This window comes from Globicephala melas, chromosome 12 (genome assembly GCF_963455315.2).
Source record: "Globicephala melas chromosome 12, mGloMel1.2, whole genome shotgun sequence".
NCBI lineage: Eukaryota > Metazoa > Chordata > Mammalia > Artiodactyla > Delphinidae > Globicephala > Globicephala melas.
In genome coordinates this window covers 75,349,013-75,493,191 of record NC_083325.1, presented here as the reverse complement: position 1 = coordinate 75,493,191, position 144,179 = coordinate 75,349,013, and the positions used below count along the sequence as shown (strand labels likewise).

Sequence of the window (144,179 nt, the reverse complement as noted above, 5' to 3'; positions counted from 1 at the left end):
GCTAAAACACAGGAGACACACTTGGTACTTGCTCCCACCATGGATGAAGTAGGTCAAGGGCCAGAGTTTCCTCACACCACTCACCTTCCTCTGAACTTTACCTTCTACAGGTATACCAAAGCCAGCAACCCCTCTCTCCCTGGATCTCTGAGAACATACTCTTCCTAAAAATGCCACTAACTGGCTGCTCTCCTGGACCATGGCATCCCAGGATGGTTTCGGGAGCCAATGGATGGGCCCACACTGGAGCAAGATCCACCTAGAAGAGTAGTTACATAATCGAGGTGGTTTTGTTTTGTTTTATTTTTTTCACTCAAAAATATATCATGAATATCTTTTTTTCCAATTGATTTGAAGATACTTTATCTTTTTGTAATGACTGCATCATTTTCCTTTGTAGTATGAGCCATACTTCCGTTAACTGGTCCCTTAATAACGGCTGTTAAGAGGCTTTTCCAGTTTTCCATTAATCAGAAATTAATGAATATTCCAGTTCATTCTAATACAACTTTCCTCACTGGAACCATCTCCTTCTTATGGTAAATTTTCCAAGCAGGGTTGCTGGGTCAAAGGATATGGGCATTTTATGTTCTGGTATTTGTCACACTGCCTTATAAACGGGTTCTACTAACTTATACTCTTCTGAACTAAGTATCTCTCAAAACCTCAACTAATACTGTTACTTTTTTCCATGGAATCTGTTCACTTTCACTAATAGGCAAAACATGATATCTCAATCATTAATTAGCTTTTTTTCATCATTATGAGGGTTGAACATCTTTTTATATGTTCTGGCCACTTTATTTCTTCTTTTTGTAAATTGCCTATTCAATCTATTTGTCCATTTGTCTATGGTGGGTTTTATTTTTCTTTCTCTTTTTATTTTTTAAGGGTCTTGTAGATACTGAGCCTATTAACCCTACTGGAAATGCTGCAAATATCTTTCCCAGTTTGTCATCTGGCTTTAAATCTTTAATCTGATTTTCACAGGGCAGATGCTTTTGTTAAATGTTAGATGTTAAATAAAACTTACATATTAGGAGCCTATAGGGTTTTCTGATTACATGATTAAATATTTACATTAACTCAGATCCATGTCCTCCTAAATAGCCCACAGATAATGCAACCTTCCCTCCAGGAGCAATGATCTAAGCTCTGGGGCCAGTAAGATGTTGATTAAATGTCTTCTGATGACACTGTGCTTCTTGCCTCTATACTTTTCACTTCCCAGCCTCTTCCCCTTGACTTCCAAAGCTCTCACTGAGGCATAATAGAAGCCATCTGCATCATCATCCCCTTCCAAGGCTCCTGTTTTTTTTTTCTTTTTTTTGCGGTACGCGGGCCTCTCACTGTTGTCGCCTCTCCCGTTCCGGAGCACAGGCTCCGGACGTGCAGGCTCAGTGGCCATGGCTCACGGGCCCAGCTGCTCCGCGGCATGTGGGATCCTCCTGGCCCGGGGCACGAACCCATGTCCCCTGCATCGGCAGGCGGACTCTCAACCACTGCGCCACCAGGGAAGCCCGGATCCTGCTTTTTAAAGGTGATGTACCTTCAGAAGTTTAGTCTTAGCATTGGAATCTAGCCCTCTGCCTTTGTGCATTCGTTCAAATAATCCTTAGGAATCACAGCATATGTTTGGCCTGTGTTGGATGGCAAACCCCTTGAAGTGCCTCTCCGGTCGCTAGTGGACTTGCTCGGTTCCATCCCAAAAAGGAAGAAAAGACAGGAAGATCAGCAAGGGAAAGCCCATGGCAGGACTCTGCAGCTCAAGGTCTTACCCCAGCCTCCTTGTCATGGCTGTGGTTGAAATAGAGGTTGTCATCTGTGAACAGGCCCAGCCTTTTGTCGACAAAGCCCAGTCGTTGCCAAACCTCAACCGCCTCCAAGTGCACCGTGGCAAGGGTTTGCTCAAAGAGATGACTTCACCAGCCCAGGGTAGAGCCAAGAACCGAAATACTTCATCTTCTGCTGTTTATTTTTAAATCATGATTATGTGTTCCCTCTTCTTTCAAGGACATCAAACATGTAGGAACATTGTGCAGGGACTTCTGGGGGGCCTGGCCACTGGCAAGAGCACAGAGGAGATGTCAGACAGGTGCAGGGAACACTGTATCCATGGAGGATGTTCAAAGGGCTGACCACACTTGGCTAGACTTGCTATTCCATAAGTGTGTCTGGTCCCAAGGCTGTGGTCATCTGGGAACAGTCACGGTGCACAGGGTTCTCCTCTAAGAATAATACTTCTCCCGCTGCATCTCCCAAAGGAAGCTGCTTATCTTCAAGATCAGGAGGTGAAGCTGACATCTTCCTTGGTCTCAGGCTCTTCCAAAGCGACATTTCTTCACTCTGTGCAAATCCCAGCTCTCTGGAGGCTCATATATTCAAGTAATCTACCCGTTACCACTCCCTATCACTGTTCATTCATCAGAGACCCCAGTGTCAGCTGAACAATTACCTCCACCAACCAAAGTCCCTAGTTGACCTCAACATCTGCACCCAGCACCTGGGCTGCTTTTTTTTTTTTTTTAAGTTTGTCTGTTTTATTTCCAGTCCAGTACCACACACACTCACACGCACACACATACTGCATCCACTTGAACTTGGCCTGGGCTGCTTCTAGCTCTCTTGACCTTCCAATCAACAGTGGCCTTTACCTCCACCCACCTTAACCATCATTCCTTTTGTGACTCCCTAGACCTTGTCTTCATATGTACTCCTTCACCTCTGAAATCTTGAATTCAGTCACCCTGATTTCCGACCACAGGCTTGAATTCTTTCAGCTCACTCATTTTTATGCACTATTGCTATACAAATACATTCCTCCTACTTTGCGCATTCTTCAGCCGTATAGGGACCTTCTGCCCTCATTTCTTTGGCCTCTTCTCCCTCTCTCCCTTCCTTCCTTCTACTCTTCACTTCCTCCCCCACCCACCTGAAATTTCATGGTTTGACATCAAAATCCCTCTTTTGTCAATACCCTCAAATCAAACCCTTGTCCCTTTGATGTTTCACCACATCCACCCAACAGAACTGCAACCCTGGGTCATTTTGACCGATTCACTCCCTGTGCCTAAATGTAGGCAGCTAAACCCTACTGATGAAATTAGCTCAACCCTAGGCTTGGAGTCATTATAAATGTCTGGCCACCAACTAACCCAACACTGCTCTCATCTTCCCAGAGAGCTGGTTCAGATCTTCTACACTCTCAAACCTCTGCCTCTGCCTCCGTGCTCTCACCTCTCACTCCAGGGAGATGACTCCCTCGCCTCCTTCACGGAAGAGACAGCTGCCAGTGGGCAGGAATTTTGCCAGATATCTACCATCAAACCTACCAATTGTCCTCTCTGCCTCCTACCCTCCTCCCTCTCACTAAAATGCGAGATTTCCTTCTTTTGCTCAAATCTAAGCCTTCCACTATTCTTCTTCTGATCTGTTTCCACCTCAGATGTCTCCTTCTATGGACTGTCCACTCTCGCTCTCATCTCCAAATCCTCTGTCTTGCTATTAATTCCTTGCCATCAATACTTAAACATGCTCAAGCCTGCCTAACGTTAAACAAAGATAAAACAACCTTCCTCAACCCCAAGTACCACCTCAACCCTTCTCAGACTCTCTTCCCCGGTCATAGTCAGTCATGTTTAACCTTCTTTATTATAAAATAAAACACAGATACAGAAACACAATGTAAATGCATAATGTAATGAATTATTACAAAGTAAATAAGTTTGCCAAGATGTTCAAGAAATGGTATTTTTCTAGCCATCCCAGAAGCCATCCAGGCGCTCCATGTCAGTCATAATTTCCCCTTTCCCAAAACGTAATCACCATTTTGACTTTCACAGTCAAACACACTTTATGGCGTGTTTTTATAGTTGTATCACCATAGTTGTGTCCCTAGACACTGTAGTTTAGTTTTGCCCGTGGTTTCTTTGATACCTCTTTTGAATATCTATTATCTACATGTTCCCCCTTGATCCCTTTCTTTTCCTTTTCTTCACAATGTTTCAGTTAAAGAACCTTGGTCATTTGACCTGCAGAGTTTCTCCCAGTCTGGATTTTGCTGATTGCATACTCTTGGTGAAGTTCTACATGGTCCTCTGTCCTCCGTTTTCCTGTACATTGGCCCCTGGATCTGGAGGTTTGCTCAGGCTCAATTTTGATCCGTTCGACAAGACTATAGGTTGTGGTGTTTCTTTCATCAGGAAGTGTTTAAAGTCTGGTTGTCTTTCTTTTTAAATGTTAGCAATCATTGAGGCACAATGTCTAGACCCTAATTCTATCATTTCCTTTTGTAGCTGAAATTCTTCTGTAAAAGATGTGTCTCCTCTTTTCCAACTTGGTTACATGGTGGTATCGCTGATATGGGACAGACAGGATAAATGTTTGATTCTTTCCTTACCCAGTTGTTAAGATAATAAATTTGTTCCATAACATCCTCTCAAGAAGACAAGTAGTTTTGGGGGTTTTTTAAGTATTATTATGAACTCATGGATTCCTCTCTTTTGCCAGTGGAATCCTCTTCAAAATGGCTCCTTTGTCCCTTTGACATAGCTTTAGCAGTCTTTGATAGCTCCCTTGCTATCTGATATGACAAGATGTTCCAGGCTTATCTTTTATATTTTCTAACCCAGACGCAGAATTAGCCATTTATCCAAGAAGCCTTGATTTGTTTTAATGGGAAACGATTTTTCAAGGTCACAGTCTTGGTGATAAGGATGCTCATGGATACGTAGGCAGACTTCTTAAGAGCATGATCTTCATTCCTCTGTCCCCGTTTACTCCTTAGCCCATCCAACTTAATTTCTGCCACCACCACTTCCTCAAAAATATTCTTACTGGTTGCTAAATGCAACTGGCACTTCTGAGACTTTATTCATAATTGACAGAATTGACCACTCCTTTCTTCTTGAAATACTCAGTAACATTGATATCCATGACACCACCTCCTTTTCCTCCTACCTTTTCAAGTGCTTCTTCCCATTCTCCATGGTGACCCTTGCCCAGCCCTTAAATTCTGTGGCCCTGAAAGGGCTGAAAACATCTTAAAACTTTTCTCTGTTCACTGGACCTCTCTCTCTGACCTGTACCACCCCTCCCATGGCTGACATTAATTTCCATGTTGATAATTCTCAAATCTCCTATCATGATCTCTCTCCAGAATATAAGGCTACACTAGCCAACCCTTCACTTGGGTGTCCTACCCAGATACTTGTCATGTCTCCATTCCTCAACATGGTCCTGCTGTGATGATTCTTATCTCAGTGATTAGGGGCTGCGCGTACCTAGTTCCCTGAATCAGAATCCGAGCATCCACCTTTGACTCATCTCTAACCCAATCAAAACCTGAAACTGACTCAGTCCGTGCTCCCACCTAACTGTCCAGCATCTATACACTTCTCTCCACCAACACTACCCTTACTTCAGCTCATGCTGCCATCACCCAGCAGCATCTAAGCAAAAGCCTCCCTACCTGATCTCCTGCCTCTGGTGTGGCCCCTCCAGTCCATGTCCAATCCTTCTAAAACACAAACTGGATCACGTCATTCTACCATTTAAATGTCTTCACATCAGTCTTGAAATAAAGTCCAAAATTTTTCTTAAGATATTTTTTTTACAAGACCTCTGCTCTTTTCAGAGAAGTGAGCTGATAAGTTCCCTTTCTGCTTAAGGTAGTTTGGATTGGGATTTCTGTCCCTGGTAAACAAAAGCACCAAATGGATATAATCCTATTGTAACTCAACCCACCTCAGGTCTCACCAGTCCATGGCAGACGTCTGGTCACATTAACAACAGTACGATGGCTCTTAGTTTCCACCTACTGTACAGGGACTCAGCCCCACCTCCCAAGACTCCCTCAGTTATTTCATGGCAGCAGTTTCCCCAATGGGTGCCTCACATGTGTTCAGGAACAGTTCTGGTCATGTTCTATTATAACACACTCTTGTCAAATGACTGAGGCCAGAAGAGTGAGATACATCAACTGACTCCATGATAATCATGGGCAGAGGTGGGAGGAGAGTGAGTGTGGTTGGCAGCCTCCACTAAAACCACTCGATTAGCATGGAGGAGAAGCCACCCCCTAGAGAAGGGAGAGTTGTTATCAAAGAACAGGGGAAGGAGAGCTGAGCAGACAAGACAACAGGGACCACCAAGGGCAAGGAGGGCCATCATCAACCACTGATGACAAAATGAAGGCCTAGGGAAGGGAAGAGATGTGCCCATGGTCATGGTCACTGGGAGAGAGAGGTGCAGAGCTCAAACTTGAGCCCCGGGATCCAGGGTGCTTCCCCTGCACACCCACTTCCTTTACAGGAGAGCTGGACACAACTTAGGAAGAGCCAGGAATGTTCACGACTTCTCAGGCCAGTTCTTTCCAATCCACTGTCGAGTTTGAGCACATCCCTGAACAGTGGGGCAAAGGCATGATCTGTTTAACAGCCCAATATCTCCCCAACATGAACACCAGGCTCCCAGGCTCCCCATGATGGAAACTGCCACGAAACAGAGGCCCAGACCACTGCAGCCTTCCTCAACTCAGGAAATGGCCATGTTATGGAGTTGAAGCTTGGCCCTTTTGCCCCAGGCTTGATCTAAATACCTCCTGACTCACACCCACTTCAGCCAACCCTGTGACTCTAAGATCCTGAAATTCTCTCACGTCTCATTAAGCAAATGAACCTGGTCCTTTAGACTTTTCTCTCTCTCCATCCTTCCAGAATTCCCTTTCCCAATTCTATAACCTAAGAGCTCTCCTTTCACTTCTTTCTCTAAGATTTTTCGCCTTTAAACCAAGCCCCAACCCAACCTCCAAATCCCAGACTCCTCAACAGAAAGAAGCCTGAATTGAGAGCAGGAACCCGGAGGGTGGAGCATACTGGGACTGCTTCCCCGGATGAGGCCAAGCCAGTTCCTCCTCCTCTTGGACCTCAGTGTGCCCTTCCCGATGCCAAGCACACACATGCCAGGCTTTCCCCCATCTTCTGACCCACTATAAGCGTGAAAGATACCCTCTCTTCCCCCTCCCCCAACCACAATCCTCATGACACCAAATTCTCCAGCACTCACACTGGGGCTGCATTCTGCTCCCAGACTAGACCTGAATGGTGGGAAGAGATGGTCTTGGCCCTGGAGACACAGGGGTCCAGGGCTGTTTTTGTTTTAAAAATAAACCACATGACTCTTTCAGATTTGGGGAATGAAGAGCAAAGGGAAAGGGGATATAAGAGAAGCTTCAGGGCTGATTGCCAAAAATGTTTCCCAGCCCCCAATTTCTTTAACTGGGAGAATCTCACGGGGGAGTCAGCCACATGGTCTTGATTTATTACAACTTCACTCATCAGGCTGGTATCCTTTCAGGCGTATTGAACGGCCAACAGGCAAGAGCCTTTTCAAAGCCCCTTCCCCTCCGTCCTGGGGCTGGCCGGTGGCCAGGAGAGAGGCCCTGAAGCAGGAGCCTCGCGCAGCCTCCCAGGAAGCTGCTTCTGCTGGATAACATCCCCCCACGGAGCCAGAAGAAAGCTCTGCAGAGGATCACATGTGACAGAGATCACACAGGGACAAATGGTTCAAGGAGTCAAAGTCAGAATGGACGCCTTGGGACTGGACATAGGTGTGATGGACACATGTGACCATGGGTATGAACGACAGCGTGGACAGTACCACACACAACCAGCCTCCTGTGGGCGTCAGCCCCTCCCCCCGCACTGGTTCACACTCACATACAAGGGCCACCGTTCCTGCCTGCTGGCGAGACACGCCCAGCGAGCTCTGTCCCTGCCTGTGGCTGGGACACCACTGACTCCCAAGCTCCCTGTGAACTGGTTGTTGAACCCATGCACACACTCTTGCTACAGACATACACACACACACACAGACTCCCTAAGAGTCCGTCTTCAGGAAAAGCCATCTTAGCTATGCCAGGAGTTCACTCCCCGATCTGGGTTAAGAGTAGGAATAAGTGCGTCTGCTCTCCACAGCCGCCTGCAGGACACAGTCTCTTCATCGAGGCCCTGCGCTGCGATGGCTCCTTGCAGCTGGTACCTGTGCCCCAGGTGTGTGTCTGTGGCAACAAACATGTGCAAACACGTACAAACACCAAAGCCCTCAGACACACAGAGATGAAGAGCAAGTTCCTTCTGGAGCTGGCCGTTGGAGGTCAGGGGTGACCTCTGGGAAGTCAAAGAAGGGGCACCACACAGCTCACCTGGTGGCTTTTTCTAAGCATCATCCTAAAGCCGGAAAAGGCATAAAACCAGCCACAGTCCAGCACCAAGCCGCATTTTCCCACCAAAGGATCCTTACTAGACGGTCCTTTCCCGAGAGCCAATCAGGGGCCATGTTTCCTGACTTCTGAGCAGAGCCGGGCCTGAGTGTGTTTCCTTTCCCAGCCAGGGGTGCCTGTACCCCAGATGCCCAGCCTTCACACGCTTTTTTTTTTTTTTGGCGGTACGCGGGCCTCTCGCTGCCGTGGCCTCTCGCGCCACGGAGCACAGGCTCCGGATGCGCAGGCTCACTGGCTATGGCTCACGGGCCCAGCCGCGGAGCGGCATGTGGGATCTTCCCGGACCGGGGCACGAACCGGTGTCCCCCGCATCGGCAGGCGGACTCTCAACCACTGCGCTACCAGGGAAGCCCCGCTTCACACGCTTTTATTCACAGGCTGCAGATAAGCCCATCAGATCTGTCCTGGGGCCCAGCCTGGCTGGTGGAGGACTTCCGAGCTCTCTGGGGCTCAGTCTACAACCAACCAGGAGACCCACTGTGTGCGCAAAGGACGAGCCAGCCTGGGTATTCCCAAAGGACAAGGTCCCCTACCCCCAGCTTAGGGAGGGGATGCATTTTATGATTGGGAAACACACTGATGGTGACAGAGGAAAGAGTCAAACTCAGCAACTGGCTGATCTATTCCCCAGACCAGGAAGTTCTAGAACATGATGCTGTCCAGTCAGGTGGCTTTGATGCTTCCCTAAACACCTCCCAGCTACGCTCAGTTTTGGGAAAACTCCAGGGTTGTTGGTCTTCACAGATGATCACAGATGTTGGTTCTGGAAGGGGATATAAACCAATACCTCATCTTCTGAATGGGAAACTGAGGCCAGAGGAGAAGACGGTCCTGTCCAAAGCAGTGCAGAGCTGGGCCGTGAAACCAGCCTGGTCCAGCAACTGAGAACACAGGCTTTGGAGATAGGAGGTCCTGAGTTCAACCCAAACCCCACTGTGGCCAAGGGCCAACACCGGCTTCTCCAGAACGAGCATCCTTGCTGGTGAAATAAGAACCCCACTAGCCCACGGAGTTAGGTGAGCACTAAACAGGACGCTACATGGAAGACTCCAGCATGGAGTAGATGCTTCATAAATGCAGGGTCTGCCCCTTCCTGCTTCCTCATTCCTCCACCACGCCGAGCACAGCCTTGGCTGCCTCCTGACCATTTGGTCAGATGATGCTTTGGAGACCTGGCCCAACCTGAGACGACTGACCCAGTGGATGCGAGCACATCAGCTCAGCCCCTCCCAGGGTCAAGGCCAGCTGGAGCTCAAGATTCCAGGAAGACCCCCTCCTTCCAGTTAGAGCCCAAAGCCTGCATCACCCTTCCCCTTGTGCTCCAATCCATCACAATAGTAGTACCAATCGGGGAGACCCCTCCTCGTTTGGTGGCCCTCCCTGAGAAGGAGAGAATCCTGATTCATAGCGTCGCACAGCCCCACGTGTGGCTGAGGACCTGGGCGGTGCCCTTGCCGTCCGTGGACCCTGCAGGGTTTCCCTGAGCTGGAGGAGCACACAAGCTTCGTGGCCCCAGAAGGCAGAGCCAGGACCCAGGGCAGCGACAGGCTGCTGGGAGGTCGGGGGAGTATCGTGCCTGCCACGCCTATACCACTTTCCAATATAAAAAGCATTACAACATGCTTCCTATCTATCTTCTCAACTCGGAGTATAATGGGCCCTCTCAAAACATGATGACTCTTGGGCTTCCTTGGTGGCACAGTGGTTGAGAGTCCACCTGCTGATGCAGGGGACGCGGGTTCGTGCCCCAGTCCGGGAAGATCCCACGTGCCACGGAGCAGCTGGGCCCGTGAGCCATGGCCGCTGAGCCTGCGCGTCCGGAGCCTGTGCTCCGCAACGGGAGAGGCCACAACAGTGAGAGGCCCGCGTACCGCAAAAAACAAACAAACAAAAAACCATGATGACCCCAAGATGAATCTTAGCAGAGGAGCACCATCTGCCAAAGACTATGCTAGGAATTTCTCCAATGGGTAAGAGAGGAAGGAGGTGGCTTTGAGGTCCTCCCCAGAGAGGCCTTCCAGGCATCAGAGGATTCGAGTCCAGCTCCATCAGAGTTTCAGGACACTGACGGACAACCCCAAACATCACACAGTGAGAAGCTGGTTGCTTTTATGGGGCTCAACAGGATACCTCCCAGGCCAGGTATGTCCAACAACTTAGCTGCAACTCCCCAGCCTGGAAAGGCCAGGCCTCCCTCCCCAACCCAGAAATTGGAAACTCACCTGCCACGTGCGTCTAGCAGAGCAGAACCTACTGCATTGACCCAGTGAGAGAACTAGGCCACCCACTGGGGGGCTCCCTGTGATTGGTGCCTGCAGTGAAGCATTCCAGGCTGAGCCTCCCAAGACACACACTCTGTCTGTTCAGTCTCCACGCCATTAGCAAGCAGCGATTTCCCTAGGCTGGTCCTCAGCAGGCTAAATGGGGAGGAGAAAGGCAGATTTCCCAGGACAAAGAAAGTCACTTTGTCCAGGAACTTGTCATAGCCAGAGTGGGCCATCTCTCGTCTCTGGATTCTAAGACCTGCCACTAAGATGTGCTAGGGGTGGTGAGAGAGAAGGGGCACTGGGGTCCAGTATAGTCCAAGCCCAGGGAGTGGAGGGAGCCCGGTGGTCCACAAAGAGTGCTTCAAACCGCAGAGGAGAAAGAGGAAGCTCTCATGAAGACAAAGGACCCCTCAGCTCTGCCTTAATTCTTGGGGCTTATGGACACTATATAGCCATTTGGTTTTATTTTGTTTTGTCAAGGAAGGGATGGGGTGAGAATCAGAATGTCGTCTATCACCATGTCCTTACAGGTGACCCAGCCTGGTGGTTTTCAAACTATGCTTGAAGGAGCCCCAGGGTGCACAGGTCCTGTAAGGGGCGCTGGGGAGCAGACTGAAGGGGCAAGGTAGGGCCCTGCTACCCCCCACCCCACCTTACAAGAGTCATTCCGAGCTTATCTATTCTATGGGCGGGGCTTTTCGTTTGACAAAAGGCTCTCACGGATCCTTAAAAAAAATTTTTTTTTGGATACTTCTTGCTTTTTACAAGAGAAAATAAAACCAAGGCCCAAAGAGAGAATGGAATTGGCAAAGGCCACCGAATGGGATGTGATGATCTCCTGAGTGTCCAGCCAAAGTTCTTTTCATGCAATTCACCCAAACTTTAGCGCTACTTTAAGGGAAAAGGCACCACATAGGAATATTGAAAGTGAGAGGTGAGGGGCAATTACTCTCTAATTGTGGAGCATAAGAAGTGCACATGGATGGGTTTTTTTCCCTGCACAGAAACCACACACAATCCAGGCTTGGACAGAGCACCTGGGACCTGGGCAGGTACCCGTGCTAGATTGTTCCCAGGTCAGATTGATGGCGTCCACATCGTCAGGCCCAGTTTCAGAGCCATCACAAAGCCCGGTAAATGCTTTACTTTCCTGAGCCTGTCCGTGAACTTGAGCATGGAGACAATCCTAGGGGATTTACCTGGCTCAGGTACGGAATCTTTCAAAGCCCCAGACGAGAAGGCCCCAGGCAGGGCCCCAGCGGGGCTGAGTCAGTGTCAGGAGGAGACATGGTGTCAGCGTCTAGCTAATGCGCAAATAGATCATGAATAATTTGCTGGAAGCAGCTGAAGGCCATACGCATTCTACAGCCATCAAATGTAGACTGTACATTGTTTTTAAACTTATTTCATTTTCTCTTTTGCCAAAAAAGGGGGGGAAAAAGACACAAGTTTTGGGCCATGAGATCAACCCACTTCATCTGCCCTATGTCCCTGTGTTTCTCCAGGCCTGGACTTTTATTGGTGTTTTGTCTGCAATGGGCTTTGGCCATGTAAATGCAAACAAAATGAGGTAACTCACACTTAAATCTTCTGGCTATATCGTGGCTGAAGGCTAGTGCCTCTGAGTGTCGGCAGAGATAGACAGGCAGGCAGGGACCCCAATCAAGTGGTGGCCGTCAGGCCGGGAGCCAGCATGTTGCACAGATTAGGGGTTCAGACCAGTGGTCTGGGATGGGGAGGCTCGGGAAGGCAGGACAGGATGAACTTAGCTACCGCCTGCGGGGTCTGCTTCACGACACCGGGCACTGAGAGTCGCTACGTCCTGAGCTACAGTGGGGCCCCCATTCTGAGTGTAGCACCAGGGGAATTCACTGCCCTGAATGGACCACACAACTCCTGGTAAGGAGAAATGGCCGGAGACCACAGCCCGTCCTCGCTCAGCCTCGCAGAAGTGAAGGAAGAGAAAAGAGCAGGAGGGGGTCAGGCATGGGGGCAGGGGCAGTGGGACACAAATACAGAGAGAGATGGGACGGCCAGCGGCCAGGAGGCTGGGGACTGAGCCAAACTTGATTTAGAAAAATAAATGCGACATTTCTTATGCCCAAATGACACAGATATAATTCACACCGGTTATACTTGTTTTCAGTGTATCAAACTTAAAGTTTGCCAGCTGTCCACACCCACAGATACTCAGCACCCGTTTTTCTATCAGCTCTTCTGCTGTGACTCTGCTCAGCCCCAGCAGATGCCCGACACACCCAGGCTCACTGACACTCCAGGTCCTGCAACAGGGGATGGGCAGATTCTTTCTGCCACAAGGGAAATTTGGGGGTTGGCTGAGGCCTTTGCATTTAGAAAGCCATTGGTAAACACCTGAAGTGCTCCCAGGTAACGAGGAAACAGAACCCTCCCGTCGGGGGCAGTGGCTTTTTCCCTCCTTCCGTGTATTCACCTATTCAACCAAAGTTTCTGGGGTCGCTTCACTAGACACATCCAGTGCTCACCAGTGTCTGTTTCTTTTCTTCTTCCTGGAAGTAGAAGACCCTCTCACAGTTAGAGGGGGCCCCGCAATTAATTCTAGCCAATGGGCTGTAAACAGAGGTGATGAGTGTCACTTCCGGGCTGGAGCGGTTGGGGGACCCTCCTTCATCCCCTTCTACCACAGCATCAAGAGAGACCATGCCCCAGACGATCTAATGCAAGTGACGGAGCTTCCGGCAGCTCAGGACTTCGAATGACTGCATGGAACAGAGTCTCTGTCCCTGATCTGTGGTGGACAGGAAGCATGAGCAAGAAATAAAACACTGTATTAAACCCCTGAGATTTCCAGGTTAATTTGCAAGCTAACCTAACCTAGCCTGACTACTACAGTGGCCAACCCCATAAAACCTGTCCCCAAAACAGGAGTTTTGGGGGAAGGGTCAGAAATCAGCAGGATGGAGAGAGAATGGAGAACATAGGGAGAAAAGCCACAGAGAGCAGGGCCTGGGGGCTGCCAAGGGGAACTTTGCCAAGTTCATGGTCTCTGGAGGTCAATCCCGCCCTGTCCCATCTCAGCCAGCAGCTATCCCCCACCACCCGGAAATGCCCTCTGCTCTGCCCCCTCCCCAGCCCTCCCGGCTCATCCGTCAGAGCTGCGTGAGGGGTGGGAGAGACCAGCTGAGGGTGGAGACGTGAGCAGCTGCACAATTCAGGGGGCCCAGTGGGAACTGAAACATGAGTCCTCTTGTTCAAAAGTTAGGAAGAGTTTCAGGATGGTGATGGCATGAGGCCCTTCTAAGCACGGACACCCATGGAGTGGGGAGGTCCCGAGACAGAGGTACAGGCAGGGGCGAGAGCCTCACACGGGGTCTCCGAGCCCCTGCAGCTGAGTCACAGCACCCTGTTCCTAAAACACCCCCAGGAAAAGCAGCAGCTCCTGGAGAGGCCCAATGGGACTCACAGCCAGGGCATAGCACACTGCACCCCCCGAGGCCAGGCCTCCCCCTGCACCCCGTGTCAGATGGGATGCTGGGGGAGGTGAAGCCGTGAGCTCAGCCCCGTGGAGGCCCCGGAGGTGCAGGCGTGAGGTTCAGACCCACCACCTCCCCGGGGCTGCCGCCATCAACAGAGTGAAGGAGAATGAGTCACTGTCACGTGGCCAGGCCAGGAAAGAGGCCGCCAGGGCTGAGCTCTCTGGCAATCCCTGGGCGGCACTGGGCAGCCTCAGGGGAGGCACTAGGACATCTCAGCAGCAGCGGGCTCAATGCCAGGGGTGGGGGGAGGAAGTTACAGGCTGGGACGGTACCCAAGGGCTCAGGAACCTTGCCCACCCAGGAGGACCACATCCCCACAAGCTCAGGGCACATTCCCACCCCTCGCTCCCCCTCTCTTTGGTCCAAAGCCGCAACCTGAGGTGGGGAAGGAGGTCTGGTCTCAGCCCCAAAGCCGACCTACTTCATGACCCTCGGCACGGCTCCCCTCTCTCTCCCAGCTTATTTCTTCCACAGTAAAATCCAAAATTGGGTTATATGATCTCAGAGGCACTGCTGTCTCCAAAATCATGATTGTTCCTGAGAGGACTCTTCCTCGAGTGGGACAAGTCACGCTAGCCTTGGGGACTGAGTTCCAAGTTCCCCTAAGAGCAGACGGGGAGACAGGGCTGCATGACTTTACCTCCCTCCCAGCTTTTCTGGAGCCAACCTCCTTGCGGGGTCCCGGGGCCCCTCTGCTCAGCCACAGGTCGTGTGGTGCGATTTCACACCATGAGCGCACCCCAGGCTGGGGCTTTGCCGTGGAATCAGCCAGAAACCGTCGTCCAGCTGGCAACGTGTGGGATCTCGAACAAAGGCCATGTGTAAATCACCCATAAAATCTCTCTCTTGCTCCCCACCGAGCTCTAATGGACCCCACAGAATAATTTACGAAGCCCAAGTGGGGAAGACTTCATCCCTCACCCAGGGCCATAAAGCATAGGGTCTTCTGGTCCTTCCCCAACAGTTCCACGGGCCCCAGGCTGGAACAGGGGACCTCCCCTCATGCACGTGCTTCCAGTCCCAACCCGGGGGTCTATGTCGGTCCTGTGAAGGCCCGGGTGTCACGGCATCAGAATAAGGACGTGGGCAGACGCACAGGGACCCCAGGGCTACTTATCACCATCGCTGCCCCCAGGATCTGCGGCATACTCATGTGGAATTCCAGAAAGTTTTTCCAGATATCTATCTCATTATTAAAATCAAGGCGATGACTGTATAGAGTTAAAAAGTCAAATAGCGCAGAAACTAACACGATGAAAAGAAAAACCCCCACCTGACATTGAAATAATCATCTCATGAGTAGAATCTAGTCCCCTCTACAGATACAGAAACTGCAGGAAGAGAGACCAAGTGGCTAGTCCAGGGTCACTCCACTGGTCTGTAATGGAGCCCAGGCCCTCCGACCACCTGAGATGACCGGTCCCTCGGGATGGCATTTGCTACCCCTTCTGGAGCTGGGAGGTTCAGGGTGCCTCCTGTCTAATTCCTGAGCCCCACACAGACCCGGATGCACGGCCTACCCTAAAGAAAGATGGGACTGAAGCTGGTTTCTGGTCCCTCTTGTGCCCGTGTGGAGTCCCCAGCTCCTCGTGAAGCTGGTTCCATCATATCCCCATGCACGGCTCACACTGAGAGGGTCTGAGCTAGGGCTGGAGAGACATGGGAAGCAAGAGGGAGGAATTGTCCCACCTGGCACCCGGGGGATGGGGGCCCTAACCTTCAGAGCAGACTCCAGGGGAGGGTGAGACACAGACCGGTGGCTTGAATGAAGAATAAATGAATGAGTATCTCATTTGGGGACAAATAAACTTGCAGTACCACTGGGCCCTGAGGTAAAAGTCCTGCAGGCCATGAGGAAGGCAGCCGGAGACCACCAGGGCCAGACCACCTGCTGGACGTGCAGGGTCCACCCCAGCTGTGGCAGGATGACAGTGTCCGGGGGTGCTCACATTCTGAGCAAGAAACCTGCGCCACCTGGGCCTGGCCCAGCCAGAGCTGCGTGATCTGGGACAAGTCCCAGAATCATCCGAACCCCCAAAAGTACCCAGAAGTCTAGGGAACTGAATGTTAGGAGAGCCCAGGATGGAACGTTTTATGTCCTTAAACAGAATCGCAGAGAGGAGGAGAAAGTCATCTGTGATGGTAAACTTCTCCCCACCCCAGGACAGGGTCCTCTCAGCAGCCATCCTCACTCACCTTAACTACTTCCACCAAGGGCATTCACACCCCTAGAAGTCTGCTCATTCCTTGGTTCAAATTTGTATTTTTTGAAAGTTTTTTTTTAAATTCGACTAGAAACTGCCTTTTTGTAATTTCTGCTAACCAGCTCACGTCTAATCTCTTATAGCATATTTTTGCCACATTTTCTTCCTCCATAACATGTAACTGCCGGCCTCCAAATGTGCCTCATGGGCATTCACACATGCGTTCATGCAACACATTTTACTGAGCATCTACTAGGTGCCAGGCACTGGAGCAGAAGAGAGCGTGAAAAAGACAAAAACTCCTGCCTCACAGACCCTATATTTATTACAGTATTGCTTATAATAATAATAAATAAAATACGCAGTACGTCAAATGGAGATAAGGAGAAAAATAAACAAAGCACGGAAGGGGGGTTAGTACTCAGGGTAAGGTTTTAGATAGAATGGTCAAGAAAGCCGCATGGAGTAAGGACCTAAAAGGGGGGAGGGAGCAAGCAAGTCATTCACGGGGAGTGATAGGTGCAAAGGCCCTGAGGCAGCAAAGGCTGGGGCACAGATGGGCTTCAGGACAGGCAGGATTCTATGGAGTCTGCGGAAAACTCCACCCTTAGCGTTTCACTCAACAAGGAAACGGGAACGCAGGGGAATGAGAAGGACGTCTCGGAGATGAACCTTGAATTCGCTCTCATTTCTTTTATAACGTACGTTAGTACTTTATTATCTGCAACAGATTATGCTGGCAACACACCTCACAATGAAGACGACTCCCCAGGGCAGTGCCACACCGTGCTGAGAACGCTCTCCTAGCGACCAGCACAACCAGCACAGCCCTCTCCTTGGAGAAGAGAAGGGAGCTCACATCCCTCACTGTCTTGTCACCCTCCTGGACCCCCTCCAGCCTGTCTAGGTCAATCAATCAGTCTCCATCCTTCTTTAAATCACGATGTGCAGCTCACAACATGAAAGATGGAGAAAAATACACACTGCGTATCCGTTCACACGCAACTCAGGTTGCCTTAACCCAGACGCGTGACCTCCATGTTGGGGAGTCCGCACGCGGGCCCGCCCTCCCCCCCGCAGCCACGTCACCTCCAATACCAGAAACATGAATCACTCGGATCCTTTCCCTTTTTTTAAGATGTTCCCAGGAAAATCTGTATTTAATTTATGGGCAATTTATAATGGAAATAGACCATATAAAATGTATACAAGTGTGCAGGACTGCATATAGGGCTTGGAAGGAGACAGCTGAGCTTCGCAATAATTAACGTGAAGGGTCTCTTCCCCGCTGCCAGGTAGACGTTTGGATTGCCTGTACTTTCATTAAACTTAAACCAGAAAGGGCTCAGGGGCCGAGGTCCAAACATTCCTCAGCTCTGCAGAGGACGTCAGGACACAGAGCCGACGACAATACATTTCACCAGGATTGCCAAGGCCCTGTTTAAGTTTAGAAGATGCCTGTATTGCATTACTTGGACAGAGAGAGCCAGCCTGTGCACCACAATCAATTTTCCGGAGAAACAAAACCATCTCCAACCAAACCAACCCCAAACCAATGTGAGGCCGCAAGGGTTTGCAAGGCAGTCAGCAGACACACAGCACACCTGTCTTCTGTCCCCACTCTGGGCTCCTTGGCCTCCAAAGGCAAGACAGCTGCTGCTCCCCGCCTAGGGCCGCCCTGCTCAAGTCAAAGAAGAGTTACAGAGAACTTCAGAGTTGCCAAGAGTTATTTCCAGGGGACTTTGATCAACTGATGCTGTAATCTCTGAAAGGAAACATACTTCATTTAGAAGGTATTCTTTGGTGTCATTCCCAAGGAGAAGGCATACTTGTTTTTGGAAGAACAGAGCACTCTCTCTCTCTCTCTCTCTCCTTCTTCTTCTTCTTCTTCTCTCTCTCCCTCTCCCTCTCTCTCCCAGCCGTGAGCACTCTAATTATGATGGTGCACAAACAACCTTGCTGAACACAGGGAAAGATCATAGAACATGCTGTCAGCCAGAAAAACATGTTTTCAACAATGCCCCATTAGGAGCCAAAATCCTAGATGGCGACAACACCATAGCCTAAGGGCCAAATCCCAGGCTCCAGCCTTTCCCGCCCACCCCCCTCACGGGTCTCCTGCAGTCCCCACCCCCTGAGGATTCCTCCTCTCTGACCCCATTCAGGGTGAGACCCGAGTGTAACAGAGGCAGGCCCCCCTAGAACACATATGGGTCCCTCGAAGCCCTTGGATGCCATGGTGAAGGGTGGTACATTTAAATAAGTTTTTCCTGGCATATTCTGACATGGCTTAGATCAACTACCTCATTTTTCAACAATGAAAAGATTAAACAGTTGTTAAGAGTTATAATATGATTTAATATGCTATTAAGCAGAGATGTAAACTATCAACGTTTAAGTTTCCAGAGAGAGACTTAAATATCAATTATATTCGAATCCAGTTTGTATCCAGCTGCCCCCACGTCCCCATCCAGAAGCCCACATCAGGGGCAGCTCCCTACCACTGCCATGGGCACACACAGCCCCTCCGAAAACAGCTTTGGAAATCCAGTTCCCGTGCGCTGGTTTCAGGAGAATTTGTCGCGGCCAGGGAAACCAGGCTCAGGCTGTTCGCGACACTTTTTTTCCTTTAAATGGAGAACGATATCAAGTTTTGGAGACATTCTGGGGATATGTCTCTGTGCTGAATGATGGGAAAGGACCGTTAAGTACCTGATTTGAAACCAGAGTAGGACTCTAACTTCTGAACTCTCACTGGTTCAGTGCGGGCAACTTTTCAAAGTGTTTTTGTTTGTTTGTTTGTTTTTTCCAAATTACCTTGTAAGGCAAAATGCAACAACAACAAAAAATTCTTTTCTTTATCTGTTTCCTCTCCTTGCATTCACGTTTAAAAATATGGGTTCTCGTCTCACTGTACTCCCCAAACCATTCAGCCTGAAAACCCGCAGCCCCTGCTGTGGACACCTTCCCGATTCGCAGAGCCCCATTGACATAACGCATCGACAGCCGTGCATCCTGCCTCAGTTCACCTCCAGGCCCCTGCACAGGTTCCGACACCGTGGGCCTCACCAGGAGGATGACTCCGTAACCCATTTTATCAATGGCAACTGCAGGACGGAAGGGAAGGCAGACCCCACTGCGGGAGGAGCTCTGCTCAGCTTTCACAGAACACAGATGTGCCCTCACCTCCTGACTGTCTCTCTCCCTGTTCACTCCAACTAGAGCAGATCATAGCGGAACGGCACCAGCAAGGCAGGCTCTTGACACTGCCTTGTGGTCCAGCCAAGACCCCTGTCCCGGCCAGACCCACAGGCCCCCATCTCCCTCCATCGGACCCCGGGCAGCTTTAAAGATGATAAAGAAATCTGTGTGTGGGGAGCATCACCGTCCTGCTCTTGACAAGCATCCGGTGGAAGCGGCTGAAAGAACATGTGAGAAAATGTTTTGCAGGGTGACTATCTCCTGACCCCAAACTACGGCTGCCCAATATCCAGGAAACCAGAAAGTCCTTATCAGGGCAAGATTGTGGTTGCAATTATTTAAAAATGCACATTCCATGTTTTTCAAGGGGAAGCCAGACTCCCCAAAGTAACAGTAAATCAAAACAGAAAACCACGCCCGGGCATGAGGCAAGCACGTAGCCGCTGATGCGTCTTAGAGGAGAGACCTTCCACGGCTGCTGTGTGTGCGCTTCTGCCATCAGTGCAGCGACTCTTCTCCAGTCGCCAGGTGTGAGGCCCTTGGGGCTGGTGAGATGCAGCCCGGTGACCTGGAAGTTTCCCGCCTCTCTGCCTGCTACTCTCTCCAGCCTGCTGCAGAAGAAGAGACTCGGGGTCCACTTCCTTTATGACTTGTTTGGCTTTCCAGTTGTGCTCCTGGACAGCTTGTGATGAGCAGGGAGGGGTCTCTGACCCTTTTCCTCACGTACCCCAGCTGGCTGCACCTGTCGGGCCTCTGGCTCCAAAGGATGGGCCTGTATCTGGGTGAGAGGGAACCTCGGTGTATCAGTCACCGCGTCCCGAGCACTGTTGCCAGAGGCCAAGATGGGTTCTCGCCCTGAGTAGGTCTCCCTACATGTGTGTGTGCACACCACACTCTCACACACGCACACAGCCACACACCTCCCAACAGGCACACTCACACACCTGCCGGCATGCGCGTGCAGGGCTCTCTGAGTGACAGAGTGGCAGGTCACCCACAGCCTCGGCCTCCGGAAGAACCAGGGCTCCCTCCATGCTTCCTGGGCCGGGCGTGTGTGTGGGAGTGTAAGGGCTGAATTTGGGATCTGGATAATATAAATAACGGACCACCACACTCAGATCGTCTTGTTTCCATGCAACCACAATCCCATGACCCTCCATTATTCTCCAAGCCACTCTTGTCATATAATATATGAACTATGCATAAACATTTCTGGGTTATGGTGGGTTTCCTAAAACTAAGAGAATTTCAGCCATAACACTGACATTTTTTTTCTGGAAATTAAAGCCTGGGAACAGTGGAAATAAAGTCCATCGATTTATGAATCGTGTTTCCGCACACAGCTCAGTTCCTAGCGCCTGTGGGGAAACAGAAACGCGATCTCGTTTCTGATGGCGTGGCCACTGAGGCCAGCAGGCCTGACCCTGCTCGGTTTTCCACTTCATACCAGGAAGCCAGACTCTCCAAATAAGGGCCCTGCTGAAACCCAAGTGAACTAATACTTCAGGAAAGGACAAGGACACATCCAAGTAAGAGGGGCCTGTTCATTGCTCCTGGGACACGGGCGTCCCCTACCACTGCCCGGCTGTGGCACGAGGGGGACAACACTTCAGAGATGCTGGGACAGGAGGCTGGGGCCGTTCATCTGGGCCATTCCTCAGACACCAGGTCTGCACCCCGCTGTGAACCAGGCCTGGTGACATGGTGCGGGGACTGGTTGGTGTGTCAGCCTGTCCCCTGACTGTGACCTTCTGCTGATGGCGGACACGGACCCCCGACACCCAGCAAGCTGGAGGCCCGACCAATGTTTGCAGAATGATCACTAAGGGAGGTTTGAAAATGGCTTCAGGGAGGCAAAGAGGGAGTGGTGCCAGGCATGGAGGGAGGGCTGAGAGAAACCGGGGAAGCTTAACACACAAGGTGGGATCTGGGTATGGACACGAGGGTAGGATCTCAGCAATGCCGGCGGGAGAACAGACTAGGTGGAGGGAACACAGGGCAAAGCTAAGGGGTGGGGCCGGGGGGTAAAGGAAGAGTGGGAACGTCGCTTCGATGAGTGCTTTGGAGATGAGAAAGGAATCAGGGATGCAGCAGTTGGGATAAAGACATCCCTGGCAATATCTAATAAACATCCTTTATAAGATTAAGGAAGTTCTGTTATATTCCTTGTATGCTCAGGGATTTTTTATAATCATCATAAATGGTCATTTAATTGTATTATATTTTTATTAATTTATCAACATTGTACTGAAGGTACTAGCTAATGCATTTAAGAAGAATAAATAAAATATGTAAGCATTGGGGCTTCCCTGGTGGCGCAGTGGTTGAGAGTCCATCTGCCGATGCAGGGGACACGGGTTCGTGCCCCGGTCCGGGAAGATCCCACATGCCGTGGAGCGGCTGGGCCCGTGAGCCATGGCCGCTGAGCCTGCACGTCCGGAGCCTGTGCTCTGCAACGGGAGAGGCCACAGCAGTGAGAGGCCCGCGTAGTGCAAAAAAAAAAAAAAAAAAATTTAAGCATTAAAAAACAGAGAGAGAGAGAGACCCATGGTGATGCTTCTGTGCTAGAAGGGCTCTGGGACGGCTTGGAGGGGCAGCCTGCCACCTGCACGTCTCACTCCCGCTCCTTCCTGGATGCTTCTGTCTGCAGGGTTTCCTCAGCCAGGATGGCCTCTCCACCCCTTCCTCTAGGATAAACCTATCCATCCCTCAAGGCCCTGCTCAAACTCCACCTCTTCCAGGAAGCTTTCCCTGAACTCCTCAAAAGGCAATAATGCTCCTCTTCCTCCCCTGTTCCTATTTCTACTGAGCACAGTCTGTTCTGCCCAAGCCAGCCATCAGTTTAGGGCCGTGACAAGGCGGAGGAAGCATTTCAGGGACAGTATGGCCGCAGCGGACAGTGCTCTACTGGAAGAAGGGCCACTTCCTACACCATCAGTTGCCCCCGTGGTGTGACTTAACCCAGGCTGAGCACACAGGACTACAGAGAGGGACCTACCGATCCTGAGGGAGACTGGCTTGGGAGGGGGTGATCCAGCCAACCTAGCCCCTCCCCACTTCCCCACCCTGCAGGGACCCTGCCTGCCTTCCCAGCCCTTGACCCAGGAACCAGGACTTCAAGGCTCCTGTAGAAAGAGACTCCTGCACCCAGTTCAGGGGGCAGCCCTGCCTTCTGCGCCTCCCCACAGAACACCCAGCCACCCGACCTCACCAGCACTCCACAGCTAGAGAGCATAGTCAGCACTCATTAAAGCCAGGCAGTGTGGCCCGCCCAGTGCCAACACTTTCTGGCCACCATCATGTCCAGCCAGCCCAACTCCCAGGAGGTCAGCTAGGCCTGCCGGCTGGCACCATCCACCCCCAGGGGCAACCTGTCTGGTCAGAGCATCTGAAAACTTCCCTAGCTCTGTGAGCAAACCCACTTTTACAAGCTGGGGGAGGGGAGGGGGGAGGGGAGGGGGAGGGGAGGGAGGGGGAGGGGAGGGGGGAGAAGAGGCAGGAGGGTGGCAAGAGCTCTGGTCTTGGTCCTTCCCACTGAGGAGGAAGGTGGGAGACTGTCCCTTGCCTCTCCTGGTGGGGTGAGGCGTGGGCCTACAACAAGGCCCCCCACCTGCGAAGAAGCCAGAGCCCACCCCAGGCCTCTGGGTCCGCAGCACAGACACAGGCCCCAGGACTCTACCCTGGTCATAAGGAAGACACAGAACATGTTTCACGGATTATTTACGGGGCAAACACTCACATGACAAGTTTTTGTTTATTCATTTTATTGGGTATGGTTGTTTCACAGTGCTGTGTTAGCCTCCCCTGCACAACAAAATGAATCAGCCATTGATGAGGATGATTATAATTTTTGTGACTTTCTGTTTGAATGAATAAAAAAAAAAACAAACTTCAATTTTCTGCCTGGCAAACCTTCCCAAGTACCTAAATAATTCTAAAAAGTCTAGTAAATTACCGAAAATGTCCTGATGAGATTACACACACATATATAAATATGCATATACATAAACATATGCTATATATATATAACACACAGAAACGAGAAAAAAAAGTGAATCAGCCATACACATACAGATATCCCCTCCCTTTTGGACGTCCCTCCCATTAGGTTGCCACAGTGCACTAGGCAGAGTTCCCTGTGCTATGCAGTATGTTCCCATCAGTTGTCTATTTTATACATAGTATCAATAATGTCTATGTGTCGATCCCAGTCTCCCAATTCCTCCCACCCCACCTCTTTCCCCCTTGGTATCCATACATTTGTTCTCTATGTCACATGACAAAATTATTCTTCATTCAACAAAGGGTCCTCTTAGGGAATTAACAAATTTTTCTCCAATACCTAAGTGCCCCTGGGAGAGCTAAGTAAGGCCTTACCCCAAATTCACACCACTGAGGTGTTAGTCACTCACCCCTTAGTATGAATCTTCTGCCTCTGGTAGAATTCAACTTCCTGAAAGAATGGATTCAGTGGAGGACTGATACAGGCTGGTCATTTTGGAGCAAGGGTCACAGTATGAGGCTGGGGAGAGCAGAGGAGAGAAAGGGGACTTGTTCAGCCAGAGTGTCGAATAAGGAGATAAAAGAAGAGCCGGCATCAGTCAGAGGCCCAGCAGGAAGAAATGAGGGTCTGAAACAGCCTCTTAGATTTGGGCACTGCATTAGTGTGCTGGAGCGGCTGTGACAAAGTACCACACACTGGGGGGCTTAAACAACAGAAGTTTATCATCTGCCTGTTCTGGAGGCCAGAGTCCAAGATCAAGGTGTCTGCAGGGTTGGTTCTTTCTGGGGACTGTCAGGGAGAAGCTGTTAGCCGCTGGTAGTTTGCTGGACGTTTTCGGTGTCACTGGCATGTGGAAGCATCACCCTGACCTCCGCCTTCACCTGCACATGGCCTTCTTCCTGAGTGCTTGTCTGTGTCCAAATTTCCCCCTTTTATAAAGGACACCATCGTATTGGATCAGCGCCCCTCTAGTCCAGTACGGCCTCGTCTTAAGTAATGACATCTGTAACAGCGTATTTCTAAATAAGGTCGCATTCTGAAGTTTCTGGGGGTTAGGAATTCAACACGTGAATTTGGGGGCACACGATTCAACCCATAAGAGGCACCTCTACCATATGACCAAGCAATCCCACTATTGGACATATACCCAGAGAAAACCATAGTTCAAAAAGACACATGCATCCCAATGTTCATTGCAGCACTAGTTACAATAGCCAGGTCATGGAAGCAACCTAAATGTCCATCAACAGACAAATGATAAAGAAGATGTGGCACAGATATACAGTGGAATATTACTCAGCCATAAAAAGGAATGAAATTGGGTCATTTTTAGAGACGTGGATGGACCTAGAGACTGTCATACAGAGTGAAGTAAGTCAGAAAGAGAAAAACAAATATCATATATTAACGCATATATGTGGAATCTAGAAAAATGGTACAGATGGACTGGTTTGCAAGGCAGAAATAGAGACGCAGATGTAGAGAACAAACGTATGAACACCAAGGGGAGAAATGAAGGTGGTGGGATGAATTGGGAGATTGGGATTGACATATATACACTAATATGTATAAAATAGATAACTAATGAGAACTGCTGTATAGCACAGGCAACTCCACTTCGCTGTACAGTGGAAACTAACACAACATTGTAAAACAACTATACCCCAATTAAAAAAAAAAAGAGGCACCTCTTCAAGGATGGAGCTGTGGTAGAAGGGAACTCAGCCGTGACCAGCTAAGAGAACTTGAACAAGGCACTCCCCTGCCTGACCCTCAGTCTATGGTATGTGGATGGTGGGTCCCTCCCACCTGCCTCCCAGCATGTTGAGAGGGTCCATGAGGACAGGCCCGTGCTCTGCAGGCACCAGGGCAGTGTCAAGGTCTCAGCAGAGCCTCGCCTGCTTAGATCTTCGAGGCCCTTCCATCCCTCAGAGAAGGTCATGGGCCCAGCTTCCAAGATTCCCAAGCCCCTGGGATGAGGGAGCTGGGACACTGCAGGTGCAAAAGTACGGCCTGACACCAAGTGCCCTGGAGACTTCTTAAATGGGTAAGCCTCAAGGACCACAAGGCAGAGATTTCCACAGAAAAGCGTTCTATGAACAATCCCAGTAAATTCCTGATGTTGCCTGCAAACAGCTTGTGCAACCAGGAAGGAATAGCACTATCTCTGCCCAAGTCAGGCCCACGCACTGCCTTCAGAACAGAGCCAGATAAGGGAACACACCGCCCTAGCCCCTATCACTGGCCAGCACCTGGTAAGCCCTTAAGGAGCCTTAGACTGCAGGAGGGAAAACCCACTTGCGGAGCGAGGGCGACACCCAGTGGTCATTTAGAAAATGGCATGCTCAGGCCCAGTGGCTGGACAGGAGAGAGGGAAGCCGCCCCACCACGTTTACCCAAGCGGCTCTGCCAGATTTGCGTCCCACATCCTCCGGACTCCACGTTGAGACGCCAAGTCCTAGGAGGGGCAGCAAGGTCTCCTTCACCTTCACAGGGCCATCTGACCGCCCACACAAATATTTAAAAGAACAAAACCAGGCACGAGAGTGGGGCAGCTGAGCCCTCCTATTCAGACCACTCGTGCCAGCTGTGGACAGTCGAGCTGACCCTCTAACAGGGTTCTGTTCCCCAAGGGACACCCGCAGCAGGGCTCCCAGGCACCTCCCAGCAGGCCTGGAGTAAGGGAGCAGGGGGAACTCAGCGGCGACCGAGGCTCCAGGCCTGGCTCTGCACCAGGACCCGGGAAGCCCTCACCCCCACCGGGACTCGCACAGCCCATCCCTGAAGTGTGGGCGCAATGGGGATACAGCAAAGCACCTCTGAGGGCATTTGCAGCTCATATGCCCTCTGGGTCGTTGTGAGCCACTTACTTTCAAGACCCTGAGCCTTGTTGGCGCCAGGCAGAGCTGGGTTCAAATCCTGCCTCTGCCCTTAACCAGCTCTGTGGTCTTGGGCAAGTCCCTTAGCTCCTAAAAGCCCTTTTCCTCTGATCTAAAATAGGCTTTTAAAAGAACTTGCCTCACAGGGTTACCAAGAAGATTCGATGATACAGTATATGGAAAGCACCCCACACTGTACCTTTCCCATAACAGGTGCTCTTATTATTTAAAATAAGGGTTCTTTTAAAAATATATATAACATGAAAATAAAATAAGGGTTCTTCTTTTAGCCTCAGCTCTACGGCACGTGTCGAAGACAGCTCAGTATGGAATTAAGTAATGGAAGATCAGAGAAGGCATCTACTTCCTCTGCCCTTCCGCAGAGCCTCTCGGCCACAGACCCCACCCAGCCCTGATCGCGCATTCCCACCCAACACGAGGCCCAAGACCACTCCCTGACTGCCTCAGGGTCAAGTCCACATTGATCCCATCCTGCATTCCATCCAGGAACCCCCTTCTGATGGGGTGGGAGAGGGGTATTCCTGTTGGGCTGGGGGTTCTACCCCTGTCCAAGTCCAGCCTCCCTGTGTGACTGGAGACCATCCCACACCCACACCAAATGTCAGCAACAGCCCTCCGACCTCAGAGCTGGCCGCAGTCTGGGGTGAGCACAGAGGGTCTTTCAACTCAGTGATTTTAGATAAAGGAAAACAGTAAGTGGCAGAAGCAGGTGTAATTAAATTTAAGTGTATTTAACTTGACCTAATCTACCCAAATATGTTATCTTTTCGACCCACAGTCAACATGAAATATAATTCATGAGATGTTTTACATTATTTTATTGGTACTAAGTTTTCAAAATCTGGTATATATTTAACACAGCACATTTCAATTTGGACACTAAATTTTCATCAAAAGTACTTGATCTGTGAATCTGTTGTTCTAAACATCTTTTACATTTTTCCAATAACTGAACTGAGTATTTTAAAAATTTAACTTAATTCAAAGAAAATTAAATAAACAGTTCCTCAGCAGCAGCAGTGACACTTCAGGTGTTCAGCCACACATGCTAGTCTACCAAGTTGGACAACACAGCTCTAGATCCTTTGAGTAATTCTTTTTCTTTTTTTTCTTTTTCTTTTTGGCCACGCAGCTTGAGGGATCTTAGTTCCCCGACCAGAGATCGAACCTGTGCCCCCTGCACTGGAAGCGTGGAGTCCTAACCACTGGACCACCAGGGAATTCCCAAGTAATTCTTAAATGAATCCAGACCCAGAGACACAGCCCTTCGAAGTCCACGTTTTTTCTTCTTGCTCTGCCCGGGAACTCAGTGTTTTTGACCTTCATACATTATTGGGCTGGCTGTGTGTCCCAAATCCCTCCTGACGATCCGTGGGTATGTGTAACAAAGCATCAAGATCGGTATCCACAGAAGAGAAAGGAATATGGCGCAACTTCTGAGAAAGTAACCGGTGCCCCAAAGAGTCCACGCTTGTAAAGAATCAGAGGGATAAGTCCAGTCTGCACATCTCACAGACTCGAGAGACCCGAGAGGAGATGCCATCCAGCGGCCACGCTGCTACTCAGACAGCTGTGCAGCAACGGAGGCCCACACAGAAGAGTGACTGGTCCAGACCACAGAGGCAGTAAGTGGCAGAGCCAGCACTGGAGCCCAGATCCTCGAATTCTCAATTCTGAGCTAATAGGTGAGACAAATTCACCAACTCCATTTCCTGCAACCTTAGGTTTCCCTAGGAAGGCCGAGTCCTCCACCACGGGGGCACCTGGGGGCAAACGTCCCACGTGGTCTCTCGCCTGGGAGACAAGATCCCGACCCTCGGCAAGCCCTGTCCCCACTCTCACTCATCATCTGTAGAAGGAGGGGTGTGTTCGTTTCCTGGGGCTGCTGGAACAAAGGACCACACACTTGGTGGCTTAAAATGACAGAAATTTATTCAGAAGTCAGAAAGCAAGGCGTCAGTAGGGACCATACTTTCTCCAGTGGCTCCAGGAGAGGTTCCTCCCTTGCCTCTTCCAGCTTTGGGGGGTTCCAGAAGCTCCTCAGTTTGTAGCTTCATGACCCAAATCTCAGCCTCCATCCACACTGTCTCCTCTCCTCTTCCGTCTCAAATCTCTCTCTGCTCTTCTCTTAAAAGGACACTTATCATTGGATTTAGGGTCCACTCAAATAATCCAGGATGCTCTCTTCATTTCAAGAGCCTTAACTTAGTCACGCCTGCCAAGATTCTTTTCCAAATAAGGTCATATTCACAGGTGCTGAGAGTTAGGTCTTAGGCATATTTGCCTAAGGGGGGCTCTGGACCAAATGAACTCCAGGTCTCACTCAGTTCTAAAACTCTGACACAAAGATGTCAAAGGGCAACTATTTCAATATCTCTAATGCATCCAGGTAGGCTAAAAAAAAAAAAAAATCAACATCGCAAGAGGTAAATGGACAATTTTTACATACAATTTGGAAGATACTCCAATTAGTAAGCAGACATACGTGGATGCCCTGCCTTCCTAATGTCAGAGAGATGCAAACCAAGACGAGTCTTAGATGTGTTTATTCTAAGAAAATGCAAACCCAGCGCTGGCAAGGACGTGATGAAACTGGGACTTACACGTGGACCCGCCATTTCTTCCCAGGGAAAGAAAGGGAGGCACGAATTAAATTGAATTGAATTGTAGGTGGGTATGTAAATTAGCAAAACTCCTTGTGGGAAAAAGCGTGGCAACATGTTCCAAGAACCTTGAAAATAAAGATGTCCATTGTCTGAAAATTCCACAGCTGAGAATTCACCCTAAGGAAATCATCCTTGGAAACAAATGTCTGTCTCACATTATTTACAAAATCTGAATATTGCAAACAACATACACTTTCAAGAGAATGGGAAGAGTTTTGCGTGGACACTCTGCAGCCACAAACGCAACTTTAAAACCAGGAAAGCAGCTAAGGTGAATAGATCTGGATCACCGAGGATGAGGGAAGGGAGTCTTCAGAGATGCGAGCCGTGTTTAGTTGTGGGTGAGCAAGAGCGTGATGTGTCTGCTTTATAATTATGTCATAAACTGCATCTGTTTTAAGCATTTTTATACTTAAATCGCATTTTAGGATGGATGGATGGATAGACAGATATATAGTTGTTTGGGGTTTTTTCATTTTGTTTTGTTTTGTTTTTCCTTTTTAAGAGGTAAATCCAAGAACCGTTAGGACACCAACTGCCCCAGAAGCGGAACTCCATCTGGGACAGAGCCTTGAAGGGCTCCCAGAACTGGAAGATGAATCAGCAGCGATTTCTTTGTACTTCCATGAAGTCCACAGCTGTTGACACACACGGTCCTGAGCGAGGATGAATGGAAGGAGGTCCCTAGGTTTTAGGTCCCAAGAGGTGAAAATGTCATGACCCTGACTCCCGGGCCACGCCCTTGCCTCCTAGGACGCGCCCCTCACCCTCCCGTGGGAAGCCAGGCACGGGGACCGTGCGTCGCTCTGCAGCCGAGGAGCCTCCCCCAACGCATCACCCCGGGGGCGGCCGCCCGGAGCTGCAAGGCTGGTGGCACGCGACACACACCTGCCCCTCCGGGCCACCCCTCCTCTCCCCGGCGATCGCCCTGCGCAGCCCACCCGGCTCACCCCAGCTGAGCGCGCAGCCCCTGCCTGCGCGGCCCTACCACCCAGGTCAGCGTGCTCCCGGGATAGGTGGCCCCAGTTCCCCTGCCCCTTGCTCCTCGCCGCCCTCCCCACCTGCCCGCTTCTCTGCCACAGGCTGTCCTTGCTGTTCCGGACCTTCTCCCCACGGCCGGGCCCGGGGGGCGCCCAAACCGACCTCTCGCTGCCCCCGGGTCAGTGAAGGATCGAATGGAAGTGCTCGCGGGGAGTTCCCGTAGGGGCAGCCACCGGGCCCACCTTTTCCAGCTGACCCTGCACCGGGTCTTCCCAAGCTGCTTGCCCAGAATCTTCTGGATGAGGCTGGCCTGGGCTTTCTGAAAAACAAAGCCTACCGCTTAGAACTTATTGCTGGGGACTTCCCTGATGGCGCAGTGGTTAAGCATCCACCTGTCAATGCAGGAGACACGGATTCGAGCCCTGGTCCGGGAAGATTCCACCTGCCGCGGAATAACTAAGCCTGTGCGCCACAACTACTGAGCCTGTGCTCTAGAGCCCGCGAGCCACAACTGCTGAGCCCAGTGCGCCACAGCTACTGAGCTGCACGCCTAGAGCCCTGTGCTCTGCAACAAGAGAAGCCACGCAATGAGAAGCCCGCGCACCACAACGAAGAGTAGCCTGTGCTCACCCCAACTAGAGAAAGCTGGCGCAAAGCAACGAAGACCCAACGCAGCCAAAAATAAATAAAATTAAATAAGTTAATTTTTTTAAAAAAGCACTTATTGGTGGGAGGGGAAGAGCTCTTGCGGCTTCTTATGGCCCCATGTCCCCAGAGTAACCTCCTGTCCCTCACTCCACACCCCTGACCAACAGGGTAAGACTGGCCTGGCCAGGGGCAGGGGAGGTAGTGAATTGAGGGGCCTCCGGCATCGCCTGTCCTTCCATCTGTGGGCCCTGCCCGCCCCCCCGACATGGAGGTGAGCCACCAGGGCCTGGGAAGCGTGAGGAACGCCAGTCAGAATGCGTGTCTCCAGGCCTGAAACTACTTCATTCATTCCTTCACCCTGTGAATGTAAGCCAAACTCGGTATTTACATGGAACACAGTCCCTTCGTATTTAAGCCTTATTAGCCATGAACTAGATCCTTTCCTGGAAGCAAGCTCTGATGAGGTCAGTCTTGGGTCCTCCCTCCAGGAGGGCGGCCAGTGCACCCACAGCCACTGCTCAGGGGCCTGGGCTTCAGAGACCGTGGGCGAGTTTCTCTTCATGGACACCTGTCAACAAGTAGGCTTCTTTATGTGGCAGGTACACTCAAAGGGGAGCAAGGCTCTGCATCTCATGGGCCCTCCTGGCCCACAGTCATGCATCACCGTCACTGCAGGGACTGTGCGGTCCACACACATTCCCAGGACCCAGCCCAGCCAATATCCACACCCAGTTACATCTTCCAGAGCAGGGCATCTGCCCAAGGCCACGGGTCCACCATAGGAATGGCCTTTCTTGTTGGGACCTAGATTCTCTTGAGACATCCTCAGGTCTAAGGGCCTGGTTGGGGCACCGGCTTTGACCCCACCTCTGTGCCCCAGGCAACAGCAGGGCACCACCTGGCGGTAGTGACTGCATACAGCCTACCAACCTGCAGGCCTGGGTTCCTGCCATCTAACCCCTAGACCTAGACAGAAGTGGCTTCCAGATCCCAGGCCCCCAGGCTAGCAGACAACTCTAGAGGTCCAGGGCCCAACATGCACGTGTTGCCAAATCTGCCTCTTCCGGTGAGGAAGCTGAACCCAGCCGTGGGGTGAGTCCCAGAACCTTTCCCTGCAGAGGATGCAAGCCCAGTTTGAGGTGGCTCTGAAGAAGGCTCCAGAAACCTCTCACAGAGTGTGTTCACCCCTCTTCAGGCTTCATTCGTGAGCAGCCAGGCCTCTGGGCTCTCCAGTCACGTGGCCCCCTGCTCGGTGCTTCAGTCACGTGGCCCCCTGCTCGGTGCTTCAGTCACGTGTGGCCCCTGCTCGGTGCTTCAGTCACGTGGCCCCCTGCTCGGTGCTTCAGTCACGTGTGGCCCCCTGCTCGGTGCTTCAGTCACGTGTGGCCCCCTGCTCGGTGCTTCAGTCACGTGTGGCCCCCTGCTCGGTGCTTCAGTCACGTGTGGCCCCCTGCTCGGTGCTTCAGTCACGTGGCCCCCTGCTCGGTGCTTCAGTCACGTGGCCCCCTGCTCGGTGCTTCAGTCACGTGTGGCCCCCTGCTCGGTGCTTCAGTCACGTGTGGCCCCCTGCTCGGTGCTTCAGTCACGTGTGGCCCCCTGCTCGGTGCTTCAGTCACGTGGCCTCCTGCTCGGTGCTTCAGTCACGTGGCCCCCTGCTCGGTGCTTCAGTCACGTGGCCCCCTGCTCGGTGCTTCAGTCACGTGTGGCCCCCTGCTCGGTGCTTCAGTCACGTGTGGCCCCCTGCTCGGTGCTTCAGTCACGTGGCCCCCTGCTCAGTGCTTCAGGAGGGCTCCTTGGCCTCCAGCAGCCTTCTGTCCTGTCTTCCCCGTGATCTCTGCCTGCCTCATTCCACCTTCCAGCCCCGTCTTAGGCCTCCTGCTGGATCGAATCTGAAGCCACAGCATCTGCTTCCGTCCTGAGTAAAGAAGACCTTGAGCGTCTGCCTTGGTGGAATCCCTTTCCAGACTCACTGATTTCTCACTTCCTCTGTGGAAGATGACTGAGACGGTCACAGCTCAAACTCACCCCCTGTCACTTCCACACCTTCGTGAAAATTATCCCATCTCTTCCTATGTGAATTCTCAGGCTTCAGAGCGCATTTCAAATGCTGCCTCTTCCACAAAGCCTTTCTGGTTCTCCCTTCCCTCTCCCCCAACCCTCTTTCTTTTAAATTCTTATGATCAGAGTCATAACTATATTCTGCCGTGTATGGTCATTTGTCCCTTATTGTTTGTCCTTATTTTCCTTTCTAAATGGATTTCCTTGAAGGCAAGACCCATGATCTTTGCCTCTGGTAGCATTCAGGCTTGACATTCAACTCCTAAAATGTATGTGAAAATGAGTAAATTCTAATATTTGTCCACTCATCCTAGGTCAATGCTATTCTGCTGCTACTTGGGTAAAGAAACAGAACCCAAGTGGGCAGGCATGGGGACAGGCCAAGGAGAAAGCTGTTCTGCCACCAGGAGATGGCTCAGTGGTGTTACAGACCCAGATTAGAGGTCAGTGGGGGACCGAGGGAGAACTTTCCTTAAGTATTTCTACCTGGTTGCTCTAGGCTTGGCATTCTCACTCAGTAGGGCCTATGAGGGGGCAGACAGACACTGGAGATGCAGACAAGGATGGCTAAAGGTGAGGCTATTCCAGGGTGTATTCTGGGGGAAGGAGGGCAGAGGAGAAAATTCTCCAAATGCTTCCCCTCCTAAGATGAATCCTTCACTGAGCTCTACGTTGGGAAAATGACCACCGTGAGTCAGACGTCAGAGTCGGGGTCCTTTGAGATGGAACGGATGTGCTTGGTGGATATCACAGCAGAATTACTCCCGGGCAAGTGCTGGGTGTCAGTGTCAGCAGGATTTGACACTGGAACACAGTGAAACATCACTGTGAATGGTAAGTGCTCTCAGACAGCTTCTGCCCATGAACAGCTTCATCTTCTAAAGACTCTGGCCCAAACCACCTGGCCCTCACCCATCAGGCTTTTCTAGTGTCTGGTTATGCTCATTTTCAGGCATTTTATGAGACATTTAACAAGTCTGGTTATCCTTCTAGAAGAAGGTAGTCCTGGAACAAAGTCCACATGAGCCAAGAAACCTTAGTTTTCCTTGCCTCGGTGATGTCCCCTCTCTGCACACACCTTGAACTTGGGCCAGGAAAGTGTACTTAACCTTATGGCCTGGATTCTCAGTCAGGATCTTCCACTGACTTCCTAGCTGTTCCCTCCAGCCCCACGCAGGCTTCCTCATGTGTAACAAGGGGCCGGAAAGGGCTGTAGGCAGGTGTTGATGGACGCAAGTTTCTATGGGACCAGAAAGTCATGATCTGAGAGGGAACCTCGGAACACATGTCACCTGCGACCCTACCTTCTTCCTCCTCAGAGGGTGGCACCCAAAGTTCCCGGCCGTGGTTCTGCCCGGCTGTCTGCTTCCTCGTCACAGAGGTAGCCACCGCGTCCACACTATCCAGGATGACCTGTAAGTCATTCCATAAATGTCAGCAGGTTTCAAATTCCAAACGCCCTTAACCAAGGGCATGTCAGCCCCGCTGCCCCGACACTGGTGTTCCAGTTCGGGGATCTTGCACCCTTCCTTAAAACAGGGAGAATTCTCAGCGCACCAGGCAGGGGCCCTCCAAGTTTGTGACCTTAGAACGTGTTTTATGACATGAGATGAATGACCTCATCCCGGTTGTCTGGCTTCCTGTCGGCAAAGAAAAAACATTAGAGACAAGGAAAATCACCACCTGCAGAGTCCTTTTGTGGAGGAGAAAAGCTGCTCAGTAACTAAGTTCTCCACAAGCATTTTCAACAGCTCCAGTCGGTCTGTCCCCACTTTCTCACATGTCCATCGCAGCACGTGTGAGGCCCAGTGGCCCACTTCTCCAGGTAAGAGTGTTTTCCAGTGATGACCCACGTGACTGTCTTCACCCCCAGGGACCAATATGAATCCCACTGTGGGAGTTCACGGAACGCAGTCTGACTTTGGAGGTCATCTTTGGCATGGCTCTTTCCTCCTCCACGTGTGATCTAATGGCCTCAGATGCAGGCCTACAGTTGTGGAGCCCTTCCTGGCCGGTCCTGCAGCAGTCTCTGAGGAGGGCGGCAAGAATGTTTCCCCTGGGCCCAGTTATGGAGCTTGTCTCCTTTCCAGAACATGCCGTAATGGACTGAGCCCTCAGCTTGGCCCATTCTCCCCTTCCTGGCCCCCGTAATGGTCTCAGGTGGGCAATGTTTCTCACTGTAGAAATGGGAGGTCCGTCCTGTTAACCTAGCTGAATGTTCTGGCTTGGCTAGCTATAACGGCCAGGGTGGTGTGAGTGGAGTGTGGTTCTTGGCTTTGGTGATAAACAGCCCTGGCCGCAGAGTCCCTGCTGGTGGCCGGACCCCTGCTGGGCCACAGGCGCCGATTCAAGATGCTGGCTTCTCCCCACTGAGGATCTCAGGCCCCCAATTCATTATGAGGATTTTAGAAACACCAAGAGCATCAAAGAGGAAGAACACAGTTTAAGTGTAAGTATTGGCTCACATAAAGGAGACCCTTAAAGGGCCCCTAAGAAGACAGGATTTGCATGTAACCACTGACTAAAACTTGAAGTGCTTTAGAAAGCAAAAGCCCCTAAGTAGTGTGTATAAACTGACGGGCGTAAGTATTCAGAGAAGGGACAACAGCTCCGAGGAGAGTGAGAAAGGCTTCAGGAAGGAAGTGGCAACCCAGAGCCTTCTTGGAAGGGGAAGGGGCTCTGAACTTGAAGAGCAGCGGGTGTAATGTGCCCGTAGGGTGGATGGTGGCTGTGAGCCAAGGCTGTTGCATTGCATCTGGACTATTGGGAGAGAGAGGAAAGGCTTATTCCCCACGCCTGATGCCTCCTTCCGTGTGGGAAGAGCTCTAATAGCAGTGACACACAACATTTCTCCACCCCCTTACCCCCTCCTCCCCAACCTGGGGTTCTTAGTGGGATAAAGAACCAAACTGCACAGCTGGGACATGGCCTCCCTTCCCTTCCTTCCTCTCCTGGGAGTAGCCTGGGTTTCAGAGTCTGTGTTTCTCTGGTTTCCTCCTGGCCATAAAGTCTTCCCTGGGCCGCAGCAGCAACCTACGTCTTCCCCAACGATGTGGCAGAGCAGCGGAGGGTTGAATAAATTGTCCTAATTCTAAGTCACTGGTTGGAGGACACAGCCTACACTCTCTGTAAGCCCTATATACTGGGCTTCCCAGAGAAGCCCAGCATCCCCCCTAAATGTGCCTGTCTGCACTACCAGTTGGTTCAAAGCCCAGTGCTATTTCCTTGGGCCCTCAAGACTGGGGGCAGCTGGCAAGGGGTGGCCACTCCCATCCTCCCTCCTCCCCAAGAGCGCGTGTGAAGCTCATTCTTGGATCCCATGAAACTTGTACTCTTAAAATAAAGTCCCTTTTGACATGAGTTGAATCTGAATAAGTGTTTGATCCTTGCACCTAAATTTGTCCCCAGGTGGAAATGGCAGGGATTGGCTTCCTCGGTGGCTGAGCCACTAGTCTCCCTGTTTGTCATCCTCTCAGTCTGGGCTGAAGCAGAACCAGGTGGATAGCGCCTCCTGCTGGCCAGTGCTCCACAGTGAACTGCAGCCTGACAGGTTGGCGGAGAAGCAGCCAGCTTGGGGCCATGGACCCTCTCCCACCTCCACCCCAAAGCAGGGATCTTCTTGCCCAGCTGATGGGCGCCTGGCAGGACAGGCCAGGCTCAGGCCCTGTGGTGCCAGGATGGCTCCTGCCAAGATGCCTGTTGCCTGGGGACAAAAAGAGGGAGAGGGCTTCCCTGGTGGCGCAGTGGTTGAGAGTCCGCCTGCCGATGCTGCCGATGCAGGGGACGCGGGTTCGTGCCCCGGTCCGGGAAGATCCCACATGCCGCGGAGCAGCTGGGCCCGTGAGCCATGGCCGCTGAGCCTGCGCGTCCGGAGCCTGTGCTCCGCGACGGGAAAGGCCACAACAGTGAGAGGCCCGCATACCGCAAAAAAAAAAAAAAAAAAAAAAAAGGCCCATTAGGCAATTCAAAAGGAATTATGTCTAGAAATTTGAAAGCCAGCAGCCAGCCTGAGGAGGAAGAGCACTTAAGGAAACATTCTGGGACATTCTGCTCCCACCCGGGACTGCCGGCTGTGGTGGTAATTGACGGTGATGGGACACAGCAGTGTTTTATGAGAGCCCAGGAGTAGGGAGCCCAAGAAGGCTATACATTAGTCATGTCTGAAAATCCTTCTCGCTGATACTGTGTGCCAGAAGAGCTAGCCACCGCCACTTGCCCAGATGAGGGACTTAATTGATCCAGGGAAAGGAGCCTTCAGCCAGCATTGTTCTACTTGCTCAATGGCAATGACTTTTTCCAGGGAGGAAAACCCACATAAAACTGTTGGAAGTAGAATTCTGGATCCAGTCAGGCCCTGATGTGTTATTAACCCATTATGCACAATTACGTCGTATCCATTTGGTCTCCAATTTGAGAGAAGAAGCTTAATGCCCTCCCCCCGCAAACTAAAATCCTAGAGAAACTCAGGAGAACAAAGGGAAATCTCCCTGCATCTTCCCTTTCACCCTCTGGCCTCCTCTCCAGTCCCCACACGCTTGAATAGAGACACTGGTCGGTTACTCTGGACATCAGTCATCCCATGCTTAGACCTGGGCTAAGTGCCAGAGAGACGTACAAACACTGCTCCTGTCCTGAGTGTCCCCAGCTTGAGGGGAAGGACAAACACACAGGAAGGGAAAAAGCATAATTAGATGCTGGACTGAATGATACAGACGAGCAGTTCGCAAATTCGAGTGTGCATCAGAGCCCCTGGAGAAGGCTGGGCCCTACTCCCAGGGAGTCAGGTTCAGCGGGTCTGGGCTGGGGCCCACATGTTACGTACTGACAAGTTCTTAGGTTATGCTGGCACTGCTGGTCCAGAAACCACACTCTGAGAACCAGCGAAACAGACCACTTTACACCTTGCTCCCTACACCTTAGTGTCCAGCTGAAGCACGTGGGGAGCTCTTGAAAATGTAAATTCTGAGTCCGTAGGTCTAGCATAAGGCCCAGAATCTGCACTACTAACAAGCTTCTAGGTGACGCCAATGCTGCTGGCCTGTGGACCACATCCAGTGGCAAACGTGCTCCGTCTAGACCATCATGGAAAATGGGAGAACAAGGAGATGAGTTTGGGTTGATCTTGGCAGGGAAGGGTTAATGGTATTTGCTGGGACTTGAAGGAGGGACAGAATTTAAATAAATGAGGGCAAGAGGGCATTCTGGGAGAGAATGCCAGAGTAGAAGCAGGGAGGTGGGAGTGAGAATAACCAGGGTAGATAAGTGGCCCCTGGCCACTGTCACGTGCTGGCATCAGTGACAGATGGAGGCTTGGGGCTCCGCAAGAAGGCGCCTCGCTCCATTCACCCTCCACCCCACCCTCCACATCCAAGAGACTGTTCCTATTGCAATAAGTCTACCAGCAGCTGGTCTTCATAATGGAAATGATTATTGTTCTGCAGGCCCCACTGACAGCTCCCAGTCCTGCCAGCTTGGCCAACTTGGATGCCTGTCACCTGGCTTGTAATGGCTTGTTGTTTGGCAGCCTGAAGGAACTCCCACTTTTCTTTTCCATTCTCGAGCCAGAGGAGGCTCTGTCCTCCAAGAGCTGAGTGTCTCAAAGGCACAGCGGGTGGTTAGGAACTTCTCAGCAGGCAGCCGGAGCAAACCAGCCTGTTTTTGTAGGGAGCTTACTCCTGGGTCCCTCTCCTGATTCAGTCAAGGTCATGACCAAATAAGGAAATAAGAGCCCTCTCTTTCCTCCCCTCCCTTGTTCTAACAAAATGTTCACCCTGTTCCCACAGAGCTGCATTTTGTGGGTGCAGGAACACGAAGGCATACGTGTAGAAAGTTTGGAAATGGAGCTAATGTTTACTGGGTAGTCTTTTAATTTTCCCAGGGCTGCCGTAACCAAGTACCACAAACTGGATGGCTTATAAGAAATTTTTTCTCTTACCGTTCTGGACACTAAGAGTCTGAAATCCTGATGTCGGCAGGGCCATCCTCCCTCCAAAGCCTCCTGGGGCGGATCCTTCCTTGCCTCTTCCGGTTCTGGTAGCTGCAGGAGATCCTTGACTTGTGGCGGCATCACTCCCGTCTCCGTCTTCACACGGCCCTCTCCTCTGTGTCTGTCTGTATCCAAATTTCCTTCTTACAAGGACACCAGTTGTACTGGATTAAGGGCCCACCCCTCTCCAATACGACCTCATCTTAACTAATTACATTGCAAAACCCCAAATGGGGTCATATTCTGAGGTGCCAGTGCTCAAGACTTCAACGTATCTTGGGGGCGGGGGGGGACACAATTCAGCCCATAACAAGAAGCCCCTGTTACAAAGCCATATGAAAACATAAAGTCCTTGCAGAATTTGACCTTGTCTTTTAGAGAGCTTCTGTCTTCTAAATTAAACTAGAACTATAAGCTGTTTTAAATGAAAACAACTATAAATCAGGCCCTTTCTCAAGAACAATGTTGAAACAAGAGGTCAAACACCTGTCCACCCCATACCTAATAGCCAGGGATGAATCTGCAAGATCTAAACAGCAAGTCCACTGGCAGACTAGGATCACGAATTCATCTATCCATTCAACATATTTGAGGCCCTTCTGTGTGCCAGGCACTGTTCTAGGTGCTGATGATACAGCAGTCAACGAAACAGACAAAAACCTCTGCCCTGGTACAGCTTACCTGCCGGGGGGCGAGAAGACAAGCAGACCAAATCAATAAAAATGCGGTATGGGTTGAGAGGGGAAAATAAGTGAAATGAGGATTGGGATTTGCATTTTAAGTGGGGTGGTCAGGGGAGGTGACAAGCAAGCAAAGGCCTGAAGGACGCGAGGCTCTGGCCTTGGGGCGAGGGGTGCAGACAGGATACAGCAAGTACAAAGTTCCTCAACAGAAGATTTTGTGAGAACTCTGCTTCTTACTCTGTGATGAGCCACTGCATGCTTTCAAACACTCACATGACAAGTGTTTACTTAACTGAAGAACCAGAGACCCACCAGGATGAGAGCCTTTGAGGCACTGAGTACTTATAGTCATTGAGGAAGGTCCCAATTTTACCTGGGCATAAAGTTACTGGGTTAAAATCAAAACGGGTTAATGTCCTCTGGGCCATAAAATTTGGGGTTATCATTTCTACCAGGCTAAAATCCTTTGCATCTCCTCTGGACAAAAATCTTCAAGTTAGGGCTTCCCTGGTGGCACAGTGGTTGAGAGTCCGCCTGCTGATGCAGGAGACACGGGTTCGTGCCCCGGTCCGGGAGGATCCCACATGCCGTGGAGCGGCTGGGCCCGTGAGCCATGGCCGCTGAGCCTGCGCGTCCGGAGCCTGTGCTCCGCAACGGGAGAGGCCACGACAGTGAGAGGCCCGCGTACCGCAAAAAAAAAACAAAACAAAACAAAAAAAAACTTCAAGTTATGTGTAATCTCACAGGGTCCAGGCCCTAATCAAGAGTAAATAGGAAATAAAAGAAAGACGCAACCCTGGAGAATTTAAACAGGTCGTGGGTAGGTCTGTTAGGCTGTGCTCAGTATGATACTGAAAGGCTATGCAATCCTCCTTTTGCCTTCTTCATAAATGTTGGACCCTTTTTCTTAACATAAGACACAAATTTACATATTGGCAGCTGTGGCTTTCAATTTTCCAAATGCAGTGTGCTATTAATATTAATCTGCTTTTCACCATCTTCTGTGTCTGTTTTCAGTCAGGCAGGAAAATTAACAAGCAATTCTAGAATTACAATAATGCTCCATTATAAAAACTAAGTATATTTTAATACTCTTTTGATACTCACCTTTATGGATACTAAAACATTTTATGAGCGATTTAAATTTTGTATCAGGACCAAAGAAATACACACATATCTGCTTTGAGTTGAAGCCAGCAACAAAAAAACTAATTGACACTAATTGAACTGTGGTTTTGAATTTTATATGGATTTGGGGCATAACTCTGGGCAAGTTACTGAATTTCTTAGCCTCAGCTTCCTCCTCTGAAAAATAAAACCTTCGTCACTTCACTGTTGTACATGTGGTTGTGCTGACAGACACAGAGCTGGGATTACGCTGCTGTGCTCATTTTCACTCTGTTAAATGCATATTCACAGGTCATAACTTCTGCTTTTTGGGCTTTATTGTAGGTTTCTTCTTTTTATCATGCCTTTTGCTACATGGATGTGTCCTTTCATCTTGTGATTGTAAAAATTAAAATTCAGGTTTTTTAATCTTACCAATTGCTTTTTTTTTATTCCCAAGGGAAAAAAAAGTTTTACTCGTATTTCTCATCCTTCTTTCCTTTTGTCAAGAATGAAATGGTGTTTTCTGAAGTAGCCTTAGCATTAGATATGAAATTCAACAAATCTCAATCTCTCTCAATCTCCTCTCTGTCTCTCTCTAAATGCCATTTTTAACTGGAATCCCTTTCCCATAATTTAGTGTCCCATTTTTGAGAAATATAGAAAACAACACAACGTGCATTTATCTAGAAGCTGTTAAAATTACACACTTAGCTCATGTACCAACTGTTCTGTTAGCTCTTCACTAGGTTCTTGGAAAGTTACACCATATGTTTGTTAATAATTAGTTTTTTAAAATAACAACCTGTTCACCCAAACACATTAAATAAATATGCCATAAGAAGTGAAAGGTCCACATCACGGCTTCAGGCAGAGATGCACCTCCCGTTTACTCCACACAAGTTTCTTGTCAGAGAACATCACATGAGCCAAATTGGAATCAGGCTACTTATTTGGATGGAAGCAGAAGAGGCAGCAGTTTTTAGGACTCTTGCATCTGTGTTGTGTGTGTGCTACTAGGTGTTTTGAAACACTCTCATGTTTAGCCTTTAATTTGCCCAAAAGTGCTTTTCTGTGTTATAACTTCATTAAGTGCATTTTGCATGCCAGAAGACCATGAGACCCGAAAAGCTTGAAAAAGTTGAGAATGGTACAGAAACTCTGAATATACTTAAAACCCACTGAATTGTACACTCTGTATCTCAATAAAACTGATGGTACAGAAAAAATAATGAGTAAAGGAAGCATTCATGCCATTACAGTTTATGTAACTGTTGTAATTATGTAATTCCAAATTATTACTTATATAAACTTGTCTTTATCAGTCAATTGATATATATATATTTTAATTTTTATTGGAGTATAGTTGATTTACAATGTTGTGTTAGTTTCAAGTGTACAGCAAAGTGAATCATTTATACATATACTTATATCCACTATTTTTTAGATTCCTTTCCCATATAGGCCATTACAGAGTAGAGTTCCTTGTGCTATACAGTAGGTCCTTATTAGTTATCTATTTTATATGTAGTAGTGTGTATATGTCAATCCCAATCTCCTAATTTATCCCTCCCTCCCCTTACACCCTGGTAATCATAAGTTTGTTTTTACATCTGTAACTCTATTTCCGTTTTGTAAATAAGTTCATTTGTACCCTTTTTTAAGATTCCACATATAAGTGATTTCATATATTTGTCTTTCTCTGTCTGACTTACTTCACTCAGTGTGACAATCTCTAGGTCCATCCATGTGGCTGCAAATGGCATTATTTCGTGATATATTTTTCTATCTGCAAAAAGTATTTGGGTATCTTGGGCTAAGATGGAATTTGTAATTTTTCCAATTAAAATGAATGTAAAATGTTTTCATGTTATGGCTTTTCACTTAGCAGAAGCATTTTCAAGGATAAATTAAAGTTGTTAAGCAAGATAGGGGTTTAATTATTTGAAGCTTAGAGTCAGATGTTTAAGGGGGATTAGACTTGGCAGAGATGGAGATATTGAGATGTGTTGCCGTATGCTGAATTGATCTGTGCTGAGTGGCAGGGCTGAAATATATTCTGCCCATTGAGAAAGACGAAGACCTGCAAAACAGCGGAAGGCTAAGACTATATAGTGTTGTGGGGGGAAGGGGTAGAGAGGCCAGTGAAAGGCAGAAAAACCAGAAAAAATCTAGAAAAGGGCAAACAGATAATGATCAAAAGCTGACTTGGAAATTTCATTTGCTCATCCAGCAGCTGGGCTTGGTTTGTTATCATAAAGGAAGTCCACATGCTTCATTCAGTTCCAGATTTCAGACAAAAAAAAAAAAAAAAAGCTCCATGCTTAAGAGTTAAAAGTTATTTTCTAAGCTCAAAAGTAATTTATATCCATTTATTCTCTCTTACCTTACTTTGTAAAGGACAAACCTTAAAACAAACTACAATTTTCTGCCTTGTTTGTAGAGAGAAAAAAACTGGAAAACAATATAGTTTGGGCACTTTTCTAGTAGAAAAAGAGCTCAACAAGTACTGAAATGTGGGAAATATAAACAACAGCAAACATAAAATAACGTCTTTTTTAAAAGGTACATAGCAGGACTTCCCTGGTGGTCCAATGGTTAAGACTTCCCCTTCCAATGCAGGGGTTGCGGGTTTGATCCCTGGTCGGGGAGTTCAGATCCCACATGCCTCGCCGCCAAAAAACCAAAACATAAAACAGAAGCAATACTGTCACAAATTCAATAAAGACTTTAAAAATGGTCCACATCAAAACAATATTTAAAAATTTTTTTAAAAAGGCAGATAGCAAAGGTATTAGTCAATCAGAAATTTAGAATCTGAATGTGTAATGTCGGAAGTTTTGAAGAAAATACATGAGGAAAATATATTATTCTTTAGTTATTTCCGGTAACTTGAGAAAAGTAAGTAAGTGTCTGGGTTCCAAATCAGCAATTGCTGATTCTGAACTTGAGTGACTTTTTTCTGATAAAGGATGAAGAAACGTTGAATAATAAAACCCTACAAAACCAAATTAAATTTTTAATAAGCTTTTTTTCATATTACATCTGATCCCAGTCAAGAGTAAAAAAAAGAGAACATAAGCCAAGAGAAAATAAAGTTATCGAAGCATTTTTTAAGTATTTGATTTTCAGGACAGACTGGCTTCAAACCTTCCCAAGGTCTACGGACTTTGCTTTTTATTTTATTTTTTTAATAAGTTGTAAAATAAGTTTGTTTTTTTCCACAGCAATAATAAACTAGTTTGGGAGATCCCCAGATACAGGCTCTGAATCTTTGAAAGCCAAACCTCAACAATAAAAACCCACACACAAAAATGTAGGTGAGACATGGTGTCTCTGGCTTGTTTTCCCTTCAAATCCTTCCCAGCTCTCGAAAGCGTCATCATAGCCTAATCGAGCGTTGCAGCACCCAAATAAAATAGATTTTTTAAAAGCCTTCTATTTACTAAGTGCTTTTTGTCAGTTTCTCACCTCTCTAATCACCCCCATTCCACTCACAATTTATTATATAGAGTGTGAACAGTTCTTGGCTTATCGTGAGTATTCAGTAAATGTTGATGATAGGATTATTAGTGTCATTATCCAGAGACAAAAAACGATGCTCGATATTTAAATCTTAACTACCTTATCAACGATTACTAGAGAAAATCAAGTGTAAGTTGAATTCTTTCAAATTGCTCTCATGCAAGACATGTGTTTATTTTTAAGCCCAAACGTTATGTCTCTCTAGCCTAGCTATATAAAATAGCTTTGCTCTCAAAGTGAATACCATGGGGAGAAAATGGGCAGGGGACTATTGTAGATTAAGAGAACACAAAGAGGCTTAACAACAAAATGCAGTGTAACTTGATTGACTCCAGATCCAGAAATAAAAATCTACGCAAGACATTTTGGAAACAATTGGGGAATTCGAATATGGGCTGGGTATGGATGATATTATAGAATTATTAGTTTTATTAGGTATTATAACGGTATTGTGGCTATAAAGAAGGCTGTCTCTATTCTTAGAAAATGCAGGCTGAAATATTTAGGAGTAAAGTATTGTGATATCTGCGCAACTTATTTTCAAGTGGCTCAGTAAAAAGTTATATATTTAAGTATAGAGAAAAAGCAAATGTGACACAATGTTAACAACTGGTGAACCTCAGTGAAAAGTTTGTAAGTGTTTATTGTACTATACTTCCAATTTTCTGTAGAGGTAAGATTTTTTAAATAAAAAGTTGGGAATAAAAAATAGCAAAATAAATAGTTTTACTGAAGAAAACACCACACATTTCTTTAAATATTTTACTGTAATAATATACAATTATACATTCTTTTTACTTATTTACACTTCATAAAAGCATACTCACTCAACATAGTTACTCAATCTGAAATTAACTACCTTAAGTACATCATTTAACTTTCAGTGCTGATGCATGAATCTCTTTATCTTAAATATAAATCAAAATAGCTTAACACCAGCTTTAAATTAAAGACAATGAGATGCCAGGTGGATCATGAGTTAGTATTTCAACTAAGTTAAAATTTTCAATAATTTCTTTTTTGCTTTTCTTTTTTGTCTAGAATAGTCTGTTTTAAGCTCAAAACAGCATCTTGAAATCCAGGATTTAAGTCTAATACTTTCTTGAAATCTTCCAAAGCATCATCAAAGTATCCTGTACCAGAACCCAAAAAAATGGAAAAGAAAAAACACTGAGTATTTCTATATATTATTCATAGCAAAGTTTGGATGCATATACTTTTGCTTTTATATTTACAAGCTTTCAACCACTCCTACTAAAGGAATATTTTCCTCTTGATAATGATGTAGGGATGTTTGAATCACAGTAACTTTGTGTACCCTTACAGATTAATACACTTAAAATTAGTTATGGGTTTACGTACTGGGATTTAACAGGTACATAGCCTAAATCATCACAAAATTTCAACAAAATCATATCACCTATTTTATATAATTACAGTAAAATTAAGAAACAGGAAATTAATATTCTTTTTAACACTTTAATGAGAAACGATCCTAACAGTCCCTTTAGTCCAAGAATCTAAAACCCCTTCACTTTATATTGTCTTGTATGCCTTCAAAGATTTTAACTCAGAAAAGCTTCCCAGGGGATCAGAAGCATTACCCTCATTTCGCAGCTGGGGATGCAGAGGCACGAAGTAATGGGATCACTCTCACTCCTGTGCCCAGGTCCAATTCCCACCCCAGTGCCCCGCTGTGGTCTGTAACACCTACTGAAAGCCTAAAATAAATTCAGGTGGCTTCCTTTGCTCCAGGCTCTAAACCTGAATTTCACATCACTTTCACACTGGATGATTGCTACATTAGCTTTACAACATTTGAGAGCTCTGAATTCACAGAATACAGTCAAAGACAAAAGGGGGGAAAAAGATCCTTACCCAGCCTATATAGTATCAACCCTCTGTTGTAATATGGAACTTCAAAATTGGGTTGGACTTCTATGGCAGATGTGTAGTCATCCATGGCTTCATAAAAATCCACCCTGAAGTACTTGATTTGCCCCCTGTTGTTATATGCAGTAGCCAAATCCTCAGGGCTGCATTTGCTTTAAACAAAAAGTTCACATTAAAAACACAGTGTTGCCAAATTCCTCTTGCTTCCCCTTTCATTCTCTTTCGGGTGTTGTCAAACTCATAGCCTATAACATGCAGTATCTACACTGAAAAACCAAGCGGAAGAAACAAAGTGCAAGGAAATAAAGCAGTGGAGTCAATTTTTGTTTAATCCTGGTTTCTACATTTGCAAGGTTATATAGCACTGCAATGTCAATCTGAAAAGCACATTCATTTTACTGTGTGTTCAAAGCCCCTGTTCATTGTCAACTTGTGTTGTTGAATATAATATGAAAATGTTTATTTTCTAAAGCACATGCCAGTGAGGCAAAGAAGACAGCTCAGAATTGAATGAAGCAAGGAGGGAAAGCCAGCCCAAAGTTCAAGTGTGCTACGGACATGTCATAAAGTGAATCAGTTTTATCCTCAAATTTTTAAATGATCTCAAAACACTGAGATTTTAACTCATTTTCCACCAGTAAAGAAACAGAGGTTAACTCTAAGTGAAAAATCAACACGCTGATCCCTAGGGAGTGCTCTCTGGGGACAGAATCGCCCTCCCTCCAGCCTCAGCAGGTATCCTTCCCAAGGCCAGACTGGCTTCCTGCTAGTGGGACATCATGGCTCTGGTCCACACTGGGGGTCCTGTGTGCAGAAACGGCACTGCATCTGAGGGCTCCAGAGGTGGTCCAAGGAGCTTTGAGTGAGCAGCCTCCTGTGAGTGGTTAGACATCCAGGCAGCTCTGACCAGCCACCAGCTCAACAGGACACACACACGCGCACACACACACACACACACACACACACACACACACACACACACGCCAGCCTCTGCTGGACAAATCTTGTACACAGAGAATATCAGTGGGCTCTGCTCCATGTCAGAGATGATTCTGTTTTCCTTTCTTTTTTTCAAAGAGGATTCTCAAATTTGAACCAAACAGGGAAGATGCAGGCTGAACTCAGCTGTCATTCTTTGTTATACTCCACAGTTCAAAGTCTAGTTCTCAGAAAATATTTGTGACCGCAGTCAGTGTTATTAAAAGTTACTTCTCTTAACATCTTGATCCTTGAGATCTCAGACAGGGACTGTAATTACTGCTGTTAGGAGCGGTACTCACAGCCTAGGGGTCTCCTTCAAGTTTAAGTTTCCTAACAATGGAAAGGAATCACTGAAACTTTAGAAAATGTCTGTTTCTGTGAGCTAGGACTGAGAGAGACTGGGTACATGGACACTTCTAGATGCCGCCAGCACCACCGTTAAATCCTAGTGAACAAGAAGGGACGCTCCGCTTATCTCTCTCTGTTATGATATAGCTGGACTGCTGCCCAGTAAAGAGTATTAAGAAAAATGTAAGGCTTTAGTCATTAAATTTCTAAGCTTCAAAACTTTGTTATAAGTGTTTTATTATCAGAGGATCATCAAATGTTTGATTTAGAATCAGATCTCATTACAACAAATTCTAAAGCCTACTCTCCCTATGGAAATCGTTTCATATTTTAAAGACATGGGCTAACAGTTAAAGCCAAATTTTTTTAATACTGAGAATTTTGTAATGATAGTGTTTACTTGGATGGAATATAACCAAGTCACCTAATCCAAAAGTAGATTTTTTTTTTCTTTGCACTTGCTAACTTTAGCAAAGAAAAAAAAATTTGGAAATTACGTTTATGGCTAAGGCTGCACTTTTGGATATTAAAAGAAAACGTTATAAACCATTCAGAGTGGCAGGCATACAAAGACTGTGAATACTGTTTCAAAATGATTCACTGACCCATTGTTTTAAAAATAAACGAACCCTAAAAGATATATTTAAGGAAGAAAGTTGAAATGACAGAATTCAGTTTAACCATGAGTTCCTAGAAGAATTTCAGAACTATAAGGAAATTAGAAGGCTCATGCAGGCATGCTGAGCAACCTTCTGCTAAACCTCCACAGATTTTCTTTCCTATGCTGGTAAGGGGCAGAAATTACATTTGCCACATAACAAATTTGTGCTCTCAGGCTGAGATGAAAAAAGGAGGAGGAGTAACAAGACTAGAGGCATCGATGCCTGTTGCTGATGAATCCTTTTTGAAACCTACTAGATAAGTCTAAAAAATATAACAAACTAGTGAATATAACAAACAAGAAGCAGACTCACAGATATAGAGAACAAACTAGTGGTTACCAGTGGGGAAGGGGGAAGGGATAATACAGGGGTGGGGGATTAAGAGGTACAAAATATTAGGTATAAAATAAGCTACAAGGGGGCTTCCCTGGTGGCGCAGTGGTTGAGAGTCTGCCTGCCGATGATGCAGGGGACATGGGTTCGTGCCCCCGTTTGGTAGGATCCCACATGCCGCAGAGCAGCTGGGCCCGTGAGCCATGGCCGCTGAGCCTGGGCGTCCGGAGCCTGTGCTCCGCAACGGGAGAGGCCACAACAGTGAGAGGCCCGCGTACCGAGAAAAAAAAAAAAAAAAAAATCTACAAGGATATATTATTGTACAACACAGGGTATATAACCAATATTTTATAATAGCTATAAATGGAGTATAACCTTTAAAAATTGTGAATCACTATATTGTATACCTGTAACATATAATATTGTACAGCAACTATACTTCAATAAAAAATTAAAAAATAAAAAAAAATTAACCTACTAGATAAGTCTATGCTTATAGAGCTTGAAACAAGAATAGAAAACTACATTTTCTATGATTACTAACTTTGGGGGGGGTGGGTACCATCTTATTGCTTGTCCCAAAACTTCTATTAACTATTAGTCTGGTGTATGACTGAAATAAGAAAGCCACTAAATGTTTCTGATTTAATTCCATGTGAGTTTAACAAACAGGAGAAGAATCATAAGCCTCATACAGATAAGACTAGCTGGCATCCTGTCAAGAAAAATCAAATCCTTGAGGGGAGAGGAGGGTGATAGCGTAGACAACTCAGAACTGTCAAAAAACCTGCTCATTCAGCTGCCCTTTCTTTTTTCATCCTGGACCACTCAACACAATCAACAAGAACAACAAAGGCAAAACCTGCAGCGCTTGCACCTGGACAAACATCTCCTTGAGCAACAAAATACAAAGAAACTATACGGGACTAAAAAGTTGGTGCAAATTATGGACAAGATACAAGACCAAAACCAAAAACAGACGCCAACTGCCATTTCTGAAGAGCCGGGAGCAAAAACAAGGTGTCGGGAGCAAAAGCAAGGTATCGCGCATGCCCCCTGCACTCAACGCCCCCAAAGGGGTGGGCAGACCGCCTAAGCCACCCCTCCGGCCAGCCGGACCCCGGACACACCCCCTCCCCTCACCCCTTATAAGGAACCAGCTCGCCCCTCCTCGGGGAGCAAGGGAATCTGTTACTTGTGTTTGCTCCCTCCCGCTGCAGCAGGGGCCCCAAGAAAGCCTTGCCGGAATTTCTTGTCTAGTCTCATCAGTTTCTATTGATTGGGGAAGGCCAAGAACCCTAGTCGGTATCAAGGTTGCTAACATCACACAAAAAAAGACATTACATGTTCTCTGACAGAAGGACACAACACCACTTACAATAGTGTTCTCACCATAATTCTGTATATGAATTGGATCAAACCTCAAGATTTAACTACCAACTCACAAGAAATGTAGGAGACAGAGGACCATATTAAATGACATCAGGGTGTTGAATTCAACAAATCCAAAATACGGGAAACTCTCAGGACACATGACCCGGTTTCCTCACCAAATAAACTGCAAGGCAAAAAAATGAAGGGGAGCCTTAAAGGCTAAAAGACTTGACGTGCAACCCGACTTTAACCAACTGCTAAAAACCAACCAAACAAGCAAACAAAACAAAACAACCTTTATTGATCAACCAGGAAAATTCCAAAACTTGACATTAGCAATTATGTGCTAATGATATTGTGGTTACACCTTTTTAAATCCTTAATATCTAGAAATGCACTCTGAAACATCAATGGATGAATAATATGATGCCCTGGATGAACTGATAATGCTTAAGCCCTGTGATGGTTACCTGGAGCTTCATTACACCATTTCCATATATTTAAATTTTTCACAGTGAAAAACAAAACACCTGCTGTGATGTCGTGGCGTTGCGGTACTGTGTGCTAGCGTGGCCCCCACGGCACCTCGCCCTCACCAGGTCTCGCTCTAAGACTCTGGATCAGAGTAACATAGAATGGGGACACTCGAGGTGAAAGGCAGCCGGCGCCCCGGTGTCCGGACACCTTCATGGGTGTCCCAGAGGAACGCGCCGAGGGCTGCGCTCTAGGATGCTCCCTCACTGCCTTTCTGGAAAGACAAACGTCTGCCCGCTGCGCCGGTGAGCTCGGGTAGCCGAAAACCAGACTAGACGGACCCTGCCGCCCACCTTGCCGAGGTCCCGCTGTGCCGACTTCTCGCGATACTTACCTCCCGGACGCGTCTCCCTCGGAGGCCGCACAGGCGTACTGGCGAACGTAAGCGGAGTACAGCGCTTCGGCCTCCGCGTACTCGCCCTTCTGGAAATGAGCTTGGGCAAGCGCTAGGGTCGCGAGCTTTTCTTGCCCTTGCTGCCCTTCCATAGCGGTCGGAGGCCTAGCTTTCCCTGTAGAACTGGGGTTGATTTCTGAGCGATTAGAGGCGGCACGACAAAGCTACTTCCGCACCCCGGAATTTAACTTGACGGCAAAAACCTGGGCTCTAGAAAAGGGGGAATTTTGTGCCTTCCGCGGACCCGTCGTCTCGCGGGATTAATGACGCTGCTGGTGGCGAGCGCAGGTGCTTCAGGAAAGCTTGGGCAGACAGACCCCTGTGAAGTGCAGTTCTCTTGTTACTGCTGGTCTCGCCTACCTGTCTCCAGAAAAGCAGTAGATCGATAGTCCCAAACTGGTTTCCAAGTCCGTGGTTACATGTTGCAAGGAGTTTGCCCTTTGTTACAGTGAATGGTGGGGGCAGGGGGGCGGTGCCGGAAGCGGAAAAGATGTAGGTTTGTTTTATGAATGGCTAAAGGACCCACGGATTTGTTGTAGCACTTTTCCGGTTCCTGCGTCCACCTGCTAGAGGTTGTTCTAAGTAGGCTGTGGTTACACTGAGACATTTTATGTCGGAATCCCATGAGCTTAGTTGTCACATGGACCTGAGTCCAGTTTCAAACACTACCATTTATTAACTCCAAGGCTCTAGACTGCAAACTTCTCAACCTTTTTGAACTTCTAGAATAGTGTAAGGATTAATTGAATAGTATTTTGTGTTAATAGTCTGGGGTCGAGGATGTCAGTTTGCATTGCCAGGCCCTTTATGCCAAAGGGAAACCCATGTAGTAATGTATTAAACACAATATGTTTAATCCAAGTAAAAATTACATAAAATGAACAGTCCTGAGAGAACAATTCCATTTAACATAGCATTAAAAAGAATAAAATACTTATGAATTAACCAAGGAGATGAAAGACTTGGTTAGATGAAAACTACAAAATATTGATGAAAGAAAGCCATAAATAGACAAACCATGTTCGTACTAAAGCAATCTACAGATTCAATGGAATCCCTATCAAAATCCCAATGATGTTTTTACAGAAATATAAAACTCCATCCTAGAAATCATAAGAAATTTCAAGGGATTCCAAATAGCCAAAACTATCTTGAAAAATAACAAAGCTGGAGGACTTACACATCCTGATTTCAAAACTTACTAAAGCACAGTAATCAAAAGAGTGTGGTATTGGCATAAGGACAGTCTTTTCCATAAATGGTGGTGGGAAAACTGGATATCCACATGCAAAAGAAGGAAGTGGGACCTAAATAGCATATTAGAAAATTCACTCAAAATGGACTAAAGACCTAAACGTAAGAGCTAAAGATTAAAAATTCTTAGAAGAAAACATAAAGCAAAAGCTTCATGACATTGGATTTGGCAATGATTTCTTGGCTATGACACCAAAAAGACAGGCAACAAAAGAAAAAATAAACTGGACTTTATGAAAAGTAAAACCTTTTGTGCATTAAAAGACTATCAACAAAGTAAATAACCCAGAGAGTAAGAGAGAATATCTGCAAATCATGTATCTGATACGGGTGTGAAATGCAAAGATGGAGGTTCTGTGGAGCAGGTTTGGGCTGGTGTGTCCATCTACTCACAGGACGAAGGGATCTGACATGGCGTCTCCATCACACTTGGGAAGCGCTGGTCTACAGGACACTGGAGGGCCCTGCCCCGTGACTGAGCTGCTGGGCCCAGGCTCAGTTGCTGTCCCTCTCCGACTCTCTTGCCCAGCTTCCACACAGTCCACCTGCACTCGGTGCTTTGCCTGCAGGGTGGCATCATCAAGACTTCCCTCAGCCAGCTCAGCCAGCAATACAACTATAAGATGATCTGCTGAAAGCGTCATGCTTGCCTTTAACCCCACACCGTCATCTGCCTCAAGAAGTGTGGCCACCACAACAGCCTGTGCCCTGAGAAGAAAGTCAAATAAGACTCCTCCACGAGGTCCTCCTTCCTCTGCAGGGCAGCCCCCTGCCTGAGCCCCATGGCTAGGGGCCTCAGTAAGGTTTCCCTGTCACTGACTGGGATAGTAAAAATAAATAATAAATAAATAAAATTTAAAAGTACGTGTATACACACACATACACTACACATATATATTTCCAGAATATATAGAGAACTTCTAGAACTCAACTTTTCCAGAGTGGGTGTACTACTCTGCATCTCCCCCAGCAATGTATGAGGGTTTCAATTACTCCATATCTTCCCCAACATTTGTCAGTTTCAATTCTAGCTATTATAGTGGGTATGTAGAGGTTTCCCATTTTTCTCTAAATTCCTCTATATTTTACTAACTAGAAATTTAAACTGTGCCAAATAAGAAATGAGTAAATAAAATAGAAACTCTAATGTCTACTTTTTCTTTTAATTTTTGAGAAATCTCTTAAAAACAAAGAGCTCTTATTATGAAGAAAACTTACAGAACAGCAATTTCTTCAGTTTCACCTCTTTTTTTTTTTTTCTGGCCACACAGCGGGGCTTGCAGGATTTTAGTTCCCCTACCAGGGATCGAACCTGCACCCTTGACAGTGAAAGCGTGGAGTCCTAACCACTGGACCACAAGGGAATTCCCATTTCACCTCATTTTTTTCTTCTCCTAAATTCAACTGAAATATAAATTAATGCCTTTTATTTTTAAAAAGGTTATTAAGACTATTTTTACTTTCTCATCTATACTCTATGTACTTTTGAAATTTTCTCACATGAACATATGTTAGTTTTATACTCAAAAACCAGTAAGTGGGACTTCCCTGGTGGCACAGTGGTCAAGAATCCACCTGCCAATGCAGGGGACATGGGTTCCAGCCCTGGTCCACGAAGATCCCACATGCTGCGAAGCAACTAAGCCCGTGCGCCACAACTACTGAGCTGTGCTGTAGAGCCTGTGAGCCACAACTACTGAAGCCCGCACGCCTAGAGCCCGTGCTCCACAACAAGAGAAGCCCCCGCAATGAGAAGCCCGTGCACCGCAACGACGAGTAGCCCCCACTCGCTGCAACTAGAGAAAGCCCGCGTGCAGCAACGAAGGCCCAATGCAGCCAATAAATAAATAAATAAATATATTATTTTTTAAAAACAGTGTTAATTTCTTTTAAAAAACGAACTGAGAAAATGATAAGAGTAGGCAGTAGGGGGCAACGTAATATCGCGATTTTCATTTTAGAAACTCCGTAGCAATATTTTGGAGCTATAACATCATCAAATTAGGTATTCTTGATTTTCCATTAAAAATCTGAAAACAATGTTTCCCCATTTCTAAATGTGAACTCTGTATGATCTCTAAGGAGTAATTCACTGCAACCTCCAGTCATCAGACATTTGCCTAGTATCTTTAATAAATTGTTGTTGTTTTCCTGTAGGTAGCAAAAGTGATATTGTACAACTACTGTATCTCCTGTCCCTATCTCCCCTTATCCACTCTGGAGCCCAATACCCTTCGACCCAACCCCCATCAAAATATTTACATCAAAACAAGACAAATACCATGTTAGCATGAGTTATAGATAAAGAAAACAGGATAAATACAATTTTTACCTCAACATTTATTATTTTTATGTTTTTTCACTAATGCCACATAAAACCTAAGATCTCAGCTCTTAGAATACAAAAAGATAATTTCAAAGTGTATGTTAGCAAAAACATGTATGTAATATATATATAATACATATATAAAATAAAATTAGCATTTGTGCATGACAGCAGGTCAACAATGCTATGCTGCTTGTTAGCACACTGTTTATTTGTATGGCTTTATCAATCACTTCGATCATCTCAATAGTTCGGCCTACCATGCTACTTTGAAACTTAACATAATTCAGGCCAAATTTTACGATAAAGAAAAGCATTACTTAAAGGGAGTCAGCTCATGTTTATTACAAGAAGAGAACAACCTTTATTATAATGTCTTCAATATACTGCCTCATTCTGTCTATCCGAATTCTCTCCAAGTATTTGTTGTATATAGACAATTTTGCTTCTCACTGCCCCTTTAATCAGGGGAGAATCTGTTGGTGTCATTATCCTGAAATTTCCTTCATGTTGAATAAAACCAATTTTCAAGGAGGACAAAGGTCTGTCCCCAAGACATTACGGCAGATCCCTAAAACATTCACAGATATAAATCCCAAATAGTCATAAGCTTTTACAGTAGTTGGAAAGATATGTCTGTGTGTGTACATATATATATATATATATATACACACACACACACACACATATATATATGTGTATATGCATGTGGATATATGTATGTGTATAAGTATATATACATACATACATACATATACATATGTGATAACCTAGGTCTACAAGGTATGAGAGGTTGTTTTTAGAGATTTTGGTTTCTTGATTAAACTGAACAAGAAGTAGTGACAACAACTCGGGATCTATCTGAAATAATTAGTTGGAGGAAAAATTCTAGCGCTCAGGTAGCAAGGAATTAGTGGCAAATGAGAAGGCTCCAGAAGAGAGTTCCCATAAGGTATGTTAGGAAAAGTCTGAGGAGTCAACAGCTGATTTTGGAATTGAAGCAAATGGGAGTGTAATCAATAAGTAACAGTAAGGGCTAGAGAATGACAATCTAACTTTGAGTTCTCAGCTGATTTCTGGGATGAGAAAGAGAAAGAAGAGATATTCAGGCATTAGACCATGGACCAAGAATCACAACTCTGAACATGCAGTCCTGCAGGAATTCCTAAACCTACATCCCTGAAAACCTCTCTCTCATTGATGAAGCAGAGAATAGTTTCATTCCTGAAAAGAGAAAGTCTTGTGGGAAGATGTAATTAGTTCAAGATGTAATAAGTTCAACAGGAGATATATTCCCTAGGGCTGAGATCTTAGTTAGGATGTTGGTTTCTGATTTGGGGGAATACTGCATTCTGTTACAGACAAAAACAAATGAGATAGATGAAATTCACTGTCTTAAACTTAGATAAGTTAGAAACTTATGAGACATGTTAGACAAAGTAAATAGAGCATATATGTGTGACTATACCTAATATTGACAAGGCACTAAAAATACAAAAGGCAACCAAGGCACTAAATATTCACGGCACACTAGGTATGCATAAGACTTAGCAAGTGCTCAATATGCGGGAGGTCTTAATTCAATTACCCACTGATGACTCTTATTCTGGTCTGTCCTCTGCCCAGGAAATACAACTGAATCCACAACTGCTCAGCAGGGTCACTGGCAGCTACAGCTATGACCAGGTAAAACTGCCTTTTCTATTGAGCAAATGTGCCTCACTGGCCTCGGGCACACTCCATTCGATCCGGGTCCCCCGGCTCAAATCTCAGCTCTGGTCCTCTTCCTAGCCACACTATCAGGGGGAAGGCGATGAGGCAGAGTAATAGTCAGGGCATAAGAACAGATTACAACTCAGGAATCAGGAACTGTGCTCTCTCTACCTGACTGGCATCCTATACTAATAGTGTTAATCTATCCCATCACTTTCTCCTTGTTCTTCACTGTATATTTCAAGTTGATTCAATAAACCATGTGATTTGAGCTTGTAACCCTTTCTGTTCCGTGACCTCTGGAATGGCTTGCTTGGTAGTGTATTTGGAGGCTACCGTTATATCAAGGCAACTTCCCACAAGGCACGTGAACACAGTCAGAGACTTCGAAGATTTCTGGTCTTCTCATTTTATTTAGTGACAGGAGCCTGCTATCTATTATGAGCTCATTTAAGCTCTAAACTTCTTCTCATAGCTCACTATTCTCCATCTGCATCAGGCTTAACTTGGCTCTATAGGACCAGAAACATATCACATTGAGAGAGTTAACTAACCTAAGTATTGAAGCTGCAATAACAACCTTGCATATTTCTCTTTGTTGCCTCTGCTAAATATCAACCAAACTTCAGCAAATAATCTTGACGGAATAGTGCTTAAGTCTGGCCTGAAACCATAAAATGAGAGGAAGTAAGATCGTGAGAAATGGAGAATATTATTAGCTATATAAAATAGGTAAGAAATCACCCATTACTGATTACAATTTTTTTTTTTTAATTAATGACAGTAAGTCAAAACAGATGCATATTGAGAATCACTCCCCACAACCCAAGAGTTGTTTAAAGAAAGGATCCAGCTTGGTGACAATGTTTCAAGTAAAACTGCAGCTACAAACTAGATGTTTTTGTATAAATGTATATCATTATAAATTCAGCTAAGTGTTTGGCACAATAACATGAAGAGTAAAGTACCAAATGTCATCTCTTAGATGAAACTAAAAGGGTAGATTAAAAAGGACAAGCTATGTAAAAATTAAGCTATTAGAAACAATTCAAATTGTAAAAATCTATGTCTTAAAATGCCTTCTCTTCACTTCTGAAAATAAAATAGAGAAGACTTTCAATGCTTATTTAATTAAACACAGCTAGAGACAGTGCTCATTTTGGTATTACAACTGTTTAACCTCCGTCTAATACAGGTTATGTCAGTTCCCTAAATTCAACTTTGCCCCATTCCCATGTTTCCCCCACCCCTCCCTGCTAGTAACCGTGACACTGTGAGAAAAATTTTCTTATTTGGAATATTTCCATAGTATCATATAACCAATCACAAGATAGATAAATAGATAGATAGATAGATAGATAAATAAGACAGACAGGCAGATAATATGGTCCATTGCCATACATTTATATGACAATCAGCATCATTATTTCATGGTTGTATTTTTACACAAAATTTTATATATGTATATATTATGTATTTTATATATATATAGAATTTTTTATAAAAATACAACTGAAATAATGATGCTTATTTACATAAATTCAACATTGTTATATAAACACTCCTATTATATATGCAGTTTGTCATTTCTTCATCCCACTGCACTATGGCATAAGGGACAGAAGTTATAGTTACTTATTTCCTGAGCCAGGACACAGTGCTTGCACACACTGCATGTCCAGAATTGATATTCAGTGACCGGGTTTCCTGTGGCAACACATGTCGGCAGCTTCCCTTCCCCTCTGTAAAATAAGAGGGGACAATTACACTTTGAAACTTCTAATTCCTCAAAACTTCATTACACTACAAAAACTGAAGAATGAAAAGCATTTCAAGATAAGTTTCAAATAAAAAACTTTCCTTACAATGAGAAAATCAAGTATTAATATACTTATAAGACTAAATTAAATAGGGTATAATATTAAGGTAGATTACTTCAAAATTTAGTGCTTTAATTATTATATTACACTATTTAGATATAAAAATCCAAGCTTCTAGTAAGGTGTTATAGAATGACATCTACTAGTTACATTTAGCCTACCCTTCAAGAAAGCTGTCCAATTCAGATTTTCTGTTATCTTTTGGAGTATGCTTGGTGAAGATTTCTAGAGCAAGATTTTCATATTGCTGTTTCTGTTCCGAACTGAGGGTCTCTAAAGATTCAAGTTTAATAAAAGCTTTTGAACAAGTGCCAAAAGCCCTACTGGCACATGCACAGAGTGCTAACAGAGAGTAGATCTCAACGGCAGGGATGATGTCTTCATAGTCTCTCAGGTGAAGAGCTAGGAAAGAGAAGACAATTTGGATTTTTTAAAGCAATCATGATATCTTGAACGTGCATGGGAAAAAATCTACGTTAAGCTGTTTCAGTTTAACCTACATGAACTTTAGCAAGCTTAAAGAAAACAATGGTAGGTGCCCAGAGAACAAGTAGGAGGAAGGAGGCTCCATGATCTCCACATTCTGTAACTCCAGCTAACAGCTCAGGGCCTATAAAAATAACCATCATCGAATGATGCACATGGCTGTGCCACTTAGAAATATATACACAGACCAAAAATAATTGGTGTCAAAACACCCATCTTTTGTTGCATATAAATATGTTAGAATTTCTGTGGATTCTCAAGATATCATGTTTCTTTTTGTTAAAAAAGCAAAGCATGAAATCATATGTTTTCTCTTTGTGTTTCTTTGAACAGATTATTGCTTTTGTTTGTCTTACTGAAACAATAGAACTTTGAGAAAAAAAGAAGTGAAAATGAGACTGTAAGTTGTCAGTTCAGACAATTTATTTTGCCAGCTACCATACCTTATTTTCAATTTTTCTATGCTGGAGATATAATCTCTTTCTTAAAAATGCACTGCACAATTAATATCAGATTGGTAACCAAATTGTATCTTTTTATTCTCTAGACCTTGCAATCTTAAAAATATCTTGTTATAGTATGATATTGGAAATTTCACAAAACAATTTAAAACAACATAATCATGTATTTTACAACTAGATTCCTATAAACTGGTGCTGGGGTCAAGTGTTTACAACAAAGTTCAGTGGAAGAAATTTACAAAAAGGAAATTCATTGAGTTACAATAAAACATACCCTCTAATTTCACAGGTTCACAGGCAATAATTTACAGAGTACACATTGTTTCAGATCATTTTATCACTGAACGACAACCATATTAAAGCATATGGATATCTTCACCCAGTAGGTAAAGAATCTCAAGTTAAAAGTCCAACTGATCTTGTAATATAGTAAGTCTAGATACTGTGCATAAATTATAAAAAATACAACTATTTTAAACAGTGCATAACTTATATCACATATTAATCAGTTAAAATTCAATGAAGGTAAGTTATAAACATACAAAAATAAAAATGATTCCTATGTATAGCTGATAATCAATTAGAAAAAAAAGGTACATTCCCCAGTGCTAACAATGACAAAAACAGGAATCAGCTACAAAAGAAATGTACAGAAAATACAATAAAACTATAGAACTTTAGAGAGAAACACAGATATACAAAACGTTTTTAAAAACTGATGTTTCTGGATGAGAAAACTCAATATTATAAATATATCAATGATCCCAATATTAATACATTAAATTAATGCAATTCTAATTCAAAATCCACTAGGACTTCACTGAAACTCTTCCCACCTTCAAAAAGATTCTAAAGTTAATCTGAACGAACAAATGCAAGCAAATACCCAAAATGTTTTTCATAAAGGAAGAGGAATGAAGGATAACAGAAATTCCAGATATTAAAATGTAAAAGTAAGGTAAATAAGAGGAAGTACAGACACAGAGGTCCATGTCTAGAAAATAACAGCCTAGGAAGAGATTAACAAAATGTGTGAATTTAGTTTCATAAAGGTAGAATTTCAAATCCATGAGGGATGAATAAGTTTTTAATAAATGGTTTTGGAATAACTAAGAAGTTAAAATAAAATACAATATTTAATAACCTTGAAGTAAAGGACTTCCTGAGCATGACCCCTATCAAGACTGATTGATAGGACTATGTAAAAAGCCACTGTCAATATCATCATCATGACTACCACTTCTCGAGGGCTAACAATATCCAGGCACTATAATAAGTAAGTTTTCTTTTCATAAATTTCTCACTTAATCCTCAAAACAACCCTATGAAGAAGATCCTATTATCCCTACTTTTCACAAAAAGAAACTGAAGCTTAGAGAGGTTAAGTAATTGTAACTTATAAATGCCAGGGAAAATCAACAGATATGACAGAGGGTTGCTATATATAATTTCTAAAGAGCTCTTACAAAAAAATGAATAAAGAAAAAGAAAAGTCATCACTATAGAATTCCAGAAACATTCAAATAAAAGAATTTCTCTAAGAAGGTTTCTTTTAAAGATGATGCCATTGTACTATAGATTGATGATGTATTGGGGTATGATGTGTGCTGGTGATGGCTATTTCACAGTGGCCCAACCAATGTGACCCAGGGTGGGTGGTGACAGTGCCGGCAATGCTGTCATGGCCCATCTGAAAGCGCTGTAACGATTTAGTCATTCATATGCTTTGGTTTATAACATAATTCTCATAACTATGCTCTTTTGGAGTTAACCTATCTAAACTTGAAGATATTGTTAATCCAGAAATGAAGATCCTGATACTACATGTAAATAACCTTCTATAAATTATAGTACATAAATACGATGGCACATTATATAGGTATTAAAAATGACAACATAGATCTACATTTATCAATGTAGAAAGATAACTGCAATATACTGTTGAGGGTAAAAATCAAACTCAGGAGCAACATACATTGTGTGATATTATTTTAAATAAAACTGTATACAATTTTATAGGCTTGGAAAAAATGTCTAAAAGGAGGTTCACCCAAATGTTAGCAATGATTATCTCTGAATTATAAGATTATTTTACCTTTTTTGATTTTTTTCTGTTTTGGTTGAAATTGTTATGTAAGTATCAATTTTATAAAAAACATTTAACATACAGTTAAATGCTATAGAAATCTATCTACTAATATCGAAATATTTTACAACATATCATTATGTTTTTTTAAAAGTACATAAAAGTATGGTTTGTTATACTCTCAATATTTTAAAAAAACATTATTTCTAAATATATATACTTATTTTTATTTAAATATATATTTTATATAATTATTATACATAATGTAATACATATTACAGATAATAAATATGTAACTATTTATAGTTTATATTTTATATATATATATACACACACATACACACACACACACACACACAAGGATATGAACTGGGCTATTAAGTGTTTAAGTGATAGTGAATGCTATAAATGTTCTTTTTGCTTATCTCAAACTTCTGGTTTTTCTGTGAACCGTATATATTGCTTTCCATGTATTAAAAAATAAAAAGAACTTCAAAAGGGAATGTGAAAAACAGATCATAAACAGCAAATCTCAAATATATGAAAATAAATCCACAGAAAAAAAGTGTTATTGAAATCAATATAAGGGCACCTTGAAGGAGCTAGCCCTTCATCTACAATTTATGATTTTTGAGACATGTTATATACATTAGGTAATATGCCCACCTGTCTTCAATGCATTGTCAACATAGCCCTCGTAGAGCTGCCTCTGCGCCAGTATGAAGAAGTGGTAAGCCTCAGCCCCTCTCCAAGCATTATCTGTGAAACGACTAGTTGTAGACAGAACTTCTTCTTCCAGCAAACCAGCCAAAGCAGAAGTGGCCTACAAGTAAAGCAGACCCACTTTTTCTGTCAGCACAACCCTAACAATGGTCCTTCCAATAGAGATGATTTCTGAAACTGGTATATCAATACATTAAAATAGCTCAGTTAGCAGATTTTATCATTATAAAACTGTCACTACAGACTTAATGTCTCCATTATAACTCACATTTTGTTAAATTGATATGATCAAAGTTTTTCTTCAGTTTTATTGGGGTATAATTGACAAATCAAATTGTAAGATATTTAAAGTGCACTTCGTGGTGATTTGTATACGGGTACATTGTGAAAGAACTCTCCTCCCCATAGTAACATCAAATTTTTAAATAGAATTGATTAAACTTTAAGTTAATGTAAGGCTTATCTGTACATTAAAATAATATATATATTCTAGGAAAGTTTTTAAAACTCACTGATTAGAAAGGATTTACCAAGTAAGGAATTTAAGCAAAGATTACAGATTAGTAAAAAAATATAATTTTCAATATTTCCAAGTTGAAATGTCTAAATGTGAGCAGTAATTCCAAATCAGTCATTCCTTTTCCTCATATCATTTAAGAAAATAAATGCAAACAAGTAAATTAAATGGCCTGTCCATAAAGAGAAGTTTGATAGTTCTTTTTTCCTTAAACACTTCAGATGACTTAATGTTACTTAATGTTCTACCTTACCTCTGAGCTCTTTCCTTTAACTTTTCCTCGCTGGGCATTTTTCATTTGCTCATGGTACTGCTCTATAAGTAAAGCTGATAGTACATAGAGCTTCTTAACACGTAAAGGTTTAGTTCTTTTCTTTGCCTCTTCATCTGCAATCTTTAAACATTTAAAGAATTGGGGGAAAATATTTCTCAATCTATACTTGTACAAATATTATCATTTCTGAAATACGATTCTCTAAAAACAGGAGGAAAGTCAGTAGGGTGGAATATAAATACCACCCATTTTCTTTTCCATAGTACTGATAAGTACTTAGTTCTTTCCTTAGTATTTAGCCATTAGAGTTATAACTCAAAACAATTTAAGAAAATAACAGATGCTGATAAATAATTAAATCAAAATGAAGAAAGCTTTCATAGAGTGGCTAGTATTTTATATAACAAAGAGATTTTTAAAATAATGTTCCAAGTACCCAGAGATAAGATGGCTTTAACATGGTATATCCTTCAGAAATTTAAATTTTTTTAAATGATTCGGAGGGAAATTTTTCCTTTGTCATTAAATCAAATGGGAAAAGTATAGACTAGAATGTAAAATTTGCATACATTAATACTGTTACTAGTCACGTTCCCTCCAAATGCATACTATGAAAAGTGTAACGTCGAGATTGGGATTGACATATATACACTAATATGTATAAAATAGATAACTAATAAGAACCTGCTGTATAAAAAAAAGTGATATATAATAAAATCTTTCTTAAATAAAAAAAAAAGTGTAATGTCTTTAAAACTTGCACATTTAAAAGGACTTAAAGTTTTGTTATCATCAGGATTTAAATTCCAGTTAAGGGAATTTGTACTTTATGGTCCCTGAAAATTCTATAATTCCCTGTTAACTTCGGTATTAAGTAAATATAAAACTGCTTAAGCATCAATAAGGTGCTAAAAGTAATAAACAGCCTTTTTAGTAAAATGTAATAATACTAAGATAACACATAGTTATAGCAGTAATAAATGAGAGGGATTTTGCTATAACAAATATTTGTTTCCAAAAAACGGAAAATGTATCCTTGAGTTATAAGAAAACATTGGTAACTAGAACAAGCCAAATACTCACCAAGATTATTACATTACCTTAAACATCAGCTTAGCAGCATCATAAAAGTAACTGGCTTTCCGATAGAGTTCTATGGCATCAAGAATTTTATTCTTTTCCAATAAATGAGATGCATACCTCGCTAACAGGGAACCAATTTCTTTCATATTATGACTTTTAGCCAATTCAACAGCTTTGTTCCACTGGGGAAAAAATATATATAGCATACAATTACCCAAGCATTTATAGTCAGATATGTCTTAAAATACATACAATAAAGCTTTAAGTTTATAATAATAAATAACACTATATCAAAATAAAAAACTGGTATATGTTTTTAAAAATCACTTAAAATCAGAGCAATTATAAATTTTAGGAGTCAAACATGTCAAAATAATCAAATGATCTGAGACTGATTTGCTTAAGAAGTACATCTGAAAAAGAAAGCATCAAAGTTTATAATCACATTAATCTTATAATTCTAATTTTGCACAAACTATGAGCAAGAAAAAGATACATTTGTTTATAGAAAAAAATACACAATTTCAGTTAAGAAAATGTCCTATCAGATTTAACATTTAAAAGTTATTTTTATAAAGCAAATGGAGCTTTATAAAATACTTCAAGAAAATACTTAAAAGAATACATTGATAGTCAACAATTTCAACAATTCTGCATTTTAATTTTAGTTAAATTCCAGCTCTTAAAAGTATCAAATATGTGTTTTCTATAAGGGGAAAGGAAAATAGATTTGCCAAAATAAATACTGATAAAGTAACTCAATTCCTTCCTCTTGCAATGACCATTAACTGGTCCTTCTTTGGAAACAAAACCCAAGCCTAATAAAATGCAGAAAATTATGAAATTACTTCCAGACAAAAACTTGCCAGACTAAAAGCACAGGGTTTGTTCAGGTTCCCATACTGAGTTAGTTATGAGCGGGTCTCCCTTAATGGTAGCATTTCAAGAGGTAAATGCAAATTCCAACATTTTCTCAGTCCTCAACTAAGTAAGAGACTATCTGGCTCCCTTCACAAAATCCATCTCAAGCTCTCCAACCCTTACAGGCAACAGTCTTTAAAGCATCACTATGGGTGACTTTAATTTTCAGTTCCTTACTCGGTTGAGATGTACACAGGTATCCACTGCTGCCTTTGGCTGATTACATTTCAAAAACGCAGTCACTGCTTGTTCACACATTCCAGCTCTCACAAACATTTGTGCTACTTCCTGTGGATAAAATAATACTATCGATCTCATAGAACAAGGAAATCACTTATATTTTAACTTATAAAACTCCATAGGGACATAAGAATATTAAATTTTCTGGTGGCTACAGTAATTTTTCTTTTAAATGGACGTAGGGGCAGGGGCTACAAACCAGAAGAGATGCTAAAACATCACTTTTTATAAAATCTGGGCTTCACTGGCTCACAGCACAGATCTTATTTTCAACCAGGTTTTGAAGATACTGCACTCTTACCTTCTCTCAGTGCAGTAGCTAGCTTACAGAAATACCAAGCTCCAAAACAAACCCCACGCTAGCAAGTAAAAAAAACCCTTTAAGGCAATTGATGTTATACTCAATGTCGATCATTAATTAGAGGTTTAAGGGAAACCTGACACTCAGAGGGCTCTCAAATCCCTCTATAAAGCAATGCCCCAGACAAGTTGGCCATTCATCAGTTCGGGAAGCTGGACCAAAAACAGAGGAGGAGAACCACAACAACCACTGATCACACTCCTTGGGCTGTACTTCCCATCTTCAGAATATCACTTTTTTTTCTTTCTTAATATCTAATTGGTCAGCGTTTTCTCTCCCCATCCCTACTCCTAAAATATTTTGGGATATATCATAAAAGTACAATTTTGTACCCAACTATCTTTTTCAAAGTAATGCTTATATTTTCCTGATTATAAAGTAATACATTCTTATGGTAAAAAAAATTAGAAAATATGAAAAAATAAAGGTACACATAATCTTATTCCCATAAGAAACCTCTCTCTCTATTCTGGTGTAATTTCCTAATATCTGTATCCTGTGAATATATATGTATATGTGTGTTTGTGAATATATCGTAATCATATTATATATAGTTTTGTATCCTGTGTTCCTCACTTAAATATTTTGTACATTTTCCCATATTATTAAAAAATCCTCCAAAACTTGATTTAAAATTTGCAGTACTACTGAAATTTTTTAATTATTTTAAATATTTAATTATTATAGCTATAATTACTTAGTACTTAATCAGTAATATTACTGCTCTGGATACCGTACAGCAACATTTTTTTCTGCATCATCAGACACACCTAACAGATGACAGTATAATGTCAGATACACAGTCCCTAATCCCAGGGTTGTAAGTAATTTCAGTTTTCCTACTCAAATGAACATATAAGATTGAGAATAAGGGTGTGTAAAAATGCCATTATTACAGGGATAATTGCCCTAATTCACAATAGAGAAAAGAACTGAATTAACAGAATTCTATACTCATCTATTAAGTAACCGACAAAATTTTGTAGCAGAATCCACAACTGATATACGTCCAGACCCTGCAGTTGAGAGCTACTACCTCTCCAGGTCTTGTACAACTCAGTGATTTACCTTTCTGATAAAACAAATAAAATACAAGCTCACTTACATTATTCAACAATTAATTTAAAGAGCCTTAAAAAGAAAACTTAGAACAAAGTTATAGAGAGCTCTGCTTTTAGTTTCTTTTTTTCAACATTAAATCCTTTATTATTAATATAACCTAATAAAAGTCAAGCTCTCTTGACTTTTATTGCTAATATAACCTAATAAAAGTTTATTGTGAACCTAATAAAAGTTTAAGCTATCTTAAACTTTTCTTATAGCAAATTTCAAACATACATACGCACACACTATTCCCCAGATCATTTTGAAGCGAATCTCTGACATGTCATTTCATCTGTAAATATTTCACGTGTTCAGCTAATTTTTTAAAGCAAGTTTACAAAACTGACAAGCCTACACAAGACTGTGATCATGTTAAAATAGTAGGAATATGACTGATTTCTTCCTCTCCAGTTTCAAGCATTCTGTAATACTGGTAAATTGTTTTAATAACTAAAGCATCATTCCATGCCTAAGAAACTGTAAAGTTTTAGTTAATTTTTAATTTTCTATATTGCAGTGGACATTTCCAGACTACGACATAAAAACCTTATAAAGTAACCTAACAACTCCAAAAACTGAAATTTATAATACCTACTGGAAGCAACTTGTGGTTTTCTGGAAGTGAATTGGCAAGATTCTCCAATCCCTCATAATCCTCTAACATATAATAACACTCAGCTAAGCGTTCCTGGTTCCGGCCTTGTACATAATATTGTACAGCATTCAACCTATGGAAAGAAAAAAAACCCTTTTAAAACTAATGTGAATCTCCTCATAAATAAGCACTTTTACTAAAAATGTTCTTTCATTAGAATGCCAGCACTAGTATTATTCCAATCATCTTTAGTTACAGTATGTCTTTGAAGCATATAAATTGAACAAAAAGCAAAACTAAACTAAAGACTGCATAGCATATTTTAGTTACAACATTCTTTGAATGTTCTTAAGAAATATGTTTTAATCTGATATACAGTTGTATTTCCAAACACTGACATAAATAAATAAGCATACTGATCAAAATAACTTAACAATAAAAGTCAATGATTTCTGAAAATAATCTATAATAACAAAAGAAAATATAAACTGTGGCCTCAAACAGTAGAAAGCTACCTGGAACTACAGTATAAGTCTTCTGGGTTTTGAAACTCCAAAGTCTTACAGTGCTTGAAGGATCTCTTGCTCCTCAATGTGAATCTAGAGCTATGTGAATTTTGGGATCTGGAAGGATGGTCTTCATTTCCCTAGCATTATTTCATAGGGAAGTACTCAGGCAGTTACAATTTTAAGTGCCAAATGAACGGATGAGGGGGTCCAGATAGGTTACCTACCACTTTTGCCGATCAGCAAAGTAGTCTCCGATGGCATTGTGGGCTTGTTCAAGGAGACTGTCATCCGCATCACCAGATCCAGTTTTCAGGAGTTGGAGTACTCGAAACCAATCTCCCAACTTCAGCCGGAGGCCAATAGCCAGATCTCTACAAAAATTGACATTCACTCATTCATTCACCAAGTATCTATCAAGCGCCTACTATGTGCTAGGTTCAGTTCTAGGGCACTGAGAATACACAACAGTGAAGAGACAGATAAGGTACCTCCAAACATTTTAGAAATTTAGCCTCACCAGGTAAGAGGCAATGGAGAGAACCTGCAAAAGGAAAGAGGAAACAATTTCCTGCCTCTTATTAACCTAGACTTTCAATTTACTTGGCAAAATAATGACTTAAATAATAATCACTTCTTTTCATCAATTTCTTAAGACATAATCAGACTTATTTCATGTTTACATGTTTGGTTTTATATTTCTTTTCAGGGCTTGAGTTGTATTAGCAACCTCCTGAAAGTACAAATAATAAAAATTAGATATAATGTTCACAGTTGAAATGAAGTTCATACAGTATTTTATATAAATAAAAATGAAATATAAAGAGTAAAACTCAATCCCTACTTTGATTTTTATTTCATGCTCCTTGACAAGTGAAAATTAAATAATGGCCTAAACCAAAAAAGAGAACCCAAATAATGAGTGGTATAATAAATGATAAAGCCTCCAGTCTCTGCAGTCATATGAATGTTTTTCCTACCAAGTGAAAAAAGTCTCCCATGGCCAGTCATTAATATTACATAAAAACAGAGAAGAAAGTTGCCCCAAATTACAAAGCATAAATTAATGAAGGTCATGTAGACTATCTAGGTTGTAATCCAAACAAATTATTTTCTGAAAGAGATGGTATGATACATTTAGTCTATTTTACAATCCTCATTTGTGAAAAAAAAAAAATCACAAATTCTGGAATTAGTCCGGATGCCTGCACCTTTATCACTTACCTTCTGTCCATATCAAGATACATCCTTTCAGCCTCTTCGAACCTGCCGAAGTAGGCAGCCACTTCCGCCTGCTTCATGGACTCACTCTGCAGGTTACCCAGGCGCTTCACAAACTTAATGCCTTGGTAATCTTTGCAACGCACAAACGCTTGCTCTGCAGTGTGCAAATCCAGTTTCTGAAGAGCTGCTTCAGCCAGTAGGCGCCTTTATTAAAAAGAGAAACAGAAAAGCCAATGACAAATTAAGGATAAACAAGTCTTGAATCAGAATTCAATTATTACACCTACTGTTTCTAGTGAAACATGGTGGAAAGTGATTATTTTAACACATTTATACGTTTCATATAATATTATGCTTATGTTGAATACTTCCGAATCTAAAATAAATTTCTATATTTTAAATCTAAAAAGAATAAGAACAGAAGCCTATTCCCATCAGGAGCCTCGTATGAGAGCAGGGGACGACAGAGCTGAGACTTTACACCTGAAAACTTGAGAGGTTTTATTTATTTATTTTTAAATACCAAAGTCGGGGGTGTGGATTATCCTCTATGAACTGAGATGCATCCTCAATTCCAACCTTCTCAATCAGTGCTCGGCTATCTCTCAGGGACCGAATCTCAAAGTTAATGATATAATCCTTGTCTGGATATTCTGGATTCTAAAAGTAAAGATGAAAAGAAAGAAATTCAAATAGTTGCCTTTAGAGTATGTTTTTTTTTTTTTTTGCGATACGCGGGCTTCTCACTGTTGTGGCCTCTCCCGTTGCAGAGCACAGGCTCCGGACGCGCAGGCTCAGCGGCCATGGCTCACGGGCCCAGCCGCTCCGCGGCATGTGGGATCTTCCCGGACCGGGGCACGAACCCGCATCCCCTGCATCAGCAGGCGGACTCTCAACCACTGCGCCACCAGGGAAGCCCTGTATTTTTTTTTTTTTTACAGTAAAAACAGCAAACAAATAAACAACTGTATCATATTATCAGCAAAACTTGGCAAAAGAGAAGTTGCCATGTGTGGGTCTTCTGAATTATCTGGAAAACATCCACAGTCCACAAGTGAAGTCCCTCCTGAGGCAATCAGGGGAAAAGGGGACAGTCGTCAAAGGGGTCCCTTACAATCATGCAGCCTTGTCTCCCTTGGCTCAAAATGTCTTTCCCCAGGAGCTACTCTCTTCCCGTCCCAAGTGCTGCCAGCCTCCACTGGAGCAGAAAACACCATGTGCAGGGCCTCTACCCCTCACTCCTTAGTCTACTCTTTTTTTCTATTATTGAAAAAAAAAATTATAAATAGCAGTTGCTCTGAGGGTGGGTATGGACAGATTTACTGGGAAGAGGCATGAGGGAACTTTCTAGCATGATAGTAATGTTCTGTATCTTGACAGGGGTTTGAATTGCACAACCGTATGCATTTGTCATAACTCACTGACTGGTACACTTAAGATCTGTGCATTTCATTGTATGCAAATTTTATTTCAAGTGAAAGAAAACTATAAGCAAATACTGAACTTGAATTAGTGAACTTTAATTAATGATATGCATGCTAAAGTATATATGTACTAACTCTGAAATATATTAAAAAACAGGACTGATTAATGGGCAGATAGACAGATGGACAGAAATATGACACAGCAAGTATAGTAAAATGCTAAATAGAATTTAAGTGCTGCCCACATGCTGTTGGGCAGCAGACAAATTTTTTTTTTTAAAAAAGAAAAAGGGCTGGTTTTCATCACTACTTTCCTTTTATAATTTAGCAGCCTGACAAAGAAAAAAAAATTTAAAGGCCAGTCTTGCAGCAAAGAACTAGCTAACAGCCAGAGAAAGAAAACAGTTATAACGAACTCACCGATATTCTATATATTCTAAGTAACGAAAAAGTGAAGCATACAAGAAAATTAGAGCCCCCGTGTGTAAAAGAGTAACGGCTCCCATGGACCAGAGTTCTCTGAAAAGGTTAACTGAGCCACACATACCCCTTCCCCACCCTGCAACTGAACCCCTGTATCTAGAAACTGAAAAGTTCTTAGGGAACTACCGTGCAAAGTAGGATGGAAAGAGCATGAGGTTTGGACTCAAACAGTCCTTAGCTCAAATCCTAATTCCATCCCTTGCTGGTTATGTGGCAGCTCTTTCTAGAACCTGCCCTACCCCACTCCCTACCCACCTAGGAAGCCAGGGCCATCTTCCCCAAATATAAACCTAATCATATCATTCTCCTGCATTACTCCGCCACCGACTCCAGGATCAAGTCTAAACTCCACAGCAAGGCATACGAGGTCACTTATGACCTGGGTCCCCTACCCCATTACCTCCCCCCAGCCTCATTTCTGCCAGCACTACAGTTACACACACCAGCTTTGAAGCCAGAAAGCTTGGAGTCAAACCATGCTTTTGCCTACTGCTAACCGGGTATCACTGGCAAATCAGCTTATTTCTCCAAGCCTCTGATTCTTCCTCTGAAAAAATGGAATAGTAATCAAACTTACTTCCTAGCATTGGGAGGATTAAGTGAGATAACACGTATCAAACACTGAGCGCAATGCCTAGCCGTGTTATCCACATTATTCACAGTCTCAGAACTGACCCAATGCTCTCTTGCTTCAGACCTTTGAAGAGATACACCTGCTGACTGAACCACAGCACCCCTGCCCCTCTTCCAGTTGCTGAAGTTCTTGTCTATCTCCCCAACTCCTCTACTTGAAGCCAGGAACTGTCTTACTGGTTCTCAATAAATATTTGCTGAGTCAGTGAACAGATGAACTTTGGATAAATCATTTTCAGCCACTAAGAGCCTTCCTCACCTAAAAATGAGGTCTGTGTAATATCTACCAGGTACAGGGGTAATCACAAACAAACATCTCATACAAAGGAAGTTTAGAGAACTGTTAATTCCCGTCCTTTTCCTTCTGCACTCCTCCTTCTCTAGTCCTCCAAGAAATTTCTCATGTTATTTCTTTTTCCTATTTTATTGAAATATAATTGGCATGTAACATTGTATTAGTTTTAGGTGTACAACACTCATGTTGTTTCTTAAAACTGTATGCTTGAAGGAATCCACAGTTCAGCTAAATATTTCCTGGGTCAACAAGACCTCAGAGGGAACTAAGGTATGACAATATTCTTTTCTTTACGGCTTTTTATGTAGTAAGTCAGACAGATAACAAAATTGTCACACAGAACCTGGTTTTCCCTCACAGTTTAACAATGCCTGCCACTAAACCGGGCAACAGTACTGTAGTTATTCTTTTTTTTTTTTTAACATCTTTATTGGAGTATAATTGCTTTACAATGGTATGTTAGTTTCTGCTTTATAACAAAGTGAATCAGTTATACATATACATATGTTCCCATATCTCTTCCCTCTGGCGTCTCCCTCCCTCCCACCCTCCCTATCCCCCCCACTCCACAGGTGGTCACAAAGCACCGAGCTGATCTCCCTGTGCTATGCGGCTGCTTCCCACTAGCTATCTACCTTACGTTTGGCAGTGTATATATGTCCATGCCACTCTCTCGCTTTGTCACAGCTTACCCTTCCCCCTCCCCATATCCTCAAGTCCGTTCTCTAGTAGGTCTGTGTCTTTATTCCCGTCTTACCCCTAGGTTCTTCATGACATTTTTTTTTCTTAGATTCCATATATATGTGTTAGCATACGGTATTTGTCTTTCTCTTTCTGACTTTCTTTATCCTAGTATTAGATATGCATAAAATGTGTATCAAGAATTTTAAAGTACATCTAACCAGTTTAAATATGTGTTTTAAAAAATTCTTCATAAAAGTCAATATAATCATCAGAGCAACACATCACAGGCATTTTTAAGCACTCCAGAATTTAAGGCAATCAGCAACTATGAGCCTTTCTTGAAAAGAATTATAACGAAGAAATCCAGCCAACTAAAAGATTAATCAAAATTAAGAACTCATGTACAGAGAAAATGTAGAAAAAGACTGGTAATAGCTTCCATTTAAATATAAGACTACATATGTGGAAAATTAGGGTTACAAAATAAAATGTAAATGTTCTAAATCTTGACAACATAAAAATAACAATGTGCCTAACAAAAAGAAGAGAGAAAGGGAGAAAATGTAAAAACACCGTCTTTTAGAGTGACAATCAATACTATTAAAACTTAAGATGTAGTTTAAAAGCAATAACCTCTTAGTTCTTCAGTTTTTTTCTTAACCCAGAAAAGCTGTAATCATTTGTGGTGAAAAAAAATTAATGTTCTACAATTCCTTCAGATTCACTGTCACATTACTGAATTAAAATTAAACACTAAACAAGTAGATTGTACAGTGATGTCATTTTTATAAAAGTACTTCTGTTTATTTATCTAATCTATCAAATCTATCTTTCCACATACTGGTTACAGCTATACAGAATAATGTTCTGATGTTTATCTAATGTTAATCATTAAGAGACCTAGATTGTAACAGAACTTCAGACCTTCCTTTTTGACTTTGACTGCTGATAGCTTTTAAGCCTCACCCTTCCCCCTTCCCCTTCTGCCTCACATCTGGACATGATAAGAAAGCATAAGTGTTCCATCCTTTGGTGACGCAGGAGTTTCAAACCACACATATCTCTACCTACCCATGGGAACCCTCACCCTAGGCCCACCCTCTAACTGCCCAAAAAACCCAAGCCAGTCTCCTTTCCCTGCTCTCAAACCAATTTTGGAGCAGCTTGGGAAGCCTATCCTTTCTCCCCTAAAAACTCATTAAGTTTGTAAGACCGTTTTACACCCTTTTGGTGTATCTGTGGTGTCATCACTCTTTACACGCAAACCAAATTTTGGGTGGGGGCCATTCCTGCTGCGGCAGGGTGGTCATGACATAGAAAACAACTGGTTCCCAATAAAAGAGTTGCAATTTACATGTCAAACCAAAATATGAAAACATGTTACAAAATGCAACTAACTTCTGGAAATTTAAAATCCACTATTCCAAAACACATATGTAGTACATAGAAAAATAAATATTTTGGATAAAAGGAAGGTAAACTTTCAATACATTCTTAGAGTAAAATATTTTCAAAGAACATTCAATGAAGGCCAAAGTAGGGATTCAAAAATTATCTGGAATTCTTTATCTGGAATTAGAATTATTTTATAAAACCTGAAAAATAAAATAGGAGAACAGTGGTCCTCCAAATAAAAAAGTTACTCAAATATCCTAGAACAAGCGAAAGACTAAAGAAAATTATCAAATATTTCTTCAGTATCTCTGTTATTAATATAAAAATAATGAAAACAACTAACTACCATTTATGAGCTCTTGATCATAGCACTGTGCTGTTTTTCACTCATTATCTTATAAAATAACAATCCAGTAAGACAGGTACTATTACTATCCACATTTTATAGAGGTAAAAACAGGCTCATAAACAGGAAGGGAAAAATGAAACTTTAAAAGATGAAGGAACCTGTCTAAAGGTTGTATAAGTGACAGGGAAGGGCTGGAACTCCTCACTGCATACTCCTAACCAGGACACTACACTGCCTGGTACAAAAATGAGTCCCAGTCAAGCCAGCAACAGAAATATAATTGTTTTTTAATAAGAATTACCTTTAATATCTCATCCAAAAGAACAGATTTAATTTCTAAATCCTCAAAATTACAAATATATCCAGAAGTCTGAATGGGTTCCTTTAAAGACAAAAACAAATGTTATGTTTAACTGTACAAAAGTTTCCTTCTTTACCATATCGTGATTTTAACTTTTATTATCAAAATTTTCAAAACAACAAAAAAGGAGAGAGAATGTCATTAACACCCATATACACATCATCTAAATAATTATTCACATTTTAGAAATATGCTTCAGTCAATTTTTTGGCTAAGGTATTTTAAAGTAAAGTAAATTTAGACATGACATTTCACCCCTAACTATTTCATATCTCTAAAACATAAGGATGTTCTCTTACATGGCCACATTACTATTATCACACCTTAACATAATCAGTATTAATTCCCTAATAGGATCCAGTATCAGTTCAAATTTTCTGAATTAATCCAAAAATGGTTTATACAGTTTGATAATTCTTATTCATGCCATGCAACATTAAATTTAATTCCTAATGAACTGACAAACACTATATTTGTATCTAAGCACATATATCAAAGTCCCATACCATACTGAAAAGTAAGTCCTCTGTAACATTAGCCAGAGGGCATCCTTGATAGATTCATTTCCTATATAACAAGATTTAATTTGCCAACATGGAAACACATGAGCCTGCTATATGTCTGTTTCTTGTCCTAGCGTTATACAGGCTTGTAGAAATAAAGTATGGTAAATGCATATTATAATGTAAAGTAGTTGTCCTAAATCCCTAGTAAAAGAAATACACTCCCAATATACTTAATACCTCCAAGAACACTGTAAAAAGAATAGGATAACGTTGTCTGATAATGAACATAACTCCAGAATGCAATTTTTTAAAATATGTGTGTGATGTCATAGTGAAATAGAAAGTAACCTAAATCCAAATGAAATAACATATCAAATTTATAACTCTGAAAGTTAGTGCTTCATATATAATAGAAACTACAAAAATTATTATCATGGTAAGACACTAAAAAGATGAAAATAAGAAGTAAATATTGAATCATATTTAGTTTGCATTTAATATGTCTAAGTTTAATAATGAGGCTCTTGTAGGCACATTATATGTGTTTATTGGGTTTTTAAATGTATATTTTCTTTAAAAAGTAGAAACTGACTAAAATTATATGAGAAAATTTTATAAAATCCCTAAATTTCCTCAAAAAAATTATATTACATATAGGCAAACAGTATGCTTTTATGAACCGAAAAAATCAGAATAAAATTTAATTCACAAAAAAAGCACATGTAACAAAATATTTCTTATAAATTATAGGGGCCTTTCATATACTTTATTTTGGTACTACATGTAAACTAAGTGTACCCTTATAAAAAGGTTAATCACTAGAGAATTTTTTATTTTTAGCTAGATAATTTAACAAAGCAAGAGGGTCAAAAGATAAAGTCATAAAAGATGATCTGTGGATAAAAAATAATACCAAAAACAAAGAGAAAAGGAGAAATAGAAGGATAAGGAGAGAAATCGGGCAGCACCAAGATGGCACAGGGAGACCCTGAGCTCAATTCCTCCCACAAACACACCAAAACTACACCTACATATAGAACAGCTCTCTGTGAGGATGACTTGAAGACTAGCAGAATGGCTCTTCTACAACCAAGGCTGCAGAAAGATAAAACACACCGAGTCTGGTAGGAGGGGAGGGGAAGTGATCTAGCCGAGACCCACACCCCTAGCAGGCAACCTAGAGACGGAAGGGCTTATCACAAGCATGGGGATCTTCCCTAAGGAGCAAGGGGTTCACACCCCACACTGAGCACCCCAGCCCTGGGGTCCAGCACTGGGAAGACAAGCTCCCTTGGCTGATTTTTAAAACCAGTGGGGCTTACCAGAGGGCTGTAAGAAACTGAGACTCTGCTCTTAAAGGGTGCAAGCACAGTCTTGCTTGCAGAGGCAGCAGATTGAAAAGTGCCTGGAACCCTGACCTGCCTGCCAAGACTGCACCAGCACAGTCTCCCAGCCTGCACTGGGCTGCAGCTCTAGCATCCCCCACAGAGGTGGCAACCACCACTGCACCATGGGAGAAGACGCAGCATGCGCTGGGCCCTGGCTGTAGCCCTTCCGGCTCCAGCCCCACCTTCTGCCAAGACAGCAGCCCCAGAAAGCCCCGGGAGAAGTCCCCACCTGTGCTGGGTTCCATAATAAAAGACAAGGAAGGGCATTATATAATGATAAAAGGGTCAATCCAAGAAGAGGATATAACATTCATAAACATATATGCACCTAACATAGGATCACCTAAATATATAAAGCAAGTATTAACAGACATAAAGGGAGAAATTGACAGTAATACAATAATATTAGGGAACTTTATTCCCTACTTACATCAATGGAAAGATCATCCAGACAGAAAATCAATTAGAAAACAGTGGCCTTAAATGACATATTAGACCAAATGGACTTAAAAGCTATCTACAGGACACAAACACAGCAGAATATACATTCTTTTCAAGTGCTCATGGAACATTCTCCAGGATAGATCACATGCCAGGCCATAAGACAAATCTCAATAAATTTTAAAAGACTGAAAAGATATCAAGCATCTTTTCTGACCACAACAGTATAAAACTAGAAATCAATTATAGTAAGAAAACTGGAAATAAAACAAACACATGGAAACTAAACAACATCTAAACTAAACTAAAAAAATCAATGGGTCAACAAAGAAATCAAAGAATCAGTACCTTCAGAGGGTCACTGGAGATGAAAATGATCAAGCAGGGAATATCAACATTAAATACTCACTTCCCAATTCTCAAGGAAAATATGCTTTATCAATGAATTAGAATTTTACACACAAATGGCACCCTTTTCTCACACATAATCTGAAGAAAGGTCTACAATTTAAGGAAAGGTATGAAACTAGAATTCATAATAACACTCAAACGTATAAAAATGTATTCGGTATTAACCATCAAACAACAGTTTATCTCCCTAATAATAACACAGAATACTATGTCCTAAAGGAGTTCTAGTAAGTTCAGTTTTGAAGAGTATGACCTCACATGCTAGAGGAGTGACTGACTAGCAGAGTAACTAACCAAACAGGGACCACAGGCAGGGTCCTCATGAATGAAAAGAACAGCACACCATGGTTTGTAAAGAAATCCAGTCAATGGTAATGTTATACGAAATTCACCTGCCTCTAGATCTAATAGAAATTGAAGTACTTGCCAAGCCAGACAACAAACTCCAAAAATAAATAAATAAAAGGTTGTTCTTTTAAAACTACTTAAGAAACACTTTCCACCAGGCAAAGATTTCCCTTGGTGCTAGACTGACCATGTGTGACCATTATGCCAGGCATAATCCTCTCACTTCTCCAGGCATATGATTTTGGAATTAATACAAGTAGGGCCAAGGATGGAAAAAGGACGCTAACACTCAAAACGTATTTTACTTCCATCCTCAAGTTTATCCCATGGTTACCTGTCAAATTTCCACACTTGTTTTGTACCAAGGGTCAAATTTTCTTTGAACCCTTGAAAGAAGTCCATGCTTATATAGGTCAAATGCAGCAGCCCTGAATGCCCTTCCTTTGAGCCATTACTCAGGGCCTGAAAATTACAAAGATCCTTAAGACTCCTAAAAGCTTTAACAAAGACTTTGAGAACAATTTACATCAGGTCATTGACCAACCCAAAGATCCTGAGTAGGGCTCAAACGGGGAAATGTAAAAATAATTTAGGGTATTAAAGATGTTTAGTTTACCACTAAATAATTACAGAAGATCTTCAGTAGCTCAGGGGACCCAGCATGTAATTTCTTCCCAAGAAGGAAACCACAGGTCCAAACAAACATCAATTAATGACATAAAGCACTTATCAAGTCATCTCTTATTATTTCCACTAGTGGAGTATAACAGGAGTATTGAAAATTCCAAATTGAAAATCCACTGATAATTCGAAAATTGTTTAAAAGATTTATCTTCTTAATGATGCTTTGATTAGGCTACCACTCAAATTATTTTGAATTCCCAAACACAACAGCTAACAGTTGATACACAGCAGACTGACAGGAAAATTCTGAGCCTAAAAATTAGCTGATGTGAGCCACAAGTAGAAAATAAAAATATAACTTTAAAATCAGTGAGAAAGCAGCTTTCTGACACCCCAGAGAGAGCAGATTATTAATCACAGTCCACATTTGCCTGTTCGTAAGATTATCAGGAGGATAAAGAACATGGATTACTAGGTGACAAAGTTCATGTAAATATACATAAGACAAAGGTAAGCACAGAATAAGCACAGAACAGGCAAAAGAGAACGAAAGGGCGAGGCAATTCCAAAACCACATTTTTTTGGCTGGTGGTTTTAAGCAATTTTGGTAATAAGACTACTTTATTTGTTTTAAACTTTGACAAGGAAAGAAATAAAGACTATATAGTTAGTGAGCATGGTTCCATCTTTTAAAAAGAATAGATAAATGCTTAGAAAGTGCCTTTCAGTGAAAGTGGAGAATATTTAAAGGATAAATATTAATCCCACTTAAGACCAAATATTTTTAAATTCCACAGAAATGTTTCTATTTATTTTCAGAATTCATGCAGCCAACACCAACAAACTTCTTGAAGAAACAAAGGGGAAATGTCCAGGTTTTGGCATTTGGCTCATTATTTATGTACTGTTAATGCTTATTTCTTGTTTTTACCTCAGGATCCAAGTTTCTGAAAACATACATTCTTGTCTTCTCCATCATTGCAAACAAATCAGGATTATCTTTGGCCCACTTCATATCCCAGACATCTTTTCGCTCCAATTTTAACAACTCGCCAATAACTTGTTGTCCTGTGCTGTCTGTTACCCGAGCATCCAAGTCAAAGAAGGTCAGAACTCCTGAGATGTCTATGATAGCAAGACGACTACAAGTAATGAAATTGGAGAAGGGGAAAAAAAACTGTAAAAGTACTATCTGCGTTCATGAATATAATTACTTATCACCATTCTTCAAAATAAGTTCATCAGAACCCGGGAATGAGGTAGAAATGGCTTTAAATAAATAACTGGCTTTAAACTAACATTTATAAATTTGACAGAAGACATGGGCTGCTTTCCATTTTGCTTCCTTGTGAAAAAAGTATCCAAAGGATTAAAGCAACTGGTATGCAAATAATTTTTTTTTAATTACACTAGAGTTTCTATATTTTGCCCAATGAGAGAAAACATCTAGACACAGTAAATATAATATTTAAATACAAATATACTACAGTAAAACCACACTGAACTGTAAGACAAGTTTAAAACAAACACAAGTCTTTGCATTTATTACATAAATACAACAATCCCAATGGATGACTTCTAAGTCTAACATGTACGCGAGGAAAGTTTTCAGACTTACCTGGAGTTGCAATTCAAGGATAACTGGTAGGCTCGACAATCAAGGGAGTATTTTTGAATCAAACCAACATTAGGAAGACTGTATCTCTGAATAGTGCCAGATTCACGACTCTACAGAAAGTATTTTTGATTACTAAAGCATATTTACCATAATAATATTAAATCACAACTACAGGTCTCTCTATATGTTCATACATTTGTTTCAAAACCAAAGTGATGGTGTCATAGTGAATTCTCAGTCCTGATCCTGATCGTGTTCTGAGTACAAATTTACCTCATAATTTAATTAAAACCTTTTTAAAGTGGCTGAAGGTGATCTAATTTTTTTTCATGTAATATTCAAGAGAGAAGTCAGAAACCTAGCTCTTTAATAATACATAAAGTCTTACATCACAAGGAAGATGTATCTAGGGTTATTTACAGTTGTCTAGGTTAACATTCGGGGTACATTAAAGGCTAAAATATAAAGCACTTATTGAACTAAATTTCGTATACGTGAAAAATCAATATAAGATCACCATAGGAAACAGTTGTTACTGAAAGTCTATGTTTTTATCCTATAGCCATCTATGTGATACCAGTTTGTGGCAAAGGGAGATGATCAGAAAGCAGTGATACAATGAGTATTAGTTTAAATGTGCTTAAAAATAAAACAGAATATAAGTTTCTATGCAACTCTGTGCAAGCCTTAAGGCTGACAGATCAACAGTTAGAGCAACAGACAAGAGAGAGCTGTGATTTTCAAACCCTGCTGTGCCTCCGGCCACAGCCACGGGGAAAAAAGCAGAAGGCTGCACTCAGCCCATCACTCCCTGTCCCGTTTCTAATGGCAGCAGCTCTGCCCTCCCAGCATGCTTCTCCACAGAGGCCTATCAGAAAGGCTGGGGAGGGCAAGAGAGTGGTGAGGAGGGCAGATATTTTTTAATGTACAAAAAGGAGGTATAGGCTTTAAAAGATTATACTGAAGTACACAATAAGATTTTGTTTTTGAAAAAGTGGGTCCTGTGGCTTTAAAAGTTTGAAAAAGGCAAGGTTCTAAAAGCTGTTTATATTTCAACAGTGGAAAGTTTTAAACGCAGAAGATACCTTTTCCATTAAAATTTTTGGCTGATATTAAAACTATTTGAGTGTAGAGGTAGACTCTCATTTAGGAATTAAGTCAATTTTTGTGACTGATCTGACTTGCATGTTTTTTTTATTTTTCCTGCAAATGTCAGAAACACAACTAACACAACCAAAAACCTGCTGTATAGCAAAGAATCTAAAAAGAAAACCTGACCTGACTGTAAGACAAACTGCCTTAAAACATATACCAAATTTATTTGGTGAGGAAAAATGAATACTATGTTCTTAAGATTTTTTTCCCCCATAAACTTAGCTAATGTCTAAAGAATGTAACTAGAACTGGAAATATACACACGCAAGGATCTATTTACATAATTCGAATTTAATGACTCTACCAGCATTATTATATTAAACACTTATTTCTAAAATTAATATTTTCAAATGTCAGAGCTCAAGAAAAGGCACAACAACATTGATACATTGATTTTATTTGAAAAATTCAGCAAAATTTTGCCACAGGCTTCTTTATTTTATTGGCTACCAAGCACACTACCTCTTCATTCTAATTCTTATGGAAGTAGCTGAGCCGAAGCACTTTCTCCAATATGAAAAAGCAGTCCACACAGAGGAGGAAACTTTCCAAGACCTGCTACCACCGTCCATCTGCTCCACATCTGCCAACCTTTATTGGGCTCGTTCAACCCAGCCTCAAACTCTCCCCAGCTGGCCATGATTCTACCGCTTTCACAAAGTTATTTTTGGCAAATGATTAACAATTTGTGAGGCAATCTTTAAAACTTTCTTATTTCTTTTGTTGGACCTAGTAAAACTTGAGGTGCCCGCAAGATGATATTCAAATCCAAAACATGTTGCTTTATTCTATTTTTAACAAGTTAAACAATTATTATTCATAGAGTAAGTTTTTCTTTTAACAACTTACCACAATCAATGTCTTATCAGATGCAGTTATGGCACAAATTGGATCCCTTGTGCCCTAAAATAAATCAGCATTACTCTTTAACAAATATTCATTGACTGGCTAATCTGGTACAAGGTAGTATACAATTCACTAAGAAGAATACCGTAACTCTATATTTATTAACTTAACCAGCATTTACTTACTGAGCACCTACTATATGTCAGACATTGAACTAAGCACTGGAGATACTCCGATAAAATCTTTGCCCTCGGGGATTACTCAGAAGTCTACTGGGAAAGGCAGTGGAACCAACACCTAATGACAGCACAGTATGATCACAGTAGAGGTAAACCACAGGAGTTATAAGTGCACAGAGGGAAGAGCATAAACTTATACCAAAATGGGAAGAGAGACAAAAACTTGAGCTTAGCTGTAGAAGATGAACATTCAGCAAAAGGACCAGCGTGTGCCAAAATAAAGAAGGGGGCAAATGGCATGGCACTGCTACAACCTGGATGGATTATTTTTTTAAGCCAGTCTCAAAAGATGACATGCTATTACATGCTGTATGACTCCATTCGTAAAACATTCTCAGAGTGACAAAACTACAGAGATGGAAACAGATGAGTGATTGCCAGAGGACAAGGATGGGGGTGGAGAGTGGGTGTGAAAATGAAGAAGTAGCACGAGGCAATTCCTTTATGGTGATGAAGTTACATAAAACTACATGTAAAAACTAGTGAAAACTGAATAGGAATTGGGTCGTAGTCTAGTTCACAGCATCATTACCAATGTCAATTCCCTGATTTTGATATTACACTATAGTTATGTAAGATGTCACCATTGAGGGAAGCTGGGTAAAGAGGCTCTATGTGCTATTTTTGCAACTTCCTGTGGGCCTATGATCATGTCAAAATAAACTTTTTTTCAAAATCAAAAGAAGAAAAAACAAATCTAGAAAAATTTGAATTAGAATAGAAATTTTTAAAAGAATTACTAGAATAAAATGCTATTCGTTGGAAACAAATTATTTTCAGTTCTCAAAATAAAATTACAGTATTTCCAAATCTATGGATATTAACATTTGCTGGCACTTACTTGAATGGCTTTGCTATAATCAAGCACACCATCCGCTGATCCAGAAGGAGTATCATCAACATGATAAATTCTGAAAAAAAAAATTTAATTTCAATGATAGTATATGTAAGGTTTATACTATTTCATGATCTCTAGAACAATTAAAGGATTGGATGACACCAATGAATACTGTTATTTAATATTACTGTCCTGATTATTTTAAAGAGTTCTTGACACAGCTCAATCTTACAAAGGCAGAAACTACCTACCATGTGTTTACTAGTTATGCAAGTGCCGTGCTCCTGAGAGCTATGCCAAAAATATATTTGGACACTGAATCATATATTTCCAGTGAATTTCGGTAAAAGCCCCAAGAGATATCTTCCCTTACTCCCCCAATGAACATCTGTCAGGAACAACTTCTAAAGCATCAAGTTTCTCTGTTGTTTCTCCCTAATTTCCCTTCTAACGATATGCTTAATAAAGGTAAAACGTAAGTGCATTTGGGAAGCTCTAATTAATGGAATTCTTGTTCTGAAGTAAAGAACCCTCCCCTATGCCTATTGTGTTATGAAGATGCACCACTTCTGGTGTACCATCTCTCGGATACCTTTACTGTAACACTTATTCACACCACAGTATTGCTGCTAGTTTCCTTGTCTCTCCCACTAGACGGTGATTTTCCTAGAGGCAAAGACTACATCTCCAGTGCCTGCCACACGTTGTCAGGCGCTCTATAATGTCTGCTGAAGAAAACATTGAAATGAACGGAGGTGAACAGAGAAGACACATCATTGAGTAGCTATGAGGCCCTGGGCAAGTTATTTAACTTCTCTGAGCCTCAATTTCTTCATCTGTAAAAGAAGGCTAACAATTCCCCCTTTGCAGGATTTTTGAGAGCCATAAATAAAACGATGCTGGTAAAGCACACGTGCACAGAGCCTGATACATAAAAGGAGTTCAAGACACTGCAGCTGCAATATAATCACAGGAAAATTAAGCCATTTTCCATCTTTAAAATATCATGAAAGTTTATCATTGTTAAATTAAAGTCATATTTGTACTTTCACCAATATAATAAGGAGATCAAATGTTAAATAAATTTTAAAGAAATGTATTAAAAACAGAAAGGTATACTAATTTAGAGGTACCATGTTTCTGCTTTCTAATACATTTTTATTAAGTACATACAGTCAATATTTCTACTTAGTTATCACAAAATATAAGTCAAAGGTTAGAATAGGAGGTCTCTCAAGAGATCATCTGACCCAAATCCCTTTCTTAAAACAAGTAGGGTACTACAAGAAAGGCCAATCTGAGGAAAGTGGCTCAGAGCCAGATAAACCTGGCATTGTGTGCCATCTCCTCTTATCAGCTGGGAACCTCTGGCAAATAATTTACGCTGTGTGTCTCAGTTTCCTCTCTGTGAAACAGGAATAATACGAGTACTGACTAGACTTCCCAGTGTCTGGCACACAAGAAGTAGTACTCCATCGATGCTGGTTCCTATCAGCATCACCAACGGTATTTTACAGATGACGAGACTGAAGTTCAGAGAGAACTGGCCCAAAGTCATTAAAACTAGGAAGTATACCCCAGACAGAAATATAAGGAAATGATGCCTTCTTTATTTAAACAGAAGCCAGAATCTCTTTAGCTGGTTCACAAAGCACAGTCACTCCATGGAGAGGCTAGACTATTCTGCTCCAACCTTGTCCTAAGAGCCACCTTCTCCCCACAGACTGCAGGTCTCTTGTTACTAGTGCTAGTAACAAAGAGGCCAAAGATTCTTCCCACTGGGTCTTTCAGAACTACAGAGAATACAAGATATAGTATTTTTCCACTTCTTTTTTTTCCTGCTTCCACATGAATTCAGGTATCCACAATACTTTTACTGGGGTTATATCACCTACCTTAGTACACGAGTGAGTCTTAAAGGGAAGGGAAGATTGCATTAAGATCTCAAGTATGTGTGAAGGAAAATGGTTTGAAAAAAGCAACCTGAGATTTCTGACATGACTTCCCGCTGCCCACCACCACCAACACAGGCCTGTGCCCTCATTAACAATCATTAGGTTAAAATTACTCAACCAAATGCTTTGCTTAAAGCCTTAGGATAACAACAAAAGGGCAGCAAACGTGGAATATCACTAACAGAGACAATATAACTTACGAAACACAGTAAATGCACTGCTATACTTATTAGAAAGAATCCCTCCATCCTGGCTCCTAATTTCTCCACATGGTAGAGTCATCTTTACCCCCAGTTATCAGAAATAGTTCCAACCCCAAAACCCCTGGAATCCAGGGCACGAGAAAGAAGGCAAGTGACCAATTCTCCCCACCTAGAGACCTCCTCCATATCTGTGTCTACGGACCTGCCTCTCCTGTGATGATTATGATACTAGAATCACCCCACCGTCCTGGAAAGACCTCTGCCTCTAACCCATAGGAATGAAGTTTTGGTTAGACAATCATATGTCAGTGTAGCATTATAACTCTAATACGGTGAGAGTAGATAAGTGAGAATAGCCATCCCTTATAAAAACACAGGTTTCCAGTCTTTAACGCTAAAGGCTTTTCTTTTGTTACACCATGCTACTTCTCTTTTATTTTGATAAATTTAAACACATAAATCTGAAAGATATTCAAATTAATGGAAAATTATTTCTAGTAATCAAAACAATTTACAGTTCTCAAGCATGACAATTTGTAAATAGCTATGTCCGATTTAAATGTGATATGGTTGAGCTACTAAAAAATGTTCATCAAAAGTTATACCTTTCTCTCCCTTCTTTTCGAGACCGGGTGATCTGATTAATTTCCAATGCTGTGAGCTTCTTTGCCACACGATACTGCCAGGTATAAAATGCTTCTTTTGAAGCTGCTATCACATGGGTTTTGGTCATTGTAACAAACAATGGTACTATTAAAAAGAACATTAAGGCAATTAGGTTACAATTAGAATCGCAAAATGTGCTGCAAAAGACTTCAGTGATCACTGAGTCCAACCTCGCATCTTATAGACAGTATACCCTAAAAACAGTCTGAGAACTCAGAAGAGTCAAAAGTTGGTAGGACCATACAGAAATATCAACTCAAAATGAATCAGACATAAGTATAGAACTCTTAGAAGAAAACTTATGTGTAAATCTATGGGACATTGGGTTAGGCAATGATTTCTTAAATATGACACCAAAACCACAAGCAAGAAAAGAAAAAGTAGGGCTTCCCTGGTGGCTCAGTGGTTGAGAGTCTGCCTGCCGATGCAGGGGACACGGGTTCGTGCCCCGGTCCGAGAAGATCCCACATGCCACGGAGCGGCTGGGCCCGTGGGCCATGGCCGCTGAGCCTGTGCGTCCAGAGCCTGTGCTCCGCAATGGAAGAGGCCACAACAGTGAGAGGCCATGTACCGCAAAAAAAAAAAAAGAAAAGAAAAGAAAAGAAAAAGTAGATAAACTGGACTTCATCAAAATTAAAAATGTTTGTGCTTCAAAGGACACCAGCAAAAAAGTGAAAAAACAATCCACAAATGGAAGAAAATATTTGAAAATCATATACATGATAGGGAATTACATCTAGAATGTATAAAGAACTCTTGTAACTCAATAATAAAAAGACAAATAGCACAATTTAAAATTGGGCAAAGCATCTGAGCAGACATTTTTCCAATGAAGATACACAAATGGCTACTAAGCAAATGAAAAGATGCTCAACATTATTAGCCACCAGGCAAAGCAAAATCACAATGAGATAACATTTCACACCTACTAGCATGGCTAGAATCAAGAAGTCAGACAATAATGAGTATTTGCAAAAAATGTGGAGAAATGGTAGGAATGTAAGTGGTGCATCCACTTTGAAAAACAGCTCGGTAGTTCTTCAACATGTTAAATGTATCAGTAGAATTACCACATGCCCTAGCAATTCCACGCCTAGGTATATATCCAAGAGAAATGAGAACATATGTCTACACAAAAACTCATACACAGGGGTCTCCCTGGTGGCGCAGTGGTTGGGAGTCCGCCTGCTGATGCAGGGGACACGGGTTCGTGCCCTGGACCAGGAGGATCCCACGTGCCGCGGAGCGGCGGGGCCCGTGAGCCATGGCCGCTGAGCCTGCGCGTCCGGAGCCTGTGCTCCGCAACCGGAGAGGCAGCGGCAGTGAGAGGCCCGCGTACAGCAAAAACAAACAAACAAACAAAAAAAACTCATACACAAATATTAATAACAGCATTCATAACAGTCAAAAAAATAGAAACAGCCCAAATGTCCAAATGGATAAATAAAATCCCACTCCTTCCTCCCATCCCCACTACCATTACTGCTTGGTTCAGGCCTTTATCCTTCCCTCTGATCTCATATGTGTTATATTTCCTCATTAATTTAGTAAATGAAATTCTCCAAATTTAGGAATATAGTCTCTTAAACATTTTTTTCATCTGTTCCATTTCTTAGAGAATATTTAATTAAATTCCTACTGTGTACCCTTTGATGAAGTAGTCTCATCAAATCCATCTTACAGATACAGAGGATTAAAGATGTAAAATAACTTGCCCAAGGTCACAAACAAACAATACAAAATTAAACACACACATTCACAAAAATATAGAAAAACAAAAAACTCTTTCATAAAAGATCATTTTAGTAGCTAATTTCTAAATTCACAATTAAAATGGTACAAAACATATTGCTCTATTCAAAACTACTGTACAAAGTAATCATTAATACAGTCAGAATAAAGGAACAGTGTTAATAACAGCTACCGTTTATGGAGTTCTTGCCACAGCCCAAATAAAGGACATTTAGGGCAGTAAGAGACTTAGGAACTAAACAAAGAATTAGAAACTAGATTGATGGTATAGTGTTAACTGAACAGATTAACAAGTCGAGATTCAAACGCAAGAATTTTTATATGCTAAATAAATAGCTCAGTATAGTTGAATCATATTAAAAAGTTGTTTTTAATTACAGTTGTCAAGATTTCTCTATTCAAAATGTGTCCCACTACCAAACTCTAGAGGGAGTGAGAATCCTTCCTGTAGGGAACAGCTGGTTGGAAGGCAGTCCTGAGAATGGTAGCAGAGCCCGATTCAGGGGCAGCCCTGAGTGGGACACATGAGCAGGCCAGGCCTAGGCTTTGCTGAGCTTTTGCTGATCCCATCTGCACTAAATCGTAAGACATTTGCTAAATGTTCAGTAAATTCTACCACAGGTAGTCTGATGCCGGTAACTATTATGCCTTTAGTGTGATGTGAAGTAAGTTCACAAACCTTAACTGCTTTCTAATAAAATAGTTTTTCCTAAGCATATAAAAGCATTTTTCTAACCAATGTTTAGCTACAATTTTAAATTATACTCATGTTTCCTTTTTTTTGATACATCCTAAATAATCACAAGTTTATTATCAGCCTAATTAATTCAAAATTAAAAAGTGGTTCATAGCAAGTCAGACTTCTTGGATTTATATCACAGGCACTTGCTAACTCCGTGGCCTTAGATAAATTAAGTATTCTCTCTGAACCTCTGTTTGCTTACTGTAAATTGAAGACAATAATAATATTACCAACCTTATAGAGCTACTTTAAGGATTAAGAGAGATAACAAATATAAACCATAGTACAGTGCCTGGCATAGAATAAATGCTTAATAATAATAATTTTAAATGCCAATATTTATTGAATTTTAAAAATTATATGTCAGGCATTTTTATATAATTATATAGTTATGATATATAATATTAATACATAATTAATGTATTACATACATAACTCACACCTACCTTTTAAGGCAGGCACTATTATTACCCCCATTTAGCAGATGAAGAAACTGAAGGATGGAATGGTTAAATAACTCACTGAAGTTGCACAGCTAGAAAGCGGTAGAAGCTGGGACACAAACACAGTCAATCTGGTTCCAGAATCTGTGCTCTTAACCACTATGGCAGACTGCTTCTCATTAAGGGTTAATAACTGTTAGGTGAGGTTGCTATTATTTTTTGCTTTTTATAATAAAACGATATATAAATTCACTAGTCAATACAAAAAACAAATACAATATATATGAAACATGTTCTTTTGAATCAGCATGGCAGTAATTTTGGCAAATTCATATGGGCAGATAATCCTATCCAAATAAATTATGCTAGATCATCATTTATTATCTATCCCATCCAGGTGGTTTAGTTCTTAGTTTGCTAGAACTAAGCCTCTAGGGAAAAGTTAGAAGACCAAATTTTAACAGACTGAATATTTTAGGAAAAAAATATAATCAGGAAAAAAGCAGTCCATGTCCTTCTCAACTATTCAGTATCCAGAAAGAAAAAATTTGAAATATCTAGAAAGATCATTGGGAAAAAATTGTAAAGAAAGTAATTATGCTTCCATTAATTGAAATTTGTAACACTAATAGGTAATAGTTACTAGCTAAGCAAGGATGTAAAATAATTTAGGACAATCTAGGAATTCACATATAAGTAAAACCTGCTTGTAATATTTTAATGCTGAGGCCTGAAATAAATGTCTACATCTGTAATGTTCCCCTACTTTTCTACCTATTTCTCAGCCCTTTAAAGAGCTGCTAAACTGAAATTGCACTGAACTGTTTTCATCAAATCACCTCTCTCTGGCCTATATAGAAGGCTTAGTGCAAATGCTACCGGCCACCATTAGAAAGCTCCTACATGCTCCCCACAAAATGGCTGCAGCACAGGCACCTGGTACTTTTCAGGCACTTTTCATGCCTTCATTCTTCTGCAAATGTTGTTTCCTCTCCTTATAAGTGTTACCTGAAGAAATACTTATCCTTCAGAACTCAGCTCAAATGAAACCTTCTCTAAGTAGAAAAAATGTCCCTGACATCCTTATGCACCGACATCTACTTATCTAGCACCTAGCACCAAAACCTAGCACACAGCAGGGGAGCAAATGTCATTGTTCAATAGACTAACTATATTTTAATTATCTGTTTAGACATTCTACAGGAAATGTCAGAGTTAATTTCTTATCACTTCCAGTACCCAGTACAGTACCTGAAACAGTATATACTCATTGATGGTTTGCTAAATAAATAGATTTTATTTTAAATATTTTCATGCATTCAATAAACATTTGTTATGGGGCAAGCACAGCGTTAGGCAGTGGGGATACAGAAATGAATAAACATGGTTAGATCTTTAAGAAGCTCAAAATCTTGGAGGGAAGGTAGATAAGAAAATCAATAATCACAGTGCAGAGTAAGTACTTTGGATAGAAGCACACCAAAGGTATACTGAGGGCTCAAAGGAAGAGGCCCCAAAAATGGTACCTAACTCTTACACGTACAGTACAACAGAGCCTCACGAACTAAACTTCTGTAATAATACATAATGTTCTTTTTAAAAGTTTCTCTAGAGATTTTCAGGAAGAGCAGATGACAAATCACATTTCCTAGAACAATATCAGTTATACACTTTTTTTGCTTTAGCCTCCAGTCCTCATGAAAATTGGCATAGAAACTTAAAAAAGGAATTTCACAGGATATGTGTGAAGCAAAAATGTTGAATTTTTGGCTGAGTTTACTGCAGACCAGTGAAAGAACTGTTTGTTAAAATTTCAGCCAGTGAGACCGCAAAAAAAAAAGTTTCAAGACTCAAAAATACAAATAATCAGGCCCTCAAGCATTTGCCATTTTATGAAGGTAAAGGATTTACATCTGGCTTTATTAAAACATAGACTGCATGTGATTAAAATACTTTGAGGCTAACCCTATCATCATTATGATATTACGTTAAAACTTTTGATATCAAAAGAAAAAGCATATAATCTGAAGACTGACAGAATTCATCCCTTAGATTTAAGACTATTCTATTTCCAATAAAAAGAAGATATTCATGTGATAAGTATAATAATTTTAAGCTAAGGAATATTAACATTAACAAAGAACACTAACATTTATGTACATATATAAATATATTGCGAGAAACATATAAACATACCTAACACTGAACATAAGACAAGAAGTTGAAAAGTTTCAATGTTTAAAAGTGAGTTACCAAGACCCTAAACATACAGTTTAAAATCTTTGAGGCCAGTAAGTATTCTTCACATTTGCTTGTATCACCCAAATACCTTAGCAAAATACTTAGAAGGCACACTTTAACATTTAATTGTTAAGGCTGAATGTGAAATCTAAAAACAAAAAAGACTAGTCCTCAGATTCAGAAGATAATTCAATGGGTTTTCAGTTTTTGAAACCTACTATTTTTTCTAACACCATATCCAATAAACTAATGTACACTTTAAAAGAAAAGCATTATTTTGGAAGTTATAGTGAAATTGGCAACAAAATATTTGGTAACAATTTTTGACAAAATACTAAGAATAAGATTTGGAATTTTTTATGGTTACTTTCATAGCTATTGGATAGAGGGAAGGGTAAATCTAAAGAAACAAATGTCTTCTGAAAACAAAAAAGTCAGGAATTTTTTTAAGTTGTCCCTATTAATAAACTAATTTCATCAGAAAAATCTGGACAGGGCAAACTCACTTTAACAAGCAGCTAAAGTGTTTTTTATGGAAGAGAGGTACTTGGCAGTTTATTAATAATAAAAGTGGTTTCATGGCAGAATTCTTTCTATAATCCTCAGTGTATTACATACTAATCATCACACTGGATACCAATTCTCATACAATTATATTTCCCATTTAAAGCAAATGATGGCAGTACAGCAGTCGTGAGATTCTTGTGAATTTTAGACAGAGTGAACTTAAAAGTTATTGTATGAAGCAGGATCCTTCTGAGAGTGAAATGGGGCATTACTAATAATTTTACCATGACAACAGCCATAGACTGGTACTGAACCTGAACCTGGCAAACCAGGAAGTATGTTCATCCTTGTTTTAGAGAATACCGTTCTAATTAATAATAATACCATTGTTACATTTTAAAATTAGTTTACAAATAAGACTTGATTAAAGAGGGAGTAAATATTAACATTTCCTTACCAAGATCAATGTATTTGGGATCCAGAGGTGTGCCAATAGAATTACAAAGAACTAGCACAAACTGTGAACAAATAAAACAGAAAGTATCAAAACTCCTGCTTATGTATTGTAAAAGAAATAATGCTTAACATACCATGCTTATCTCTTTTTCAAGTATCACTAACATGGAAAGAATTGATAAAATTAAATACAAAGAACAGCAAAGATAATCTACAGCACAAAAGTAAAGAAATATGCACTAAAATTAAACTAAGGCTGATTTCTCAATATAGAGGAACACTGGTTTTTAAGAGACCATTTAAGAAACACAAGTACACTGGCTACTTTTCATTTTTATACTTCTAAAATTCCTGGTCAGCTATAACCTCAAAACTCATTTTTATCCTATAACCAGCTATGTAAGAGCTAACAATTTGTTACCGTTGCACCAAATGTGTCCATCTCGTTCTCCTCCTTTGAAGCAATATATAAATGACATGAGAAATTCAGAAAAATTCAGTTAATTCAGAAAAAAACATAACCCAACCCAATGAAAATAACTTAAAATGCTTAGTGGTTAACACATACACAATTATCAATGATTAATATTAGGAAAAATAATCGAACATAATGCACACTTTACATCAGATTATTCTAATGGTAATTTCAAGTTTTTTGCTGTTAGTCAACTTCTCTATATCTAGTACTAAGAATAATATTTTACATAGATGTTTTCTTGATTAGAATAATAATTTCAAATAAACCAATTCTCAATGTACTATTTACACAGACTTCTTTTCTCAGTATCTCAAGTAAAACTTGTTTAATTTCATAAACGTAAACTAAATGATAAAAAAATACAGTAAAATATCATAATTTACTCTTCCACTACTTAAAACAAGCTTATTTACTGCCACAAAATATAAATGTTTTACATACTTATTATTCACATGCTCATAGCTTAAAGAATCAAATGAGACATCTTACTAAAAACAGAAGTCCCCCAACTTCCCATTTCTTGCTCCTTAGAGTAATTACTTTCAGCTCCTGTAATTCATTCTTTTGCTATTTACCTCCACAAATGTAAGTAACATGTTTACAATGCTACTTCTTGTTCTATTTTGTTTCAATTCAGGACATCATGTAACCATTACTTTCACCCCTCCTTCCCAGCCTCCCATTACACAGGAGCACACTCCCATCACTTCATCTTTCCACTACAGTCTTGTTAAATCAGAATTTAAGTTTTAAAATGTTATTATAGTTCAATTTTTAAACAATTTTAATTTTTTAAAAAATCTAGTGAATACATCATTTTGACTCTAAATGCTATTCAGTGAAGCTGAGGCAAGTATAACATGATTTGTTTTCCTTTCAAGCATGTTTTAAAGCTTTCCCTGGCGTGGATAATTGCCTTTATTTTTTTCTCTTTGCTTAGTTTTCTCTGTGTTTATTACTAACTCAAGTCCCCAGTTGTCTCCCAGTTATCTATGTGTCCCCTCAGGAGGTCAACCACATTAACTATTCTACTAATAGTAGAATAGTTAATTCTACTCCCTAGGCGTGTGCACAACTGCCAGCTGGTACCACTCCACGCCACTGTTGTCAGGTTACCTGGTTTCTTCCTCTTTCTTAGTTTATTCTTCGTTTTGGTAAACCATATCCCAAAGTAACCTCCTAAGTTAAGAAAGCTCGGAAGGTAAATTTTTGGTGATCTCGTACATCTAAAAATGTCTTTATTCTACCCTCATATTTAATGAGTAGTTTGCTTAAGGTATGGAATTCAAGGTGGGAAATCATTTTCCCTCAGAATTTTGAAAGCAATTCTCCAAAGTATTGAGGTTGACAAGTCAAATGCCATTATGATACCTGATCCCATGAAATCTGTTCTGGAACCAAGTGGGAAATGAAGACTGCGGTAACATTAATCTAACTGCCCTGTTTTCAGCAAGAGTTCCACCACCCTTCCCTGTGCTTGGTGCCCTTCAGTGCAGGGACTCCGTATCCTCTCTGGAGGGTAAACCAGTCTCCCTCGTGGTTAGAAGGGCAGCTGCCCACAGACTCAGTAGTGGGAAGGGATCTAGAAATCTGCTCCTTTATATGACCCTTTTTCTTTTTCCCAAAGTATTCTCCTGCCTGCATAATCTCTGGTACTTCCAAATCCCTTTTCTGTTCAATTCTTTCTCCTACCAGGTACCACCACCAAGTCCTATGTTTCTGGGATTCTGTGATGTAAACTCGTTGCTTCTTTCCTTTCTCCACTGATGGCTGAGGGTTCCATTTTCTTGGGTCTGCTAAGGTAATTACCACTAACCTCCTTACTCTCTAAACTCCAAAATTATGTTGCTTTTTCCTCTCCCTTTCTGATCCCTATGGGCTTATAGCTTTTTAAAAAATACCTTTCCTGTTGTTTCAGTCAGTTTCAGGAGAGAACAGAGCCAAATGTGGCTGTTCAATGGCCACCTTAAACTAAAAATTCTATACTTTTTAACGGGATGAAATAATTTATAACACAGCCAAAGACATTGGTAGTCCTTTCTTGAAAAATCTGCATACTTCTGCAAATATTTAAATTGTTAACAGACTTTTTTAAAGGGCATTATTTATTTATTGTATGTTATGAGACACTGTCTTTTAAAGTAATATAAGTCCACATAAAAGTACATTTCTGAATGTCAAAGCTACCCAAATTGTTATAAATGGCCATTGTTACATAATTTCTTGAGCATTTGTACTAGACATCTGGTTATTCATTTCTACTTATGGAATTTTAAATTGGAAAAGAATTGTGGTATTTTAAATATATTTCAGAGACAAAAAGCTTCAGTACAGGTCAATATAAACTGCCAATGGATTAACTAATTGGAGAAAAAAATCAGGGGACACAGAACCAATAGAGTCATATAACTTTCCAAACAGAGGTCTAGACAGACATGGCCAATAGATCCAATACTTTGCTATACCTGCCAGTACAGAGGCCATGCTTGAAAAGACAGAGAACTATAGCCCAATTCTGCCAAGTAGTTAACCCTTCTAAGTTTTAAGATATCAAGGAACACCTACCTGAGGATGATTTTCATCAGCTTTTGTAGCCAAAACGCAGAAATCTCCACAAGTAGTAATAGAAATGAGACTCTTCACATACTTAACATATTTCTCGTTGTTTTTTGTATCCCAAAATATAACACAGTACTCTGGACGATCAGGTCTGGTATAAGCATAAACTACAGTGTTTGAGCAATAACCCCACTAGGAAGAAAGCAAGAAGGAAAGGGAGGGAACAGAAGGAGGGAGGGAAGAGAGAGACAGGAAGGAAGGAAGCAAGGAAGGAAGGAAGGGAGGGAGGGAGGAAGTAAGTTAGGAAGGAAGGAAGGAAGGAAGGGAGAAAGAAAGAAAGAAAGAAAGAAAGGAAGGAAGGAAGGAAGGAAGGAGAAAGAAAAAGCAAGCAATTAACATTGGGAAAGTCATATTATTATATTTTTATATTTTTCCTCTAGAAATACTGCAGATACGTGGTTTATCGGTGCTGACAAAATAAATTCTTTAGAAATGGAAGAGAGAAGGACTGAATATTCAGCTTAATCTCTTTTCTCACTAAAATAACAAATCTAAAAGTAATAAAGACAGTTTAAAAAAATGTACCACAAAAATAAATTTGGTTTAACTTTCCTTATTTTAGTTTGTAAGATTTAAGCTTCAGTGGTGAAAATTTCAGATTTTTCAATAGCCAATAACAGTTGCTTGGGGGACAACAGCAAGAGAGATCCCTGCCAAAGTTCAATTCTGAGTCCTGAAGCCAAAATTCAGAAATAGCGGCTTTGCCTTTTTTCTCCCATCCACGTTTTTTTATATTTGTTTTTATCAGAGTAACATATGCACATAGTTTAGAGTCAAATAATTCTACATGGCTTATTTAACACAAAAACAAAATGCAGGAGCCCCCTGCCTAATTTCCTCCTTGGGGTAGCCATTTACAACTATTTTAGCTGTAACTGTTTTGGTATTGATTTCCATATCACATGTGGATTGATTACAGAACTTAGAGCTTTCCCTCTCCCAACAAATTTATACGTAATTTTGAATAAATCAATATTCAGTGTCTACATTATTAACACTGTGTTTACTCTTCTTTTTTGCGGGGGGCAGGGGCCGTGCTGTGGGGCATGTGAGATCCCAGTTCCCCGACCAGGGATCGAACCCACGCCCTGCCACAGTGGAAGCAGAGTCCCAACCATTGGACCACCAGGGAAGTCTCCAGTGTTTACTATTCAAAGTAATATGGTGATTACTTTCTAAAATAAACTTTTTAACTCTAAAATAATTTTAGATTTATACAAAAGTTGCAAAACTAATACAGTGTACCCTAACCCTTTACTCATTTTCCCCTGTTGTTAACATCTTACATTACCACAGTACATTTGTCACAACTAAGAAACCAACACTGATACATTACTATTAACAGAACTCCAAACTCAATTTGGACTTCATTCGCTTTTCCCTAATGTCCTTTTTCTAATCCAGAATCCCCTTTGGAACACATTATTATATTTAGTCGTCACGTCTCCTTAGGCTCCTCTGGGCTATGATGGTTTCTCAGTCTCTCCAGGTTTTTGATGATATTGACAGTGTTGAGGAGTCCTGGTCAGGTAGTATGTAGAATGTGCCTCAATTCATGTTAGTCTGATGTTTTTCTCAGGCTTAGACTGGGGTTACCAGTTTTTAGGAAGATCACCCCACAGGTGAAGACCTCTTCTCATCACATCACATCAGGGGGTAGTGATAGCCATGTGACGTCACTGATGATGCTAACCTCGATCGCCTGGACAAGGTGGTGTTCTCCAGGTTTCTCCACTGTAAAGTCACTTTCTTTTTTCCCCCTTTTTTTCCATACTCCACTCTTTGGAAGTAAGTCACTAAATGCAGCTCACACTCAAGTTGGGGGAACGAGGTAGGGGACTTTGCTCCACCTGCTGGCAGGGTGGTGTCTAGTAAATTAGAATACTTCTGTAAGGAAGATTTGTTTCTTCTCCCCCATTTGTTTATTTAAACAATTTATTGATATCAGTTTGTACTCATGGACATTTGTTGTATAATTTGGGTTACAATCCAATGTTACATCATTTATTTTGTTGCTCCAATTGTTCCAGCCTTGGCCACCGTGAGCTCTTTCAGGCTGGCTCCCTTGTCCCTTTGGCGTACCCCATCCTTTTGTTTTTTGAGCACTTCCTTACTTTCTGGCACTATAAGATGCTCCAGGCTTATCTTGCATTTTCCCTGCCCTAGTCCTAGAATCAGTCATTTCTCCAAGGTGCTTGACCTTTAAAAATTAGATACATAAGTCTTCTCACAACAACTATCCTTAGTAGTTTACCAGCTCAGTCTCATACTTCACAGCTTGTTATGGGTCAAATGCTAAATTTAAGGTAAAATATTGATTAGTCATTATGCTGCTTAGTCTCATTTTCCCCTTCTGATCCATTCTCTGGCCTGCTCCGTGCCCTGGAGGCTGACTTCTATGAAATCCATTACCAGGACTACCTTGCCTTCTGCTTTCCAGTTGGGCTTGGCCAACAAAAGGCACCAGCAGGTGGTGAGATGGGCTGAATTATTTACTCCCCAAGGCTGTCTCTGCCCAGCCAGCTAGCAGTGGCTCTGCCCCTATGGAGTAGACCCTCTTGCGTAGCTACAGAGCTGGTGGGTTCCAGGAACAATACTTCCTTCTCTTGCTCACTGTTGCTAGTCTCTGGGTGCTTGCTTTGTCATCCCTTTCTGGTCCCCTTAACTCTGCTCATCCCTCTGTAATAAACCCTTCATCAGTCTCTCTTCAATTACTCCTTTCTGCCATCTGTTTCCTGCTGAGACCCTGACACTGTTGGAGTAATTTTACTAATTAAATATAGTATTCCAGGAACATTTACCAGTTCTAAGGCCTTCACACTGAAAAAAGCCTCCTTTCAACTGGTTTATAAAACAATGTGGCTATGAATATATGCAAGAAACACACATTATACTTTCAGCTATAACAAAATTATATCATAAAAAACATTTTTTTTTTTACATTTGCTCTTAATACTCACCTTATAATCGGGTCGAATATTTGCAAAATATATAAAAGAATCAACAGCTAGTGCAATTTTCAGTCCACCTCCTTCCCAAGATAGTGCAGACATCTGCTTTCCAGGAATCTTCAAAGTACCCAGATGCTGAAAAAAGTAATTATATTTAACCTAAAGTATCACAATTAAATAAAATACCACCAATCACTTCACAGAGATCAAAAGTGGTACAAAAATTATTTTATGAAAGGTTGCTACAAACTTCAAATCATTTCCCTTCAATTTTTATAATGTAAAGCAAACATATGAGAGGAGAAATTTACAAACTATAGCCAAAGAATTCAATATCAAATTTCATCAAATCTAAGATGCCAGAGATTTAAATACGCATCTTTATTTTTATGTACAACTTAGGAAAGAAAAACACACTGCTAGCTAAAAATAGGACAACTTTGATTTTAAGATGCATCCCAATTTAGAGTTGTAAAGAATTGTGCTTCTTAGAATCAATGAAATATTGGAGTAATAAACTCAATCCTTAAAGTCTTTCCTCTCGTTTAGGCTCCATCCCACCCCCAACAGCCAACCAGATGCCAAGCATTTTGCTTTTACTCCTTTCTATCCTCCACTACAACTGCCTTCTTTCTTGACTGAACTATGGTGACAGCCTCCTAACTGCAATTTTTCCCTTTTGTCTCTTTTCTCATTCCTGCCCTTCCAATTCAATCTCCACTCTACTGCCATGATTATCATTCTAGAAGACATATCTAATCATGTCCTACTCTGCTTTTAAAAAATGCTTAATAATTTTTAAAAATCAATAGCTCCCCACCAGTACATTCTCTAGAATAGTATACAGTGACTTTCCCCACTTGCCCAAAACTCTGTGGCTCAACACCTTACGAGTTAGCTGGAATTACTGTGCTCTCCTCATGAGGGAATTACTGTGCCTCCATTCCTTGGGCCCATATAATATCTCTTCTGCCTGAAATCCTCCTTTCCTTTTCCCCAAGACTCCCTCATCCTACTACTCCTTGTCCTGCAGGAGTATTCCTATTCATCCGTCAAGAAACAACTTAAATATTACTTCCTGCCTTCTTCCCGCCTCTACGGTTCCGGAGAATTTAGACAGTGAGCTACCTGAGAGCACTAACTTTATCACGTCCACATTTACTACCCTATCCCTTAATAGATTCCTTGGTAAACAAGTACTCAAGAAAATATCAAGTAAATAAATGTATCATGCCTTCAAGTGAATTTCTTCATATACTAACAGTATATTTAATGGCTAAATTAGCAAATGAATAAATGAATACAAAGACTTTTTTAATGTGGACAAAGAAAGAAAACATTTTTAATCTATGTTTTATTTGACAAAACAGTATAATCCCAAGAATTTTAATAAATTATACTGGTATCCCTCGTTCTTAAGCAGTTATGCTCTAAAATCAAATTTAATATATTAAACTCCACTTTGCCAGGGAAACCAATGGGGAAAAAAAAAGTTATAACCTAGGAGGGTCCACTCTATCTGTCCTGCTGCCTGTACAAAACCAGAAGGAAAAAGCAGGGTCTCACAACATCACTCTTGGTACTGACAACCCATACTAGGAGGAGAATAAGGCCATCTTCTAACTCTGAGAAACACGCCAGGCGGTGGCAGCAGCAGGGAAAGAACACTGTAGACATGTTCCCAGAGTTATCTCCTTTGATTTTTACAACAGTGCCATGAGATGTTACCTTTATTTCAGGAAATACGTTAACCGAGTCTCAGAGGTTAAATAACTTCTCTAAGTGAAACCACACTGTAGAAACGGAATTCAAAGCCAAAGTCAGGTCAGCCAGACTACAAACCCCATGCTCTGTCATCCCCTCCCATGGCTAAGACCACACTGAGAAAACTAGAAGATCCCAGCCCTCAGAACCAAAAGTAAATTCTTCCCTGAGGTTTTCCTTAAGTTTCAATCTTTAGTTAATTTCTTCCCAAGTTCTTTCTAATAACATAGATCCAAAAATAAATACCCCATATATTCACTCATTCAAAAAATACTATGACTAAATACCCTGAGGACCTATGCTAGATACCTTTGATTACAACTATACCAAAAACCACTTACAGTTTTCAATTTAACACATAACAGTTGATTTGCAAGATAAAGCAAATAGGCCTTTGAATGCATGTTTTTATACTTGGAGAAGACTGAACTAACAAAAATAAGCTGATAAGATAATATAATGATAAATAAGCCAATGGCAACAAACAAAAATAACGAATAAAGAACATGAATTTAAAAGAAAGCTATAAACATTGAGATAACTAGAATTCAAATTTTTAATTATTTAGGAATCTTGAGAACTATACTTTTTGTTTTTTCTTAGCTTTTACATCTACCAGAAATATTATTAGTTGACAAAGTACAGAGACTACATACTCTCCAGAGCACATTCTGCTGGGTAACTTTCAGCATCAGCTGACACCATTACTTACCCTAACAGAATTTATTAAAATATATTAAAAAGTATTAACATAGTGAAACTGGTATAGGTTTTTGTGTAGCCAAAAATAAATATTATTGAAGTCTAAGGTGAATTTATAAAAACCAACAGGATACTCAAAAGAGACTGAATATAGTCTAAAGTAAGAAAATAAAATAGGTAAAAATTATTAAGCTTAGTTACTAATAAGTTCTCATTTTCTAAATTTTTAAAATGCACAACATGTTAATTCTCCTATTTTATATTTTCCACTGCTGTTTCAAGAAAATTCTCTTCAAAAATTAAATTTATTAATAATACTATTGAGAAGGATACCATATGTTATTTATGAAAAAATGTTTATATTTTAATGTAGCATCACCTAAGATTAATTATAAAGAGATTTTCTTAAAATAATCTATTATTCCACAACAAATTGAAACAATTAGAAGTTTGGGAAAAGGATAGACAGCACATTTAATTTATCATATTAAAACCCCCCCAGATTAATCTGAAACAGCTAAATTACACTAAAAACAACTCAAAAATCAACTGTAAAGAGATGCATATTCAGATCACAGAGAAAATACTCTCAATAACTACTCCCTAATGATTTCTTATATGAAACATCTGGTTTTCTAAATGTAAAGATTATAAAATAAATTCCACGATAAAATGAAGGCTTATAAGGATATTATTCAAAGACATACACCTGATAGTTCATCATTTTTACTTAAAATGTCCGTTTTAAAAAATGTGACAAGTTTATACCCCCTTCCTCCATTCTTCTTTCCCCTACCTTATTCACTGCATATTTAAATGGAAAGAAAGAAAGACAAAACCTTGAATACATTTACCTCACCAAATGGAGTGTAAAATTGCACGGTGTTTACATCTTTGTCCTGGGTGATGGCCTTCTGGGAGCCTGCCACAGCTAACACGCTGCCAGTGTGGTTCCACTGGATACTTACTACATACATGCCACTATCAATTAAAACAGGATCTAGTCAACAAAAAGAAAGTAACTGTGGTAAAATATTTAGTCTAGAGAACTTTATAATCTTAAGAATAATTTAAAATTTTTTTTTAATTCTCCACATTAAAGAAAGAAAAATTACATACTTTGGTCATTCTCATGTCTCATTATTTGGCATCTGCCATTGTCAAAACAAATCGCAAGGCAGGGGCAGTGTGGCTCCACGTAGCCTTCTGTGCCATGGTACCAGTGAATTCCAGCGATACTGACTGCTCCAGTGACATTCACCAAACAATTCAGTTTCATTTTCATCTAAATAAAATCAGTTAGTTAGTATTGCATATTTTAAAACAGGGATTAGTATGAACAGAGTATTATGGAAAGACACTGAAAATAGGATTTAAAAATCTGGTTTTGAATACAAGCTCCATCACTTACTGCTTTACCAACCATGGACAAATCACCTGAGTTTCAGTTTTCCCCATTTGTAAAATGAGGATCTCAAAAAAGCTCATAGACTTTTTATGAGACTCAAATGATCAAAGGTATACAAAATTACTCTGAAAATAGCAAAGTGTCATGTAAAAGTTGGTTACTATCACTTCCACCAACGAATGGGTTCATGTGACGTCTTAACCCTCACTAAAAATAAAACCGGCCCATAAGTAAGATCAGAGATCTATCATAGCTAGATCTCACAAAGCTAGAGTTTTTCTTGAGATTCTGCTACCTAAGCCTATTCTATTTTGCCTTCTTTCCAGGACCTGATTTTTGTCCCTTACTGTTTAAATCTTCCATCCTTTTTATAATCTAGTACCTTGCTACAAAAATATCTTTGGTATCTCATGTCACCTTTGGCTTCAGGTATTTGAAGACACAAAGATCAAACTGCACATCATCCTACCCATCATCCCTCAGCTTCAATACACTGAAGCCTTGTCCTTCCCAGCTACCAGGAAATCAGAACTAAGAGCATTAATTTACCTTGAAGCAACCCAGAAGGTTTTTTTTAATAAAATGAATTTTTAGACAACTGGAAAAAAAACCCTGAATTGAAGACTTTCTTGATTACGCAAACTATCATAATAAATGAATGTGTATACATATATGAATGATATATAAAATAATCATACAAAGTTGTGTAAATAAAAGTAAGGAATATATGTACTTACTATAAAATTCCCTTGATTATCATAAATGTGTATTTCTCCATTTGCCATTCCAAAAAGTAAGATTTTACTATCTGCGGACCATGCTACGTGACATAACTGTATACCCTTCAGGTCTTTTCCCCAAATGCGATTCCCTAAAACAAACATAAAACATAATTATTTCCTTAAAAGTTCAAGGTCATGATTCTCTAACAACTGTTCTAGAAATCTGTTTCCCTAAAGAGCTCTCACATTCTTCACAGTATTCATGCATTTGTTCAATTTATTCAGTCATTAAATATTTACTGAGCACCTACTATGTGCCAAACACACACTAAGCATTTGAAATAGCAGCTGTTTCCAACTTTCTCCCTTCTCTTCTAAATTCTCACTCAGGACCTCACTCCCAAATAGCAGATGAATTCATCTTTTACTTTGGAAAGAAAATAAAAGCTTTCAAAAAAGAAATCCCCCATTCCCACTTTCAAACATTCAGAACATAACTGAACCCACACTTATCCTTTCTGCTTTGCCCCCTAATACAAAGGAAGAGGTATGTCCCCAACCAGACACCAATCTAAAGCTAATCCCTCTACCTATTCTCTGATCTAATCCCTTCTGAGCTTTGCAAAGATCTCCCTCTACTGATTATTCACATTTTCTCTCTCTCTCTGTATTTTTTTGGTTTTGGTTTTGGGTTTTTTTTGGCCTCGCAGCGCGGCTTGTGGGATCTTAGTTCCCCGACCAGGGATTGAATCCAGGCCTGGCAGTGAAAGCACCCGGACCTAACCACTGGACCGCCAGGGAATTCCCCTTCTCTCTCTCTTTAAACTCTTCTCTCCAGGCCCTTTCTTATAAGCATTTAAACATACTCAGGTCTATTCCTCTTCAAAACTACCACCTCAGATAAAAACAAACAAACAAAAAGCTCTTCCTTCAACCTTAAGTTCCCTTCTAACTACCGCCCTATTTCTACCATTCCTTTCCCAGCCAAACTTCTTGAAAGAGTTATCCACACTGTAATCTTTGCTCCCTCACCTCGCACTCAACCCTCAACCCAACACAGTCTGGCTTCTGCCCCATAACTCCACCGTGGGGAAGCTGAAACTGCCCTCGTGGAGATCACTGATGGCCTCTTGATAAATCCAATGGATGCTTTTTTCTTTTTCTTTCCTTTTTTTTTAAGTACTTAAATTATTTTATTTCATGTTTTTACTTTTTTTGTTGGAGTCTAATTGCTTTACAATGTTGTGTTAGTTTCTGCTGTAGAACAAAGTAAATCAGCTATATGTGTACATATATCCCCTCTCTCTTGAGCCTCCCTCCCACCCCCTCCCTGTCTTTTTTATTGTTTTGACCACCTCTTCCTTCCTTCTTGGTTTCTATGACATCTCCAAGACTTCTACTTTTCAGTATCCTTTATGGAATTCTCTTCTCCTATCCATCCATTAAATGTGCTGGTTCTCACTCTACAGATGGCCCCTGGGTTTTTCATCTATTCCAATGGTTTAAATTACCAACCCTATGCTGGTGATTCCCAAAATTATGCCTTCAATCCAGATATTTCTAAGCTGCAGGTGTATATATCTAACTGTGGTCTAGACATATGTACTTGGATGTCCTATGGGATGACAAAATCAACATGTTGAAAACTGAAATCTCCCCTCAAAACCAGTCTTTTCTCACATCCCTTATTTCAATGAAAGGTACCACCATCCATCCAGTGGCAAAGCTAAGAACCTGGATATCAGTCTAGACACTTCCATCCTCTCATCCCCAACCCAATCAATAACAAGGTCCTATCTGTTCTACTACCTAAGTATCTCTAGAATATGTCTACTTACTTCCATCTTCTTTGTCATCACCCTGGTTCAGGCTACCATCCACCACGATCTATCACCTGAATTACCATAGTAATTTCCTAACTGGTACACCTGCCCCCATCTTTCTTACCTTTCTCCTTTCTTCATATTGCAAACATGGAGATGTTCCTAAAGAACAAATCTGACCACATTGCTCCCATTCTTAAAACATTTCATTGGACAAAAAACAAAACAAAAAAAACCCTTTCATTGGCTTCCCAATGCTCTTAGAGTTAAGTCCAAACTCCTTGTATAACTTATAATCTGCATGATCTGCCTTCTGCTAATCTTTCTAATTTCATCACATACAGCTCTTCTTCCTTTAGCATTATACTATACTGATTCTCAAAATTGTTTCAATATCCCAAAACATGGCTAAGTTCAACTCCTCTGGACCTCCTCAAATGCTATCTCTTAGGCCTAGGACATTCTACACACCAACCTTCTTTGTGGCTAATGCCTCAGCACAGATATCATTTCCTTTACGATGCCTTCCCTGGTCCCTCTAAGTCTAGGTTACATAATTCTTCCACATGTTGCTGTCTTTTCCCTGTCTTAGTACCTATCACAATGCATTGTAATTGCTTGGTTACTTATCCATCTCTCCCGATCTAGATCTGGAATATTTTTTTGTTGTATCTAGTGCCTAGAACTACAGCTGTCACTTTGCAGACTCTCAGAAACAGAATTTTTTCATACCAAAGAAAATTTTTTAATAAATTATTTCTTTAATAGAGAGAACTTCACACTAAAACAAAGGTACAGACTCTCAGAAGGCCCAGTGTTATCTACGAACTAGAATTTTAAAGACATAGGTTTGAAGGTTACAAAACACAACAAACAATGACATGCTCAGTTCTACTAAAAAAAGACTAGATCATTTCACAATATGAAATGAAATAATATTTCATTTCACAATAAAAATACTGAATCATTATGTTGTACACCTGAAACTAATGTTATATGTCAATTTTATCTCAATTTTTAAAAAGTGATAGATCTCTATATACTTTTTTTTTTTTTTTTTTTTTGGCTGTACACGGGCCTCTCACTGTTGTGGCCTCTCCCGTTATGGAGCACAGGCTCTGGACGTACAGGCTCAGCGGCCATGGCTCACGGGCCCAGCCGGTCCGCGGCATGTGGGATCTTCCCGGACCAGGACACGAACTCGTGTCTCGAACCCGTGTCCCCTGCATCGGCAGGCGGACTCTCAACCACTGCACCACCAGGGAAGCCCTCTATATACTTTTTGAAACTAAAATCTACATATTTACAATACAGTCTAACAAGTGTAAAGATAAATCATATAATTAGGTAGACATATTTAAAATAACTCTGAGAAATTAATTCACTTTTTTCCAGTCCTACTGTAGAAAAAAAAATTTTAACAGATTTTTTACTTGAATATACTTAAAAATAAGTAATTCTTAAATGTCATCAAATTGTACAGTAACTATTTTCTCTTTTGATGTTTATTCTTCTGTCAGAATGCTAACATATGATAATTAATTTAAACCTCTAAAGATTAAAAATGTCAGCTAAATCTTGATCTTAGCTCTGGGTGCAAAAATGCATTACCATCCACTGAACCAACTATCACAGCCCCGTCCTCGTATACAATGCAGATCTTCTGTCCATCAGCATTCCAGCTCATGCTTCGAACCACTGATTTATTTCTATTGTTGATCATCTCCTCATACCAAGAGCCTGTTTTCACAAAGAAAAGCAAATGACAAGTCAAAACTTTCACATCTAATAAATGGTACTTCAGAGTTGAAACATTCCATAAAATACACTGTGGGATAAATAACTGCAAAGCTTTCTACAACCTGAGACATTTAACTATGAAATCTTCAAATCCAACAGAACAAGATGAAAAAAAACTTGGGCCTTGACTAATAATTGCTTCAAAGATTATCACAGAAAACACAATAAATGCCCATCTTTTTTTCTTCTCTCTCTCTCTTTCTTGCTTTCTTTCTTTCTTCCTTCTTTTCTGTCAATTAAAAAACAAAACTTCATTTGCTTCTGAAGGCCGAAACAATTGATTTTTCTCAAAGTCTGACTTTTCCCACTTGAGTACACCTCAGATAATAACCAAGGAAAGAACAAAATAACCACAATTACTTCATTAGTATGCACAAACTCTCCAATGATTAATTATAGGCATATTAAATATAAGCATATTATGTAAAAGCTCTAAAACTGCTTGAAAAAATTTTTAAACAGTTCATATCACATTAGTGATATCACACCACTAATGCTGAGTGACAAAAACGTTCTTGTACATGGGGTTGGAGTGAGATGTGACTTGTCTCAAGGTGTAACCAAATGTGAGGCAAATCACAGGGCTATTCTGTTTTCTTTTTGTTTTTTAAAAGGCTTTACTACATTCTGGTACAGGGAATTCTGGTCTGAAGCCAAGCAAGTAATCATGTAACATGGAATAACTAGTCAGAGCAGGGTATTATCCATCAAGACTGAGGCTCAGAGAAGACCTACTCTGGAAAAAGACAAAGTTTAATCTCCTATATTTTCACATTCTACTCACTACACACATATACACAGACATAAACTTTAAAAATAAATGAGTTTGTGTACTACAGCATGTTTTAATTAAGAATTTTTAAAAGGTATACACCGTAAATGTTTTTAAAACAAAACACATAAACTAAGGTACACTGTTCTTTTAAAGATGATGGCTACAGGCCCCAAGAGAACATGTTTTATGAGTTATTTTTCTGGTAATAGTGATGCACCTAAATTAATCCCTCTCTTGTTCTCTCTTGTGGGCAAAAGACACAAATTGTGAGCCAGTAGTCAGAGCTAAGATAAAATCTATATCCAAGAAGGAAAAGGAAGTTAACTGACTCATTAAAGGAAATTAATTATTGCCTTTGACACCTTCATAAATGTGTTTTTATCTGCTGAACTAACTCCAGCCACTGACCACAGAGAAACTAATCTTACTGGAAACCTGAAAAAAAGAGCTATCTCAAGCAGAAACGATTCTGCCAAGAGCCTAAGTTCAGTTTGAAGATAACCAACAGTCACATAATTCACTTTCTTAACGCAAGGTCACCGTTCAAAAGAAGTAAGGTTAAAGGGAGAAGTAGGAAGCCATAAACCCAGAAATATCACCCCTGTGAACTCCTACTGCCAGTTAAAAAGGGTCTGTTTCAAAGATGTTATTTCTCCATTCAAATACTGTAATCCAGACTCCAATTTGGGAAAGATTAAATAAGCTCTCCTAAGATACCTTTATATAACATCCAAACAATGATAAGACCATTTTGATCACTGGTAGTCAACTTCTGATATTGTTCATTCCATGTTACAACTTGAACAGAACCTAAAAAATTATAAGACAATTTAGAAACTAAAAAAGAGCTACAATTAATTTCAAATTTATATTTTTATAATAAACACCAAGAGCATGTTAAAATCAATACTGTTCCTGGGCAACAAACAGCAATTAAGAGTCTTTAATATTACTCAGAAATGTTCATAGGATGCAGTTACTATTAGCACTCATTTCTACAATAATGCATAATACTAATTTTCATGTTTATTCCTATTTCATGCCAGCTAAGGTACCAATTATGATCAGCTGCAAGAGCTGCCATATATCTGATGACCAAAACAAATGTAAGTAAGATTTACCCAATTTGCCTGACTCCCCAAGATTATTATGCCCAAAGGACATCATACTAAGTACTTGTTTTTGGGGGGAGGTGGTATTTGTTTGTCATTAATATGTCCCCTAATCTCGCCTCCTGCACCACACCTTGTTTTCCATTCTAGTAGTAACACACTCTTGAGCAGCTCTTAAACCTCTGGGTTATAGGAACAAATGTGTTTTTTTTAGTTTTTTTAATCCTTAAATACTTTATTGTATATTTCCTAAGAACAAGGACATTCTCTTTCAAAACTATTTTACAAATCAGAAATTTTAACACTGATACAATATTATCTCCAACCCACAGTCCACATTTAAGTTTTATCAATTGTCCAAATAATGTCCTTTATAGATACTTGGTTTTCTCATTTCACGATCCAGTCTGGGATCATCTAGTACGTTCAGTTGTCAGGTCTCTTTAGTCTACCTTTATCTGGGACTATAAAACAGACTCTAAAAAAGGATTATATCCTATCCATAGACAGGTAACAGTATTTTTAATATTTAAAATTACAGCTACTTTTTTTCATAACTATTGAAGATGTTACTTAATCATGTGAAAGTTGTTGAATGATTCCAGGCTGTGTTAATTATGGCTAAATAGAAATGATTACTTTAAATATTACCATCATTTAAAATGATGACATTTTTGCATTAAGTAGATGGTTTCTAAATACCTAAAGATAATACTATTCAAATATGATTTAAAAATTTACATGACTCACCACTATGACCTTCAAGAGTCTGATTCATAGAAAGGTTACTAGGGGCTGCAAGACCCCTCAATTTTGCATCATCTAGAACAAAAACAAAAACAAAAAATACTATGGAAAATATATAAAAGTGACAGATTATAAGATTTTGATATTTCTTGCTTTTTTTGAAAGGAGTTCCTATTCCTGGACAATATTAGAAAGTTTTTTGTTTTTTTTTTTCGGTACACGGGCCTCTCACTGCTGTGGCCTCTCCCGTTGCGGAGCACAGGCTCCGGACGCGCAGGCTCAGCCAGGGCTCACGGGCCCAACCGCTCCGCGGCATGTGGGATCTTCCCGGACCGGGGCACGAACCTGTGTCCCCTGCATTGGCAGGCGGACTCTCAACCACTGCGCCACCAGAGAAGCCCCTAGAAAGATTTTTTTAAAGCATGCTTTATCCTGATCTGTTTTTCTCAACATGGACAATAATACCTACCACCTTGCAAAGATGTTATTCTGGCAAAATAAAGCAAAATGTATAAAAGAACACTGTTTATTCAGTATACTGAATATATTAGTAATTATTATTGCTACTTATTCCTTGCCAAAAGATAACAAAAAGAAGTATTTATGACATATAGATTGAGAATTCTAAAGCATAAGAGGGATCAAAAAGCAAAGACTTCGGGGTTTCCCTGGTGGCGCAGTGGTTGAGAGTACACCTGCCGATGCAGGGGATACGGGTTCGTGCCCCGGTCCGGGAAGATCCCATGTGCCGCGGAGCGGCTGGGCCCGTGAGCCATGGCCGCTGAGCCTGTGCGTCCGAAGCCTGGAAACTAGTTTTTACTAGATTTTGCAGAATCTTATATTCATTCATTCATTCATTCATTCAACAAATATTTATTGAATGTCTACACTCTTCTATGCACTGTGGAAGACTCTGAAAATAAATGATGAACAAAAGCCCTCTGCCCTCAGAGAGCTTGTAGTCTACTAAGGGGACAGATATTAAATACACACACACCCACAAAAATATATATGCATATATATAAAATTATAAACTGGGGAAGTAAAGGCATAATAGGAGACAGTAACAGAAGGGGATTAATTTAGACTGAAGGGAGAACCAGGGAAGGATTTCTGAAGAAACGATATCTAAACTGAGACTGAAGGAGAAACTGGGAAAAGCCAAGCCAGGTAGGGGGGAAAGTATTCCAGGCTAGGAAACAGCAAGTGCAAAGGCCCCTGGGTAGAAGTATAGAGCCTTTGGCAAACTGAAAGAAGGCTTTGTGGTTGAATTAGTGGAGAATGGCATAAGATAAGGCAGAAGTGATAGGCACAGAAAAAATGATAAAGTCTTTGCAGGAAGTGATAAAAATTTTAGATTTTATCCAAAGTGCAATGTAAGCCTTTAAAGACTGTTTTTTATTTGAAGTGACTTATTCTCCTTGATTATTAATCATACTATAGAGAAGAATACAATAATATAAAATGTCATCTCAGTAAATGAATCTTCACTTAGAAAATCTGATTGTTACATGTAAAATATAACATTTAAAACATTCATTTAAAAATACAAATTTATGAAAATCTTAAGAATTTGTGAGAGTGGGAATTATAAAAGTTGATGCTGAAGAAAATTCTCCTTTCAGATAACATGTATCTTAAAAAATTATGAAAAATATTCTTTATTCTGAAAACAATCTCAGGGAAAAAAAAATACCTGAGTTCCTCTAAAACCATTAGTTCTAATTATCCAGTTACTGTCTTGGTAACATTAACAATAATACACATATATAACATCACAATCATCTGTCAAACAATTAGGATAGAATAAATGTTGTTGACATACATGTTAGGTTGAACATTATTCTTTTAACAGAGGGTTCTTTCACTCATTGACTCTTTTAAAGATTGTACTACACACTTAAGCCTTATTCTACTCTTCTAAAAAAAATTTGATACAAACATTCTTCTTAACTTATAGCACTGAAAATCCATTCTAATGCCTATAGTCATAGTCACTGTAACCAAGTAAAATTAGTGATATGTGATTCCAAGAGTTTGCAGGACCTAACATATGTGAAAGTGTGAGGAAGTAGTTCCATCTTTCCACTTGTTTATATGGTCTGAATTCACAATTCTGCATGGCAGGTATGTTTTCTCTTTGTTAAACCACAAAGTACAGGACTCTTGACAAAATATATTCTGACAAATGACAATAAGTTTTTGAAATTCTACTTGACATGGTGAACAAACATGCATCCACATCTGAACTCTGTCTTTTGCTGGCAGCAACTCCAGAACTTGATCGTGCAGAAAATATCTGCAAAACCTACCTGGAAGTTCTGATGTCCAAAAAAAAAAGTCAAAAGTTTTCAATAAGGTGGAGTAAAGCCACCAAGATCCCAAGACTCTACTGAGTTACATTAAACTCCCCATGGCCAATAAACAAACCAAACTGGCATGGTATGTGCTTCTAAAAGCACATAACGATAACCCTTGGAATTAAAAGGCATGATGAAAGGAGGCACCAGAAAAACAAGGCATTTGAAACCCATGAAGAGGGATTTCAGAATGAAATCAGTAATTCCAACCATCCAAAGTATCCCGCAGAAGCTCAAAAAGTCCAAAGGATTTAAAAAGATTAAACTGGGGGCTTCCCTGGTGGCGCAGTGGTTGAGAGTCCGCCTGCCGATGCAGGGGACACGGGTTCGTGCCCTGGTCTGGGAAGATCCCACATGTCGCGGAGCGGCTGGGCCCGTGAGCCATGGCCGCTGAGCCTGCACGTCCGGAGCCTGTGCTCCGCAACGGGAGAGGCCACAGCAGTGAGAGGCCCAAGTATCGCAAAAAAAAAAAAAAAAAGATTAAACTGTCATAAAGTGACTGAGAATGAGAGATACAACAAAGGAGAACAGAAGACCCTGCTCAGAACACCAGTAACCACGCACACTAAATCTCTGAGCACCTTTATCTTAGGAAAACCCGGCTGACGTTCATAAATATCTGTTTTTACATTTTGCATTCATAAAACTTGTTAGCTTTTATTTGCATCCATAAAAGTTGTTAGCAGCCCAACTCCAAGAGAAATTCCTGTTATGTGCGGCATAGTAAGTTTGACAAGCAGGATCAAAATATATGGAAGACATTTTGGTAACACTTGAAGAGAGGGTGGGGTTCTGAGAAGGAGCTGCTATGGGTTCTCCAGACTCGCTGGCAGGATCACCTGACTGCCTTGCTTCTCTGCGTGATGGGCTACAAGTGACTATGTGCACATCCATGGGTACAGCTATGGACATCTGACCTGGTATTTCTGGAGCTTGGGTTTTCAGCACATTCTTTAGGTACGGAGTTGGTGTGGTTTATGGACATCTCTAGAACAAAGGCAAGAAGCTTCCCACGTCCGTCTCGCTACATGGGCACGTCGGAAGGCCAAGGCACTCCCACTGCCTGCAGTTCCTGAAGGACTATGCAGGTGGCTACAGTTGGCTTGTATGGTCTTGGAACACTTTTTCTCTGACCCGAATGTTTGCTTTAGGGTGATACCTCCTCTAATGAAGATGAGTAGACTGCACCCTCTGCAGCAGTGGCAGAAAGAGCAAGAGATGCCATCTCTAGTCAGGGCCATTGCCCTCAAACCCCACCACAAGCAACTCTGGCCCAAGCTGGCAGCCCTTTAGAGACTTTTAGCAGGGAAATAACATGATCTGGTTCCTTTTTTTTTTTTAAGATCACAATAGCTGGAGTGTGAAGAATAGACTAGAAAGAGGCAAGAAACAATGAAGGGAGGGAGGCTGATTCTCACAGCAGTCTAGGTGAGAGCTGATAGTGGCTGGGACTAGAGAGGTAGCACGGGACAAAGGAAAAGGATGGATTCAGATACTCTTTGGAGATAGAAGCATAGGGTTGTTGATGAAGGTGATGTTAAGTGGGAAGAAAGGGGCTTCTACCCTGAGCAAATGGGTGAAATTTAAGATATTTACTGAAATGGAGAGAAATGAAAGAAGATATATGGGAGAAGGTCAAGAGTTCAGTTTTAAACAAAGTAAGTATGAGATGCCTGTGAAAGATTCTTGCGGAGATGTCCAAGTCTGAAAAATCAGAACTGGGCTACAGATATATATTTAGGAATCGTCACCCCATAGATGGCATTTAAAGCTAAGGGAATGAAAGAACAAGTCTAAAGAGAAAGTAAAACGAAGACAGCCCAGAACCAAGTTCTCAGGAATTCGTACAGTTAGAGGAGAATCTAGTAAAGAGACTGAGAACTTACCAGAAAGGAAAGGAGGGGAAAGCCATATGTATAAATATAACAATAATTTAAAACATTTCTATTCTCCTTTTGTCTTGAAAAATAATGGTTCAAGACAGAAGGAAAGGTCAAATTCTGATAAGAACCCAAAAAAGCTGTCCATGAGATTTGGAAAATGAAAGTCACTGGTGAGGGAGAAAAAAGAGGGAGAAAGCAGACTGATATTCCAAGAATAGAGAGAGGATAAAAAAGTGATGAGGTCCCTGAGAAGGTGAGAGGAGGTGGGCTCCAGCAAAACCTGTGGAAGTTGGCCTGTGAGAGAAGAAGGATACTGCCTCCCCATCTTAACCTGATGTAAGAAGCTGGGGCAAATGCTGATTCTAGTTCCTTTCCTTCTAAGGCAAGGGAGTGAAAACTGGGAATGCCACCACAGGGGATGCAAAGTAGTGCTTCAAATGTACTCGGCATATGCAGTATCTGGTGATTGTTACTGGAGGGATCTGTTGCATCACAACTATTATTATTAAATACAATAGACTGACGTTTTAAGAATCATCCAACAATATTTCTCATATTTAACTCTTTCAACATGACTTACACTCATTAAATACCAAAACAAATAATTTACTCCATATTCCAAGGCTCTCAAGAAACTATTTTCCATCTTGCTCACTAATTTCAAAGAATATTCTAACCATACTTCATCAAAAATGCAGAACAGGGACTTCCCTGGTGGCGTGGTGGATAAGACTATGTGTTCCCAGTGCACAGGGCCAGGGTTCGATCCCTGGTCAGGGAACTAGATCCCACATGCATGCCGCAACAAAGAGTTCGCGTGCCACAACTAAGGAGCCCGCATGCTGCAACTAAGGACCCAGCGAGCCACAACTAAGGAGACTGCGAGCCACAACTAAGAAGCCCGCCTGCTGCGACTAAGACCTGGTGCAACCAAATAAATAAATAAATAAAATACCAATTTAAAAAGCACATATATATATTTTTAAGTGCAGAACAGGAAATGAAGTAATTTTTTTCTTGAAAAGCCTTCAATATTAAACATAATGCATTTCTTAACGTAACTAAAACTTCCCACATGTTTTAAGGCAAAAAAATATGTATATGTACATATACTTACATATATTTGAGAAATATAACAGAGACAAAAATTTTCTTTCAACACAGTTAAGAAAACTAAAGTGTTGAGAGATTAAATTACTAAACATCAGAAGCCAAACTCTGATTGGTACATAAGTATCTACCTTCCAAATTTGCCTTTCATTTCATATAGTTAATCTAGCACATCAAAACAATTATTCTCTCTTTGCTTAGGCTGCCATGAGCCCTCCACATAGTGGGTAAAAACGAGGCTTTGAAAGTGAAACAAACTAAGTTTTGATGGAAGAAATGTTCACATATTGAGGTATGGGGAAGTCATTCTGGCTTACATATTATTTAGCTTAAACTTTATGCTAATTAGAACAGTCTGTTTTTTAGCCTATCACACATATCTTGTATATGTGCTTTAACCATTAAAGAAAAGTGTGCATTGTCCAGAAGTAAAGAATGTCCATTCTGGAGACAGAGATCAATGCCTCCCTTCCTGGGACCTCAATGCTTATACTCCTTCGATGATAAGGCTCCCTTCCCAGGTGCCAAAGCCATACTGACTTGCTGTGTAGGAAGCAAATATATTCCTTGAAGGAGTGTACCCCTGTCGTGTTTGATGTTCTTTGCTCTGACAAGAGATAAAACCATGCTGAAAACCATCTTCTTCGGAATAGTTCCTCAGAGCTGTCTGAGAGGCTGCCTCCCCAGCTATAGTCCTCAGTTTGGCTCAAATAAAATTCTTTTCTATTCCTATTACTTCAAATCTTAGCTGTGTCACTTATTTCCTGTGTGACCTTGGGCAAGTTATTAACTGATCAGCACCTAGTTTTCTCATCTGGAATACCTACCTCTCAAGATTATTGTGAAGTTAAATTAGATAGTGAAGGTTAAACACCCCAGACATAGAAAGTGCTCAATAAATATTTATAACTACCACTTCAAAGCTGTAGAGCAGTGTTACTCAAAGTGCGGTCTGAGATTCAGCAACACCAGCATCACTAGAAATGCAAATTCTCAGACCGAATTCCAGATCTACTCTGGGGCTTGGGTCCAGAAATCTGTTTCAACAAACTCTTCAGATGATTCTTATGCCTGATAAAGCTTGAGAAGCAATGCTGTAAGGAATCCAAAATGTAATTTAGTTCAAATTTTACAAAAGACTGAACTAAAACCCAGATATACTCAGCAACTTGCTGAAAGACATTCAGAAGTCTTATGGCAGAGCTGAGGTTCCAACTCCAATCTCCTTATCTAAATCTCCAATTTAGACTGGAAATTGTCTAGCTCTCCGACCTAGAGCAATACTAGATAATAAAGAAATGGAAAACTGTTTGCTATGATTCCAGAGAACTAGAAAAAGAGAAATCAAGCTGTAAAACACAAGAGACTTATTACTAAAAATGGTTTTTTTAATCCCATTTTCTGTTCCTGGGAACTAGGTGCATAATTATTAACACATCTGAAAAGTGGAAAGGACAACATAGGCCTGTAAATAATCTACCAAAACGTGAGATTTTTGTGACCTTACTGAAATGCTGATTCACATCATTTTTATTTTTATTTATTTTAGACTCCTATTTATATAGCACAACCAATACACATAGCATAAAACAACATAATGACTTAGTTTTCATTCTTCATTCATTTTCATTTGCCATCAATAATTTCAGCAAAAGCCATCTGATGTTTACATTCAATATTTTCTGAACTTTGTTACAAAAATACTCTAGAAGAACACCCCAAAATATTTGGGGTTTTGTTCTTTTTCCTTTTGAAAGAATTAGAATTGCATACTGACAAATACCATGGGCAAATCTCTCTGACCAAATGATTTTCCATCAAGTTCAAACATTTGGGCTTGCATTCATTTACCTGTCTGTGTCTCTAATTTCAAAACCTTCAGTAATCCATCTTCACCACCACATGCTATGAATCCTTGGTCCTTGTTCCAAGATATACATTTCAGCTTCACATTATTGGGAATGGCAATCTGAAAAGCAACCACACCCACTCTCACAGCTTTTCACCAAGGGGTTGGGAATGAGTCTACAGGACACGAAGCCTGAAGAAGAAAAACGGCCAGCCTTGCAGAAATGTGAGCCGTTATGAAAATGAGCATAGTCCCCTGAACTGCCCTGGGCCCATTTGGGAAAGAAAGAAAGGACTGCCCACAAAGAGAAGGGCAGTGACTGCAAAGGAACCCAATGGGGAGTGACCTGATGGATTTTTAAAAGGGGGGAGGGGGACTTCCCTGGTGATCCAGTGGTTAAGACTCCCCGCTCCCAATTCAGGGGACCTGAGTTCAATCCCTGGACAAGGAATTAGATCCCACATGCCACACTAAAGATCCCGCATGCCGCAACCAAAAGATCCCGCAGGCATCAATGAAGATCCCGCGTGCTGCAACTGAGACCCTGTGCAGCCAAATAAATATTTTTTAAAAAAATAAATAAAAGGGGGTAGGGATAACGGAAGTATAAATCTATTATCATCAATTCATATTCCCTTTCTGCATACACTTTGGCTACCTTTTTATTACTTTTCTCCTGCCCAGAGGCCTGTGATGATCCAAAGAGTTTAAATCACCTGGATAAGCAACAGGTGAAGGAGGAAAGATAGGGAAGCACGAAGTGATCAGCCCTGCAGGCCCCCCAAAAGGACCTAACCAGGGGCAGGAATGGGAAAGAATCATGCGAGAGGGCTGCTGTCTCCGCCAAGGATTATTTGGGTCTTGGAGACCATCAGGCGGAGGTTCGAGGCTGGACCATGCAGGAAGGTGGGCGGAGGGACGTCGAAGCCGGGATCACCACTCATGGCCCTTCCGGCAGGATGCGGGAATCGCCCGCAGGTCGAGAGACCAGAGGAGGAGCGACGGCTCCGGGAAACCCGGGAAACTCACTTTCTTGCTCAAGTAAAAGAACATTCTGGGAACCCCGAGAGGACGACGCCAGCAGATAAAGCCCGACACAGGAAACTTCTTCTAAGCCGCCAATCGCTAGTACCCGCGGCTCTTGGAAGCTCCGGTCGCCCTGGCAACCGCCGCCGCTGGGTCGCATCCGGGGCGCCGAGGGACACTTCCGGCGTCGACCTCGTCTCGCCGGGCGTCGTACGCCTGCGCGGACGTCGCGGGGCTGGTAGACCCGGTGTCGCGGGTAGGACCTGGTCGCATTGCTTCTGGGCTTTTCTGCCCAGCGCCCTGGCTCGTAGCCTCAGCTGCCCTCCGACTGGGCGGGCTTCGAGGACCGGCCACACCTCGGATGGTCGCGGCGGAACTCGACTGAGGTGTCAGTACCAAGTCAGTAAGGGCGCCCATTAAAATGAGGTCGTAAAGATGAGGTGTTCTGTAAGCCCCGAAGTCCCAATATTGTGAAAGGAAAAAGTTATTTACTGTATTTGGTAGACTGGCGCCGTTGGCCAAATGAAGGTACAAACGTGCATTTTCAGAGCATGCAAACCGTCCTTTGTGCCTTTGGGGATGGGAGAGCCCCCTGGAGCAATTTGGGGGTAGGAGATTTTGTTAATTCTGTTTGTTTTAGTACTTTTTAACAACTTGTTTAAGCTGTTACTGCAGCCCAAGGGTCCTTATAAAAAGAATAAGCGTGTACACTTGAAACTAACACAACACTGTAAATTACCTACACTTCAATTTTTTTTTTAATTTTTAAAAAGGAAAAAGTATGTGTGAGCTGTGGGCTGTTACAGCATATAATTGCCATTGGGGCATAGCCTCCCATTTTTAAGTACTTGAGGTGTTTAGTATTTTCTTGCCTGTGGTCCACTGTATTCTTTTTCTACCTTCTTTCTTTCTTCAATTCTCCTTGTCCTTTCTGAATGCTTGGAGAGTTACACACCACCACAATTTTAGACATAGCGCAGAAACTCCTATGAAATTATTCAGTCTCATCTGTTTTTTTAATTTGTCTCTGGTTTTACCTTTTACCATATTTGCGGCTACGCCTGTTGATTTGTATAATCTAGTGTGTACTTTATGCAACGGTAGCTAATTTCCCCACCTATAGTCTTTCCCCATCTCAGGCAAATAACGTTCAAATCCTTTGACCCAAGTCTCTTGCCTCACCCAGCATACTCGAAAATTGACAATGATACTAGCCTTTCCTATTAAATCTAAACCCAAGCTAAAATCAGATCTTCCTTCGGTCTTAAAATGTTTTTACTTTGGTGCCCCCACTTTAAGCAAGCCAGTATGCTTTTTTTAATCCCACTATTCCTGTGTGCTTCCAAGGTCATTTTATATATCCTATGATGTTCCTGCTTCCTTGGCCAATTGCGCCTAGCCAAACGCACACATCAGGTCTCCCTGAGAAATCCTTCCCAAACTTAAGCCCAATCCCATTCAGATAATTTGTTTGTTTTCAAATGAATGTGTATCTTTTTCAGCACCAACTACATCCCTAAGATATGTTTGTTGGCACCGGATCACGGGCTCCCTATACTGGACTCAAGAAAAAAATCAATTATCTAAGCCAGGGGATTCCAGTCAACTGGTTAAGCTTAAGACATGATTAGTTCAAGCTATTGATGGTCACACTCTTGAAAATTTGTCTCTCTTTAAATACCTTTCCCTAGTTCTTGCACATGAGCTCTCATTTATTCCTCCTATAACACCATTTCTTTGTGATATATTAATATAACTAATTTGTGCTCAAATAAGTTTGGAAAATAATACTTGCTCTATGTCAGGTGCTTTCAAAAATGTTGAGCAATAACAATAAATGTTTCATATAATATTTACTGCCTTTGATGTGTTCATTTTTCATGTCTTCCCTTTACAGTTTATATTTTAGATTTTTTACTGTTTCTGGGTTTGCATCTGTAGGTTATATTTTCTTTTCAAGTGCATATATTAATGTACCCTCATCATTATTTTATCTGAATTTATGTAATTTTGTTTTATTCCCTCTCCCACAACAATCTTGATTAAAGCCTTTCTGTTTAACCTGAGCTTAAATTTTTAATTTTAAGAGCATGAGATTAAATTATAGGAGGAGTCACAGTATTGTGTCCTTTGACAAGAAACTGTTTCATTCAAAATAATTGTAATTCAGCTTAATTTAAGAAAATATGTTAATAGGCAAAGTTGATATGAGTTACCAAAAAAAAGCATGACAATAATATATAAAGATATTGATTTTTATTATACTAAACACAACATAAACCAAGAAAAGAATGAGTAGTATACAATTTAAAGAACTATTTTTTCTAAGTTATAAGCATAAAAGCTGAAAAAAATTTATCAAATATGTAAGTGAAAAAAAGAGTTAGTCTTATCATTAACATTTTAAAAGACATTAGGTTTTGTTACTTATTATACCAGTATTTATAAATATATAATTTTATTGACTGGATCCTAGAGTAAAACAGCAAAGTAAATTTAGGGTTTTTTGTCCTTGGTAAAAAGTTTAACACTTAATTCACAACTAGTTGTGTGTTTCTTTCTAACATCAGAATGAATTGAAAATGACATATAACAGTTCACTTAATCTGTATTAACTATATTTAGGTATGTGTATTACAATTTCCTGATCACAGCTTCAACAATACTCTGGCAAAAATGAGAAAAAAACAAAAAGTGATAAAGATATAGTTCTAAATTGTAGTCATCTCAATTTCATTATATGAACTTTTTATGTGTAAATACCCTGTACAATTTACACTCTAAAGTAACAGGACTGGTTTACACTATAAATACTATCAAGAAAACATCAAAAGTTCGCATTTTAAGCCTGGTTATCTTACTAATATAAACATTTAAAAATTAAATGGCTCAATTAGTAAAGAAAGAAAGAAAGAAATTATGAAACTTTTCACTCTGTTTCCTACCATTTCACAGTAATAGCTTAGAGACACTAAAATTTGCTCTTAATAAGGGACATTTATTTCCTTAGAAAAATGATACAGATTCTCCAGAAGATCCTCATACTACTTATCCAGTAACATTAAAGCATTAGTAATGGCAGATTACTAGCAGGAACACTGGAGTATGCCAAAGTATTAAATACACCAAATGCTTCATATTTCCAGGTAAAAAAATTGAGGAATTTAACGATGTATTTGTCCATATTCATTTGCTTGCAACTTCTCCAAAATGTCATCAAGTGGCTAAGTTGTTAAGGCTAACACCGTATATTTTTAGACATTAGAAAATGCAAACACACTTTCAAACACTTCAATACAAGATTATATATATATATATATTTACGTTCTATTTTGAACAAAAAGAGTGAAATTGTTTTCTCACCAAAAATCTAATCTATCTAAAACTCAGATATTCTGTTCTTTAGCGAGCATGATATAAAGCAGTGGTCTTCAAACATTTTTCGTTCATATGGTCCCTAAAATAATTTTGACAAATAAGTGAATCTTGTGCATGTTTAGATTACATGAAAATTTTCATCATAAGTTTTAGTTGCAAATATGCAATTTCTGCTATATTATAAATATTGATGCTTTAAAACAAAATTTAAATCAGTCTTTTAAATGTATCCCATGTAATATTAATACTGTACTGAATTGTTACTACTGTTGTTCTTCTAAAATAAAATATTTCCTTGAATTTGTATTTCCTTTCTACTTCCTCCACAATTTTATTCTACTTTGAATCTTGGAAATCTGTTCTTTATCACTCTATTATACTTCTCTGATGTAAATTTTATACAAACAACAAGCACATACACATTTATATTGAAATTACCTTTGAATTAATTTTCTTTGACCATAAGGTGCTAAATTTTTTTAATCGTCTCAGTTGAGCTACCATTACAACTATTATGGGGACACAATTGATCCAAACAACGAGTAAGTCACAATTTTGACATAAAATCATTAAAAATAAAAGGTGAATTGTAATTAGAAAGGTATCTCCTAATGGGATGAATTGGGGGAGATGTGTTTATGAAGCTTAATTTAAAAGCTCTCTGGAGAATTTACCTTTCCAAGATATTCACCTTAGTAAAGTTCAGGGTAAGTAAGAGGTATGCCTTTCTTGTATAAATTTAGGAGAATGGTGACACTGAAGTGAGAGATGGGAAAAGAGAATGCCAACTGACCCCAAGTTGCATTGTAGGCAGATCGATTTAAGGAAGTGAAGGATTTGGAAATTGATTCCTTTAAAATTTTCTGTGTCCCCACATACCCCTGGAAAGTCTCTGCATACCCCTAGGGTATCCCTATCACAGTCTGAATACCATGCCTCTAAGATCCCTAGGAAAGGTGTTGTTAACTTGAACTACGCTAAGAAAAAGTACTTTTCCTGAATTACTCCTTTGGCTAAAAAACTGATTTTGAAAGTTTCTGAGGTAGTACCGTGTTACATTTTGAAATCTGCTTTTGGACCACTTGGCTAGACAAAGCACACAGCTATGTGTCGTCTGAACTATCACACTCCATTAATCAGCTGACTCGTTTTGTACATGTACAGATTCTGAATAAGAACATCATATTAAGGAATCAGGATAGTAGCACTGTCAAATAGAGCGCAATTAGGAGCTTATATTGCTATGGAAAAGCACTAGAAAAATAAATAATTACACAGCTCTTACATGTAAATAAGAATGGGTGTAACGGTCTTAAAACATTTTAAAAGAACTCTAAAGTAAAAAAATTAAAGCTGTGTATTACTATGGCTCATCTTAAAACTTAATGAATAAGGCACTTATCCTGTGGAATGTCCTAAAATGTCAGCTCAATTGTAGTACCTAAGCTGGCTTCAAGCAGAAGCAGAAAACCTTCCAGAAAGGATATGCTTGGTGTTCAGTTTCTGCAGATATGAGCTGACCTTATCCTGGAATGCCAGTGTGGCTTCACATGCACAAGCATCTTCTGTGGAGATGAGTCTTCGTGCTTCTGCAATGGCTGAAGACAATGACAATGCACAAAATGTTATAGCTAATTAGAAATCATAGCAAATCAGGAAATCTGTGATTCAATACTTCCATATATATATATATATTTTGTTTGCGGTATGCGGGCCTCTCACTGTTGTGGCCTCTCCGCTCCGGAGGCGCAGGCTCAGCAGCCATGGCTCACGGGCCCAGCCGCGCCGCGGCATGTGGGATCCTCCCAGACCGGGGCACGAACCCGTGTCCCCTGCATCAGCAGGCGGACTCCCAACCACTGCGCCACCAGGGAAGCCCAATACTTCCATTTTTAATTCTTACCTAAATGCATTTTCTAGGAGATAAAAGAATATAAGAGCACATGGAAAGAGGAGAAAGTACTGTGGACTTTGTCACCAAAGAAACTGAGTTAGAGATGTTGAGGAAAAGTTTACAATTGTCAAAGCTGGGTGATGGTTATATGAGAGTTCATTCTATTGTTCTCTATACTTTTGTAATTGTCTGAAATTTTCCATGATGTAAAGTAAATATTTAAGTTAATGCAGGGAGAAGCCAAGAATGAAGAGATAAGACAATCCCTTGTGATACTGTGTACTCATTACGAAATGAAAATGTTCACTATGGAGAACAGTGTGAGGTTCCTTTAAAAACCAAAAATAGACCTACCATATGATCCTGCAATCCCACTTCTGGGCAAATATCTGGAGAAAACCCTAATTTGAAAAGACACATGCACCCCAATGTTCATAGCAGCACTATTCACAATAGCCAAGACATAGAAACAACCTAAATGTCCATCGACAGATGAATGGATAAAGAAGACGTGGTACATATATACAATGGAATACTATTCAGCCATAAAAAGAACGAAATAATGCCATTTGCAGCAAAATGGTTGGACCTAGAGATTGTCATACTAAGTAAAGTAAGTCAGACAGAGAAAGACAAATATCATATATCACTTACATGTAGAATCTAAAAAAGTGATACAAATGAACTTATTTACAAAACAGAAATAGACTCACAGACATAGAAAACAGACTTATGGTTACCAAAGGGGATTGGGGGAAGGCGGAAGATAAATTAGGAGTTTGGGATTAAGATATATCCCTACTATATATAAAATAGTTAAACAACAAGGACCTACTGTATAGTACAGGGAACTATACTCAGTATCTTGTAATAACCTATAATGTAAGAGAATCTGAAAAGTTATATATATATATATATATATATATGTATATATTACTGAATCACTTTGCTGTATACGTGATACTAACACAACATTGTAAATTAACTATACTTCAATTTTAAAAAATGAAAATGAGGAAAACAGTCCTCTATTTGTGTGGCCAAAACATTTCAAGGTTTAAAACTAGATAATTCCTGAATTCCTATACAGACTATTATTCTACTGAATGGTTTGAACTGAGAATTCTTGTTCTTACCCATAAATACTTTGGAACTAAAAATTCAGGTTTGTATTGACATTTAAGCAAAGAACGTGGAAGAATGATAATTCTAACTCCAATTGCTTCTGTAATTCAGTGAGGCGGCTATTCCGACTCAATATCATAGCCCCTAAAGTTGCCTAACAGAAATAAGAGTAACTTCCAGATCTGAAGACTGATGAATAATCTTCCAACTGAGTAGTAGTACTGCTTGGGGAAAAGAGTAGTCCTTTGCTCTTGCATTTTCTCCCACATTCTATCCGTAAAATGTTACACAAAAATCCGAACGAACTTTTTGGTCAACCCAATACAAAGATAAGATACAGGGCTGGAGGACCATAAATTCACTTGATTAATCTATCTAGCTGTCTAAATCCTATTGAAACTTTTAGGGACAGCCAGCTCAAATCCCCATCTCGATCAGTAAATTAATAGTAAGCCAAAAAGTATCTACTGAATATCAAGTACATGCCCATCATCCCTGTACAGAGTATAAAATTGGTACCTATGATACTTTTCCAGTATATCTTGCCTGATAGCCTATAAGCTCTGTGAGGGTAGGGGCTCAGTGTAATATTCTCATTAAAACACCCCATAGAAAACTGGAAAACTGCGATGTTGCACAATTGAAAGTTGAGAGATGGATCCATTCACACTAGCAGCAAAAAGAATAAAATATTTAGGAATAAATTTAACAAAAGTAGTGCAAGACTTGTACAGTGCAAACCACAAAACATTAATCTGTCTCCAGTTCCTTCCTCGGGACCTAACAGAGTACTAGATATAGAACAGAAGTTCCATGAATACTTGCTGAACAAATAAGTGAATGGCTAAAGAAATGAGGTCAGAGCCTAAGCCATTATAAACCATTCTGGAATCCTCACCTTCCAGGAGAAGAAAAAATTCCCAAGACTGATTTTTCTGAAGATTAAACACTGAAGATAGGAAGACAGCACCCAGAAATACTCACATTGTTAAAGCAAGCTGCTCCTTATTAACCCTCACCCTCCCCAAGAAACTGATCCACACTTTACTTCAAATGAAGAAGTATCTGCTGAGTAACTGTCACGCGTTACGGTAGATGCTAAGAGTACAGACAAAATCTACTACCCGTGGTGGTTGGGGTCTACAGGAGCATAAAACCACAAGTCCAAAACTTGCATTTTCTTCCCCAAATCGGCTTCACTCTCAGTCCCCTTAGTAAAGATACCCCATCCTTCCAGCTGCTCAAGTGGAATAGGAAAGCCATCCTACTCCGCCCCCATCCTATCCCCACATCCAGTTTATCACCAAGCCCTGTTCATCCTACCTTCAAAACATGTCTGGAATCAGTCTACTTCTATCACCTTGTCACCATCCTAGCCCAACTGCAATAGCCCCCGAACTGGTCTTCTTCTGCTCTTCATCCTCTTCAATCCGCTGTTCACACAGCAGCTAGAGTGACTTTTTTTTTTTTTTTTTTTTGCGGTACGCGGGCCTCTCACTGTTGTGGCCCCTCCCGCTGCGGAGCACAGGCTCCGGACGCGCAGGCTCAGCGGCCATGGCTCACGGGCCCAGCCGCTCCGCGGCACGTGGGATCTTCCCAGACCGGGGTACTGAACCCGTGTCCCCTGCATCGGCAGGCGGACTCTCAACCACTGCGCCACCAGGGAAGCCCTAGAGTGACTTTTAAAAATATAAACAGCATGGTGCTGCTCCACTGCTAAAAACCCTCCATGACTTCCCATTTCTCATAGAATTTCCCATGCCCCAGAGCAGCAGCATGGTTTGACCCTGCCTAACTCTCCAAACTGCCTTACCCCACACTTATCCCTGGCTGGTCATGCTTCCGTCAGACGGGTGGCCTTTCACCTCCTCTCCCCACTAAAGCCACCACTCAGGACCTGGCGTTGCTCTCCCTCCTTCCGCCAGCACTCCAGTCTCAACCTACCTCAGAGAGACCCTCCCAACCTGAAATAGGGTCCCCAACCCCCATTCTGTTCTCTTCCATCACTGCTCTTAATTTATAAATGTGTTATGTACTCGTCTTTTCCCTCTAGACTGTTACCAAAGACCATGCTTGTTTTGTTCATGATTGTATACCTAGTGCCTAGAACATAGCAGATGCTATATTTATTGATTGGATGAAGGAATGACTGAAGGAACACACAAGTAACCACAACACAAGGCATCCAGTGCTGAAAAAGAGGACACGGTTCAATGGAAGAATAAGGGGAATTCTGGTAGAGGGGGTAAAAACTGAACTAGTCCTGGAAATTAAACAAACAGACATAATTCTGTAACATTTGATTCACAAAAAGTAATTTATAGGACACCGATGTAAGTTATGATGCATAATAAAGACAAATGCCTCATAATGCATAAAAACAAATGCATGATAAACCCACTGCACAACTTAAGAATTAAAACATAACGAATGCTGTTGCAGAGACGTCATTTAAGAAGTGGAAATATAAATACAATCTAGGAGAAGATATTTGCAACACATAAAAACAACAACGAATTTATATCCAGACATGTGAAGAGTTGTTATGATAAGTAAGAAAAATATAAATAACCCAATAGAAAAATAAAGGCATAAATAGATAAGATTTTATTTTCCAGATAAGAGACTGAAGTGACAAATAAATATAAGAAGAGAAGCTTAGCCTCTTTAGTAACCAGGAAGTGGGGAAAAGAAAGACTACAGGGAGATACTTCTTTACATCTACCAGACTGACAAAAGTTTAATCCAACAAAACCAAACGTTGGCAAGGATGTGGTTCTTGGATTTTGACAAGCAGAAGAGGCAAGGGAAGCAGATTACAGTAAAGGATGGAGACAGGTGAGTACAGGGCATGCTCCAGGAATATCAAACAGTCCATGTGGCTGGATCACAGGTCTTGGAGAGAAGGAGTGAATCTGGGGCCAAATGTAGTGACAAAATGAAAAAGAGTGGTTACCAGGGGTAGGGAGAGTGGAATGGGGAGTTTTTATTTAATGGGTACAGAGCTTTAGTTTGGGATGATAAAAAAAGTTCTGGAGATGGACAGTGGGATAGTTGCACAACAATGTGAATGTACTTAACACCACTGGACTACACTTAAAATGGTTAACATGCTAGATTTTATGTCATGTATATTTTACTGTAATTAAAGAAAAACCTGGACTTAGGGAGAGACTTTAATTAGGGAAAAAAAATGGAATCAGACCATGGAGGGAAGGATGCCTGGTGGAAAGGTAGAATTATTTCATTCTGAAGACATTTGGGAACCACTGGAGAATTCTGACCCAGGAGCAAGACTCAGAAGCGTGCTTCAGACTTGGAGACAGGAAAGCTCACTCTTAAGACTGTCCTAGCACATGAATTAGGCTTAAAGGGACAGTCTTTACCAGAACATGTCTTCTTGTCTTCATTCAAGGTGTAGCCAGTATAACAATCGCAGTGGTAAGACGCGGCCCCGTCATTCACACAGATGTGCTGGCACCCATGAGAGCCCAGTGCACACTGGTTACGAACTGAGCAGGAATGGGTCAGGAAAGAGAATATTCACAAATTACAACTGGAAACTAAACACAGACTTCCGGGAGAAAGAAGCTTTGGTTCGGTGCCAACAAATGCAGCAAATGAATCCTACAGTCGTCAGCAACGCGTCTCCCATGTTTCAGAAGGAGAGAGCCTCTTTTCCCGTTCCCTATCCCACACCCCTTTCCTTGTTATCTCTTGCAGCTATCTTGGTGCCTTCTCTTTTTTGCTATCTGCAGTCCTGGGGCTGCACTGAGTCTTGATTCTATTCCAGAACTTATCTCCAGCCTTTCCTGATGACCATGAATACCTCCAACCTCTCCAGCTATACACAGATCATCTTCACCATCACCAAAAATAAATTATTAGGGACCTACCTGCACATGGAGTTACATTTGATGCTGCACAAAAACTATGTTGACCAAGGGCCTGCCCTTGATGCTTAAAGTGGGACAGAAAACACTGGCCTGCACACACACACACACACACACACACACACACAGAGAAAAAATAATAACGATGATGATGATGGTGATGGTGTGTATGACTGGATAGGGAAGTATTTGTGTCTGTCACAAGTAAATACATTACAAGGAACAAGGGCTTCCTGGGATACATAGGTTCTTCCTCGGCCATTGCAGAAGCCAAACTACTTTATTTGTTCTCCTCTAACTCTCCTCTTAAGTGTCATTTTATGCTCACAAACCTTCCATGGCTCACTATTGCCTATAAAACAGCTGTTCATGAAGCGTAAGGCCCTAGGTAATCTATCCATAGTGTCTTTCCAACTTTCACACTGATATTACCCTTCACTACTACAATTCAGATGTTTCCAGCAAAATGCCTACTAGCAGAACATTTTGTTTTCCCCTCAGCCCAGCTTAGCAGCAACTCTGGCGATAACAAGTGGATGTGCCTGCAGCCCCTGGCCCGTGATCTGAGGCTCCACATTTAATTTACAGGCCTTGCCACTGCCCAGCAAGGGGAAGCAGGCCATTAGAGGGGATCTGACCCAGTTTTAGAATGGCATCCATTATTGCTGTAAAATATATAAATACCAACTTCTCACCATCTCGTCTTTTCCTTCTATCTCCTTTTGCTGTCCTGTGCTTTGCACCATGAGACGTGTAGCTTAGTGTTTGAGAGCATATGTAACCACCAGAGCAAGTGCCTGGGTTCAGATCCTGGCTCTGCTACTCACTAGGCAAGTGACCATAGGCAAGTTACTTTGTCTGTGCCTCAGTTTCCTTGTAAAGTTGCTGTGAGCAGTAAATGTGTGACTGTGCCTAAAATGCCTAGAACCGTGCATGGTACCCAGTAGGCACTGAAGAATGTTGGCAAACTGTTATCTGGAAGTGTTGCCTGGAGTAGTCTGCCTTAACTGAAAATCTCCTTTGATTTCTTTCTTTAATAAAATGGTCCATTTTATGCCATAATATCTGTTGGTTTACATGTAAATGTGTTTTTGTTTCCTTTTCCCAGGTCTTCAGATTAAAGGTCCTGCTTAAAGTACCAAGAGGGATACTTGTAACAGTTTGAGAAGTGCAGCCTTGAGTCCTTTCCATCCAACTGACTTAGTCCCACCCCCTGAACAAACCAGTACAAGCCACTCCCCTTGCCCTTGCCCTCTCCACTCCTCCATCTAAGCCTTATCCGCCCTCCTGCCGAGGCCCACCTCCAGTCCCAGCCCTCTGTGTCCATCCCAGACCTCCTGCCTCCCAGCCCCTCCCGCCCTTAGTCACTGTCGGTCCCTCTCCCTGGCTAAGAGTCCCTGCTTTCTTAAGGTGCTGTTTCTCCTTGCACCCAGCCTGTACGTAGCTCAGAGGCAGAAGCTGACGCTTCCTTACAACCCCACAGTGCTTAGCAGAGTCCTGGGAACAAAATAGGTGCTCAGAACTCTTTTATTGATCTCATTGTTTTAAAAAAAGGGGAATTAGTGATATGCCACTTCCTTTAATCTCTCTTGAAAAGGTCACACATTACATCTCAAGGAAGAGGAAAGCATACATAAAATCTAGAAAAATATTGAATATGCCAAAACTAAACACCACCCTGAGAGCTAGGAATTTCTCTTAGGAGTGGTTTTACATTACAAATGCCACTCTGTTCTGCCAGTGAGTTTAAATCAAATTAATGAGGATTAGCAGTTCTGGCACGGGCTTCCTCACCAAGTTATAAGTCTCACTTTCACCCCAGACTGATCATCTAGAAACTGTCAGGGAAAGACTTGCTTCAAACTTACTGGAATATCTGTGTGGGTCTAATTCAGTCATTTACAAAGCCTCCTTTACTAAAACGATCTGGCTTTAAGATTAACGCTACAGAAAAGTTCCAGGCCAAGTTTTAACTGGAAAAAGATCAGTTCAGCCTATCACACCAAATACTTACTGTCCAGCTGACTTCCTCTAAAGTTTCCTATTTGCTTTACAGAGCTATAAAATTTTCCTGGATTAGGACCGTACATTCAATTAGCTTTTCTTATATCCCCCACTCCCTACCCATTACCCAGTAATTTTCTGAAGTGAGCTATGTTTGGAAAACCTAGTGAGCTCACTGCCTCCTGAGCAATGTTTACCTTGGTCTGAAAAGCATGGTAGAATGTCTGAAGCCCGATTCCTTACATTACCTTTAAGAATCTCTCTCTTGGTGAAATGCAAGTTGGTTTCACTGCAGTAGAAAGAGCCCCGGATGAAAGAATTTACTGAGTGGACCTTACCTGAACACGTTTTTTTATCTTCATTCAGAGTGTAGCCCTCGTAGCATTCACAGTGATGAGACCCAGCTCTGTCATTCACACAAATGTGCTGACAGTCGTGTGTGCCCAAAGCACACTGATCTTGAGCTGCCCAACAAAAGTCCAGAAGAAAAGATGTTAAACGTGGAAAAGTCTTTTATCAGCCATATATAGAAATCTTCTTATTTGCAGCTAGCGATGCAGAGAGGAAAACTTATTAGAAACCACTCAAAGCCATCAGTAATATCTGTTCTCACTAGGAATTAGCTGAGTAAAACAAACTCCTACACACACAATACTTATGCTTCTATTTTTCCCCACCCCTTTTCAGAATCATCTATACTGAGTTTTTTTTTTTGCGGTACGCGGGCCTCGCACTGTTGTGGCCTCTCCCGTTGCAGAGCACAGGCTCCGGACGCGCAGGCTCAGCGGCCATGGCTCACGGGCCCAGCTACTCCGCGGCATGTGGGATCTTCCCGGCATGCACCTGCATCGGCAGGCGGACTCTCAACCACTGCGCCACCAGGGAAGCCCTATACTGAGCTCTTATAATCGAAGTATCTCATGAATACTCTCTAAAGCGTTCCTTTTAGATTTGTTGTATTTATGCTGAATCAGAGGGATTCTAACAGCTGGGGGACGAATTATACTAGAATCAGAAAGACATAGAGTTTGAAGAAACTGTAGCTCGACCCTCTCCTGTAATAAATGAGGAAACTGAGTCCAAAGGAGACCAAACGACTCAGAACAGCATCAGAACTCAAGACCCAAATTGCTACTCAATGTATTTTTCTCTGTACTGACATGATATTTTTTAACTTTTTTTTTTTATCTTTGAGCTTTTTGTTTTGAAATCACTTCAGGCTTATGAAAAAGTTTCAAAAATAGTGAAAAAAATCCAGTACTTCACCCCGTTTCCCCAAATGTTAACATCCTATATAAGCACAGTGTAATTACCAAAACCAGGAAACTAATACTGATACAATGCCATTAACTAACCTACAGACCTTATTCAAATTTTGCCAATGGTTCCACCACTAATGTCCTTTTTCTGGTCCAGGATCCAATCCAGGATCACACATTGCATTAAGTTGTCACATCTCCTTAGTTTCCGCCAATCTGGGACATTTCTTTAGTCTGTCTTTGCCTTTCATGACTGTGACACTTTTGAAAATTACTGAAAAATTAGTTTGTAGAATGTCTCTCAATTTGGGTTTGTCTGAGGTTTCCTCATGATTCTGAATTTTTAGCAAGAATACCACAGAAGTGCTATTGTGCCCTCAGAACATCATGTCAGGAGATGCATGACGTCACTGTGTGTTATTGCTGGTGATGTTAACTCTGATGTCTTGGTTGAAGTGGTGTCTGCCAGGTTTCTCCACTATGGAATGACTGCTTTTCTTTCTGTAAGTAGTAAGTTCCTTGTGGGCTGTTATTTGATTTTCACATACTAAATTGTCTTTAGATTCTGGAAAGGACTCTTAGGGCTGGGTACAGAGAAGGAAATAACACACTCACACATGTGGGTCATGAGAGACACATGCTGCCATTTGTAACTTTTCTAATAAGAAAGGGGAAAAGCCCAAGATGGCAAGAGAGGAAAAGAGACCGAGCTCCCCGTCGATGTGACCCCCGCCAAACACTGACTAGGGAGACAGGTAAACAGGGAGGCAACAGTAAAGCCTCTGCCCCCACTTACCCGAACACGTTTTCCTGTCTTCATTTAAGGTATAACCTTCATAGCACTCACAATGATAAGAGCCATTTCTGTCGTTCACACAGATGTGTTCACAGCCGTGAGTGTTAAGAGCACACTTATTAATAACTATCAAAAGATGATCAGGACAAATGTCAACACATGGAAAACATGGCAAATAAATAACTACGGGCCACACCACACACACACACACACACACACACACACACACACACACACACACACGCACACAGAGTGCTAATGAAATGGGACAGCTTGGCACGAGAGGAAGCCTGCTGGACGGGGTGGGAATCCACTTCGTCTTGACTCTTTCACTAACAGACCCCATGACATGGGTAGGTAAGTCTTCTCCCTTCTTGTGGAGGTCTCAATTTCATTTTCTATAAAATGAGCAGGTTGAATTAAATGATCTCTAAGTTTTCTTCCTCTCAAAAGCTTTTTTCTAGGATTTAACAAATTGGACCTAATTCCCACTCTTCATTGATTGTATGTGAGTATACATAGAGCAGATGAGTGAGAACCTCCCTAGATTTTCTTCCACTTCTAGATTCCATGAATCTTCTACGGTCACAGACAGGTAAGAGGAGCTTGTATTTAATGAAATAAAACCCAGGAAAAAAAAAATCCAAAACCTCAAAAGGACGAAGAGTTTTGGCCCCCTTCCTCACTAGCCCTTTTCCCTACTAACCCTTCTCTCTAAACCTAGTAATAAGTACTGTAATAGGTACTTATACTATTACATTACTTATAGTATTACATACTGTTTTAGGTATTACCTCACTTTTCTCCTCATGTTCCTTTTCAAGAAAAGTCATTGATAACAGTAAATCCCCCACAGGGCAGTTAGGAGAAAAGCATAATGCCAGTCCAAAGCCTGGGGTGAGTCCCCAGATAAGTTTCCATCAGCCACCACCCCTTAAGCAGCCTCACCTGAACACGTCTTCTTATCGGCATTCAAGGAATATCCTTGGCTGCACTCACAGTGGTGCTTGCCTTCCCCGTCACTGACACACACATGCTGGCACTGGTGTGTGCCCAGCGCGCATGGGTCCAGAGCTGTGCAAAGGAAATTTACAACAGTCAGCGTCGACAGGTAAGAAGCATTTCAGATACTTCCTCCTGTGTCAAAACAACATCACTCTCCAGGTTCCTCTCTGATTCTATCTTTAGTTCACTCTAAAAATTGGCTACTTGTTTCCTGCCCCTGGTTTATTATAAATACCACTCTCAGTAATGTTTAAATTGTAACTAATTTAAAATCATAGATCTTGTGGTTGACTTTCTCAAAAAAGAAAGGGAATTTTGAATTTGGAGCTGAAGCCAAACACTTTACATGAATCAGGCAATTCGATATTTTATTCAATGTATCCACCTAGCCAGAAAAAAAGACTTTTGCCTCCCAACAGAAAGAAGGGAACAGTAATGTACTTCCTGAAGTTCTATGAGCTAGTGGTCCCACTGCCACCAGAACCCAGTTTCCAACGGTTCTATAGTTTGTGTCTAAACAGAATTCACACCCAGGCTTTCCTCTAGGCCTGGAACCCACTCACTCTTGGGCAGCAATACATGTTTGAAGTTGCAAATGGTGGAGGGCAATGTAGGTAACTGCCTTCCGAATATGCGGCATGGGTTCCTAAGCCCAAATGTGTACGCGTGCGACTCTCATATCTGCCAGCAGAATAAACTTACATGCTATATACAAACCAGTAAAAAGAAAAGGAAGAAAACAACAATTAGATTACATTAGCTAAACTGCATCCTCATCTTTTTGCTCCTGGAGCCATTTTTAACCTCAGATTTTTTTCCCCCAGTGACATGTTTTGATAAAAGAATCAATGAATTTAGTCATTTCTGAGAAACCAAGGAGGCCTGTTGCAGGAGGCTGGCACCCCTGTGGCAGGTCACCCAGCCTCCACTATTTTGGCAACAGGACAGGTTAATATTTTCCCAAGAAGGGCCTTCTCATGGAATAATCTTTCCAGCTCGTTAACTACAACAGCTACCTCTCAGTCTTTTTTCCATAGAGAGGATATTTTCCCCCCAGAACAAGCAGATCTTTCGTACCAGAATGAAAAGATGACCACTCACCACTTGTTACTTTATGTCCTTCAAGCCCAACCCCAGGTGCTATCTTTGAGACCCAGCCTTGCCATAGACCAGCATCTTTATGGAAAAGTTCTCACCCACAAACACAGGGGGGTTTTCTGGGAGAAAGAAAGCTATTTTCTTTTGGGAAACCAATGAATGCTGAGTCAATGCCACCGAAGCCAAGGACAGCTTGTGAAGACCCAGTGTCCTAGGGCAGGAAAGATAAAGGGTCCCTGGCCAGGTCTGGTTGAGATGAGGCCAGACTTTGCTCCAGACCGAGACTTCGTCTCTCATTTCCTGACAAATTGTTGATTGCTGAGTTTCACATTCATTTATATATAAAGTCTCCTTGAAATTTACAATTGTAATGATTGGTTCACTTGTTTGTCTCACCCCCAGCCGCAGACTGCTGCTTGATGGTAGGAGGGACTACCTTATCTTTGTATCATCAGTGATCAATAAACACATGTTGAAAAAACAAATGTGAAATAGATTATATAGCAAAAGGTATCTACATTTTAAAATTCACCTGAACTAGAAATTTGTCCACACCTGCTTAGATAATTCCACAGAGGGCTTTGAAAGATTATCTCCAAATGATAAAAAATAAAGCATGACTATAGAAAGAAAGAAACAAAGAAACAAAGGAAGACAGAAATTTTTAAAAGAAAAACAAAAATAAATTTAAAAGTAAAAATTAAAAAGTTTGAGTCCCACAAATTCATAATCCTGGTCAGTGACCACAGATAAACCCAAGCCTTGAATGGATTCATATTCATGGGTTTGGCTGATTCATGTTAAAGATTCTAATTAAATCAGCATGTTTGGATTTAAGCTCCATCCTAAAGGAAGAAAGGAGAAGAACAGTAACAGAATAATTAAAAAATTAAAAAAAAACAAAAAATACCCTGCTTCTTGCTATCTCACAAGTGAGCTGAAATCCTAACCTTCCTGGTCCCTAAGCCTCTCCCTCCACAGGGAATAATCAGACACCGAGCTGAATCTGAAAACCGGAGTATTCACTAAGTGTACACACTGACTGACAGTTACACTGGGATATAAGCCGGCTGATCTTTCCACAGACAGACACAGTCCCCGACTTCTGCCCCAAAAACAAGCAGAGTTCTGTTAAATCTAGAGATGGAAAAACTAAAGAAAATATCTGGAAAAAATGTGGTGGGCAGAGGGGAGAAGAGAGGTGTCTGGAGATTTTTTTATTTGTATTTTTTTCTGACCCCATCAGGGAATAGCAGGATCATGTACCTTGGATATTTCCAGAATTTCACATTTCTAATGCAAACACAAAGATTTTTATGAGCAAACCAAGTTATATATAAGGCAGCTCTATATTTCTAAACCAACAAAGTATGTTTAAGTTGCTAAAAAAAAAAAAAAAAGAGGGCTTCCCTGGTGGCGCAGTGGTTGGGAGTCCGCCTGCCGATGCAGGGGATGTGGGTTCGTGCCCTAGTCCGGGAGGATCCCTCATGCCGCGGAGCGGCTGGGCCCGTGGGCCATGGCCGCTGGGCCTGTGCGTCCGAGGCCTGTGCTCCGCGACGGGAGAGGCCACAACAGTGAGAGGCCCGCGCACCGCAAAAAAAACAAAAAAAAGAAATACACACATATGAAAAAGTATTGCTTATATTTAAGTTTTCCATAAATTTCCACCAAAAAAGAATAAATCTCTTTTTTTTTGGATACACAATGTCTGACTATATAACATCTTTTCTAGTTGGAAGCAAAGACTTACCACAAAAGGTTTCCTGGAATCTAGAGGAAAGTTTCTCAATGACCCCATAGGTCTCCACATAGAAAACGTGCTCGTCCAGGGGCTCACTGGCCATCATCCTGAGGGACTCCATGTCTGCCCGGTCCACGCCCACGGCGTACAGCTCAATACCGGATGCCTGGGCCCGAGCCGCCACTTCATTCACCTGATCCTGGGGCCGCCCATCTGTCACAATGATGGCCACCTTAGGGATGTTGGAAGCGGGTCCCCGAGCTCCTGCCTCCACTGTGAAAGCTTCGTCCATCGCTGTCTGAATGGCCAGGCCCGACATGGTCCCTGTGGACAAGGGTGTGATCCGCGCCACGGCCTGTTTCAGGGACTGCTTATCCGAGTGGGTCTGGAGATGGAACTCGATCTTCACGGTGCTGGCGTAGTTCACCACTGCCACCCGCGTGTCTGCCGGCCCGATGTCCAGAGTGTCAATTACCCGTGAGACAAAGGTTTTTACTTTGGTGAACTCCAGAGGCCGTACACTACGAGAACTATCAATGATAAACACCAAGTCCAAGGGCATGCTCTTGCAAACACCTGCAAAGAAGGGTGTGAGAAACAGACATGACTAAGCGATGAGCAGACCACAGTCAAAAATGGGGCAGTTCTGGGACTTCCTTGACAGTCCAGTGGTTAGGACTCCACGCTTCCACTGCACGGGGCGAGGGTTGATCCCTGGTCCGGGAACTAAGATCCCACATGCCCGTGCTGCCAGGCCAACACAAACAAACAAAAAAAAAACAAGAAAGAAATGGGGTCAGTTCTCCCACCCAGAGAGTTCTGGCCAGCATCCCTTGATCCCAAATACCCCACTGTCTGCTGTCTTCCCCAAGACCACCCTCCCTTTGGATGTTGAAAGCACTGAGGCCTTCAGGATTCCCTAGTGAGAATTCACATAGAGGTGTGACATTTCCCCAAATATCTCCCCTACAGGCTGGCTGAGTCTTGAAATTTCACTGGGAACCTTATCCTTCTGCTTAAAGTTTTGTTCAAGGGTTCCTCTAGACTCCCAGGAATGAATGGATTCCAGACCTCTCTTGGGCTTCTTGGCCATCAGAGGCAATGGGACAGTGACCCTGAATCGTGTGAAAGGTGAACTCAGGGCACCCTCACTGCACCCTCCCCTGCCTGCCCAGGCCTCAGAGCCCCTCGGGCAATGGCAGAGTGTGAGGTAAGGCACACTGGTGCTCTCGTGCTGGCCTCCTTCTTTTACTCCACTTCCAAGGCGGTGAAAACTGCTCCAGAGTAGCCCTAAATTCTCCCTCCATCTGGTCATTCACTCACGTTTAGTGAACTTTGAGGTCCAACTAGCCCTGAGTTACAGTTTGAAAGTGGAAAGAAGGATAACAACTTAATCTGGTCCCTGTTGACTTCCATCTTTGTCAGTATGTCTTGTTTTAAGAAGCAGAGGTTTTGACCTAGTATCTGTCCTACTGTCCCCACCAAAGTGTCTTAGTCACCTCTCTTTCATTTTTTCATTCACCAAATATATTTTTTTGAGAGCCTACCATGTATTAAGCCATGGGGCTACAAAAGCAAATAAGCCAGATTCCCTGCCCTCAAGAAACTTGCATCGTTCCCACACAAAAGTACCTGGCACATTGCAGCAACACAATACATTTTTGTTTTCAGCACATCCTTCTTATCCTTTTTTCCTCTAATCTCGTTCTATACTCCTCCCTCTCCTAGCCACCCAAATCAAATCCAAAAGTCAGGACTAGCTAAGAAAGAAGCCATTCCTCTTCTTTCAACACACACACACACGCACGCACACGCACATGCACACACACACCAAGCCCTGAATGGAAATGAGATCCTTGGGCATGAAGTGTCATTCAGGGTTCTTTTCTTTCCTAATAGGGGGCTGGAAATTGATGCAACTCTAAGAAGGCAATTTACTCAGTGTGTAGGGGGAAAAGGTATAGGTATTTATTCATTCAAAATAAATTCCTAGGCTAAGCAGTTGATGACAGAAAAAGCCCAGTCTGGAGCAGGAATTATGCCTGTTTTCTTTTAAAAACTGAAAAGTATCCTCTTGGTTTTAGCCTGATTCCTAGAGGTATTAACTAAAACAATAAATAATATCCTACTTTCAATAACACTGAGGGATCACAGGATTCCAACACAACAACCCTGTGAAGTTAGAGATGCAGAGGTTGTTTTTATACCCATTTTACAGGCGAGAAAACTGAGTCTCAGGAAGCTGTAAGACCTAGAAAGTGGTAGAAAATAGCGGTAGATTGCACTCCAGGTTTCCTGACTCCCAGCCCAAAGGGACCTTTCATTTCATGGTTGCCTCTCTCTGAAGGAACATTTTCTACTACCAAAATTAACATTACCTCATGTACCTAGTAAACATCCTGCCTGGTGACTTTGAGCCACCAGCCTGAAATATGCTGTGCGTCATGTATTTAGCTAGGTCAAAAGGAATTAATTCTTTAAAAAAAAAAAACCCTCCAGAATTTCATTTCGTCCCTAATTACCATGCATCGAAAGCAAAGAAGAAGAAAATCCTTCCAGGAGTTGGATCTGGATGTTTTTGCATAATTTGAGTAAAGGGAAAACTACATGTGATACAAACCCATATCTGACAATGCTGTCACTAACACCCAAGTGGTGTCCTTACTAATATCGAGGCTATGTTCTTGTAAGTAAACATGCAGGATTCCTTGCTTCTTCACTTGATTTTTCACATGGAATCATCTATGGGAGGTCACAGGGGTGTGGTGGGCAGGAATAATGCCCCCCAAAGATGTCCATGTCCTAATCCCCAGAACCTGTAATTATGTTAATTTACATGGTAAAGGAGACTTTGCATGTGTGATTACGTTAAAGGCTTGAGATTGAGGATGTTGTCCTGGATTATTCTGGTGGGTCCAATGTAATTACAACAGCTCCCAGAGTGGAAGAGAGAGGCAGAAGAGGAGATCTGAGAGATGACATGTGAGGACTCATCCTGCCTTTGGCGGCTTTGAAAATGGAGGGAAAAGGCCATGAGCCAAGGAATGAGGGCGGCCTCTACAAGCTGAAAAAGGCAAAGAAACGGATTCTCCTCTAAGGTCTTTCCAAAAGGAACATGTCCCTGCTGACACCTTAATTTTAGTCCAGTGAGACTAGTGTCAGACTTCTGAGCCACAGAACTCTTAGATAATAAATGTGTGTTGTTTTAAGCCACTAAGTTCATGGTAATTTATTACAGCAGGAATAGAAAATACAGGGGGCTTGACTCAGATGGCAGGACATTCTGTGAGCATCTGCTTACTTCCTGATTCAGACCCCCTCATCATTAATTGTTTTTGAATCTCACTCCCTTTTACTAGATAACAGCACTTTGATTCTCAGAAACCAAGAAAATGAGAATCTGAATTTCCTAAAATGTTTCCTTACTCACAATAACTGTCTATTTCTGATAGCTCTGCTAGAAATAAAAGCCCATAGCAAAGCTTAGCAGTTTCTGGGTGCAAAAAGAAGTGAATTTGAAAAAGGGTGGAATGTTGTGTTTATTAAAGAATTATCATTCAATATTGGTTTGGGTTTCAGGTAATAAAGGACCAGTACTGCATAGGAGGAACATTGACCACCCCACGCAGAATCCCTCCTCTCCCTCCCAGATGCTTCCCCAAGGGAGGTGGATCAGGACAAGAGGTAAAATTAACTTCTAGGAGAAAGGCTTCTCCCCTACCCCCATTCCTGGCCTGGAGCAACCAACTGATTACTAACTGAATTGAACGGTGGTGAACCCTGGCACTCCCTGTCTCAATGACAATGCTCTCGCCATATCAAATCCAGCCCACTGGAGCTGATGCAGGAAAGAATCCTTTGTGCTCTTCCTCAACATTATCCAGAAAGGTGCAGGAGGGGTAGACAACACAAATCAACCTGGGCCATGAAGCATCACTGGCCAGATGAGACTGGACATCCAGAAAATGGTTTGATGTAGCCTCTCTTTAAAGCAGGACTTTAACAAGTCTGATGCTGGACTTTTTGGTAATGAAGATAAAATCTTATGTAAACCATATTGAGAGCTTGGTAGCTTGAAGCAGTGGAAAGTTCCATGCTTGGGTTATCTGAGCCCTGAGTTTTATTCTGGGCTCTGACACTGATTTGCTGGGTCCCCTCCCCTTGACGAGCCTCAGTTTCCCTATATGTGCTGTCAGGGGCTGTGTCAGATGATCTTCCCTCTCTGCTGCTCTAGGATTTTTGCTCAACCAGAGAACTAAAAGCAGAATCTCAGGAAAGGTTTACTGAGCTGAACCAGAGGTGGGTCTAGGACAGAGAGCTGAGAGGCGCCTGGTGTTCCCACGGCTGCCCCATCCTCCCTGCCCAAATCTCAGGGGGCAGTTGCTGGAGTTTGACCTTCAGGAGACCCAAAGTCTAGCTCTGACTATGAGTGACCTTGGGCATCTCTCTCTTCCCTTCTCTGGACCTCAGTATCCCCACAAGATTCATCGGGGAGGGGATCTTTCTCCTGCACCACAGTCTGGCTCCGGCTGGGATGGAGGGAATACCTGGTGGATGACGGAGGCTCTTCCTCCTCATTCAACGCCTGATGCCCCTGCCCACCCAACATCCCGCCCGGCCCCGGCCGGGGATCTCCCTCCTTCCTGGAGGGTGTCCCTCCCTGAGGCCCTCTCAGGTCCCTCTCAGCCTGAGGTCCCTCTCCCGTCCCCGCCCAGGCCGTGTACCTGCGCCGCGGGCCCCGCCGTGCTGGCCGGCCCCAGAATAGGGCGTGCCGGTGGGGGCGGCCGGAGCGGGACGGCGTCCGGGGCTGCCCCCTGGGCCGCGGGTCCCCAACCTCAGGAAGCTGGGGCGGTCCAGGGGGCCGGGGACGGCGGGGGGTGGCAGCAGCAGCAGCTGCCAGAGCAGCAGGAGCAGTCCCGGCAGATGTCGCAGCATCGTGGGCTTGGCGCTGCTGCCCGTGTGCGTCGGGGGTCGTCGCTCCCTCGCTGGCTGGGTCAGTCGTGGGCCCGTGCGCCGCTCCCGGGCGGCCAATTTAAAGGTCCCGCGGCCGTGGGCCCCGCCCCGCAGCCTTCGGTCCCGCCCCTCGGCCGTAGGCCCCGCCCAGCGAACCCGTCCGGGGCCGCGCGCCGCCTGCTCAGTGCATTCCCGCGGCTGGCGTGGAATGTCTGGGGCCTCTCGGCCGGCGGCGCGGTGCCCGACTCCGGCCCGCCGCCGCCGCCGCCCCTCCCGCCCCTGCCCTGCGCCGGCCCGGCCTCGTCTGGGTGGTCTCGGCCCGGTGCCTCCCGGCCGGGCTCTGCTTCCCTCCAAACTTCTGCCTCGCTGTACACCCAGGGCCTGGTCGACCCCACTCGTCTGGCCAGGGCCCCAGGCTCCCGGTTCAGGAGGCCCGAGCTCTGCCGTCCAGCTCCGTTCAGGTTTGCCTGCCTCAAGGTTTCACCTCCATCCTCACACCACATTCCTTTCCCCTACCAAGTAACCCAGGTTTTTCTGTGGGCTCTCTGTAAAAAAAATTAAAACTAAAAAAGGCTCATAGATTCTACCAGCATGAATAGACATGCTTTCATCGCAGCTTCAAAAATCCATAAACATTTGAACTTACATTACCAGGACTAGAAAGTCAAACATACATTCCCCAGAGAGCCCCCTGTGAGCTGGAAGGACAGCCTGTACCACAGGCTTCGAAGGCTCTCCCTTTATCCCACTTCCTCCCCAGAAGAGTGATGGTGGCAGCACAGGACTGGAGGCTGCCCAGGGGACCCTCCAGGAACTCACAGTCTACTGGCAGAGAAAGATGCATAAATGATGTACCTGTCTAAGGGAACAAAACACACTGAATTCAAGGAGAGACTGGCTCTGCCTGAGGAAACCAGTAAGGCTTCTAAACTAGCTTTTAAAAGCTACACTCCACACAGTAACCTTAAAACCACTTCTCTTCTTAAACCTTGCAACTTCACTTCCAGTAAAATCCGAGCTCCTTTTCATGGCCACCTCGTCTACTGAACTGACCACATCTGGAACTGTACTCTGCTCTCTATGCGTCAACCACACTACCCTTCCCTCTGTCCTGGAGGACACCAAGCTTGTTCCCACCTTGTGGCCTTGGCACCTGGTTGTCCCACTTCCCATCTGCCATCTTCTCCCCCCACCCTAACACACCCGTCTCCCTCTCATCACCTCAGAGCAGTGGTCCACCCTAACACACCCGTCTCCCTCTCATCACCTCAGAGCAGTGGTCCACCCTAACACACCCGTCTCCCTCTCATCACCTCAGAGCAGTAGTTCTCAAACAATTTCTCATCTCATCAAACCACAGAATCTACACACTCCGTCAGTATCCATGGGAGCAGCTTATTAGGACATTGAGAGTCATAAGGAGGGAAAACATCTCTCAGCTCCCAGTGAGAATTCACCAATTTCAAAGAATCTTAGAAGAAGCTAGAATGTTATCATAATGGGAAAGGGACACTAAGAAGATTGAAAGAAGTTATGCCAAGGTGAGAAGGGCTTGCCAAACACAATGTCTGCCAGCTCTATGGACATATGTCATTTGTCAGTCATCATACTCTTTGGATGATTCTCAAAGCCTTTGAACACTCTTACTAAACTTGAGGATTCCAACTTTATGAGTCAGCACCTCCCCAAGTAGAATCCAGCAACTTGCTTCCCAGCATCTCTTGCAGCTATATATGCAAGGGACCCAGACTTCACTGACCAGATGAGCTCAGCCATTCTGTTTCAGCAGCTAGTGGTGAAAAGAAGCAAGCACTCTGTAGACTTCACTCTGACAAGGGTGGGGAGACAGCTAGCTTTCAAAGCAGCCATGGAGAGGGTAGAGCTGGATTCAGTGCCTGGGGAAAGCAGGGTGAGCTCTGTTGTCTGTGCCCAGCAGCAGTAGCTGTAGATGTCCCCTAGAACTGACCTGCAATATCATCTGGGAGTGTTTCATGACTGTGTGATCATGATTCTATTAAGTCTTTGAGAATAAGCAGAAAATGTGGGAATTAAGTTTAAACTTTATGTTCTAATGTCTGTGCAGTTTTTAATGCCAGCTTCCTTGCTACATGAGAGTTGGTTGAAGGCCATGTTGGCTGCTCTGGAAAAGAAGAGGACTACTTTTGAAACTTAGGTAGCACATTTGTATCATTGCCAATAAGTTCTGAAGAGGTCTTTTAATGACCTACTGCTATTAATTAACATTTAGAACTCAAGACGTATTTCTATTCAAAACAATTGAATTAATATTTGAAAAGAGCAACTCACAGCAATTTTGATTCCTTTAATAAAAGATTGGCATTGATTTTTGTTGTTTCTTTTTTTGTTGTTGTTTTGTTTTGTTTTGTTCTGTTGCGGTACGCGGGCCTCTCACTGTTGTGGCCTCTCCCGTTGCAGAGCACAGGCTCCAGACGCGCAGGCTCAGTGGCCATGGCTCACGGGCCCAGCCGCTCTGCGGCATGTGGGATCTTCCCGGATCGGAGCATGAACCCGCGTGCCCTGCATCGGCAGGCGGACTCTCAACCACTGCGCCACCAGGGAAGCCCTACTGTTCCATTTTATAGATATAAGCATGAGTATTAAGTTTCATTACTTAATTAAAAAAATGTCAACCAATTTATTAGTCATCAATGTAATGTCTTCCTCTTCAGAGCAGTCTTTCCTGAGGCCATATCTTAATTAGTTTTTTCAAGCTTATTTTTACCACTATCTACTATAACAACTACATTTTATATCATGAATCAGGTGCTACATAAATATACGATAGGGATATATACAACAGAAGTAGTAATTTCCTGAAACAAGTTACCCTTACCACATATGACATACTCTAATGTCTTCTGTTTTATTCATGTCCATTCGGTTCTATTTCATTTTTTTAAAAAAATCTGGTCATCAACATCTAAACAGAGTTCATGATTCACTAATGTTTCTCAGTCAGCAGTTTGAAAACTGTTTTAAATATTCTTTCCTAGTGTCTCTTCCTTTCCAATCTATTACAGTATCCTGTTTCTTTTATATATTTTTTAAAAAGATTAAATGTATTTATTTCTATACCCCACTAGACTGAAGGCTCTGGGAGCGCAGAGCTGACGCCTGTGTTGTCCGCTGCTGAATTCCTGTAAGTTCTCCCTCACTGCGTGCAGGTTCATGGTCTATGGTGGGACCAGGACTTCAGGAAATGAAAGCTCATAGAACAGGGCTGATATTTAGCTGTGCCTTGGCAGGACAGTAAACAGGCATGTCAGATTGTTTGTAGAAGAAATTAATTGGCATTACTTTTCCAAGAGTCAAATGATGCTGAGGAAATGGCTTTTCTCAGTTTCACTCCACTGCCTGACAAGAGCCGGCTCTGTGCTGGGCATGGGCCCCGCAGACAGGCCCTTCCTCTGGCCTCCTCTAGCGGGGGGAGTTGGTGCTCCTCTACCACAGGCTCTTTCTCTGAAGAAATGCAGGGGGAGACGCAACATGAAGCATAATGGTCTGTTTCAGCACATTCGCATGTAGGCATATGTAGAAATCAAGACCATTTCGGTTTTGATAAAGAGGTCTAAACTGTTTCGGCTAGTGAATAAATTATGGGTAACTCTCTTTAAAAATTCGTCAATACTGCTATGTTGTTTGTACAATTCTAAAAGACTGTTTCTTTATCATTCAGCTCTAGCTAGGTTATGCTCTGATAACTAATGACTCCAAAATCTCGGGGTCTTATAGCAACAAAGATTTACTTCTTGCTCTGTTATGTGTCTTTCCTATGGCTACATCTTCATCCTGGCACACAGACTTAAGGGGCAGCCTCAATCTGGAATATGCTGGTCTTGTGACAAAGGGAAGAAATGAGAGATGGCAGAACCAGATGACAGATCTTGATGTTTTTGCAAGGAAGTGGCTTCTGTTAATTCCACTCACATGTTACCCCAAGTTAATGAACCCCAAACCAAAACCCCATCACGTGGGCAAGCCTGATGTCAGTGGGTGGGGAATATAAGCCTTTTACAAGAGGTATACCAAATTGCTAAAAGCCATAATGCGATCTAGCACGATGTCTTCATACATCTTTTATAATGCGATGGATGGGTACCCCCTGGGGTTTCCTCTCTTGGTTCAGTAAGAACTTTTGGGTTTTTTATCCAGATCAGTCTCTCACCAAGAGGCCCCTGGCTTGGTCTGATCGAACCACTTTCTAATAGCTTTTCGGCTCCAGAGTGAGAGAGCTTCCATGGTTTGGTCTCCATGTTCTTGCTGCTTGGTGACTGGTCAGTAAGGGAGCTACACCAGCTCCCCCGCCCAGGCCAGCTGGCAAATCAACTGAAAGCCTTGTCATCCCTCCCAGGAGCCAAGCCCTCTCCTTCTGGTCACGTGCTGCTGCCCAGCTTCAAAGGCTCCCAGGACACATGCAAGGCTGTGGTGTCGGTTGGACTCCGAGAGATTTTCTCCATATTCTGGACTTACTGATTTATGACAAAAATGCCCAGTTGTGCTATTTAGAGAAATTCTCAGGTTCAGTCCTCTCTGACTCTGCTGGAAACCTAGAGAAGTAGGCCTGTTGAACACACAACCTAAC

The 144,179-nt window shown here is 41.8% G+C and overlaps 3 protein-coding genes and 1 pseudogene across 9 annotated transcripts; all 4 read right to left on the bottom strand.

Annotated features, from left to right (window-relative positions):
• Positions 1-41,897: 41,897 nt before the first annotated feature.
• Positions 41,898-50,992, bottom strand: TTC32 (tetratricopeptide repeat domain 32). Its single transcript, XM_030858342.2, has 3 exons — positions 50,485-50,992; positions 45,904-46,070; positions 41,898-45,158 (listed from the first exon to the last, which is right to left on the bottom strand). The coding sequence occupies exons 1-3, from the start codon at positions 50,634-50,636 to the stop codon at positions 45,031-45,033; spliced, it is 447 nt and encodes a 148-aa protein (XP_030714202.1). The 5' UTR covers positions 50,637-50,992; the 3' UTR covers positions 41,898-45,030.
• Positions 50,993-54,142: 3,150 nt separating this feature from the next.
• WDR35 (WD repeat domain 35) lies at positions 54,143-116,570 on the bottom strand. Of its 7 annotated transcripts, XM_060309505.1 has the most exons (28): positions 116,434-116,570; positions 115,407-115,524; positions 108,206-108,277; positions 107,061-107,153; positions 105,380-105,508; positions 101,961-102,094; positions 100,935-101,100; positions 100,670-100,815; positions 97,359-97,484; positions 94,345-94,530; positions 91,723-91,755; positions 91,303-91,363; positions 85,100-85,244; positions 82,340-82,409; positions 81,263-81,316; positions 79,259-79,368; positions 78,572-78,782; positions 73,863-73,943; positions 68,822-68,958; positions 68,299-68,502; positions 67,302-67,448; positions 66,569-66,701; positions 64,446-64,556; positions 63,365-63,529; positions 62,244-62,384; positions 61,417-61,573; positions 57,879-58,119; positions 54,143-57,579 (listed from the first exon to the last, which is right to left on the bottom strand). In XM_060309505.1, the coding sequence occupies exons 1-28, from the start codon at positions 116,455-116,457 to the stop codon at positions 57,429-57,431; spliced, it is 3,546 nt and encodes a 1,181-aa protein (XP_060165488.1). In that variant the 5' UTR covers positions 116,458-116,570; the 3' UTR covers positions 54,143-57,428. The 7 variants fall into 7 exon arrangements, with proteins under 7 accessions (XP_060165488.1, XP_060165490.1, XP_060165489.1 ...); XM_060309507.1 differs by lacking the exon at positions 64,446-64,556; XM_060309506.1 differs by lacking the exon at positions 73,863-73,943.
• Positions 110,249-111,803, bottom strand: LOC115854295 (E3 ubiquitin-protein ligase RNFT1 pseudogene; annotated as a pseudogene).
• A 2,713-nt stretch (positions 116,571-119,283) lies between the features above and the next one.
• On the bottom strand, positions 119,284-139,558 carry MATN3 (matrilin 3). The gene is made up of 8 exons (XM_030858337.3): positions 139,348-139,558; positions 134,633-135,199; positions 131,728-131,853; positions 130,780-130,905; positions 129,063-129,188; positions 126,214-126,339; positions 121,296-121,406; positions 119,284-119,650 (listed from the first exon to the last, which is right to left on the bottom strand). Exons 1-8 carry the CDS (start codon positions 139,556-139,558, stop codon positions 119,595-119,597), a joined length of 1,449 nt encoding a protein of 482 aa, XP_030714197.3. The 3' UTR covers positions 119,284-119,594.
• Between the last annotated feature and the right edge of the window lie 4,621 nt (positions 139,559-144,179).

Excerpts from the sequence above, each read along its gene's own strand:
- TTC32 (XM_030858342.2), bottom strand. The coding sequence starts at position 50,636 with ATGGAAGGGCAGCAAGGGCAAGAAAAGCTCGCGACCCTAGCGCTTGCC. Across the intron at positions 46,071-50,484 it reads GAGGGAGACGCGTCCGGGAG|CAAATGCAGCCCTGAGGATT; the intron begins GTAAGTATCGCG and ends TTTTGTTTAAAG. Across the intron at positions 45,159-45,903 it reads GTTGATACTATATAGGCTGG|GATACTTTGATGATGCTTTG; the intron begins GTAAGGATCTTT and ends GTTCTGGTACAG.
- WDR35 (XM_060309505.1), bottom strand. The coding sequence starts at position 116,457 with ATGTTCTTTTACTTGAGCAAGAAA. Across the intron at positions 82,410-85,099 it reads CGAAAAGAAGGGAGAGAAAG|AATTTATCATGTTGATGATA; the intron begins GTATAACTTTTG and ends TTTTTTTTTCAG. Across the intron at positions 79,369-81,262 it reads CTGATAAGACATTGATTGTG|AGTCGTGAATCTGGCACTAT; the intron begins GTAAGTTGTTAA and ends TACTTTCTGTAG.
- MATN3 (XM_030858337.3), bottom strand. The coding sequence starts at position 139,558 with ATGCTGCGACATCTGCCGGGACTGCTCCTGCTGCTCTGGCAGCTGCTG. Across the intron at positions 121,407-126,213 it reads AGACAAGAAGACATGTTCTG|CCATTGCAGAAGCACGAAGA; the intron begins GTAAAGACTGTC and ends CATTGTCTTCAG. Across the intron at positions 119,651-121,295 it reads GCAGAAACTGAACACCAAGC|TTGATGACATTTTGGAGAAG; the intron begins ATATCCTTTCTG and ends CAACTTAGCCAC.